We start from the raw sequence: 144,179 nt of genomic DNA on the forward strand, positions 1-144,179 counted from the left end.
ATAAAGTAGCTGGGTTTTTAATTTTTATTTTATACTATAGAAGAATCATTTCATGGGAATGCTGGGGTATTTATTCCCATTGGCCACTCAGTTCATTTTAAGGAGTCATATGACAATATGGAGCTCCTTCTGGAAGCTGTCAAGTACCAGCAGCACCAGTGGAGCCTCTGTGGGGACCTCAAGGTCATTGGGCTCCTTTTGGGTATGCAGGTGGGCTTCGCGAAGTACTGCTGCTTTCTCTGTCTCTGGGACAGTCGGGCTGTGTCCAAGCACTACACACAGAAGGACTGGGGGTCTAGGAGCACTTTCGTGCCTGGGGAACACAGTGTCCAAGAAAATTCTCTGGTGGACATGAACAAGGTGCTTCTTCCCCCTCTTCATATAAAGCTTGGCCTAATGAAGAATTTCGTGAAGGCCATGGACAAGGATGGTGCTGCCTTCCAACACCTGTGCACTCTGTTCCCAGGTCTCAGTTCTGATAAGCTCAAGGAGGGCATCTTCGTCGGACCTCAGATCAGGAAGGTGCTGAAGGATGAGGTATTCGAGGAGAAGCTCACCTTGAAGGAACCGAGAGCATGGGAAGCATTTAAGTCAGTCTGCCATGGCTTCCTTGGTAACACACAGGCACTAGATTACCAAATGCGTGTCGAGAAGTTGTTGCAGGCTCATCAGGATATGGGGTGCCGAATGTCTCTCAAGATTCACTTTCTCCACTCCCACCTCAACTTCTTCCTCGGACCTCGGAACCTCGGAGCAGTAAGTGATGAACATGGGGAAAGGTTCCACCAATATATTACTAAGATGGAGAGCAACTACCAAGGCAAGTGGAACCCCAGCATGATGGGGAACTTCTGATGGATGCTCCTGCGTGACATCCCGAAGGCAAAGTACACCAGATCCTCCAAAAAAACTCACTTCTGACTGTCTGTAGTACTATGATGTGTATATATGCTTATATCCAAGTAATAGTAATATTTAGCTCTGTCAGTGTTCTGTGTCTATGTTTTGTTTCGTTCTGTAATATGTCATTTGAATATATGAAATAAACACATTATATTATAAATATATGCATTATAATAAAAAAGCGATATGTGAACGCAAAAAAAACTAGAGGTGATAGAGCAAAACTGTTTAAAAATTTGAATTCCGCATATCAAAATTAGTCAGAAACACCTATTCACATGCTTGCCTCAGAAAAATATATTTGTAAACCAGTGTAATTGATTTGAGAGGAGATTGTAAGCAGCCGCTAACAACACCGATGGCCGTCATGAACAGCACAAAGGTAAAACTAACGCGTCTTCTATCTATCTTGGAAGTGTGTTACAATTGCCAACAGTATTCAGTACAGTAACATGCTGTACAGGTTTGTAGCCTAGGAGCAATAGGCTATACCATATAGCCGAGGTGTGTAGTCAGCTATACCATCGAGGTTTGTGTAAGTACACTCCAAGATGGTGGCACAATGATGACATCGCTTAATGATGCATTTCTCAGAACGTATCCGTCGTTAAGTGGCGCATGACTGTATATATATATATATATATATATATATATATATATATATATATATATATATATAAATATAAATATATATATATATAAATATATATATATATATATAAATATATATATATATATATAAATATATATATATATATATATATACACACATATATATATATATATATATATATATATATATATATATATATATATATATATATATATATATATATATATATATATATATATATATACACACACACATATATATATATATATACATAAAGTAAAACTTCCTTGAACGTGGGGGATACGTTCTGGGATAACCTCGTGTTGGAGGAATTATTAAACGTATGGGGTAATTGGGGATATGTTCCAGGCTCCAAAAAAAAGTAACCCTAAAACAGCCTTTCTTGCTTTTTTTTTTTTACGATTCTTTGTATGGAATGGTGCAGCATTATTAAATATACATTAAGCTAAGTGTTAGTATGATAATAGCACTGAATTATTGCAAAAGAACTCACCTTGTTGTGAGATGGTTGTTGAAGATTTGGGTGATTTGCTGGTGGAAGGGGTTAAAGTGCTGCTGGAAGCTGCTGAATTCGGCCAAAAGAATTATTATTGGCACTTGCTTTGCATTCTGTTTTAACTCCCTGTGAAGTTCTGTGTCGGGATTTATCTTCGGCCTTCCGTACCGTCCTTATGGTTGATTCATTCACGCCATTATTGCCTGCCCAAAGATGAAGCAGAAACTGATGATAATTTATTCAGGATATCAAGTTTGACCTCCATGGTCATAGTTTTCCTCCTCTTCTTGTCTGGTTGGTTCAAATTGGTTCTTTTGGAGGCCATAATGATCGACGTAAGTTCACTTGACGGCGGCAGCTTTATTTATTTAAACGCGCATTTATTATTTAATTTAAATCCATGCGCATGGATATAAATTAAACTAATTAAGTAAAGGAATAAGTAAAAAGAATAAAACCTTTGGGAAAACACCAGCCGTTTTTGTCGCAATTAATCCAAAATGTAAATTCGAAATGCGATCATAATGGTGGCAGGTGGTGACTCGCATCATCTTGTGTATAGATGAAATAATAATTAACCCTTCACACAAGTGGGGTCTTTTTAGCTTTGTATTTAGCTGAATAAAACCTTCCTTGTGTGGACAAGGGTTAAAGGTCCCATGACACTCAAACATTTCTGGTTATTTACATATTAACTTGACCTTCCTAGTGAAGAAATCACCCATGTTTATTTTTTTAAATCAACAATGGTATAATTAGACCAATATTTTGAACATTTGTAGCGCTTTTCGCAACTTGCTATGCCCCGCCCCTCAAAAAAGTGGAGTTCAGCGAACCGCAAGGCACGTGACCATTGACGTCATCTCCAGAATGCGACTCGCTCAGAGTCGATTGATTAGACGTCGCGCGCCGTATAAAGGACGTACAAATGCATTGTGCACATTTGTTTGCTATCTGACTGATTGTCTTAATTCCTGTGATTATTTCGTGGAAAAGAAATTCTGCTTCTGAGCCGTGTATGCACAACAATCACGAGGCAATTATTTATCCCTTTACTACCTTGTCGTAGTCGTGTACAAATCCAATACATGTATGCACAATAAAGGGCTATACCATGTCCACAAAATATTAAATATGACTGTTGAACGTTTCCATTAAAAAAGAAACTGACAGGGACATACAAGTAAAATACTAAAGATTAATATTGCATCATTTCAAGGCGCAAGGAGATAATTTTAAAATCAAACAATGTGAAAAACCTGCACCCACATTTTGCAGCTTATTGAATTGTTCGTTGAAACCAGCCTGCTTGGATAGGCACGATTCCACATACATGCAAGCCAGGTATGGCTGCACTCGACATACATGGGTTTATTCTAAAGTGAAGGTACTGCTTCCATTGGCTTGCTATTCATTAACATTTAGCCAAAATGCTGAAATAAATGAACAGGGAAAAATATGTTGGTACAACTATGAAAGACAAATTTATCTGTCCTATTACACGGCCTCATAGCCTCGGGACTCTTACGCATTGACTTATACATTGTGTGCATGCTAATACAAGTTACTTGTCAACTCTAGAATCTAGACTAGTCCGATAAATCTGACGTGCTGTAGCTTTCTTTTATTATTCTCTTTTCTTCATTGTTTTCTACTGGCGCTACATGACGACAGTAGGAATAAAATAAATAAAAATGCAACAGAACGTCAGATTTATCGGACTACTCTAGACAATTGTGTTGCAAGGCGTGTTCTGCACACAAGTTTTCATCGTATCAGGACAGCAAGATTGCTTCGTTTTATGCGCAGCGAGATATGGCCGATGACATGGGCTGGCCTTGCTTGCGATTCATTCGCCGCGGAGCAACATGCCCGCTGCGCTGGTCACGTCACCTCACGAAAATATTTCAGATATCGAGCAGTATGCAAGTAGAATTTACATTATTGAATTACGAAGAGGATTTAGTCTCACCAGTTGTTATTGCCAAGTCTTCTTTCGATGTCCTCCCGATCATCATGAACGCCGGGAATTTCAGCCAGTTTCCTCTGCTTGTCCTGCTTCGGGCTCGAACTGGTAAGGCTGTATTCAATTTCCAGCTGCCTGAACTTCACCTCCCGCGACTACATTATCCGACAATTCTCCATCTGATTCAGACCGAAATCCTTCATTTCTCTCACACTCACTCTCGCTACCAGACAAATCAAAGTCCATGTCATCCATTATTCAAAACCAAATGTTTGATTTTTTAAAAGCAGAAATGAACGAAGCGTTTGAGTCGATCAATCGAAAGTGGAAACACACAGAAAGCCAATACAATCACGTAGACCACCAACCCGAGTAATTTGCATGCAGCCTTTGTTGTTCTGGAGATGACGTCATGTGGGTTACTCGTCGTTCAGTAGATTTCGGCAGAATTTTTAGGGGCGTTCCCTAAGAGGTTTGATTTTTCAATTTTACAGAACGAGAATTGTGAAAAAATTGTCAGATCAGAAATCACGATGAAAAACTCCTATAGGACATATATATATATATATATATATATATATATTATATATATATATATATATATATATATATATATATATATATATATAAATATATATATATATATGTGCAATTTCAGTACTTTTGAGTGTCATGGGACCTTTACAGAATTTATAAAGAATACAACATCAAATTTAGAACTTGTCAAATATTATAAGAAATTAAAAATTCATAATGTGGTTATTTGTATGAGAGATGAATTAACAAACTTGCCTCAACATACAAAGAATATTATTATGAACTTAGAAGATAATAATGGGAACGGTTCTCATTGGGTTTGTATTTTTAATAGTCAAGACAAATATTATTTTGATAACCGGGCGTAGTGGCGTGCGCCTGTAATCCGGCTACTCGGAGGCTTGGGTTGGAGGATCGCTTGAGGACGGGAGCCCTGCACTGGGCCGCGCGATGAGAGGGTGTAGGGCAGCCCAGAATCATGGTGAAACCCAATCCATATCCCTGTGTCGTAAGAGGCGACCAGGGTTGCGTCAGGAAGGGCATCCGGCGTAAAACCTGTGCCAAGTCAGTATGCGGATCATAACGGATGATCCGCTGTGGCGACCCCTTACGGGAGCAGCCGAAAGACGAACAACAACAACAACAAATATTATTTTGATAGTTTTGGTCTTCCACCACCTGTTGAAGTAATAAAATTCTTACAGAATGGTGTTTATCAAACATTTCAAGTCCAATAATTAAATTCCAAGTGTTGTGGTCAATTATGTCTATATGTTTTATTTCAACTCAACAAATATATATATTTTTAATGACTATTTTTTGGGGGTAGTCGATCTAGTCGAAAAAATTATTTTTTGAGATTTTTCGACCTTTATTATCAGTATTTCCATCGATATGTTTGTCTGTCTGTATGTATGTCTGTTCGGTCCAGTGCTCTGTTAATACAATGGCGATTTTGATGAAACTTGGTTGGTAGGTTCATGCCATGACCAAGTTGTGTGCAAATGAAAACCGTTGCTATGGACCCATCCGTTGCCTAGCAACGGACCTTTGAAATTTTCAAAAAAATCTTAAAAAATTAATTTTTTCGAAAAATCAAAAATCGGGCCACGAGCGACTGTGGGCAGTACATTCAGCCATATTGTCAAAAATTTCCAGCTGGATCCTATGAAAACTGTCGGAGATGATAGACTTTGAATGAACCCTGGTCGAAAACAATAAAAAAACGAAGTTCATTATATCTCAGAGACTATGAGTCAGATATACATGAAACTGGTATTGTAGGTTCATGGTATGTCCTAGTTATGTGTGAGAAAAAACCGTTGCTATGGATCCCTCCGTTGCCTAGCAATGGCTGAAAAACCTCTAAATGTAGGGGTATTTTAACGAAAAAACAATCTGCAGCATTAACCCTTGAAGCTAGAATCATGAATTTTCTTGTGCTTAATCCTCAGGTCATTCCCCATCAAACGGGCCCATCGCGTCAGGTTATATTGGGGAGTCGACTACCCATGTCCGCCTACCGGCTTGTTCTAATATAAATGACTTATGTTGGTAAAGATGGCTCTATCTTTGGTGTATCCCAAGAACTGGATATTGATTTATCAAATTATTACACAAAGGCACAGGCTGAACGACAGAAATATAGTATAGCAAAAATATTAACATGAAAAATGCTTATAAATTAATAAATTATCCAAGCCCAACTGACACAAATGACTTAGTGAGATTAAGTGATTTATCACAATATATTGTTGTGGGGCCGGGTCTCGGTGGCGAGCACGACTGTTAGGTGGATCAGTAGAGTCGGCTCCACCGAACACCCGGAATCTCGATCGTGCTTCTCGGAGAACTCCGAATCGCACGAGTCCCTTAGAGGACCGTGAATCGCCAATAATTCGACCGCATGGGATAGGGTTAATTGCCAAACGTCAATATACCTAAAAACCCACGCGGCAAAGCTATCGGGGAATTCACACCCTCGACGGAGCTCGAGCGGGACGAGCCGTCACCGTGCTCTAATCATGCGTAACCCGAGAGGATGGTTACCAAGGACCCGTCGGTCCAAATACACAATTTACCGTTTCCCAATTTCCCAACACGCACCGTGCTAAGCCAATGAAAGAAGCACAGAAACGAGCTCGTGCATTCAACAATATGGATATTTATCTTACAATAATCGGGGGGGGGGGGGAGTTTTGAGCAAAAGAGCCAAAGAGCAGAGTTATCACGACTATAAGAAATGCAATGTACAATGAGCAAAGAACTTACACAGTTGTTACTTAAAGACGGGGCCGAAGGACACACACCCACACACAAATGCCCAGAAAGACACGGACCTGTCCATCTCGTGTGGTTCTCGACGATCTTGGGGCAACGGGACTCGAACCCGCAACAGAGGCCACTCCAAGCTCCAGGTACAGAGGGTAGCATCGGGCATTGGCACGCTCCTCTGGCTCGCAGGCAGGTGACACGAGATGATCTCCTGAGTTGAGATGGTCGACTGCCCGCAGCAATGTGCCGGACGAGACGCCTCGGATCCGCGCGATGCAGTCAGCCGCAGACCCGGACAAAGACGCACATCAATCGCCTTTGTCGCTTTTCTTTTTGGGGCCTGTCCGCTCCCGTGTTCTGCTCCCATTGGGTGGACGGCGTGTCGCGGCTCTGCTTTCTTGCCAAGGACCGCCCCAACTCTGGTCTGCTCATCGCCCATTGGGCGGAAAACGACGCATACCCTTATTTAGTGCGCAGCCAAAGCGAAACGCTTTGTGACCATATACGGTGTGAAATCCACACCGAAGCACACACCGCCTGGGGCATGGAATTCCAGACAAGCCCGCATGCCGGCGAGCGCGCGAAGAGCGCTGACAATGCCGCGAGCAGAGGGTTCTCGTTGTCATTGTTGATGTAAAATGTAAAAAATCCTATCTATAAAATAACCCACAGCACATACAAAATTCCCGTAAGACACAGGGGATGGATTCTAATAGAAACACACACTTAATGATATTATTGAGCAAAAGGACTGGCTGTTGTGTGCAGTAAGCTTCCAAATTCGTAACAATATATCCTTAAATAAAACGGCTGTGTATTCCAAAGATAGAGAAGTGTTGATTTTATCTCCAGGTCATACAGAATTCACAGTTCCAATTAAAATAAAATTTTTAAAAGAAGGGCGTATCGTTTGTATGAGAATAGAACAATGGGGATATGATATGAATGATTTAGGCTATAATTGGTCATTTAAAATTAACCTAGAAGACCTGGAACAATTAAATCAGTCTTGTAAGGAAGAATATTATCCACTTGGTGCCGAGAATGAGTTTTGTGGAAGAACGATTAGCAAACAAATAAAATAATTTAATAAGGGTAAAATCCATAATGGTTTTGCCATTGTTTATATAATGAAAACACAAAGAACAGGATTATATATAATAAGTAAGGAAATACAAAATGATTTAACTATGGGAAGATGGGGAGGTATTTCCCGTCATTATATTAATCTGTCATATATTTCTAATACATAAATGACAGCAAGAAGGCTTCAAGAAAATTATCATTTCTGTGTCGAAGCATACCTTCAAGAAAAGGGTATTCGGTATTTTAATAAATATGTTCTACAACATAAGAATGAGGTATTTTAAATAAAAGATTGGCTTTATACTGATGTTGATAAACCGACAACTTTGGATTTAATTAAAATGTTAAATAATGAAAAAAGTTTTAAGTTAAGAAAATGCAAAGCTCTTTTTGAAATTCAGAAGGAATTTTATTGGTTTCCCGTTGTAAAAAAAAATATTTTGGATACAGGAATAACAAGAAATCCAGATAAATATATGTATGATATTCTATGGGGTGAAAGTGATTCAACGATAGTAAGGGACGAAGAAGGAGTTGAAGAAACTGAGACAAAGGAGGAGAGGAGAAGAGAGAGAAGGAGGAAAAGGAGAAGAGAGAGAAGGAGGAGACGGAGAAGAGAGAGAAGGAGGAGACGGAGAAGAGAGAGAAGGAGGAGGCAAGGTCGAAGAGAAAGAGGGAGGAAAGAGAGAGAATAAATAAATATAAAAATATGGAAACCAGTGAGATTAGAAAAAGATTGGGGGTATTACAGAAAATAAATAAATCTCAACACACCAAGGAGGAAAATAAAGAATTGACAAGTCTATTAGAAATATTTGCGTCAAGACTATTAACATCGGTTTCAGGGAGAAGATGAAGATAAAGAAGGAAAAGATTATATTATTGATGATGTTGGTGTGATTGACTGTTACATTAAGTGTTACATTTTTTTCTTAAATAAATGGAGGAGAGAGTGAAGACATTTCTGAGGATTGTTTATGTTTTAAAAATTAACTTTCAAATGTGCATGTTGGAAACTAAAAAGGTTTTCACACTCTGAAGGAATTTTTCTCATAAATAAATGAGTTATTGTCTCAAATGTAAAAAGAAAACCAACACTAAAAATATCTCATATTTTAAAAGTAAAAATAATAGGGTTATACAAAACGGCATGTGCTTGGTGTGTGGCTCTAAAAAGAGTAAATCTATCTGCAAACACAAACATGGGGGCGATATACAAAAGTTTTTATCAGGAAGTAAATTTACAACTACTGGAATACCAGGGGAATTACATCTACCAGGGTATTCTTTCTGTGGTCCAGGAACAAACTTGAATAAAAGATTATATGAGGCTGACAATCCTAAACCGTGGAGCAAACCCATCAATAGGGTTGATGAAGTGTGCATGAGGCACGATATTGATGATGGAAATACCACAATGTTGGAAGAAAAACATGAAGCCGAGAGAGAAATGTTGTATAATTTGTGTCTGATACAAAATCCAACCTTGAGAGAAAAAGTTGATAGGTTCATCGTGAAGAAGTCGATCAGTGCTAAATTGAAACTTGGGCTTGGAAATTCAAAAAAAACTTATAGGCTTTAAAGATGTCATTAAGATTGAAGAGCAATTAGCTGATGAATTACATAAAACAATCATCACAAAGTTTCATAGAAGGAAGGCTTATTCCAAGGAAGATGATTATATCTGGTTCACTGATTTGATTGATTTGAATAATGATAAGGGGTGCAAGTATGCTTTAACCGTTATTGATTTGAGGAGTCGATATGCGTGGGTTGTCCCTTTAAAAAACAAAACAGGTAATACTCTTATGTTCGCCTTTCAACAGATATTTAATAAAAGCAAGAGAAAACCGAAAAAATTGTGGACTGATGAGGGTACAGGGTTCTACAACAAAACATTTATGAATTTTATTAAAAATAACAACATTATATTATACAGTACCTTTAATGAATGAAAAGCGGTTGTTATTGAGCGATTCAATCGTACTTTCAAAGAGGGACTATATAAAAAATTCACTCAACTCGGTTCTCAACAATGGTCATCTTTATTTCAGCATATTGTAGATAAGTATAATGATATGATTCACAACTCAACGAATACCAAACCATCAGAAACATTTACAAAATTAGATACTCCAAAATTTGGAGTGATATTCCCAGAATGATTTTTTTAAGTACTCAGTAAGGGCTTTCTCTATCATTCATGTTACTCTGACCATCATTGGTACAATTTCAGCTTTCTTCAATTTCCACATCCTCTTGACCTCATTTTTCAGATCTTGGTATTTGATCATTTTGCTGATATCTGTAGATTTAGTCCAATATAATTGGGAAATGAAACCTCGATCAACAATGCTGACTTTTCCTTTTTGTGTTTGAGCACAATGTTCGGACACAATGCTTCGTTGGCAATGTCCACACTTGATGGGATCATCTTGTCATAAATGAACATTACTTGTTCATTTTCGAGGATGGGCTCTGGTTTGTGTTTCCATGATTGTTCTGGGACCAGGATATAGAAATGTTTACAGATGTGGCAGTGGATTAACCTGCAGATGCTGTCATGTCTTTCTGTGTACACCTGTTCCAACATGAGTTTTTTATTTCATTAAAGGAGGTGGCTGGTACTTTCTGTTTCTTCTCCACAAAACCTGCATTTGGCTGATTGGCTCAATCTCAATATTTTCTGAAAGGCATAAGTGTCATGCCCTTGGTCTTGAGCATTGATGACTCATTCTCCATCCCAATTAATTTGACCTCTTCTTAGCAATTCTTATGAGGAATGAGCCATTTTTGTCAATCTCTGTTGTCAAGCTCCCTTTTAAACCTTCCTACTCTTTTGTCAGTCTCCCATTTCTCAGAGTGTATCTGCTGATATTTATTTTTGTTGTTTTCCTTGTTTTTCTTTGCAATCATTGAGGCGGTGTATGTTTCTGTTTCATTTTCCTGGGTGGTATCCATCATTTACACCTGTCTTTGGAAATTTGTTGCTAAATGGATTAAGGATCCCTTTTCTGGTTTTTTTTTATTGGTTGTGTACAAATCTCATCTGATAGTCTGTTGAGCACTTTATATACTCCGCTAATGTTAAGGCCCGGTCACACCTTGACGTTTTAGCCAACGTATGCCGATTTTTGAATTTTTTTTTTTAAAATGCTGGCACACGTTGAATACGTTATGGGTAAGTTTTGATAACATTGAGAGCACACTGAAAAACACTGCCATACGTCGTTGTACGCTGGCTTTAAACGTACTTTTTGGTTGTTCTCAAATTTTTTCATGCTTGAAATTTCACGACGTATGCCGGCGTATGACTCACACGTTCCGCTACGCTGGCCACAAGTTGTATGCACGGTCAGCGATCGTTGACAGACGTCAACACATGCTACTTGTAAGTTAATCATAAGTTGAGACACGCCGAGGTAATGTTTAGCGTACCCGAAACTTATTTCTAATCTATGATTAACGTGTTGTTGGCACATTACGCGATCGTTGCCACACATCGACAGACGTTACTTTTAAGTTACTCATAGGCTGAAAGACGTCGGTATAATGGATCGTCCTTGCGTCAGCGTCCACGGCCACGGCCAGGACACTTATTTGCAGCATTCTTCAAACTTTTCTTCGGCATGACGAGGATGTTCACACTTCGATGTCTAGCTTGGCTATGATTCCAATTGTCCATCGGCAGCGTCTATTTAAAATAGTCGAGTTTGAGCGTTTTAACACGTTCAGAAGAAACGCTTTGTTTTTTGACGCTGGGGTTTTGAAATTTAAAGGCGAGTGACAGCAATTTAAATCGTTCATTGTAAACAATGAAAATAGCTGAGTGGTACCATTTAAAAGTCGTTGAGTGTAAAAAAAAATCGAATTGTTGAGCGCAAGCGTCTACTTTCAATAATGGGGTTTGAGCGATTTAGCACGTTCAATAGAAACGATTAAAATTTCCGAGCGCCAGCGTCAAAAAACAAAGGCGAGTGACAGCAATTTTAATCGTTCATTGTAAACAATGAAAATAGCTGTGTGGTACCGTTTAAAAGTCGTTGAGTGTAAAAAAAATCCATTTGTTGAGCGCAAGCTTCTACTTTCAATAGTGGAGATGCAGCCATTTAAATCGTTGAGTGGCAGCCTATGAATAGCAAACCCTACGTCACTGGCAAAGATAAACTGCCGCACGATATGGATAAGTTAGGCTATCGTTGGGCATAGTTTGTGAACGCCGGCTTCACGATAATTATTCGTTGGTATATCGTATCTATAAGTAATCAAAGCGCTCCATGCACATTATTAGTTCATTGTGTATTTGTCCAACCCGTTATGAATAGACCTGAATCGTAAAAACAAGCTATAGCTCATTGTTGAAAAAGCCCCATAAAAAATTAGCCGCGAAGAACTTCGAACAATGGTGAAAAGATGTCTCCTACCCGTGGACACGCGGACGCAAGGACGATCCATCATAACCCACACCCTCCCCCTCACACTCATTTACTACTGCCAACATGAACAAACTACTACTAATACTAATACTAATACTAATACTGATACTGATACTGTTACTGCTGACATGGACATCGACTCAAAAAGGACTCGAAAACACTGTTGGGTTCCCCTTTTATGAGCAGCATTTTTATATACCAATTCCCAAAACGTGTGTCATGCGCCGAGTATGTCCAAAAATTTTGAACATGTTTAAAATTTCTTGACGTACTCTACTTACTACAACGTATGATAGCGTACTTTAGCGTTCTACTCACGTATACCAAACTTACTCATCCCGTATTTGACGTGCCCCAACGTTTTAGACACATTTTTCTTAGGTCGGCATACGCTGGCAAGATCGCCAAGGTGTGACCGCGATGTTGTCACTTCCATTTCTACGGCAGTTATGATTCAAATCGTTGTGCGTCAGCCTTTTAATAGGCTACGTCACGACATTGTCGGCGATGCGTGCAACGCGCTATGCCTAAGTTAGACTATCGTTGGGCATCGGTTGTGTAGGCCGACAACAGGTTCAGCATTCGTTGGTATAAGTTATCTATAACACAACGAAACGTTCTGTGTCCGTTACCAATGCGTTATACATAAGACCAAGTCGCTATGAATACGTCCGAATCTTTAAAAAAAAAAAACATCAAAAGTTCAACGTAAGCCAGCGATTTACATACATTTTAATACGTTGCCATCGCTGGCTAAAACGTCAAGGTGTGACCGGGCCTTTACACACGATGTTCTGTGCACTTGGTTAACCTCCATCAAACCACCTCCTCCTCCTTGCCTTGGAAAGTACAACCTTGGAACGCATTGGTTTTTGAAGAAAATCTTGTGAATAGTTAGAAGTTTCCTTCTTTTTGTAATTAAATTGTTGATCTCCAATTGTGGCCAGTTTATAATTGCACAGTTATATTGGAACACCTGCACTGCAAGTTGGTTTATAGCTTTGTTGATGTTAATTGCAGAGAGGGATGATTTCAGAATTGGTCTTAGTCTGCGTCGGCACTCTTTGCTGTATATTATAAGCATTTTTTTGTGTTGTACCTGGGGGTCTTCTTCAATTCCGAGGTATTTGGAGGATCTTTTATTTTATCGTTCAGGTATGATTGTGCTTTCATTGATTGAGATGTTGTCTGTTCTTATTGCTTTTCGTTGTATAAATGTGCACTTCCTTGTATAAAGTGTACCTGGCATATTTGTACAAGACCAAACTCCATTTGGATATCCTCCGAGTACTGCTTTACTCATTTCAGTTGATCTGCAAATTTCTTATCAATCGGTGCGATGAGTTTTAGATCATCTATGTACAGGAAGTGTATTACCTTTCTTGTTTCTTTAGTCGTATTTCTGTATGTGACCTCATCTGCTTTTTAAAATGGTAATTTTGAGAAACCTTTATCACATATGGACCATCCATGAGGACATTCCTGTATGGATCCTCACATGCCCTTTCAAACTGACTTTATGAGAGAAACCTTTATCACAAATGGAGCATTTATAAGGACGCTCTCCTGTGTGGACCCTCATATGACGATTCAAGCTGCCTTTTTGAGAAAAACCTTTATCACATTTGGAGCATTTGTAAGGACACTCTCCTGTATGGATCCTCATGTGCCCTTTCAAGCTGCTTTGTTGAGAGAAACCTTTATCACATATGGAGCATTTGTAAGGACGCTCTCCTGTATGGATCCTCATGTGCCCTTTCAAACTGACATTATGAGAGAAAACATTATCACATATGGAGCATTTGTAAGGACGCTCTCCTGTATGGATCATCACATGCCCTTTCAAAGTAACTTTATGAGAGAAACTTTTATCACATATGGAGCATTTGTAAGGACGCTCTCCTGTATGGATCCTCATATGGCTATTCAAACTAACTTTTTGAGAGAAACTTTTATCACATATGGAGCATTTGAAAGGACGCTCTCCTGTATGGATCCTCATATGGCTATCCAAGCCACCTTTTTGAGAGAGACGTTTATCACATATGGAGCATTTGTAAGGACGCTCTCTGGTATGGACCCTCTTATGGCTATTCAAGCAACCTTTTTGAGAAAAACCTTTATCACATATGGAGCATTTGTAAGGACGCTCTCCTGTATGGATCATCACATGCCCTTTCAAACTAACTTTATGAGAGAAACTTTTATCACATATGGAACATTTATAAGGACGCTCTCCTGTGTGGATCCTCATATGGCTATCCAAGCTGCCTTTTTGAGAGAAACCTTTATCACATGTGGAGCATTTGTAAGGATGCTCTCCTGTATGGATCCTCATATGGCTAATCAAGCCACCTTTTTTGGAGAAACCTTTATCACATGTAGAGCAATTGTGAGGATGCTCTCCTGTATGGGTCATTATATGGCTATTCAAGCCACCTTTTTCAGAGAAACCTTTATCACATGTAGAGCATTTGTAAGGACGCTCTCCTGTATGGATCATCACATGTCCTTTCAAACTGACTTTATGAGAGAAACCTTTCTCACATATGGAGCATTTGAAAGGACGCTCTCCTGTATGGATCCTCATATGGCTATCCAAGCTGCCTTTTTGAGAGAAACCTTTTTCACATATGGAACATTTGAAAGGACGCTCTCCTGTATGGATCCTCATATGGCTATCCAAGCCGTATTTTTGAGAGAAACCTTTTTCACATATGGAACATTTGAAAGGACGCTCTATTGTATGGATCCTCATATGGCTATCCAAGCCACCTTTTTTAAAGAAACCTTTCTCACATGTAGTGCATTTGAAAGGACGCTCTTCTGTATGGATCATCACCTGTGTTTTTGAATCGTTTTTATGAAGAAAACCTTCATTACAGACAGAACATTTGTGTGGATGTTTTCCTGTATGGGTTGTCCTTTGGCCATTCAAGTTCTCTTGAGAAATGAAATCCTTATCACAAATGTAGCATTTGTAAGGATGCTCTCGTCGGTTGTCGTCTCCATTTGCAGGTTTTTGGAGGTTACCTGGTGAACAAAATCCATCATGCACACATTATACTTATAACGTATTCTCATTTCGAGAACATGTTTGGGTTTGTTTCATTTCATATAAAAGCTTTGTGTTGTGAGGACCAGACATACACTTGGATTTTAAGGGTGGTGAGTCGTGACCTCGCAATTGTTTCTTCAAAAAAGACTTCTTCACTACCAATCTGAACCTGGATGTAATTTGTCCAATTCGACCTCTCGATTGTTCTACAAAAAAACAACAAAGAACAAGTCATTGTGCAGTTTTTTTTGTCAAAATATTACACACCGTTTGTAAAATTTTATAAACTACAGACTCCCACTCTCCATGTAATGAGGGTCCAAGTCTTACAGGCTAAAACCAAATTATTTCTGTTTGGATCATTATAGTTCTTCCCCCCTCACTAAAAAAAATTTGAATCTTTTTTGCCAACCAAAGTGTCAAAAGCCCTTGTGTCGATTTTCAATTTTGACAGTGACGTCACATCTGTACGCCACCTTCATCCAAATGGCAGTTTCACAAAGAGAAATGATGCATGGTGAGCTCGGGTTCTGATACCGATTCCATCATTATGAGTAAATCTGAAGCTTCTCAGAATGTTGAAAATGATCTGTGGGATTGTGAATAAATTATTGGAGACAAAATTCGTGAGGGAAACTCTTTCAGGGGAATTATGGAGCCAAATCGTCTCAAGCCTTGAGCCAATGAGGAAGTGAAGATGGAGGTGTTAAAAAAATTAAAATGCCAGTCACATGTTAACTTCAGCTTGGTTGGTTTTGCTTTATGTTCAATTGATGGTTGATAAGGGAAAATAGGGAGGAGGTTTGAGGGAATGGGGAAGGGAGGAAAGAGAATTTGGGGTATTGAAGACAAACAAGGAAGAAGAGAATGTATGAGGAATCTGTTCTGTAATGCAAACAAAACATTATAACATCGAGGAGCAAATGTTCCAGCTGGATTTAAAATGGAATGATTTTCCCCACAAACTGTGAACAACTTTCCTATCATTATAAAAGATGTGCCTGAGACAAAGCATGAAACAAGACATTTCTCAACATCAAACAGCACTTTCTGTTAAGTTAGACAAACCTGGATCAACAAGAGAAGCACTGCTGGATTCTTGCGTTGATGCATTGTTTGACTCTTTAATCGGAACAGATGACTTCAAAAGGTTTTCAGGAATATCCATTTGGAAATTACTTCCCTCTTCCAGATCACTTTCACCTGCAAACAAGTGGACAATTAGCCCAATACTGCACTAAAATGGTAATGTTCAAACTGCAGTTACTGAAGTTTAGTTTACAACTCCACAGGGCGCTCAAGGTCCACCAGCAACCCTTTTCTGGTAAAACTACCAAAATCACGAATCACTGCTCACCTTCATTCTTTCATTCCTCTTTTTCCCCACCTTTGGAACAAACTCCCACACACTTTTCACTCCCACTCTCCCCTCCAGGTCTTCAAAACGCCTGTTCACCACCATCTCATATCTTCCACCATCCATAACCATGATGTTTTCTACCCCTGTTACTCCACATCCTTTATATAGTCCCTGTAGTGTCCATCTTGTTTCGGTCCATGTACCCCATCCCATCCCTCTTCCTTCCATAGTTCTCCTCATGTGTCTGTTCCCCACTGTTTTCTGCTTCCCTTTCCCATCCCTCCTGTCTCCTACTTCCCTTGTGAGACATGCTGTGTGTTAACTCTTACACGAGCCTTGAAATTGCACATATTTAAATTAAAAAAAAAACATTCAGACCTTGATTTAGATTTAAATAAAAATTTCAGATTTAAATGGATTCTTCTTTTTGGAACAAAGACTGAGTTGTTAAAAACCTTGTGATGTCTTGTCAACCTTGTTACGACTTTTACTTCCTCTAGACAGTTAAGTTTGCTATCTTTTTGGTGCACCAGCATGAGCCGAAATGACAACGTGTAACGTGTATCGCAGTCAGCCCATGCAGGGAATGATCCGAGGATCTCATCAAACTGTCTGATCAGTCGCAGTGACGGGTGGTGTGTACAAAAGGCAGAGACTTAATCAACGTGAGCTGATAACTCGGGCTTACTGGGAATTCCTCATTCGTGGGACCATGTCTCAACCTCCTGTCCCCATCGCGGACGAAGCTCAGAGGTTTACAAGAACAAGGACAATCAGAGATTGCAAACCCTTGCCAGGACTTGTTTTGTGTTGTGTTCATGTACTGGTGTGTTACATCATTAATAACAGACATAACTAGAACTACCACTTTATAACTGCAGGCAATGGTGATCAAGTATCAAGATGTCCCGCTTTGATGCAACATTTGACAATGACCCATGATGTATATTTTTATTCAATTCAATTCAGAATGGGAATAAAATAAATTCAAATCAAATGGAAGACCAAATACTGCAGGGACAGCACTGCATTGGAGTCATCAATGCAAAAGCAAAACAAGCAAAAAGCAAGGATGAAGTCATCAGGAGGAATCTGGATAGGATTCCAGTTTCAGCTGCTACTTCTCTACCTCTCTACCTCTACCCTCTACTTCTCTATCTTCAGCATCGGAAAGTGAGCCAGAGAGAGAGAAAAAAAAAAAAGAACCAAGATTAAAATAAATAAATAATTCTGGCAGCCAGACCATGCGTCCCATCAGGTTGAAAATTAAAAAGCATATTAGTAGTATCAAAAGGGAGGCTTTGCCGCAGTAATCTCTACCATTTCCCAATCGCAATATTCGCTCGCTTGCGCTCACTCATATTTCTCCTTTTCATACTGGTACACATTATTTCGTCATACCACTCCCTTGTGATACTATTGCCCCTGCCGGGGGCTGGGCTTCGCCACCTTTCATATGATCATTTCTTTAATCAAATTGAGTAGTCATAGTGAGAGTATGTTTTATTTTCAGAAATAACGATTTATTCATCAATTAAAAATAATGCAGCGGTAGCCCGTTAACACCCCCCCCTCCCCATTGCTTTGTTATTTACCCCCTTCAGTTTATAAATATGTAACCTCCATCCATCCACTGGGACCATACTCTGTGCCGAGCATTGGTGCTGCCCAAGCAGTCTCCTGGGCTATTTGACACAATCCTGGATGGGTCAGCACTCTGACTGACGCAGGATACCAGCAAGCTTGCACTCATTTTGTCGATCTCAGAAGGATGACAGGCAGAGCTATCCCCACCTGGGATTAATTCAACAGCCGAGTGGGATTTGAACTCAGGATTCTAGGATCTCAAGCCCACCACCTTAACCATTAAGCCAACACCAGGCATATATAATCTCCTTGGTTTATTAATTAATTTGGATGCTTGTTTCCAAGATGTAACAAGTCATTTGTTTTGTTTACTCCCAACAATTTCCATAGTCTTTCACATGATCATTTCTTTAATAAAATTAAGTTGTCATAATAAGAGTACATTTTATTTTCAGGAATAACTTAATTTATTCATCAATTAAAAATAATGCAGTGGTAGCCCGTTAAAACCCCCCAACCACATTTTTTATTAATACTTATACTTTAAACCCAAAAGGCAATGTATTTATTCCATCACTCATGATATATCTTTTATCATCAAATGCTGTTGGAGCTTTCTTACCAACAGTCTCTGAGAATATTTCATGTTTATAATTTCGAATAAGATTAATCTCTCGAAACATCCTTTCTCTTCCATATACATTCAAGGTAATGTTGAAAGTTCATGGTCTCTTTTAATACACTCTTTTTTAGTATTTATAAACATATGCCTTTGATCCAACACCTACAAATTCACTTAGTATCTTTTCACCTAATTCATCTTTAAATTTACCAACCTTTCCATTCTTATTCGAAAAGAGTGGATTATTAGGATCATAATTACTTGTGTCAGAAATACCGTCATCTTCTTTCATATCCTTATGAACATCATCTGTACTTATCTCTCGTATGAAGCTATCCGTATCCATATCTCGCAATACAATATTCTCACCATATCTTTTTTTCAGATTATTATAAAAGCAATTATACATTAAATACTTTGAAAGATCTAAAATAGATGTTCCCATATAAATAGGTTTACCCATCTTTATACTCTATTCAAATGAACAGCACAAAATTATCTGTAAATATTTCTACTCTTTTAAAGCTTGGTTTATTTATCAACTTCTCCGCCTGCTCCCAAGTTGTAGCAAGTCTTACATTTTGTCTATTCCATAATATTTTCCATTGTTTTACCAAATACAGAATTATTCCTCAAAATCATTATTAGCCTTTGTTTTCATCCTCATATTATCATCAATATATTGACCTAACCAATGACTTTGACTAAACTTTAGTGCACTATGTACCTTTTTAAGTTGTAGTCTTGCTTCTATAAATTGATTTAGATTACTTTGATGTAAAACATACTTCTCTTTATCAACCAATGTTGTTAGTAATTTAGCTGTCGGAATCTATTTAAACTCATTTGAAGAACTAAAGAAATGTTGTTGATAACCACTGAATAGCTCTTGATTGGGGATCTCTTTTTCAGCTCTAAAAGGAAGGTCTTTATGTTTCTTATGAAGTTTTCCAGGATAGTTTAAATCTACTTCAAAATAATACCCATAATCCTGTTTATCTAAATCTTTCTGACTTGTGGAGATTATATCATCTAAGATAGATTTGAACTTGTATTCTTTCACCCATTTAAAATTGCCATAGGGTTGACATTCAGACATTGCCCAGCTATACAAGTTATTAGCATCAAAGTACATTAAATAAGATGTGGGCTTATCAGGTAAGAAGTCTGGAAGATATTTATTATTTGCCTGAGCACATCTCTTTGAACAAACTTGTGATATTCCTCCTCTTTTAGCCTTCTCAATCAAGAGCATATCTACATCACTTAGAAAATCAAGGGGTTGTTTAGTCATTTTTAACATAGCGCTCTGGGCTAGTCCAGGAGATGTATAATAATGGACAGAATCAAGTCTATAGGAATCTTTATGATAACAAAATTCTCGAAATTTCTCACACATCAGCGAGTAATAAAACATCAGTTATTAAATAAAGGTCATGATATTCACCCATATTCTTCATCTCAAACTCTTTCCAAACTTGTTTTGCCCTTTCATATTCTTCACCCATAATATGACATCTTCCGAACTTGTTATAAAAACGCTTTTGAGGAAGATGTCTTGTTTCTTTAAATCGTTCAAAGGAATCCATACAATCATATGGGTAAATGCCCTTTTTAGTAAGAGAAATGTCTTTACCCAAGTCAGCTTCAGTCCTAAATTGACTAGAAAGTATAGGAAAAGAGATGTTTGAAACCAAAGAACATAGAGGGCTTGTCATAACTTTATCAGAGTCAAGAAATCAAATATTTGTATTTACACCCATTCCACGAGTATAAATCTGTTTGGTAAATCAGATGTAATTTTGATCTGTATTAGGATTTGCTATTATCTTTCCAGGAGTCTTCCATAGTTATTTTATAAAGACATGCATATCATAATGACAATTATTATGAAGAAATACAGGTATGAATGTAGGGACTCCATAATTAAGATTACAATTATTATGAGCTGCTCCTCTATATTGTTGTGCGCCAGGTATCGGCTGCGAGCACGACCGCTAGGTGGAGCAGTAGGGTCGACTCTTCCGAACACCCGGAATTTAGATCGTACCATTCGGAAAACTCCGGAGGTACAGGTCCCTTACAGGACCGTGAATCGTAAATAATAAAGCCACGTGGTGCAGCATTATTTGCCAATCTTCAAAATACCTAGAGGAGCACGTGGCGATCTACCGAGGATTCACACCCTCGACGGCACTCGTACGAGTTGAGCCGTTAGTGTGCCTGACCCGTGCACAACCCGAGCGGATGGTTGCCGAAGTCCCGTCGGTCCGAATGTACATCTATAGCGGCAACAGCCTTTGTAATTCACCAACACGCGCCATGCTAAGACAATGGAAGAAACACAGAAACGAACTGATACATTTAACAAATGGGGTATTTATTACAGTAGGTGGGGAAAGTGGGAAGCACGTAAGGGCAGAGTTATCGCGACTAATGAAGAATGCAAATTTACACACAAGCACTTAAACAATTCCTACTTAAAGACGGGGCCCACTGACAGACACACACACACAGATACCAGAAGGACATGGACCTTTCCACCTCGTGTGGTCTTCGACAAGATAAGTGAACCAGGGTGAGCTCAGCCGCGTCGAGAGGCGACCAAGCCAGCGCCAGCGACTACACGAGACCAAAAGTGTCGAGCCAAAGATACGAGACCAAAAGCGTCCAGCAAAAGACATGAGACCAGGCGACCAGGAGACGACAACTTCGACGGGATCAGCCGGGAACCAGAACAAGCGGCTGGTGAAGACGGGGCGCAGATTCGTTTCTACCCGCTCGAGCAGATTCTTCGGTGTATTTTCTCTCCGTTCCTTTTATCGCTCTCGGGTGCGGTCCGCTCAGGCGTGGCCCGCTCTCGGGTGCGGTCCCAAGGGAACCGGTTCATGACCATATTTGGGAATGGAATTCCATACACACCCGCATACCAGCGAGCGCGCGGAGAATGCCGGGAGCAGAGGATTGTCGCTGTGAGAACGAAGATGGTGTTGTGGTTGTAGTTGTTATAAAAATAAAAGAAAACCCTGACTATCAAAATAACTCACAGCGCATGTACATTTATTCACCCATTAAACAAGGGACGGGGACCCGAACTAAAAACACCTACTTACCGATAACTGTTCTTTAGGACCTGTATGTTGAGTGCTCATGACTTCCAGATTCGCAACAATATTTCCCCATGACATGGCAATGATCTCTAACCCTTTTATCAGTTTTTACCAAAGCCTCTGAGCATATATGACAAATCCTTGTTTCTTCAAATTCTTTCTCTTCATTTGGAGATAAGTAAAGGGGTTTATTTGTTCTTGACATAATTTTAGTTAGCTTAATACAATCATCCTCAATCCTTTTAACAAATTCATCAGCAGCATCAGGTCCTCGATACAACTCCAACTTATCATCTTTACTTCCTACAGATGATTTAATGTAATAACAAAACCCGATTATCTTGAAATTAAACTTGAACTCAGGATAAAACATAGAGTTTCTAAAAAAGCAAATAAAAATTAAATAATTTATTGGTAAATCTGTGCTTAAAACCATTTTATCCACCATCTTTTTTCACTTCATAAAAACAATGTATCAAGACACAAAAGACAAGTTTCACTCAATCTCTACATTTGTAAAAGATAGAGAAATATGTCGAGGATGTAAAATTGAATAAAGATAAATATCACAACTATTGGATAAAAACAATTATGATGAAAACGAGTTCTTCATTTTCCTTCAGTGCAAGGGCTTTTAATATATCTGAAAGAACATCAATTAAAGTAGCTCTAACAAAAGTTTCTCCTCCTTCTGGCAATATATTAAATATACCATCAGAGATGGGGAATCCCCCACCATTGAATGAAAAAGGTCATACATATTCCAGATAATGTGGGAGGTGAATTGGAAACAAGACACCATTTGGTCATCATCTCAAAAAAGTTCCCCAGGGGTGAGGAACGTAGAAACCAAAAATAATTGAAATGAGATAAGCGGTTTTCCATTTATTACAAAAAACATTTTTTTCAAGATGGCTACCCCAGTCGGCCATCTTGGATCCGGCCACACCCAAAATCAATAGTGCTCTTCCTTTTCAGGTGGTACATGTGTGACCAAAATTTCAAATCGATATGGCGAACAGTTTAAGTTATCGCACTCACAGCTATAAATGTTGATGCCCAGCCAGCCAGCCGGACGGACGACCCAGGTGACAACAATATCCCCCTTCCGCCACACGGCGGGGGATAAAAACTAGAAAAAAGGAATGAAACAAGAAAACATATCAAAAAAGATAAACCTTATGGATGAAGCTTTCGAAAGAAAAGATAAGACCATCACAAATATGCAAGAAGAAATTTGTATTTTTTTTTCAACAACCCAAAAGATGTAAATCTTGATGAAATAAAGGATGTTAATATATCAGGTGAAATGACATTTCGTTCAGTCATAGTTAAGGACCATTTTAAAATTACCTTTAATGTAACAAAAACTGTTGTAATTGAATCTGTGAATGAAAAAAAGTATATAGATATAGATGGTAATGTTTTTTTCTACCAATTTAATACGAGTCATTATTCAAGTGAAGATTTTGAAGATTATGAGAGTGATGATAGTATCGCTGTTGGAACAGAAGACAGTTATGATACCGAGAGTTTGTGTTCATACGATAGTTATGAAAGTAGTTAATATAGATGATTGTGAAAGTACCAATGAAAGTATCGAAGATGATACCGAAGATGAATTTTGCTTGAAGTAACGTTTTACTTTATAAATATGAATAGTATACTAGATCTTGAGCCTCTTGAATTTCCTGATTCTCCATATGACAAATTTGAGAATTGTCCTGCATGTGATAGAGTGGGATTAAACACAGTCAGAAGCCCATAAACAATGTATACTTGCCGAAACGCCGTCACAGACGGATTCCATTCCATGAACGAAAAGTGTTTATTCTGCTTCAGAGTTGAAGGTTCACTATTGCCACTATGTGCTATACATTCTTACAGGTATGAAGTTTCTTTCAGTCCAGGTCACAGCACCGAGAAAAACGTGATGCAACCGCTAGGAGGAGCACAAAATTGGTCCTTCAGTATTAATATATAGATTCTGTGATCATCTTCTAATTAATAAAAATAAAAAATATAAAAAAAGAACATGACTTTTAAAATTACATCAAAAATGAATTACTTTACAAGATTAACAAGAGAAATGAAGCCTGGTGTTGGCTTAGTGGTTAGGGTGGCGGCTTGGGATCCCAGTGTCCTGAGTTCAAGCCCCGTTGGCTGCTGAATTAACACCAGGGGGTTGACTCAGCCTGTCATCCTTCCGAGGTCGGCGAAATGAGTGCCAGTGTACTGGTCCCGGTGTATGCCCTGGTTAGAATAGGTGTACTATATCCCTGTGTGTCGTAAGAGGCGACCAGGGTTGGCGTCAGGAAGGGCATCTGGCCATAAAACATTGCCTCAAGAAAAAGCCAAAAACCCCTGCACAGCAGGGAAAAATGGCTGTAAAAACGGTCATATTAACAAGAGAAATGAATGCCAAGTGCGAGGGTGATAATACACATTTTCTTACAAGAGAAGACACCAAACAAATGACGGTAATGTTTCATGGATTGATGATTTATATTATTAATGATTGTCATTTTCAGGGAAATATCAACACAAGATATTGTATAAATAAAATAATGGATTATCTCGAAATTAAAGCCGAACTTAGGATAAAATATATTTTCTAAAAAAGCCAATAAAAAAATTAAATAATTTATCTTTTAAATATATAAAATGAATGATTTTTTACCCATTTGGGAAAATAAAATTTAACAACCATAAAAATCTTCCAAATTCATTAAGATGTCTCATAGTTGGTTCAAGCAGATGTGGAAAAACCTGACACCTTTTGAAGATGCTCTTTACTCCCAACTTTTTAGATTTTGATAATTTAATAATATCCATCATCAAGTTTTCAACGGGAGTATAAACTACTCTCACAAAGTTTTAATGCTAGTCTTCAAAAAGAACACATAATTGGTTTATTTAAACTTCAAAACAAACTAAATTATTATAACATTGAAGATATAATTCAACTATTTTGTAATCCACAGAAATATAAAAAGAAATCAAAACCTATAACTTGTATTCTTCGTGATAATACGGATGATATACCTTAACCCCAATATTTGATAAATCAAAAAAGAAACTCATTATCTTTGATGATTGTGTTAATGAAAGAAACCAAACAGTTATGGATAGTTATTACACAAGAGGGAGGCATTGTTCTTGTAATTGTATTTATCTTAGTCAATCATACTTTCATCTCCCACGCTGCTCGATAAGAAATCATGCTCATACTTTTATTTTATTCAAGTTAAATTCAATAGATATAAACAATTTTTGGAGAGACAATTGTTCGACGTTGTGTAGTAAAAAAGAATTTGTGGAATATATGAAACACATGGCTGGAAAATATAAATACATTGTTGTGAAACAAGATGAGATACTGAGGGATATAATTTTTATTTTATAAACAATCACATACATAAATGATAGTTGCTATTATCAATCTTGTGGGTAAATCTGCTTCTGGAAAAAAAAAAAAAACTTTCATAAATCGAGGTTCTTGAATAGTGAAAATGACAAGATTACATGTTTTTTTTTTTAAAACCCTATTGTATCTACAACCACAACAGTATTGTGACCAGGAGAAGTGGAAGGTGAAGATTAGTACTACATTTCAAAAGAGGAACATATGCGATTGAGGAACGAAGGAAAAATATTTGAGGAGGTCTCTCTTGGTGCAACAAAATATTCACATTGTAAGAGTGATTTAAATTTACTAAAATCTGGTGGTCTTGGGTTATTAGAAACTAATCTAGACGGAATGAGACAAATGGTTAAACATCTGAGTGGTAATGGAGTTCATATTTTATCATTCGGTTTTGATGTCGATGAAAAGCTCAATGCAAACATATGAAAAGCAGAGATACAAGTATTAGTGAAGAAGAAATTACAACTCGTATTAATTCTCATAAATAATTTGATGAAATATTTAAAGAAAAGATTTTATTTGAATACGTCTACTCTTATGATGAAGAAAAGGAAAGTTTCCCTATTGACCTTTACAATTCATTAAATGATATTTTCCAATAAATAAATGAATGCAAAAGAACGAGCAAGAAGATTTAAGGAACATCAAGAGTTGGTTTCAAAAGTTGTAAAGCAACAGGAAGACATAAAGAAGAAACAAAGACAGAAACTAATGGGTGAAGAAGCGTTTGAAAGAAAACAAGAGAAATTTTTATAAACCACTTTTAAGAAAAACTCCAACACATGTCTACAGTTCCTGTGATGGAATACACCCCTAAAAAACTTCAAATGATAAAAATATTTTCGTCAAATGACGGATGAAGAACTAGAAGAATGAGAATAGGATGATGAAGGATTATTTCAACAACTGGAAGAGATAAATCATCCCCCTGATTATGTTGTGAATGCTCTCCTAAACAATAAATATTCAACAGATTAAAAAACCATAGCAGGTCTCATTCCAATGGAACAACTAGCAATATTCCATCTTGTTCAAGAAAAGGGGTTGATATTTAATCATCACACCATTTGAAAGCCTTTATCCCAGCCTAACTCCACCCCCGCTTACTCAGCAGCCAGCGGGGCTCAAACTCAGGACCCCAAGGATCCCAAGCCACCGCTTTAACCACTAAGCCACACCAGGCTCATGGGGTTGATATTTAATGATGAATTCAGGTTCTTGAGTTCTGTTCAACCACATGTTAAATTAACTCTGAGATTCATGTTTCTTCTCACAAAATATGGATGACAAGGTTCAACTGTGAGGGGTGAATGAAGTTATTCCAATAAGCCATTGAATATTTTAAAAATGAGGATGATAGAGCATATATTGATTTATTAAACTCACTTGCTGATGGAGTTTCTGTTGCCAGTAAAAGAAGGAAGAATGAAAAGGAGAAACACATTATTGAGGCTTTAAGTAGGTTTAGTTCAGGTGTTAGTTTTCTTCCAAATGACCCATCACAATTACTTAATATACTGTTATTGTTGTTGAGTAGTAAGAAGGCTGGAAATAACAATTGTTTTAATGAAGCATCAGCCATTTTAGACCAGTTAATGAACATGAAAATAGTTAATAAATGTCAATACAAAGATATTTTATCCCATGTTAAATGAGTTTAATTCCCTCTCTCATGATGAAAATGAAAAAAATATCAATTGTAGATGCTAATGAGAATTAATTTTTTATTGTTGAAAGATGACAAACAAGTACATATATTTATAGACAAGATAATGGTGGAATTACTGCCACTGAATGTTGGAAGACTATTTAACAAGTATGGAGTTTCAGAAAATAAAGAGATTTATAATAATTATATGCAAACTTTGAAAAACTTATAAATGAGAAGCACAATCCTTAGTTTTAATTTCACGAGTGATCACACATCTTCGTTCTCACACCCAGAAATAAAGGAGATGGGATAATGATAATTGATACTCTAATGGGTATAGGTTCAACTATTCTTAAACATAAAGACCTAATTGGTTCAACTGCTTCTGCTGTGGGAAATGTAGCGGGTGCTATAAAAAAAAAAAAGAGTATAAAAGATGCCCAAAAGGAATCCCATAAATTTCAAGCAATAAAAGAAATTAAGAAAGGCAAAACTCAGTTGTCTCCCAAAGAATGACAGAAAATAATTCAAATACTTGGGTCAGGGTTTCAAAAGTTTGAACATCTTTTTTTTAAAAGTATGGAAGCAATTGATAGTATCTTTGATGTGGATGATACCATTGTCATCTCAAACTCTACTGAAAAAAGAAGACTACTTCAAGGAAAATGTGATAACAGGAACAGACTATAATGCAAATGGAACAAAAAAATTTGAAATGAATAATCAACAAACTGATTTGAATCTGGCCGAAAGTTTCTTGTTATGTAAATTTACATTCAGTAAGGCTGCGAATAACACAGACGCTACACTCATAAATTATTTCTTCTGGAAAATGTTTGATAGTGTTCGTTTGTATTGTTACGGCTGTGAAAATTTGCAGAGCACCATATAAGTCCTTAGATCAGTTATGCCGATAAGTCCGTGTTCAGTTAGATTGCCCCACTGTTGTTTAATGGAAATTATCCGTGTGGACAGGGCTGTGATCTTTGAGTTAGCCGTTTTTCTTTACCATCGTTATTTTGGACCAACCACAACGCCAACCACCAACCACCTTCTCCACCACACCACCCACCAACCACCTTCTCCACCATGCCAACCACCTTCTCCACACCACCCACCAACCACCACGCCAACCACCAACCACCTCTCCCCAACGCCAACCACCAACCACCCAATCCACACCGCCTTCACAACACCGACATCTCCTCACCATCTCCTAAACCGCATCTCCCCCAATAGACCAACCTGAATAACATTGCCTCACTTTCATCCCCGAAGCGACGCCATCTTTGCACCAGCCACGGCGAGTCCGCATCGAACGGCATCGCTGCAGGCACACGCGGGGGTCCGCTCACCGAGCAAGTTTGGTGATCTCGCGCACGTCCGCTCTGTGTAAGCTTCGACCGAGATTCGGATCAAAAGAGAGAAAGGGGCGGGGCCTGTGGGGGTCGAAGGTCGGAGAGCGGAGGTCAGATCTCGTCTCTCGAGCCCTATAAAAGGCCGAGCGGAGCGCCAGTTCGCAGTCTGGAGTCGGTGGAGAGTCAGTCTGGAGTGGTCGGGGAGCCGAGTGGAAGCCTGAAGCCTGGAGAAAAGAGTCAGGGGAGAAGTCCAGGAGAGCAGAGGACACGCGAGCTGGGAGCGTGGCCAAACCTGCTGTGCCGCGCAGACCTGCGCGTTCGTGTGGAGAGAGCCGGAGAGAGCTCGCCAGCCAGCGCCAAATGGTCTGAGGTGATCGGGCTTCAGCACAGTTCAAGCATCGCTGAGGGTTCTTACAAAGAGCATCAACTATGGAAGAGCATCAAGACCCGTTCGTTCCTCTCAACGCGTCGCCGGCTGAAGCCCAAATCACCCAGCCGCTTGGCAAGGCCTGGGCTCAACCGCGGCTACCTTAGCTGCCGTGGGGACGGGACGTCGCGGGTCGCTCCATTGAGGCACCACGAGGGTGGAGGTAACCTGCAACGGTCTCGTGCAACTCCTTCGGTCCGCCAAGCTCCACGTTATAAAGGCCTACAGGTCCAGTCTGACCCCCTTGTCTTTGAGGGGGTCTTTCCTTGTTTATTTGTATGAAAGTTGTGGCGCCGTGTCCCGTTAAGTAGAACTGTTGTTAAGTGCTTGAGAATAATAAATAATAGACTGTTGTAGTGCTTTGTCTTGCTCGCGTCTTGTCCTGTCCCGCATTCATCACACCAACTGCATGCATGTTTCACCCATTGATTCCATACCTGCATGACTGCATTACTGTGTACGTGTGCAAATAATAAATTTGCTTATTTGAATGTGAACCTGTTCGTCATGTCATTTTCCCCATTGAAATGCCGTATTGTATTTCGGAATAATAGCGAGCTTTTTAATAGCCGATAATAGAATCTTGTCCAACGAGGCCTGGCGATAATACACCGCTCGGTTATCCCAGAACGGAACGAACCGCTTAAGCGGTCCGTGTCCAAGCAGGCCTTCATTGAGGTACGGTTTCTCGGTCGTCTGCCCGCACGAATAATTAGGTATATTGACAATTCCGTGATTGACCCTGTCGCGTGCGGGTGGAATATTGACTAGGCCGTGGTGTGCGCTTGGAGCACACCCGTGACTGGTTTTCGGCGTTGTTCCGGAAAGTCACGACTGAATTGTTCGTCCGGTGGGCGTGCGGCCGCGATTCGGCTAAAAGCGGCTGTCCGCACACCAGCGGGCACAGATTCGTAACAGTATATTGGAACACAAGAAGTTGCAGCAGTTGATTATGTCTCTGTTACATCTGAAATGATAAAATTTAACGATATTTATTTAATGATAGAATGGGTAAGAGCACTGTCGAAGGATGTATTCTTGATATGACAACGGGAACAAACACTGACCCCAGTTATAGTCACAGAAAAGGAATGTATATTGATGATACAAAATCAGGTAATAGTTTTACCGTGGCAGTTCCTCTTAAAGGTATATTTGGATTTTGTGATTATGATAAAGTTCTATATGGACTTAAAATTAGATTTCAACTGCAAAGGAATGATAATGAAAATAGATTGCTTTTTGGCATTGCTAATGCTTTTGGTGCTCAGAATAAATTGGTTATTGATGAAATGAGTTGGTATATGAGTGAATATACTCCTAATCCTAAAACAGAGACGACGTTGAAAAGAAGACTAAACTCAAAGAAACCACTCAATGTATCATACCATAAAATAAGATGGCAACACGTTAAACTGAACCAAACCACTTACATGTGGAATTTGGGTGTTCTGGAAAGAAAGCCACGATACCTATGACTTATTTTTAAGAAACAGATGGAGATACTGCTACTGATAAGAATAATGCGTTTAGTGATAATGCTCAGGTGAAACAACTTCACGTTTCTCTGGATGGAACGTTTTATCCACGAGAATTATAAATTGATTGGGAAAAACATGATTATGCTAAAGTATACAAGCCTTACCAAAAGGTGCGTGAAAGCAGTGGTAATAAATAACCCATTTTTGGATATGGTTGCATTTAAAAGCCTATATACAATCTATGCATTTGATCTGAGTGCTCAAAAGGAAACTATAAAGTGAAATAGAGTGGATACTTCCCTATACATTGAAAGAGGAGAGAGTGACGAAATTGATACATATTGTTTGCTTTTGGAAGAAACAGAATTACAGATTAATACAGATAATGGTGTTATGATTAGTCTCATCCGGCACTACGTGTTAAGGCCAACAATCTAAAGCGACCGTCTCAAATGCTACCATGGGCACCCAGACATGCCACCAATATGAACTGAGCAGTTGAATGTGGTGCAAAACATCCAAAGAAACTACCGTAACCGAGTATTATCATCCGTCCTGTCCCCCATACCAGTCGTAGACGGGTATCTGCTCGTACAGATAATGGTGTTATGATAAGTCTTACATAATTTTTTGATAAATAAATGAGTAGTAAAGTGCAAACTGGGGTATATGTTAATCAAATGATTCTTGATAAACTATTATCTTGTATTTAAAATCAAAAGCCTTGTATGATTAACGTTAATACAATTCAGAGAAAAGGAGCAGTAAGAATTGAAGTTTTGCTCACAAGAGAACAGGTGAAAATCTTGAACGATACTGGCTCACTTAAAATTCAAATGTCAAAACCAATGTTGAAGAAATATTCAATAAGAGAGACGATTGGAGGATTTCTCACATTTCTAATTCCTTTGCTGGTTTAAGTGCGGCTGGAGGATTGATGGGTGGCATTTCATCAGCGGTGAAAACTGCCAACGAAAGGAAGGCTCAACTCCAGGCTCAAAAAGAGTTGGAAAGACATAACAAAGTGTTGGAGAAACAAATTAGTGGAAGTGGTGTAATTGTAGATTTTGCTGAAAAACTTGAAAGCCTACCTGATAAAGCGAGATTGTTAGTTGGAGATATGCTTTCTTCTATCGCACAAGCAGGTGTAAAATTAACTTAAAGGGGTAATGAATTATATCTTTCTCATAAATAAATGAGCATTGATGAGTGGTTTAAAGAATTTAGAAAGAATAAAACATCAAATTTAGAGCTTGTCAAATATTGTAAGAAATTGAAAATTGATCATGCGGTTATTTGTATGAGAGATGAATTTACAAACTTGTCTAAACATACAAAGAATATTATTATGAACTTAGATCATAATGGAAACAGTTCTCATTGGGTTTGCATTTATAAAAATCAGGTAAAATATTATTTTGATAGTTATGGTATTCCACCACCTGTTGAAGTCATGAAATTCTTACAGAATGGTGTTTATCAAACATTTCAAGTCCAAGGATTAAATTCCAAGTGTTGTGATCAATTATCTGTGTGTGTGTTATTTCAAGTCAACAAAATATTTTTTTTATGATGTTATTATTAATCTAATAAAAATGACTTATTTTGGAAAAGATGGTTCTACCTTTGGTGTATCCCAAGAACTTGATATTGATTTATCAAATTATTACACAAAGGCACAGGCTGAACGACAGAACTGTGGTCTGGCAAAAATATTAATATGAAAAATGCATATAAATTAATAAATTATCCAAGCCCGACTGACACGAATGACTTGATGAGATCAAGTGATTTATCACAATATATATTCTTAAATAAAACGGCTGTGTATTCCAAAGATACAGAAGTGTTGATTTTATCTCCGGGTCATTCAGAATTCACACTTCCAATTAAAATCAAATTTTATTAAGAAGGGTGTATCGTTTGTATGAGAATAGAACATTGGAGATATGATATGAATGATTTATGGTATAATTGGTCATTTAAAATTAACCTAGAAGACCTGGAAGAATTAAATCAGTCTCGTAAGGAAGAATAGTATCCACTTGGTGCCAAGAATGACTTTTGTGGAGGAACGATTCGCAAACAACAAATAAACAAATTTAATAAGGCTAAAATCAATAATGGTTTTGCCAAAGTTTATATCATGAAAACACAAAGAACAGGATTATATATTGAAAGTAAGGGAATACAAACCAATTTAATTATGGGAAGATGGGGAGATATTAACAGTCATCATATTAATCTGTCATTTATTTCTGATGCATAAATGACAGCAAGAAAGCTTCAAGAAAGTGATCAATTCGGTGTCTAAGCATACCTACAAGAAAAGGGTATTCCGTATTTTAATAAACTAGTGCGGGCCTGTAGGTGCGTGCCCGTATGTGCAGCTTCGTTCCTTCGCTCTCGTAAACGACGACTGGATTGGGGCATTTTTTCAATTAGATCGGACCAACCGTATCATAAATGGCCATAACTTGGGAAACTCAGGTCCCCAGCGTCAATTGTGACGTCATATCAAACGAAGAAGAAGAAGAATTGTGATGCCCCCTCTCTCTCGCCCCCCCCTCTCGCCCCTCTCTCTGTAAATGTATTCACAAATGTCTACCAAGCACAACAATTAATTCAAACCTTGGGAAAAAAAAACAGCTTTCAAACCCTTGGGAAACAGCTGTTTCCCTTGGGAAAATTCAAACCTTGGGATTAATTAATAATTTGAACAATTAATTTAAACCTTGGGAAAAAACAGCTTTCAAACCTTTGCAAACACTTGGGAAATAGCTGAAACGGATGAAGAACGATATCAAACCTTGAAAAGGCACATACTCAGGTCCCCAGCGTCGATTGTGACGTCATACCAAACAAAGAAGAAGAATTGTGACGTCAATCGTGCAAAAAAAAATAATAATAATAAATAAACAATTGTGACGTAATCGCACCGTGTATTGTCATTGTTTGACAGATAAATGGCTGTAACTTGGGAACCGCTTATCCGATTAATATCAAACCTTGAAAAGGCACATCCGCGGGTCCCCAGCAATATTTCTGGCAAGTTTCAATCAGATCGGACCGGCGGTTGTCGAGAAACGGCGGTCACAGACAGACAGACAGACACACAGAGATTGCTGGAATTATAGATAGATATGTTCTACAACATAAGAATGGGGTATTTTCAACACATGATTGGCTTTATACTGATGTTACTAAACCAACAACTTTGGATTTAACTAAAATGTTAAATAATGAAAATACTTTAAAGTTGAGAAAAAAACAAGGCTCTTTTAGAAATTCAGAAGAAATTTTATTGCTTTCCTGTTGTAAAAAAAAATATATATATATTTTGGATGCAGGAATATCAAGAAATGCAGATTAATATATGTATGATATTACAGTATATGGGATGAAAGTGGTACAAGGGGAGTAAGGGATGAAGGAGTTGAAGAAACTGAGGCAAGAGAGGAGAGGGAGAAGAGAGAGGAGGAGAGGGGGGGGAGAGAGAGGAGGAGAGGGAGAAGAGAGAGAAGGTGAGAGGGAGAAGAGAGAGAAAGAGGAGAGGGAGAAGAGAGAGGAGGAGGAGGAGAGGGAGAAGAGAGAGAGAGAGAGAGAGAGAGAGAGAGAGAGAGAGAGAGAGAGAGAGAGAGAGAGAGAGAGAGAGAGAGAGAGGCAGAGAGGCAGAGAGAGAAAAGAGAGAAGGAGGAAAGAAAGAAGAGAGAGAATGAATAAATATAAAAATATGGAAACCAGTGAGATTTTTTAAAAGATTGGGGATATTACTGAAAATAAATCGATCTCAATGCACAAACGAGGAAAACAAAGAATTGACAAGTCCAGGAAAAATATATGCGTCGAGTATTAACATCAATTTCAGGGAGAATATTTTAACGAGAAAGTGGAGATAAAGAAGAGAAAGAAGGAAAATATTATATTATTGATGATGTTGGTATGCTAGTTAAAGTTTTACATTTTTTTTCTTCATAAATGAAGGAGAAAGTGAAGACATTTCTAAGGATTCTACATATTATAAAAATTAGGATTTAAATGTGCATGTTGGAAACTAAAAAGGTTTTCTCACTCTGTAGGAATTTTTCTCATAAATAAATTCATTATTGTCTCAAATGTAAAAACAAAACTCAGAGTAAAAATAATAGGTTGTACAAAAAATAATAGGGTTGTACAAAAAGGGATATGTTCGGTGTGTGGCTCAAAAAAAAAAAAGAGTAAATTCATCTCCAAACAAAAACGTGGGGGTTTTTCAAATATCAAAGATATCCAAAAGTTTTTATCAGGAAATAAATTTACAACTGGAATACCAGGGGAATTACATTTGCCAGGGTATTCTTTCTGTGGTCCAAGAACAAACGTAAATAAAAGATTAGATGAGGCTGACAATCCTAAACCTTGGTCTAAACCTAAAAACAGTTGATGAAGTGTGTATGAAGCACAATATTGATTATGGAAATAGCACGACATTGGAAGAAAAACACGAAGCAGATCGAAAAATTTGTCTGATACAAAATCCAACCTTGAGAAAAAGAGTTGATAGGTTCATCGTGAAGATGATCAATGCTAAATTGAAACTTGGGCTTGGAAATTCAAAAAAAATAAAAAAAATAAAATAAAATAAAAAAATAAAAAAAACTTATCGGCTCCAATGATGTCATTAAGATTGATAAATTACATAAACCAACTAGAACGGGCACTCAGTAGAGCGCATACCTTCGCCAACACTACATTTTGCCCCCCCCCCCAGAAACCGTTGATTGTGAGGGTATTTAATCCCATACCACATCTGCCATCTCAGATGTGTTATGATGGCTTAAAAACATTAAATTTCCTGTGTCATATCGTATATCACAAGATTGGGAATTGAATTCACAACATTTTGGCATTGGTTGCATGCAAATTGGATAAAAATCGACCGCACAATGGCAAAATGACGATTTTGACCTTTTCATGACCTCGACCTTGACCTTTGTACTCTTAATTTTGTAATTGGTATTAGAGTGTGGGGAACAGAACAGTCAACATTTTGGTGTTGGTTTCATGCAAATCGGATAAGAATTGACCGTGTTATGACTAAAACCGCACATTTTGCAATGTCGTGACCCCCCCCTGACCTTTGACTCCCAAACGCTAATAATGGTTATTACGTCATTGTGTCATGTTACATATCACAAGATGGGGCATTGAATTCTGAACATTTTGGCATTAGTTGCATGTAAATTCGATACAAATTGACCACGCTATGGTAAAAAGACGATTTTGACCTTTTCATGACCTTGACCTTGACCTTTGACCCGATCGCTCCCAAAATCTAATCAAATGGTCCTCGGATAATAACCAATCATCCCACCAAATTTGCTGCGATTCAGTTCAATACTTTTGGAGTTATGCGAATAACAAACAAACAAACAAACACACAAACAAATAAATAAATAAATACACAGCAATCAAAACATAACCTTCGCAACAAAGTTTGTGAAGGTAATTATCACAAAGTTTAATATAAGGAAGATTTGTTCCAAAGAAGTTGCTTATATCTGGTCTGCTGACTTGATTGAACTCAATAATGATAGGGGGTACAAGTATGCTTTAATCATTATTGATTTGAGGAGTAGATATGCGTGGGTTGTCCCTTTGAAAAACAAAACAGCTCTTATGTTGGCCTTCCAACATTTATTAAATAAAAGCAAGAGAAAACCTAAAAAATTGTGGACTGATGAGGGTACAGGGTTCTACAACAAAACATTTATGAATTTTCTTTAAAATAACAACATTATATTATACAGCACCTTTAATCAGGTGATTATCAGGTCAGGTCAGGTTCGATCTGTGACCTGCTACAGGTACCATGTAAACCTGTACTAACCTGTTCCATGGTCGGGTTGTCGGCGACTAAACCGTCTCCCCCACCAGGTTTTCTGGTGAGGAGGGTGTTTGGATATGGACACCCAGCAGGATTAAAAACAAAACCTGTCAAAGGGCGGAGGAGCTCATTGTGAGCCAACGGCCATCCATATCTAGCGCCCAACTGTGTCTGCGGACGTCCTCTTGCAGTTGAGCTACTTCTTATTAGGAGGTTGGTGGCAGGATTTGCACTCCGGCCACCGTAAAACGCTTCATTCCGCAAAACGCAAAAACGCAAAAAAAATCTGAAAACCCACTCCGTGGGAGTACCTCCTGTGCAGCTTCCCTTCGCAGGGCAGCTCACCGGATGACAGGATTGGGGCAAAGCCTTCGGGACCCCCAATCTTTGATAGGAGGGAAACTACGGGGTAACATCCCTGCGTCAGATTGCGGGAGTGTGTGTCGGAGTGGTGCTGAGGTGTCGTCCACCAGACGGCGGTCTCCTTGGGTTAACCTGAGGCGGTCCCTTCGGGTGGGTGCCTGGAATGTCCTATCCCTAAGAGAGGATGATCACCTGTCTCTGTTATCATCTGAGCTCAAGCGTTTGGACATCGGGATTGCAGCTCTCTCTGAGGTTCGGAGACCGGATTGCGGCGAGATAATGGTGGGTGGTTACACCTACTATTGGTCTGGTCACTCTGATGGTTACCATACCCAAGGAGTTGCTGTAGCTGTGTCCAATAAGCTCACCCCAATGATAATTGAGGTAACACCGGTCAACGAGCGTATTATGAGATTAAGGATTCGCCACTCCTTAGGTGTCATTTCCCTGGTCTCTATTTATGCTCCGACTGAGGCGAGTGATCTCACCGTGAAGGACACATTCTACGCCACACCTCGAGTCTGTGGTTGATCAATGCCCCAGACGAGATACACTTCTAGTCTTGGGGGATTTCAATGCATCGACTGGAACTGATAGGGATGGTTATGAGGTGTGTGTTGGTCCCCATGGGTCAGGAACTATGAACCAGAATAGCACTAAGTTCCTTGACTTTGCAAGAAGTCATGGACAGGGTGGCTGGTTCATGGTTTCAGCACCCACAAGCTCATCGCTGGACTTGGTATTCCAACGCTGGCGGTGTGGCAAAGGAGATTGACCATGTCCTCATTGACGGTCGTTGGAGGATGATCCAGAACTGCAGGGTCTACCGGAGTGCTCAGTTCCTCAATACTGACCACAGGCTTGTTGTAGCAACTCTAAAGCTGCACCTTAAATCCTGGAGAATGGTACCATCCCAGCCTAGGCTGGATGTTGCCAAGCTCAGGGATGAGAGAGTAGCTGAGGAGTTTGCGAACAGGCTGAGTGGACACTTGGGGGGTCTGGGTGCTTTGGGGGGTCCTGAAGAGTTGTGGAGCACCTTCAAAACCACCGTCCTTGATGTTGCCGGTGGATGCCTTGGAGTTCACCGCAGGACAAAGAAGAATTTTGTCTCTCAAGGGACACTGGATACCATTGACCAGAGTCGCAGGGCCAGGCTGAATGGCAGAGCTGAGCTGTTCAGGGAGCTGAGGCGTAAAACTGTACGTGCACTGAGGGTGGACAAGGAGGCCTATGTGCGAGGAATCTGTGAGGGGGTAGAGCATCACCTGTGGACAGGTGATTCTCGTCCCGCTTACAGGGGAATTCGCGCATTACGTTCATCCAAGCCCATCCCTCGGAGCACTGCAGTTCGAGCAGAGAGTGGTAGGCTCTTGACAGAGGAGTCTGAAGTGAAGGCCCGCTGGGCCGGTTACTTTGAGCAGTTGTACCAGGCTGATCCCCCAGCTGTCGAGTTGGACGTCAAGGGTGTTGCAATCCCTGTTGCTGACCCTCGAATCAACTGTGGTCCACCATCGCTTGTGGAAACACGGGCTGCGGTGAACCAGTTGAAACGGGGCAAAGCTCCAGGGATCTGTGGCATCCATGCTGAACTTCTCAAGGTTGGTGGAAATGCTGCACTCGTGTCGTTGCATGCAGTTTTGTGCTCTGCCTGGAACACAGGCATCATCCCAACTGACTGGAAGAGGGGCCTTGTTGTCCCTCTCTGGAAAGGGAAGGGTGATCGCCAAGACTGCAACAACTACCGAGGGGTGACGCTGCTCTCAGTGCCGGGCAAGGTCTTTGCTCGGATAATTCTTGATAGGGTTCGCCACCATCTGCTTGAGCACCAGCGTCCAGAGCAGTCAGGCTTTACACCAAAGAGGTCAACGATTGACCGTATCCTTGCACTTCGTGTCCTCACTGAACGCAGACGAGAGTTTCGGCAGGGGCTGCTTGCAGCCTATGTTGATCACTGTAAAGCGTTCGATTCAGTGAATCGGGATGTCCTCTGGAGGATTCTTGGTCTTCGTGGGGTGCCACCGAAACTGATCGATCTGATGTCTGAACTCTACTCTGGTACTGAGAGAGCTGTGAAGTGTGGTGGTACCATCTCTGACTTATTTCCAGTTGTTACTGGAGTTCGTCAGGGATGTGTACTTGCCCCCACACTTTTCAGCACTTGTATGGACTGGATTTTTGGGAGGATGTTGGAGAGATCAAGTTACGGTGCATCGTTTGGCAATGTCAAGATCTCGGACCTTGATTTTGCAGATGATGCAGTCATCTTTGCGGAGAATTTAGACATCCTCTTGGGGGCCCTCGAGGTGCTGAATGAGGAGTCGGAGCCATTGGGATTACGGATTTCTTGGGTCAAAACTAAGATCCAGGCTTTCAGTGACATCTTGGATGCTGCTGTCCTGTCTGTGTCTGTTTGTGGTGAGGATGTTGAGGTCGTGGATAGATTCACTTACCTTGGCAGTGATATTCATGTCTCCGCAGGTTGTGAGCCGGAGGTCAATAGACGTCTGGGTCGGGCCTGGGGAGTCATGGATTCACTGGATCATGGGGTGTGGCGCTGCCGGTACCTGTGCGGGAGGACGAAAGTCCGAGTCTTCAGGTCCTTGGTACTTCCAGTCTTGCTCTATGGATGCGAGACTTGTACTCTGACCAAGGATCTGAGACGGAGACTTAATTCCTTTGGTACCAGGTCTCTTCGGAGAATCCTTGGCTATCGCTGGTCGGATTTTGTGTCCAACGAGCGGTTGCTGAGAGAGACTCGGATGAGATTTGTTACCTGCATAGTCCGTGAGCATCAGCTGCGGCTGTATGGACATGTGGCTCGTTTTCCTGACGCTGATCCTGCTCACCAGATTCTCTCAGCGAGGGAGTCTCATGAGTGGAGGAGGCCAGTGGGCCGACCACGTGCCTCATGGTTGCAGCAGGTTGACCATCATCTCAAGGAGATGGGGATGGGCCTGGCATCTGCCTGGGGGATGGCCAGACGGAGGCCCCTGGAGTACCGGCCGAAAGTGGACGCAGCGACGCGCTGTTCTGGCACATGCTCCCATACCTGACCTGACCTTTAATGAAGGTAAAGCGGTTGTTATTGAGCGATTCAATCACACTTACAAAGAAAGACTATATAAAAAAATTCACTCAACTCGGTTCTAAACAATGGTTATCGTTAATTCTGATGGACAAAGGGACATGCTGTTTTATTCTGTGGTACATGAAAAAAACACAATTGGTACACGAATACAGCCGGTACGTGCTTGTCGGAAGGTCCCAGCATCAATCCCAACATCGTGTGCATCTGCTATTGGACAGCATTTGATTGAGAATGCAAACTGTGCTGAATATTATAATGTGGATGCATTCAAGATATTGAGTAGAGGACGAAGTATAACACATCGCCGAATACAAGAAGCGACATTTATCTATTCCATGGACCCTATGTTATATCGGCAAAAAGAGTTTGTCCACTCGCTTTGCTTATTTGTGCAAAGAAGAAGAGGAATACAAACTCGTCTCATGATCACGGATGGTTATGAAGAAGATTCTACAACAGCCATTGCGGCTCCGCCTCAGACTCTGCAACCTCCAATTGGAGAGCTGAACACTGAACAGGCTCCTCCCACCTTGACCATTGGGAGGTGATGACGCATCAGTGGAGAACGTCCAAACAGAATTGACTGTTGATAGGCGTCTATTAGACTGTTCTTCACCATTACTCATTCACTTTGTGCGAATTTCACCTGAAGAGAGCACAATGAAAAGCTGTGGTTTTCTTTTTATGATAATGTCCTTCAAAATGTCTGTTTATGTCTATATTAAAATTTTGTAGTACCAAGCATCTTTTTAGTTGTGAAATTCATTAGTTGCATAACCAATCATGTTGTTTGGTTCATTTTTAATGCTGGAAATAAAAAAAACTAGCAGGGAAAAATTAACACCAAGTTGTCTCTCATGCTTATAAAAAGGTTGTGTATAGGGGGGAGAGAGACCGAGACAGAGAGACACACAGACAGAGAGAGACAGAGAGACCAAGACAGAGACAGACAGAGAGAGACACAGACAGGGGTATAATTTATCTCACCTTTCTTTTGACTTATACAACGTCAAGGTGTTTGAAAAGTCTTTCAACCACATAGCCATGACGTCATTTAATTCCATTCGAACTGAAGTTCTGTAAGGATTTCATTCATATTCTGCCATTCTCCATGGTATTCATTGGCTTCATTATCAACATCAGTTATCAACTTTGTTATTGGGGACAGCCTGTAAGAAAAAAAAATACAATAAACTAGCATCCATCGAAGACAAAGTCTTCGATATCCCCCGCCATAGTAAATGAGGACAAGGTTTTCACTCTGCTTACAAGTCATTTAAGATACTGGATTATCAGGGAAATTCGTCCCAATCCAGTTTGTTTGCATGGAAACGGAATTTTTTTTAATCTGTAAGCATCAAAAGGCACGAGTTCACCACTTGCTTGATATGTGTAACAAATTTCGTAAACATATCTTGAGGGGATTTGTTGTTAAGCTCCGGAAACGAAATGTGACAGACGGACAGATGGAACCCATTTCTATATCCCCTGCCAACTTTGTTGGGGCGGGGGATAATAATTATACGCCCGATATAGATATATATACATACATATATATATATATATATATATATATATATATATATATATATATATATATATATATATATATATATATCGGTGCATATTATGCGATACCGGTCGTCCATCCGTCCATCCGTTCCTATCCGCACTCTAACTCCCAAAGTTTTCAAGTTTCACATTTCATATTTGGTACATAGGTACAAACTGTGGAGACGGTGTGTCGCGACATACGTTCGTCATCTAAAGTGGTTGCCATGGCAACCAGGATGCTGTTTTCTATGTAGTAACACAATTCTGTATATACCTTGTTGTTCGGGCGTATATTATTCTCACTTGAGCTCTTGCTGCCTTTGTAATACAACTTCTATGTATACTTTGCAGTAACTTTGAATGATTACATAACACTGTAGTTTCCGTGCTTTGCAAGATTTCTTTTTAGCTTCTTTCAGCCATCTAATATGAGCTTTTTAATTTCTATAAAACCATATATACAGGGTGTCCCAAAAAAATGTACTCACTCTTTAAATTATAATAAATGCGTTGTTTATTGACTTAGAAACAAGATGAATTGTTAAATGTATAAACAGATAAATGCATGTTTACAAATGTTCAAACTGATGACCATCACGTTCCAAACACAGCCGATAACGCGGACCAATGGATTCAACAGCGTTACGAATCATTTCATTTGGAACTGCAAGACATTGTCTTTCAATTTCCTCTTTCAGCTCATCGACTGTTGCTAGTTTTGATCCGTAAACCTTATCTTTGAAATATTCCCATAAAAAAGTCCATTGGAGTGAGGTCTGGGGAACGCGCAGGGAATTCAACACTACCTCTTCGCCCAATCCATCTGTTCGGAAAAGTTGCTTCGAGATAGGCCCTTACATCACGGTGGTCGTGGGGAGGTGCTCCATCTTGCTGAAAGTAAATCTCTTTGTCACCAAATATCTCTTTACTTCGACACGTGGACCGACAGATTCCTGCAGCAAGTTTAAGTAAACATCCCCAGTGACAGTTTGGTCAAAAAGAATGGCCCAAGGATGCCCAATGCTGATATCCCACACCACACGGTAACCCCTGGTAAGTTTAAATGGTGTTCCATAGTAACATGCGGATTTTCGGAGCCCAGTAGGTGCAATTGTGTCGGTTAATTGAGCCATTTAACTTGAAGCTGGCCTCATCGCTCCAAACAATTTTGGATTGAAATGCTGCATCTTCTTCGCATTTGCCCAGATACCACTCACAAAATTCAGCTCTCCGGTCAGGATCGTCTTCATTTAGACCGTGGATTAATTTTGGAATGCAACTTTTCCAATCAATTCGCTTCAAAATGCGATGGGGGCTTGATTTTGGGATTCCTGTCTCATGAGCCATTTGTCGTACAGATTTCCGTGGGTATCGGTGGAGGGTTTCCAGCAATTGATTTTCCTTTGTGGGGGTGGTTGATGACCGTGGTCTTCCTGAACGCTCCTTATGGACGTCATGCACAGTTCCATCTGTTTCAAACTTATCTCGGATGCGAGCAATGGTGCGTCGCGTTGGTGGATCTTTGTGAAAATGTCTTCTAAATTGTCTTTGCACTTCCATGATGTTTTCGTGCTTCCAGTAGCACTTTATGATAAATTTTCTTCTTCAAAACCTAGTCATACTTCTGCCATTATTATGGTCAATTTGATCTGAAATTAAATGAAAAATTCAATGAGTTATGAGGAGCCAAAATGTGAGTACATTTTTTTTGGACACCCTGTATATTAATGTGTTTGTAGTTATACAATACAATAGTGCAATAAGCCAATTTGGCTCTGCAAATCTGTATCATTACTAACGGAAATAAATTTGTTTCAGGTCAAGCACAGTGGTGAAGTCCGTCATCAACCCGCAGACAGAAAAGCTGTAGATACCAAGGTAACAGATAAGATAGTTTTATTAAATGTTTTTGTGCCATAAATCCAGGTGCTTGAAATAAAATGTATTCTTCATGAGGAATTATTGTTGATTCGTATTTTTTTAGGAAAGTTATATACCGTATGTATTGATATTAATGTCTACAATCTATTTGAAGGCAATAATTAATCAGATGTTTATTCTTTGACAGAATGCCTATTTGAGACAGAAGACAGAAGAGAAGAGACAGGGAAAGGAAGTCTGTGCCCAAATCACTTCAACATTCACAGGTTCAACCTGATGTGTCAGCACAGCAGTCTCACTATAATGTGTCAGCACAGGAATCACACCAAGATATGGTATCACAGCAGGCTAATACTAATGTGCCAACTCGACAATGCTACCACCATGTGTCCACCATCTACTAACCCTCAGCTTACATAGTAAGCAAGCTCAACATAATGTGTCAACACATCAGCATCAGGTAGTTGATGTGTAAAATAATTTTGAAGATGAGCAGCTTGTGACATTCAACCCTACAGTAATATTAGGGAACCAAGAACTGCCAGTTAGTGTGTTGGATAGATGGAGTTCTTTGCTTGGTATTTTACCACCAACTCATATACCAAGCAGCCCGTCACATGATAACTTTCAAATTCCCTCTGATACAACTTGTACTCAGATACACTATATTGATCGTCATTATGTGGTTTCACATCAGCAGACCAATACAGTAACTGTTTATGATACAGTTTACTCACCCACAAGATTACAAAGGTTACTTCCACAATTGCGATTGCTATACATTGGAGTGAGACATCAAACTATTACTCTAGCCTACAAGAACCCCCAGAATCAAGGCTCAACCAATGACTGTGGTGCATTTGCTGCTGCTTATGCTAACCATCTAATTATTGGACAAAATCCAACCACCATTAGACTTCAGCAGACAGGATTGAGGCCTCATTTATACAATTGCAATGTCAACAGGTTCATAACAGCTTTCCACTAGAATGGGACAGAATTCAATTAGAAAGAATATTTCCCTCAGATAAAACTCTACATTATCAGTTCTACACAAAGTTTCAACAACCATCCTTACATCAAAAGATTCTTCAGTTAGGGTTAGTTGAGAGTTAGGTTAGACCTTCAGTTATAGCCTGGTGTTGGCGCAGTGGTTAGGGCAGCGGCTTGGGATCCAAAAGGTCCTGAGTTCAAACCCCGTTGGGCCACTGAATTAATACACCAGGGGGTTGACTCAGCCTGTCATCCTTCCGAGGTCGGCGAAATGAGTACCAGTATACTGGGCCGGTATATACCCCGGTTAAAATAGGTGTACCATATCCCTGTGTCGTAAGAGGCGACCATGGTTGCGTCAGGAAGGGCATCCGGCGTAAAACATGTGCCAAATCACTATGCGGATCATACGGATGATCCGCTGTGGCGACCCCGAACGGGAGCAGCCGAAAGAAGAAGAAGAAGGTTAGACCTTCAGTTAGGTTCTTAGAGTTAGACCATCAGTTAGGTTTTACTCAACTTGAGATCTCTACTGGAACAGCTGCCACTTAGTCACTACACTATTGTTATCACAGGGGACTTTAATATGGACCAATCTGTACATGACAACAATGTACTACCCAGTCTCATGAATAAATTTGGACTTGCACAGTATATCAGAGAACCAACTCATGTCCTTGGCAGCACGTTAGACCTGCTGTTTTGCAACCAGCCTATTACCTCCTCTGATGTCTTCCCAGTTCCATACTCGGATCACCATCATATATATATATATATATATATATATATATATATATATATATATATATATATATATATATATACACATATATACCATCTTTGCCATACAGAAAAGGGGAATATTTATTCCCGCACTTTCGAAGAAAAGCGGGATTATTGTGATTGTCTCCGCCGTCCGTCTGTCTGTCTTACCCTGTAACTCCTCCTACACCGTTTGAAATAGGAACTTGAAACTTTGGGACATAGTAGATATATGTATGGGGAAGTGCACAACACTTTTGGATTTTTGATATGACCCCTAGGAGCTGGGCCAGAGGGGTTGGGGTCATGGGGGTCGATTAAAAAAAAATTGTGTTGTAGCTTTTTAAACCAAGCATATTCATGAGATACATTTAACAACATATTTTTTTAAACACATGATGATCAGAGGGTGCTTGGGGGGTAGGGGGTGCTTAGCGGATAGGGGGTCAAAATAGCTCCTCCTACACCGTTTGAGATAGGAACTTGAAACTTTGGGACATAGTAGATATATGTATGGGGAAGTGCACAACAATGTCGGATTTTTTTAAAGTTTATTTACCATTATACATGGTAAATTCTTTTATAAAGAACTTACTTATGTGGCCCCCATGAGTGACAAACAGTCACAGCTTTTACTGTATTTATCTCATTGATTATGAATAATTATTATAGTAATTAATATTATACAAAGTTCATTCCTATGATTAAATTGATGCACAGTTCTATATTGCTGGACAGTGTTAAATTAATGTTTCATGAAATGTTGACATGCTTGCAATGACTTCTGATTTAGTAAACATAGTAAGTCTTTGGTCATAAAGCACATCAAATAGAAAAGAATAGTCAATCCATTTTGCAAGATAAAATTTCACCTTAATGGGACAAAGCAGTGCGCGCGGGAATATGCGATGGTGGGCCATCGACCAGGTAGTTCCAGTGAATATTAGTTTGACTACTGGTGTATATTTGTTAAGGATTAACAAGAGCTCAAGTGAGCACAATATACGCCTGAACAAGAAGGTATACACAGAATTGTGCTGCGACATGGAAAACAGTAAAGTGGTTGCCATGGCAACCACTTTAGTTAATGAACGTATGTCGCGACACACCATCTCCATAGTCTGTACCTATGTACCAAATATGAAATGTGAAAGTTGAAAACTTTGGAAGTTAGAGCGTGGACAGGAACGGATGTGTTACTACATGGGAAACAACATCCTGGTTGTCATGGCAACCACTTTAGTTGACAAACGCATGTCGCGACACTGTCTACACAGTCTGTACCTATGTAGCAAATATGAAATCTTAAAGTTGAAAACTTTGGGAGTTATAGCCTGGACAGGAAGGTATATATACAATTGTGCTATTACATGGAAAACAGCATCTTGGTTGTCATGGCAACCACTTTAGTTGACGAATGTATATCACGACACACCGTCTCCACAGTGTGTACCAAATATCAGATCAATTTGCCGACCTATTTACCAAATATCAGATCTCAAAGTTGAAAACTTTTGGAGTTATAGCCCAGACAAGAAGGTATATACACAATTGTGCTATTACATGGAAAACAGCATCTTGGTTGTCATGGCAACTACTTTAGTTGACAAACTATGTCGCGACACACCGTCTCCACAGTTTGTACCTATGTACCAAATATGAAACGTGAAAGTTCAAAAACTTTGGGAGTTATAGCCCGGACAAGAAGGTATATACAGAATTGTGCTACTGCATGGAAAACAGCATCCTGGTTGCCATGGCAACCACTTTAGATGATGAACGTATGTCGCGACACACCGTCTCCACAGACTGTACCTATGTACCAAACATGAAATGTGAAAGTTGAAAACTTTGGGAGTTAGAGTGCAGACAGGAAATGACGGACGGATGGACGGATGACCGGTATCACATAATACGCCCCGATATATATATATATATATATATATATATATATATATATATATATATATATATATATATATATATATATATATATATATAAATATAAATATATCAGGCGTATAACAAAGGTTAACGTCAACTTTGTGTCAATCCAACTTGCTTCCATGCAAATGGATGTTTTTGTTTTTTTATAATCTGTAAATATCAAAAGGCACCAGTTCACCACTTGCTTGATATGGATACCAAATTTCATAAAGCTACCTCAAGTGGTTTTGCAGTTATGCTCCGCAAACGAGACGTTACGGGTTTCCATGGAAACGGACTTTTTTTTTTTAATCTGTAAATATCAAAAGGCACCAGTTCACCACTTGCTTGATATGTGTACCAAATTTCGTAAAGATATCTTGAGGGGATTTGTAGTTAAGCTCCGGAAACGAAATGTGATGGACGGTCGGACGAATGGACGGACGCAACTTATGTCTATATCAATTCACAAGTAGCAAAAGGCACCAGTTCAATTTATTCTTGATGTGTGTACCAAATTTCATAAAGAAATTGTTAATAGTTTTGCAACTATGCTCTGGAAACAAAGGTTAACCTCAATCAATTATTTATTAATACCCAACTTGTTTCCATGGAAAGTGACAGAAATTTTTTTGGGGGAAATCTCTAAATATCAAAAGGCACCAGTGCACCACTTGCTTAATATGTGTACCAAATTTCATAAAGATATCTTGAGGGGATTTGTAGTTCAGCACCGGAAACGAAATGTGACTGACGGACGGAACACATTTCTATATCCCCCGCCAACCAACGAAGTTGGCGGGGGATAATAATTATTAATCGTACAGTGATTTGGTTCTGTATAAAACAACAAATAATGAATCGGTTTATGGATCTCACCTTTCCTCTTGTGAAAAAGATTGTTCTGCAAGGTCGGAGTACTCCTCAACCTCTAAATACTCCATTCTCTGAATGAAACAAGCCGAAGTTCGCGTTTGACAATAAATAAGATAAGTTGATGACATCACACAAATGAGGAAACAATGGGGTTTTCAGGTGTGTCTCTCAAAGGAAGGGAATAACATTTTCCATCTCCCGAGTAGAATTTTTGCTTCGGGTGAGGGAACTTGGTTTTCAAGACAGGCTGGCTCATTTTGACACAAAAAGATAACAGCTTGCTTCAAATGATTTGAAGAACTTTTATAAAATCACAAATAATGTTGTATTTGGAAGACTATGGAAAAATGTTAGGAGTAAACAAAACACAAGACTTGCTTCATCTTGGAAACAAGCATCCAAATTAATTAATAAACCAAGTTTTCAATGGGTTTCGAAAAATGAATACAATAAAAAGTTATAAACATCATTTATTTACAGAGGAGGGAAATACGAACGCAATGGGGGCTCTTATATACCTGGTGATGGATTAAATGGATAGGGTGGTGGGCTTGGGATCCTAGGATCCTGAGTTCAAATACCCCTTGGCTGTTGAATGAATATCAGGTGGGGACAGCTCTGCCTGTCATCCTTCTGAGGTCAACAAAATGAGTGCCAGCTTGCTGGTATAGTGTGTTGGAGTGGTGACCTGTCCAGGATTGTGCCCAATAGCCAAGGGTATGGTCCCAATGGATGGATGAAGGTTATATATTTATATGCAGAGGGTGGTAAATAAGAAAGTAATTGGGGGGGGGGGGTAACAGTCCACCGCTGAATTATTTTGAATTGTGAATAAGTTAAGTTATTCCTCAAAATAAAACACTTATTATGATGACTCAATTTGATTAAGGAAATGATCATATGAAAGGGGCCGAAGCCCAGCCCCTGACAGAGGGAGTAGTATCAAAAAGGAGCGCTATGAGGAAGTAATGTGTACCAGTTTGAAAAGGAGAAATATGAGTGAGCGTAAGCGAGTGAATATTGCGACTTTGAGAAATGGTAGACATTACTGCGGCAAAGTCTCCCTTTTGATACTACTTATATTCCCATAACCACAAGATGATAATTGTGAATCTTCATGTCGATCAATATGCCTGGTGTTGGTTTAATGGTTAGGGTGGTGGGCTTGGGATCCTAGGATCCTGAGTTCAAATCCCACTCAGCTGTTGAAATAATACCAGGTGGGGTTAACTCTGCCTGTCATCCTTCCGAGGTCGGCAAAATGAGTGCCGGCTGGCTGTTATCCTGTGTCGGAGTGGCGACCCCTCCAGAATTGTGTCCAATAGCCCAAGAGACTGCTTAGGCATCACCAACACTCTGCAGGGAGTATGGTCCCAATGGATGGATGGATGTCGATTGATGAAACAGTTCAAGAGAAATAATTTTTTTAAGATTTTCATATTCAATCCAATATGGCTGCCAGACCATGTGGCCTATCAATTATTCATGAACACCCTGATATCCCTAAAGCTGGGGAACATGTGTATGAAGTCTCCCTCTGGCCAGCCATTCCAGAGAAGAAGATTTTTGGGGGGGTTTTAGGGTTAACCCAATATGGCTGCCAAAACATGTGACCGATGACATCATTGGTGTGGAACATTTTCTTACTCATAGATACAGTAGGTGGTCATAGCTGTAAAGTTTCCTCATGATCTATTCAACTGTTTCAGAGGATTTTTGAAGGTTTTTTTACTTTTTTATTTGAAAAAAAAGAATGTGGCTGCCAACAATTTTTTGTTTGTTTTTGCAGATCAGATGTAGCATTATACGTATACAATGACATCATAAAGGCAGAACATATGACATCACACAAAAAAAACTCTTCTTCTCCATGAGGAGTGCTTGCCATGAGCCAAGTTTCAATTTTTTCGATGGAGCTGTTTTGGAGATACAGAGGTCCAAATTTTTTCCTTTTTCCAACTCGACTGCCACACCACGTGAGTTGCGGTCATAATCATCATTAAAACATTCTACACGAGTCGTCGCTCCGATGGTGAAAATTGTGTGTCAATCTGACAAGCAGTTGCAGAGAAAAACCATACTCAAGTTCTGTACAGACAAACAAATAAAATAGAAGGGCATTCGGTCGAGTGCATACCTCCACCAAGCTGATTAGTTTATGTTTTGTATCCCAGTGATAGGCCGGATATGGATTCGGACCTGAACAAAAATGTAATTGGCTTGTTCTAGTCACGAAACCAACTGATAGACCAAGTTTCATCCGAATCCGTCCACAACTTCGAGATATCATGTTGTATATCATTTTGTTTTTGCCCGACCACTCAATAGTGAAGAATCACTTACAGACAGACAGTAGTGAAAACATAACCTCCATCCACCTTCCGTGGGCGGAGGTAACAAATGTACAGATGAAAAATCACTCACAGAGCGATACAAGAACAGAGTATAACGGCACTCGGGAGAGCGCATACCTTTGCCAGGTTAAACAGTTTACATTTTGTATCCCACTGATCAGCTGGATCTGAACCAAATTCTAATCCACTTGTTCTTGTCACCTAACCAACTCATCCACCTAGTTTTGTCATAACTCGTCCACAAATTTTTGAGATATGATGATACATATGTTTGTATAGATTTTGGCCCTATCTCTAAATTTCAGAAATTAGGCCTACATTGACCTTATGACCTTAATAATAATCTGATTGAATTCACTGAACTGACATGCAAATCCTCTTCAAATTTCAAGTCAATCGCATGGAAATTGAGAATTTTAGAAATTCGGACCATGTTGACCTTTTGGCCGATGTTGACCTTTTTGGCTAAAGTTGACCTCAAAAATAATAAGTGGTTGAATTCAGTGACCTGATATTTAAATGCTCTTCAAATTTCAAGTCAATCAGATAAACATTGAGGATTTTAGAAACTTCAAAAAGTTGACATTTGGTGGATGATGACCTTAACAATGAATAGGATTCTGTCGGACCACCAACTGCACCATTTGGTGAAGTTTTGTGAAGATCGGTTTAAAATTGCGACCTGTAGGCAATTAAAGTGAGCGGACAAACAAATGGAAGCGATCAACGTACTTATCAAAAAAAAAAAATTCCGAGTGACAAACGGACCCAAATGCAATCACCACTCCTCTGGCGAGCGTAATTATGGAATTAATTTTGCTGTTTAAATAAGGATAAGCATGTCCATGCCTCCATGAGAGGTAAACAAATGACCTGCTGAATGGGGATAACTTAAAAGTGCTGTTCAACACAGAACACTTTGGAATTTAACGTAATTTAGAAAAAAAAACTAGAAAGGCACTCCTCGACGTAGCGACGTCGCCAGATATGCCTCTGCCCACATTATTACATCATTATACAAACTTGTGCCAAGTTTGATTGAAATCGCTGAATGCACATTCAAAATATTAAATGATTCTGGCTGCCAGACCATGCGTCCGATAAGGTTGAAATTTAAAACATATATTCCCATGACCAAGAGATCACAATTGTAAAATTTCACGTCGATTGATTAAGTGGTTCAAGAGTTAGTTTTTTTTTTTTTTTTTTTTTTTTTTAAAGATTTTCGTTCAAACTAATATTGCTGCCAAACTATGTGACCTAATTATTCCTGAACACCCTGGTATCCCCAAGACTTGTGGACCATGTGAATGAAGTTCGTGTATGTAGTTTTAGCGAAGAAAGCAAATACCTCTTTTGGGGTGCAACCCTCCATTAGACCCCAATTTATTTTTAATGTTGTGAACAAACATTGGTACATCAGGGGCGATGAAGGTTGTCGTAAAGTTTTATCAGAATTGCATGTGTAGTTTCGGAGAAGAAAGCAAATACATATTTTGTGGGGTAACCCCCGTAGACAGGCGACTTCATCAGTGGAGGTCAAAATATGTTTTGACCTTTTATATAAAAAGTCCACATTCATGTTAGACAACAACAAATTGTTCCAAAGGAGATTGTACAAGTTCCAAAAACTAAAAACGTTGATGGAAGATCAAGGTATTTTTTGACATGCAGGGAGTATAAAATAGTGACATACCAGACTTGGGTGTTAATCCATCATCCTGGTGGTCGAGGTTGCAGACATCACTAAAACCAATTCCAAAGAAACCAGGAACGTTTTCCAGCTGCACATTTTGGAATCCAGTAAAGTTTTGACAGAAACTGGAAAGTTCTCGAACAACATTCTCCAAGTTAACGAACAGAGTTCCCAACAGAGAAGAGCCCGCGAGCTGTACAACCTGCGGCTTCAAAAAAGATTTCACAAATTTACAAAAGTCAGCATACATTGCAAATTTAAATTTCTCTTTGGAGAGAGAGAGGAGCTCTGTTCGCAATGTATCGGACTCTCTACAAGCTCGAAGAACCTTCTGGTTATCAATTCCAAGTACATTGATCACTGCTTGGGCTGTTTCTTCTCTCAGGCCTTGTGTTTGGAGCCATTCCATGAAGCTGTCCATTCCACCGATGACCTGCCAGGGACACAAGGCTTATGTTATATAAAAATGAAGGGTTCCTATCGTTGTGGTCATGTCCTCGCCCCCGTTGGAATCTGGTGAGCCGTCTCAAGATGACGGTAATGGTGGAGGTTTTGGGATCTCCCCGCCAAATTGTGCATCTTTGATGAGATAGTGTTTGGATTGCTCACCGATACGGAGCACCACGTGTTGCTCACCGATACGGAGCACCACGTGTTGCTCACCGATACGGAGCACCACGTGTTGCTCACCGATACGGAGCACCACGTGTTGCTCACCGATACGGAGCACCACGTGTTGCTCACCGATACGGAGCACCACGTGTTGCTCACCGATACGGAGCACCACGTGTTGCTCACCGATACGGAGCACCACGTGTTGCTCACCGATACGGAGCACCACGTGTTGCTCACCGATACGGAGCACCACGCGTTGCTCACCGATACGGAGCACCACGCGTTGCTCACCGATACGGAGCACCACGCGTTGCTCACCGATACGGAGCACCACGCGTTGCTCACCGATACGGAGCACCACGCGTTGCTCACCGATACGGAGCACCACGCGTTGCTCACCGATACGGAGCACCACGCGTTGCTCACCGATACGGAGCACCACGCGTTGCTCACCGATACGGAGCACCACGCGTTGCTCACCGATACGGAGCACCACGCGTTGCTCACCGATACGGAGCACCACGCGTTGCTCACCGATACGGAGCACCACGCGTTGCTCACCGATACGGAGCACCACGCGTTGCTCACCGATTCGGAGCACCACGCGTTGCTCACCGATTCGGAGCACCACGTGTTGCTCACCGATACGGAGCACCACGTGTTGCTCACCGACACGGAGCACCACGTGTTTTAAACGCCGCGGAGCGACATCACGTACCGGAGGCGGATCGAGGAGAGAACTCCCGCCCGTGACCGCTAGTTTAACGAAAGATGGAATGTTGGTGGAATGTTAACCAGGATGTGACATTTTAGACCCACACGATCATTTTGTTTTAATTTTTGGGGATTAGGAAGGTTTCCATCAAGCACCTCAATAAATCAACAAACACCTCAACATGCATTTAATAAAAACTATTTTAACTTATCTTAATTCCCGATCATCATCGAAAATATATTATTTTATGTTTAAATGAACGTTTTACAGATCTTCCTCAGGCTTAAATTAAAAAAAATTCCAAACATACCTCTTCCATTCGGGTTTGACCGGACCACCACCACGACCACGACCACGACGACGACGAGCTGCGTTGCAGAAAGTGCACGAGGTGAAGAAGATCACCCGGAAGTTTTTCCTCGTTATTCTGCTTCCGCACATTCTTTTCGTTCATGATCATCTTCCTCTTATTGTTGTTCGTCCTTCTCTTACTCTTCTTCCTCTTGTCCAGCCTTTTCGTATTCTCTTTCATTGTCCTTTAAATCGTTGGTCTCCACGATCGTCATGGAGGGCTCATTGGCCAAAAGACGTCACATGACCAACTGAAGCCACAGATCGGCCATTTTACCACTCCCATTCACGGTCTGTGAGTGAAACACTTTCACAAATACCTTTCGTTCGGGTGTTGTTCAATCATCGACTTTTCATTGAATTGCATGGATTATTTCACAAGTAGTTGATGAAAACATACAAATATATAAATTATGAAACGTAAACCCTGCAGGATTTCTAAAAAGTGAACGAAATCACGATCGATAGCTCTCGTGGCGCTGAAAACAACAAAAGAAACGAGAACAGCACTCGGTGGAGAAGGACCTCCGCCAAGCTGAACACCACGTTTTGTATCGTCCTGAGAGGGTGGATCTGGATCCGCACCTCAAACAACATCGAATCAGCTTGTTCTGCTCACCTCGGCTCAGGGAGCGATTTGTAAAATATCCAGTCAGCGGATAAAATTGACAAACCACATCATGGGGGGGTTCTTTGTTGTTTTTAACCTTTACACTTACAAAATGAACATAACAAGAAAACGACATAAAGCTGAAATGTCAAATTACAATGAGAAAATCTCCACGTGGGGGAATGATGGTAATTTCCCCAACAGGAGGGGTGAAAATGGGGGATTAGGGGGAAGGGGTCATGCCCCTTCACCACGTGGTCCTTATGTTTCATGAAGATTTGATATTCATCTGGCCATCGGTTTCTGAAATTTTAACATAAATTTCCTGGATCTGAGGCAAAACCCCCCTTTGCAACTTCTTATCGGGGGAGGATCCCTATAGGGAGCACAATCCCATGAGACCTTCCCGTTCTGATGTATCATTCCAAATGTGTTCCATATCAGTCAAGTAGTTTGTGAGGATAAACGGTTTTAGTGAATACGAGCGAATATTGTTGCGGGGCTGGGTATCGGTGGTGAGCACTACCGCTGGAGGGAGCAGTAGAGTCGGCTCCACCGAACACACCGGAATTGAGGTCGTGCCTTTTGGTTAAGTCCGAAAGGCACGGGTCCTTTACTGGACCATTAATCTCCAATAATTCCACCACGTGGGGTAGGGTCAATTGCCAAACTTCAATATACCTAATTACCCACGCGGACAAAGCTTCCGGGGAATTCACACTCTCGACGGACCTCAATGGAACGAGCCAGTACCAAGCCCGAACCGTGTGTAACCTGAGCGGAGATTACCAAGGCCCGTCAGACCAAATGAACAATTTAGAGCCTCGCTGTTTCTCAATACACACCGTGCCAAGCCAATGAAAGAACACAGAAACGAGCAGGAACATTTAACAAAATGATTATTTATTTATAACGGGGCAGGGGAGCATGCAAGAAGGCAGAGTTAATCGAATAAGAAAATGTAATTTACAAGGCAAGGAAAACACTTATACAATTCTACTTACAGACAGGGCCCACGGACACACACACACACACACACACACACACACACACACACACACACACACACACACACACACACAAACACACACAAAAAAAAGAAAATGGACCTCAATGGGTCTTCAGTCAGTAGAGCCAGGCCGGGGTACCTGTCCCGCCTCGTGTGGTCACACCAACCCGTACCACAATGGTGGGACTCGAACCCACGACCTTTGGCATTGCCAGCACCAAGACTGCAGACCGCTCGACAACGACCACAGACCGCGCCGCAATCGTCACCAGGACTGCAGACCACTATCGCCACGATCCACGATCTTCCAGAACGCACTCTTGTCTCTCCAACACTCGTCCAGACAAAAACTCTCCTCCTCTTGAGGAGGGAGGGGCTTCTTCTCCCCGCTACTCGCCTCCTGATTGGATGGTGGGTTGTCAGGCGACTTGTGGCAGCCTCCCAATTGGCCGGGCCGAACACTCCATCTGGCTAAAGCGAAGCCAGCCTGAGGTGATAGCTTCCCTGATTGGGCAAGGGGTGGTCTGGTGGGAGGGGCAACGACCACCCTCCCACCGTGCATGTCTGAGAACCCAAACGGAACAGCCAGGGGAGCATCCTATTCTCCATCCACCCTCGTAGTGGGGAGGGGCGATCTCGGGTCAGCTGTCGGGCCGGCCACCATTGATTGGACGTGCTCACGGTGGACGGAGGGAATCTCACCCCTGTACGTGACACGATACACGTGGGCGATGGTGTTGTTATTGTTGTAGTTGTTGATGTAGCGGATGTAGTTGTTGAAGATGTAAAAATCGAGCTAAAAAAAATAACTGGTAGCGCACACACAAAATTCCCATGAGACAGAAGGAGGAATTCTAACCATAAACACATACTTATCGAAATAACTAAGCTTAGGGACTGCTGTCTGTCTGTGTGCAATGGCTTCCAGATTCGTAACACCACCCCCTCCCCTTTTTACAGACTCGTCCCGAGTCGTCAAATTTTCGTGTGGCATGCATGTGTAAGTTTTTCCCCAAGTACGTTTTACCTACGGATCCCCGAGTGTGATATTTGTATACATGTCCCGAAAATAAACAACCTAGTGTGCTACGTAACTAAACTAACAGACTCACTCGGACAACTTAACTAAATTGCCGGTGCAAAGACAGACACACAGTTGGGTTGCAAAATGTATTTACAATTTCTAATACCTGTATTTACACTAACCATGGCCCAGGACCATTTGTTATCTGTGGAACAAATGTGGAACATTTGTTATCTGTGGAAGGAAGAAAAAGTCATTGGTGCAGGAATGAACACAAAAAGTCCCTGTGGTGTGCATGGCAGGTTCTACTACCTGCAGGGCAGTCCTTGCAAAACACTGGAGATGGTCCTGGCACACATGGTGAGTTGGTGACATAGGGGCAAATGCAACCATGGGCAAGCAGGTATGGGGTCAAGACAAAGGCAGGCAACAAAGGCATGGCGAGGCAGATGCAGACCAAAAGATACAGCACAACAGGCCGGCATACGAAGCTGGCTGGCCTCTGGTCTGGTCCGTGAGGTTCTGCAGGGAGTGAGGTGGTGCCGGCCGCTCCAAAAATGGGCTCGGACCTACCCTACTGTCTCCCTCCAACCTTTCGCCTTTGCCTGTCTTTGTCCATACCCGCTCCCTTAGTTTGCAACAACGAAACAAATTTAGACCCGTTTTTTTTTCCTCTCTATAATTTCGTCTCCCTAACCTACTTTATCGTCTTTGTCCGGCTAACCTATCATGTCCATCTACTCCCAACCCCTAAGTTCCTTTTTTGGAGGGGACAAAGGGAGAGACTAACGTCCTGTCTCAAGGCCCAATGAAGCCCCAGAATAGCCTCCTGCATTATTCAACCATCTTACCAAGGTGGGTCCAGCGGCCTTCGGAGAGCGAAGGGATAGATGGTGCGAAGGGGTACATTTCCTCTCTATCCTAGCATTTATTAACTTCAAACTACCCTGGGGCTTTTCCATACATCTGGCTGTTTAAACTATAGGTTCAAACAACCATGATTCCCATTGCCTGTGTTGGTGTCCCTTATTAATTTGGGCCCTGCCCACAAATTTTCACTCGTGCCCTTGCAAAATTTCATGGCTGGGCAGCGTGCCTCGCTTGGCAGGGATTTCCCTCCTGCCGGACTCTAACTATGACACCTCTGGGCCCTGGGGCTGTTTCTAAGCCTACCTGCTCCAAATAGGTGTTTGTGTCCATTATTAATTGGGGTCCTGCCCATAAATTTTCTCTCGTGCCCTTGCATAATTTCGTGGCTGGGCAGCGTGGTTCACTTGGCAGGGATTCCCATCTGCCGAAGTCAAACTACGGCACCCACGGGCCCTGAGGCTGCCTCCGAGCCTTCCTGCTCCCTATGAATGTGGGGGTTGGGGGGTACCCTTCCTGGCAATTCCCCCCTTCCATGCCCACGTCGCATCTTTGGTGCTCCGGGTCCCATTTCCGATGGGCCACCAGTGCCCAGTACACTATCCTGGTCCCTTGGACCCATGGCCTACTCTGGCCGACTGTCCGGTGCCCAGGGTGTCCAGTACTCGATACTCACCTTTTAACAGCCAGGCTCACAGCCGGTCAATGGACTCCTGCACCCTTCAAAAAGGTTACGTGCCTTCTCTCAACACCAACAACAGAACGACCTCCTTTTGCTAAATTTAACTAATCCACTAACAAACATTACACTGACCACGGGTCCCTTGGGTGGGATTCACTCCTCCCCCCAATCATTCATTCACACCATGCATTTCCCATTCACTCCACTCACGCACTCGGGCCCGCTGACCCACTTTCCCTCATTGTACACATTTCTTTGTTTTTTTTAATTCACACCAATCACTCAACACTGCCATTCTGCTAACTAAATTCCCCTAACTAACTCAGGCTCCCCGTCATCCCTTACACTAATGCACGTTCCATTTAACTCTCCTGCTAAGCTACGTCCTAACTACACACTCATGTCTGTCTATGTCTCCAATTCATTGCTAATTCTAACCTAACATTCCCTCTAACTTGTTCCACGGGCCCCATGGAAGACGGCTCATGCCCCCATGAGACCGGTCTATCTACGCTAAACCCTTCCCACTAACTAGTGCTCCTTTGCCCAATCACCGGGATGCTCACTACATCCGTGGGGCCTTGTGTACTCGGAGCGCATCTCCAGGACGGCGGTCTGCAGTTCGCACGTCTCTTCCTTTCAGGTGATAAATGCAGCCTTAACGTCGACCTGCACATCGCAATCAGCGCTCGCTTCAAGGGATTCCCCACGCGGGATAACGTGGCTGTTTACCCGGCCTTCGTGCTGCGAGATCCCCGGTGAAGTCACTCGCACACCGAACCTACACGGCAAGCCGTGCAGGCCAGCCCGAGTGTATCGTCCCATGGACCCGTTCCGCGAACAGAACGCGCGGCATGCAGCACGTGAGGCCCCGCACACGCGCTCGCATGGGGACCCGTGCGTTCCAAATTCGTACAACACTCGCCTACATTTTAACCGGCCGCACGGTCTTCTTGTCCCAAACGCGGAGCGTTTCCGCACCGGATTCCCTCCAGGTAGACGCACGCGCGAGGGCCGTTCGCAAAATGCCGAACGGGCCTCGTACACGGCGCCTCGTGGGACCGGCGCGGTTGCCAAAATAACTTTATACGGCGCAGAAGGCTCACCACGCCCGTCTGGGTCGGTCCATGTACCATTTTCATGCACGCACTTACGCATACCATATTACTTACACCACTCGCACGTTTCAACGCACCCACACCACTCACACACTCTGGGACATTTGCATCGGGGATTCGTGTTAACTCATGGGGTCCCGGGATCTAACCCCCTCCCCCCACCACACTTTGCATGGACCCTCGCATCATGCACCCGCTCGACCTCGCACGGCCCGACCGGACTCACCTGGTCACAGTCTACTTCGAGGGAGCTTACCATCTCCCTCTGTTCCTGAGGGAGACTATCCTGATGCTCGCACCAGGTCACGAAACATTCCTCATGCTCAACCCCATTGTCCCCTATTATCTCCACTTGTGTGTGCTCGTCTTTTACTCAAATTCGTTCCCCTCTTTCGATTTCTCCGTCACCTGACCTATCTCCCGTGTCTCTGTTTTCATTTCCGTTGTCTCTTTTATTTCTGCGTCTTCCCCTCGTGTTTATTAGTTTCAGTGTCCCCATCAATTGTGGTGGCGTCGCTCGTCGTCCCGACCTCACCCGTCTCCATTGTGGGCCGGACGCATTTTGCACTCCCTCTCGGTTCGGTCGTTCCGCCACTTGGTGTACTGGTCCCATTTGCAAAATCCTGGAGCACGTTTTACACTTCGCCCTTTAGTGTCTGCGTATTCGCATCCATGCAGTTTTGGACGTTTTGCATACTCTCATCCATTCTGTTTTCCATTCTTTGCATGCCCACATTCCATCTTTGCATCATTCCTTGCATGAATTCCATAAACTGCTGCGCTGTCACCTGCCCTGGTCGCTCCCACTGACTACATTTAGTGGTACGGTTGTAATAATAAAAAGCTCCAGATAAAAGGCTTTGCCGCTTTTCCAAACCCTGGGGTAAGGGTTTTTCTTCCTCACAGGTGTTTTCCTGAGCCACGGATTCCTTTGCTCCAGCTCATCATGGCTTGCCATGTTGTGTATGAGAATAAATTTCACTCGCTCTCAATTTGGAGGGAACGGGGGGGGGGGGGGGTCCGTACATGCCAAATCCGAATCCCGTGAATTTCTCTACGGAGGTGGAGGGACCGAATCCCTCTCCTGACACCAATTTGTTGTGGGCTGGGGGTCAGTGGCGATAAACGACCACTAGGTGGAGCAGTAGAGTCGTCTCCCACCGAACACCCGGAATTTAGGTCGTGACTCTCGGATAAGTGCGAAGGTCACGGGTCCCTTAGCGGACCGTGGTCGCCAATACTTTGACGGCGTGGGGTAGGGTTAATTGCCTAATTTCAATATACCGAAGTACCCACGTCGTCCAACTACCGGGGAAAACCACACCCTCAACGGGCTGTCGAACCGGGTCGCACTAACGACCTCGGTCCAGTATAACCGAGCGGAGTTACCAGAGCCGCGCCGGTCCAAATGAACAATTTACGGCACGACCGGCCTTACTATTTCTCAAGTCCGCACTGTGGTGAGTCAATCAAAGAAAGGACAGAAACGAACTGGAACATTTAACAGGGGATTTATTTTACAATAATAACCGGGGAGGGAAGCACAAAAAGAGCAGAGTTATCCAAATAAAGAAATGTAATTTACAAGCAAAGTAAAGCACTTACACAATTCTACTTAACAGACTGGGCCCACAGACACACACCCAAAATAACCTGGACCCCATGGGTCTATCTCGGTCAAGCCGGGCCGGGATAACTGTCCGCTTCGTGTGGCCACACCGACTCCGAACCACTGGTGGGACTCGAACCCACAAGCCAAAGTCCACGGCCCACGACTGCAGACCAAGCCAATCGCCACGATCCTGCAGAACGCTCCGCCACGACCACAACCGTCTGCCAGAAACCTCCTCACTACCACCCTTTAGGTCAGAGTGATCTCTCTTCTTGAGGTGGGAGGGGTTTCTTCTCCTCGCCACTCGCCTCCTGAGTGGATGGTACCATTGCACGATTCACTGGCCGGCCCTCATTGGACATATCCAGGTGTGGCAACTCCCACCTTTCTGGGGTAGAGTCGGAGCTGAGGCGATTGTAGCTCTGCCTACCTCTTCACCTCAGGCCACGTGCGTAATGGCGACAGTCCGCTGTTGTTGATGTAATGGTTGTTGTTGTAATTGAGGATGTATAAAAAACCTAACTAAAAAAAGTAACTCGTAGCGCACACACGAAATTCCCATTAGACAGAGGGGATGGATTCTAACTATAAACACATACTTATTGAAATAACTAAGCTTAGGGATTATTGTCTGTTTGTGTGCACAAGGTTTCCAAATCCGCAACAATATGACCATGGGCAGATGTTATCCCTGAGGCAATCATCACTCTTGCTATCCTTTATCAGTGGTTTGCCATTTGAATCTTTAAAATAATAATAATAGTAATAAAAAAAAATCTTTCTGGCCTTTCATGCTGTACCCACTTCGCTGGAATTACTAAATGGAATTTCTTGTGATTATGACATTGGAGTATGTGGAGCGGACAATGCTGTTGAGGTGCACCAAAGAAGCTTGTGTTGTAGAATTCCCACTCGCTACACTTTTCTCCACCCTGACCACTCCACGCCAATATGCCTCCAGCTATACCACACGTGGTGTGAGGGACTTTTACAACAGTGCTCTGCACAAGATGCTACTCTTCTTCACATATTCTCCGACCTACTCTCATCCACCGATGTTGTGTCCTACACCAAGTTTAACGAAATATGGTTACCCATTCACCATGACGGAGCGTGACATTGTGCTGGAAGAAAGGAGACACAGGAGAGATTCTACTCTGCAAGGTGGCGTTGGACTTCTGAAGGAAACTGCTTGTGGCCGCTGCTTCGTCTTCTTTGTTGGAGAAATACAATGAGTTTCCTAAATGGCCAAATTATTGTTATATATATATATATATATATATATATATATATATATATATATATATATATATATATATATATATATAAACAAAAACTGATCCTGATCAAGAAATGTAACATTGCGGTGAGATAACACCGCCCTTTTTGGAGGTACTGCATGCACCGAGGTATCAAAGCAATATGCAGCAGAAGATCAAGACTAATACCCAGGACAACTTGAGTGCGCAACATCTGTCTGGACCAGTGCCTCTGTCCTTGCATGGCCATTCACCGACAAGGAAAATGGATGAAGAAGCAATTAAAACTTTATTGGTAGATATTGGCTGGGAGAGTTGAGAAAGATGATTTGCACACAGATTGCTGATGTTTCTGGAATGTGAGATGTTCATTCGAGAATTGCCGATGTAGTCTGTTAAAAAAATTCATGAATGATTGTCTGAATGACTAAAAGGGAGGCTTTGGCGATGCAATTTCTCCGAAATTAGCATAATGGGTTTGAGGGTAATAAAAACAATAATAAAATGTTTATAATTAAAACTTGATATTAAAATTAATGTATTAAATCTGAAATAGAAAATGTACTCAAATATGATATGATATGATTCGATGTGCTTGAACATGTATCTATTTTAATTAACATAATCATATCTTTCCTTTAGCCTGGTGTTGGCACAGTGGTTAGGGCAGTGGCTTGGGATCCAAAAGGTCCTGAGTTCAAGTCCCGTTGGGCCACTGAATTAATACACCAGGGGGTCGACTCAGCCTGTCATCCTTCCGAGGTCGGCGAAATGAGTACCAGTGTACTGGGCTGGTGTATATCCCGGTTAAAATAGGTGTACCATATCCCTGTGTCGTAAGAGGCGACAAGGGTTGCATCAGGAAGGGCATCCGGCGTAAAACATGTGCCAAATCACTATGCGGATCATCCGCTGTGACGACCCCTAAAGGGAGCAGCCAAAAGAAGAAGAAGAATCATATCTTTCCTTTGTATGGAAAGATCAACCTATTAAAATTGTGATAAGCAGGCCGACTTTTCCAGTAAGCTGAATTCAGTGAAAAGATTGCCTATCATTTAAAAACTAGCTTAGGGATGTTTTTTTTAAATAAAAGGCACCAACAAGTTGGAATGTGGGTCTAACAAAATGTCCAGATGTATTCACGAAGATCTAATCGCTTCAAGATAATATATTTTTCCAGTCTTAGAGAAGCAGACTGACTTTTAACCGAAATACTATAGAAATTAATCAAAATGCCCAAAAGAGTTGAATGTGACGTCATTCCAGCATTCTGTGCGTTTTTCTGTGCCGGGAGAGGATCAAAACGTCTGGATTTGAAATATATGTTACAACCATTCCACCAGGTCAAGCCGGGGCTGCAGATAAGCTCCAACTCGGGAATTTCAAGACCTGAAAAACTGTGGCACCAGCGTTTTGACTATGTCTAACAACGTTGAAAAAATACTATGTCTCACTGAACACTCTATAAGGAACTAAAATTCTCCATGTATTTCAGAGATCTGGAGTAAGTCTGTTCAGTCTCTCCATATGCGCATATGTATGTGTTTGTTTGTATTTGCTTATGTTGATTGTTTAATAAATGTTCAAATGTACAGGATGACTTAGAAATTTCTTGGACAGTACGCATTGGTTTTTGAAGAACATCTTGTGAATACAGTAGTTAGAAGTTTCCTTCTTTTTGTGTCTCACTTGTTGATCTCCAATTATGGCCAGTTTATAATTGCACAGTTATATTGGAACAACTGGAATGCAAGTTGGTTTATAGCTTTGGTTATGTTAGTTGTAGAGAGGGATGATTTCAGAATTAGTCTTATTCTGCGTCGGTACTCTTTGCTGTTTATTTTAAGCATTTTTTGGGTTGTGCCTGGGGGCCTTCTTCTATTCCGAGGTATTTGGAGGATGTTTCATTTTCTCGTTCCAGTATGAGTGTGCTTTCATTGATTGAGATGTTGTCTGTTCTTATTGTTTTTCTGTGAAAAAATGTGCATTTGGCATATTTGTACAAGACCAAACTCAATTCGGATATCCTCCAAGTACTGCTTTACGAGTTTCAGTTGATCTGCAAATTTTTTATCATCCGGTGCGAAGAGTTTTAGATCATCCATGTACAGTAGGTGTGTTACCTTTTTGGTTTCTTTAGTCATATTTCCATATGTAACCTCATCTGCTTTTTAAAATGGTAATTTTGAGAGAAACTTTATCACATATGGACCATCCATGAGGAAGTTCATGTATGGATCCTCATATGCTTATTTAAACTGACTTTATGAGAGAAAGCTTTATCACATATGGAGCATTTGTAAGGACACTCTCTAGTATGGACCCTCATATGGCTCTTCAAGCCGCCTTTTTGAGAGAAACCTTTATCACATATGAAGCATTTGTAAAGACACTCTCCTGTATGGATCCTCATATGGCTATTCAAGCTGCTTTTTTGAGAGAAACCTTTATAACATGTGGAGCATTTGTAAGGACGCTCTACTGAATGAATCCTCATATGGCTATTCAAGCTGCTTTGTTGAGAGAAACCTTTATCACATGTGGAGCATTTGTAAGGACGCTCTCCTGTGTGGATCCTCATATGGCTATCCAAGGTGCCTTTTTGAGAGAAACCTTTATCACATATGGAGCATTTGTAAGGACGTTCTCCTGTATGGATCCTCACATGCCCTTTCAAATGGACTTTTTGAGAGAAACCTTTATCACATGTAGAGCATTTGTAAGGACGTTCTCCTGTATGGATCCTCACATGCCCTTTCAAATGGACTTTTTTAGAGAAACCTTTATCACATATGGAGCATTTGTAAGGACGCTCTCCTGTATGGATTCTCACATGGTCTTTCAAACTGACTTTTAGAGAGAAACCTTTATCACATATGGAGCATTTGTAAGGACGCTCTCCTGTATGGATCCTCATATGGCAGTCCAAACCATATTTTTTAGAGAAACCTTTATTACATGCAGAGCATTTGAAAGGACGCTCTCCTGTGTGGATCCTCATATGACGATTCAAGCTGCCTTTTTGAGAGAAACCTTTATCACATGTGGAGCATTTGTAAGGATGCTCTCCTGTATGGATCCTCATATGGCTATCCAAGCCGTGTTTTTGAGAGAAACCTTTATCACATGCAGAGCATTTATGTGGATGTTTTCCTGTATGGGTGGTCCGATGGCCATTCAATTTCTCTTGAGAAATGAAATCCTTATCACAAATGCAGCATTTGTAAGGACGCTCTCCTGCATGGATCCTTATATGCCTATCCAAGCCGTATTTTTGAGAGAAACCTTTATCACATATGGAGCATTTGTGAGGACGCTCTCCTGTATGGATCCTCATATGCCTATCCAAGCCGTGTTTTTGAGAGAAACCTTTATCACATGTAGAGCATTTGAAAGGACGCTTTCCTGCATGGATCCTCATATGTGTTTTTAAATAGTATTTATGACGAAAACCTTTACGACAGACAGAACATTTGTGTGGATGTTTTCCTGTATGGGTGGTCCGATGGCCATTCAATTTCTCTTGAGAAATGAAATCCTTATCACAAATGCAGCATTTGTAAGGACGCTCTCCTGCATGGATCCTTATATGCCTATCCAAGCCGTATTTTTGAGAGAAACCTTTATCACATATGGAGCATTTGTGAGGACGCTCTCCTGTATGGATCCTCATATGCCTATCCAAGCCGTGTTTTTGAGAGAAACCTTTATCACATGTAGAGCATTTGAAAGGACGCTTTCCTGCATGGATCCTCATATGTGTTTTTAAATAGTATTTATGACGAAAACCTTTACGACAGACAGAACATTTGTGTGGATGTTTTCCTGTATGGGTGGTCCGATGGCCATTCAATTTCTCTTGAGAAATGAAATCCTTATCACAAATGCAGCATTTGTAAGGATGCTCTCGTTGGTTGTTGTCTCCATTTGCAGTTTTTTTGAGGTTACCTGTTGAACAAAATCCATCATGTACACATTATACTTATAACGTATTCTCCTTTCAAGAACATGTTTGGGTTTGTTTCATTTCATATAAAAGCTTTGTGTTATGAGGACGAGACATACACTTGGATTTTAAGGGTGGTGAGTCGTGACCTCGCAATTGTTTCTTCAAAAAAGACTTCTTCACTGCCAATCTGCACCTGGAGGTAATTTGTCCAATTTTACCTCGTGATTGTTCTACAAAAAAAAAAACAACACAAAGAACAAGTCATTGTGCAGTTTTTTGGTCAAAATATTGCACACCATTTGTAAAAGTTTATAAACTACAGACACCCACTCCCCATGTAATGAGGGTCCAAGTCTTCCAAGCTGGAACCATATTATTCCTGTTTGGATCATCATTATAGTTCTTCCCCCCTCACTGTATGCCACCTTCAGTGATGTCACATCTGTATGCCACCTTCATCCAAATGACAGTTTCACAAAGAGAAACAATGCATGGCGAGCTTGGATTTTGATACTAATTCCACCATTATCAGCAAAACTGAAGGTTCTCAGAATGTTGAAAATGATCTGTGGGATTGTGAAGAAATTATTGGAGACAAAATTCGTGATGGAACCTCTTTCAGGGGAATTATGGAGCTGAATCGTTTCAAGCCTTGTGCAACAGTTTCAGAGCAATAATGTGGAAGTGAAGATGGAGGTGTTAAAAAGATCAAAACGCCAGTCACATGTCAACTCCAGTTTGGTTGATTTTGCTTTTCGTTTCATTGGTGGTTGATCAGGGAGGGATTTTGTGCTAAGAGATAAATCAGTTTATATATGAAATTGAGCTGAAATACCCCTTATCGCTCGACAGGACAGATAAAATGGATGACGAAGACTTTGTTTAACAGTCGCCGGATCACAAGTTGTCTTTGTATGTTCTGGGATTGTCCTGTTTAATACTGTTGCGGTTCTTGGAACCGCAAGCATACAACAGATAGGTGTCCCAAGACAGTAATTCCATTATTATACGTGTAGATAGTCCCCTTCGTTTTGTATTGCGGGACAACAAGGGAGTGCGTTGCGATGATCTAATAGCGAGGGTTGCTTCAATAATTTTTTTCTTTCATTTCATCCCCACTCTTCTTCTTTGTTGATTATTCTTGAGGTAAATCAGCCACGTGCGCCTTTGCTGTGTGGTGGGGCCTCGTGGAGGCCAGCGCGTGCAGCACCATGGTGGGGAAACTGCAGCGCCGAGTCATGTAGTGTGCTCGTTGGTGCTAGACTATTGACTCGAGCTTCCTATGGTTTGGGGAGAATTGCCGATTGCATTAGAAAGGCATGCAAGTAAATACCTCTGAAGAGGCTGCACGAATGGTGTTTTTCACGGCACGGGAAACACTGCCAGCACGATGCCCACGCTGCACGAAACACATACAGAGGCCGATAAAGCCGACTCTACGCCATGTTGGGCAGGATACGAGTGTGCGGATAGAAGCGGCTTGATCTTTTTTAACATCAATATCCGACGCATATTGGTGTTTGCCCCGCACACGCGCTAGCGGAGTCGTGTGAACGCGAGCGCTGGCCACGTGCGTAATGGCAGAACCGCACGCACTGTATGGAATGTGCTCGAAAGCAGACACGTACGCCGCTCGTGAAACGTGCATGGATTTATTCATGGCAATGTAACTTTGGTCCTCGCTGGCAGTGGTGCGCGGAACGAGCACGTTGATCGACGCTGGTCGAACGCCCGAGCGGGCATGCGGGACCCTCGACCGGTCGCACGGGGATTTTTGCAGGATGGTTCGCATGCCAATTTCGGTACGAGCGATTCATGTCATCTCGTGGCTTTGGAGCACAATATTGCCGCCGTTTGAGATGGCCTTGCCTGAAACGAAGTGAGGCGGTTTCCGGCCCAAGCTGGCAGGCTACGTGAGGGGTCGGGGCCAATCGGAGCGCCCGATTCGGGTGATGACGTTTGGATTTGGCATTGCCCTTCCCCCCCCCCCCCCCCCGAGCTGCGGGCCCTATAAAGTTCGGGGCAGTCCCTCTTGCCCGGTCGGTCTGTTTCCTGCTCCTCGTCTCCGCCTCCGCCCACGCCTCGCTTCCTTGACACCGCCACGACCCGCCTCCTGCTCCTCAACTCCGCCTACTACTCCTCCCTCGCCATCTGGACTCCGCCCCTTCTCCACTGAAGCTCCTCCTTCACGAACACAGTCTCCACACATGTGGCTTGGGCCAGAGACAACGCGCCCACTGTCGGGTACTACACCACGGAGCATCCCCCCCCCCCCCCCGCTGAAACATATTGGTGGCACATCGTGCTATCGGGTGCACAGGTACCGAGATCATAGCCTCAACTCGCCCCCCCCCTTCCTGGTTGCAAAACTCCCCCTTCATCGGGGTTTCTGTGTCTGTATGTGTGTCCTGGAGCCTGTCTACCGAAGTAAGACCGCAGAAGATCGTTATTGTTATTATAGTTATTTCACAATAAGTCTGCTCTGTGTCCCCTTTTGTAAGTTGCCTGTTTGTCGCACCATGCTTCTTTCTATCCCTGCATTACACACAACACTAAATCTTCACTGTTCCACACATCTTTCCTCGCCTGCTTGTAAGTAAATTATTATTATTTGGAATGTTCCCTGCTCGTTTTTGCCTTTTCTTCCATTGATCCAGCATGGTCCGAATCCAAGGGACTTTATTCCCAATGTTCTGTTCCTTTTAGCGAGTACGTCCTTGGGAGTGTCGCTCAGTTGCATCCGATCCGATAGATTGATCCGGTTCGGACAAGGCGTACCGAGGGCATGTTCCCTGGTAATTACATCACGTGATTAATTAGGTAACCTGATTAACCCATAGACGGGAGGACCCGAGGTCACGCGGTTGAGTTTTTGGCGTCCACAGTCGGTTAAGCGACCCGCCGCATCACGGAATTATCAGTGTGCGACGGCCTACAATTCCAGGGAGCCTGGTGGGAACAGAGATAGCTTCCCCCACAGAGATAGTCTTCTCACCCGGCCCGCAACAATTCCATGTCAGGAGTGGGATCGACCCAAAAAAATTTGCGGCATCCGAACCCGCAACAATTTGGTATCTTGAACGGGATTCGAGCCAAGTGCAACCCCCTCCCCACCGAAATTAAGAGCAGGATTCAATTTTATTTAATTAGCGGTAAGGACCATGGCGGACCAAGACGAGCTGGTTCAGGTGGGTTTTGAGAGTACAATATTGGAGGACTCCGTGGCTCAGGACAACAGTTTTGAGGGAGATCATTCCCTGCAGCCATACCCAGAGGTAATGGGGGCAACCACATCTATAACAATGCTTGAGGACCCCCTGCATCAAATTTCCCTCACGGAGGACCGAGCGATCCCTATCGGATCCACACCCGATCATAGCAGATCGGCTCCGCCAAAGCCATTGGACACGGACCAGTTGATGGAGATGATGAAACAAATGATGGAGCGCATGGAACTGGGGCGAAACCAACAGAGGAGTGATGTGGAAAAAATGGATTGGAATATGCAAACACTGAAAGGTGATCGGGTCAGGAGGAAATAAAGGCGGGGCTGCGAAGTTTGAACGTAGGGCTGGCAGAGGTGAAGGGCAAAATGAAAAAATGGACCGGAAATTTACAAATGGGATCAGGACTGTACGTGGGGAAATAACCGAGTTGAGGGGGAGTGTGGAAGGTGTTCGGACCGCGATAACGACGGGCAAGGTCGAGGTAATGATTGAAACCACGATAGTCAAGAGAGAAACCTGTGAACTCAGACAGGTAGAGACAAAGAACCAGGAATTGGGCATCACAAAGGAGGAATTAAAAGAGGTGAAAGACGCAGGAATTAAAGGAGGTGACAGACGCAGGGAGAAATACAACGGGTAAGGGACGAATTGTACCAAATAAAAGAGGAGCAGACACAAATAGAAATGGTAAGGGACATTGAGGTTGAGCTTGTGAAATGTTTTGAGACCCAATGCGAGGGTCGGATTAACCTCCCACAAAAACAAGGGGAGACAATATTCCCCCTCGAGGCAGACCGTGACGAAGTGAGTCCGGTAAGGCTGTGCGAGGTGGAGCGGTTGCATGGTGCGAAAGAGCACATGCCTAGCATTGGGGGATAGAAGCCCCGGGATCTCTTGGGCTAACACAAGCACCCAGTTTGATTGTGCCGGAGCATGTGTCAGAACGTGAGTGGAGTGCAAATGACATAGCGTGGATGAGTGCACGTGAGAAAATGTGACACGGACTGACCCAGACAGGAGTCATGGGTCATGTAACGGACGAGAGTGGCGAGCCTACTGAGCGGGATAAAGTTATTTCAGAAACCGCGCCGGCTCCGCGGGACTCTGCGTGCGAGATCCGATCCATGTTTTGCAAACCGCCGAAGTGCGGAGCTTAAGTGCGGAGCTAACAAATCTGCGTGCTCGGTAAGTTAATGGTTCCAGGGGAGCCGGCGCTGAAACGATACGCGCCTGGTACAATACCAGAGCCCAGATGGCTAAAATGGAAGCGAACTGAGGGATTGATTGAATTTGGAAAGAGCATATCCCTGTGTGAGCACGTGTACGGGGTCCAACGTGCTGCGCACCGTGAGTGGTGTTCGCGGGACGCATGGAACGAGTCCCCATGGCGACACCGCCGGGCCCGTGTGTGTGGTAAACCTCGCGGAGCGGGCCGTGTGCGAGTGACGTCAACGGGATCTCGCAGCACGAAGGCCAAGTGTGTAACGCACGGTGGTTCACATGGGTGATAGCCCGAAAGTGATCATTTAATGTGATTAATGGGACGACGTTACGCCCTAATATATCGGCCAAACCGAGGGGATGAGCGTGCTGCAGACTGCCGCCCTGGAGGCGTAACGCTCGCTGAGCCTTGCCACGAGTAGACGATGCCCGGCCAGGATGTAGCGAACATCCTCGCCGGGGCAAAGGAGCATTATTTAGGGAAGGGTTTAGCGTTAGATAGACTGGCCTCATGGGGGCATGAGCCGTCCTTCATGGGACCCGGTAACACGAGTTAGGGTGAATTTAGGTTAGAATTTAGAAATGGATTGAGAACAAGGACAGACATGGAGCGTTTAGTGGGGACGTAGATTAGCTACGTGGAGTTAAATGGAACGTGCATTTGAATAAGGGATGACGGGGAACACGAGTTAGTTAGGGGACATAGTTAGTCGAGTGTCAGTGTTAGAGTGAATTGAAAAAAATGATGAGTGAATGTGGGTCAACAGGCCCAAGTGTGAATGGAGTGAATGTGGAATGCTTGGTGCGAACGAATGATTGGGTGGGAGGAGTGAATCCCACCCAAGGGAACCCAGGGTTAGTGTAATAAAAGTTAGTGGGTTAGTTAAATTAACCAAAAGGATGTCGTTTTGTTGTTGGTGTTGAATGAAGGCACGAAACCTTTTGGAGGGTGCAGGAGATTATTGACAGGCTGAGAGCATGGTTGGTGAAATGTCCACCGCAATCAACTCCGTTCCTCCAGCCTCAGGGTAAGTTGCCACTTCTCGAGGAGTGTGTTTTGTTGATGTCCAAAAAATTCCGAGCCAAAAACGCATCCCCCCTTTAACACATTGGTTTCTATGGGAAAATATGTTTTGTTTAATACAGTTTCGCTTATCATAAGGTTTTCCAGTAACGCAACCCTTGCGAAAAGCGAGGACTTACTGTGTTGAAGTTTGGCAATTGACCTGACACCACGCGGTCTAATTATTGGCGATTCATGATCCAGTAAGGAACCCGTGCCTTTCGGACTTATCCGAGAGTCACGCCCTAAATTCTGGTGTGTTCGGTGGAGCAGACTCCACTACTCCCTCTAGCGGTCGTGCTCGCCACCGATACCCGGTCCCACAACAATATTGCCGCTGTTTGAGATGGCCTTGCCGGAAAAGAAGTGAGACAGTTTCCGGCCCAAGCTGGCTGGCCACATGAGCAGTCGGGGCCAATCAGAGCGCCCAATTCGGGTGATGACGTTTGGATTCGGCATGGCCCCTCCCCCCCGAGCTGCGGGTCCTATAAAAGTCGGGGCAGTCCCTTTTGCCCGATCGGTCTGTTTCCTGCTCCTTGTCTCCGCCTCCGCCCACACCACGTCGACCCCACCGGCTTATCTGATCCCGCCTTCTACTCCACCCTCGCCCTCTGGACTACGCCCCTTCTCCACTCAAGCCCCTCCTTCACGAACACAGTCTTCACACGTGTGGCTTGGGCCAGAGACAACGCACCCGCTGTCGGGTACCGCACCCCGGAGCATTCCCCCCCCCCCCCCGGAAACGTATTGGCGGCATGTCGTGCGCACAGGTCCCGAGGTCATAGCCTCAACTCCCCCCCCCTCCCTGGTTGTAAAACTCCCTCTTCATCGGGGTTTCTCTGTCTGTGTGTGTGCGTATGTGTGTGTCCTGGCACCTGTCTCCCTAAGCAAGACCGCAGAAGATGGTTATTGTTATTATTTTCATGTTAATTCTGCTCTGTGTTGCCTTTTGTAAGTTGCCTGTTTATTGTCGCACCACGCTTCTTTCTATCCCTGCATCACACAACAATAAATCTTCACTGTGCCACATATCTTTCCTCACCTGCTTGTAAATAAATTATTATTATTAGGAATGTTCCCTGCTCGTTTTTGTCTTTTCTTCCATTGATCCAGCATGGTCCGAATCCTAGCTTAGCCGGGACTTTATTCCCAACGATCCGTTCCTTTTAGCCGGTACGTCCTTGGCAGTGTCGCTCGGCTGCATCCGATCCGGAAAAGTGATTAGATCTGATGGAGTGATCCGGTTCGGACAAGGCGTACCGAGGGCGTGTTCCCCAGTAAATAAATCACGTGATTAATTCGGTAACCCGATTAACCCATAGACAGGAGGACCCTAGGTCACGCGGTTGAGTTATTGGCGTCCACGGTTTTGTTAAGCGACCCGCCGCGTCACGGAATTATCCGTGTGTGATGGCCCACAATGCCAGGGAGCCTGGTGGGAATGGAGATAGCTTCCCCCACCTAGTGGTCTTCTCACCCGACCCCCCAGCCCGCAACAATACTTTCCCCGACACCATTTGTGTCCGTGCCGCACCATCATGTCCATGAGATGTCGACGTTATTGTCCGGCCCTTGTGGAGGCGTCGTGGTGCTATGGTGGAGATGTGGTGGTGGGTATTTGGTGGGGAATGGTGAAGGGGTGGGGGTACCATGAAAGTTTTAGCATCCTCTGTCAAATCCTCTTGGAGGAGTAGATGGTACATATATACTTTCTCTCCACCACAAATAGATGGTGGTTCCTCTGATTTGTGGAAATGTGAAAATTATTTCAGGTGTTCTTGCATAACTGCCAAGAAGTAGCAACAGATGTTTCATTCACTGCTCAAAGTGTCTGTTTGCATGCGCCGCTCGCTGAGTAGAGACAGTAGTTTTGAGTGACGGCTGTTTCTTCCATGTCATCGTGGGGATGGCATCCTCTCTCAATTGTGGCAGATAACCACAAGATCTTAGCAATCACTGTTGTTTCACAACAGTGCTCTGCAACACGTTCTGAACACAAAAGCGAACATTTTGTTGGTCCAATCCACACTCAGGTATTTCAGGCATTGATATGGCATGAAACCTTAGAATATATTGCCATAGGCATCAAGGACACATCGACCCAGCATACTTGCATTTTTTTGTGTGCAATGTCGAGGCTCGTTTGAGAGCTAACACACAGAATGTACAAAAGGGAGCAGGAGACAAGAGGAGTGGGAGAGGGAAGGACAAAACAATGGGGAACAGAGACATGTGATCTGTGGAAGGGAGAGGGATGGGAAGGGGTACACAGTGTAAACAAGATGGATAGGACAGGGACTTTCAGGTCCTTAAACAACACTGACTTTCAGGAAGGAAAACAAGGAATTTGAAGTGGAGACAGTGAGAGACCCAAAGGCTCAGCCTCATCACAGGAGATGCCAATGATCCTAAGTGCCTTGGTTTCTACAGCGGGAAGCCGAGAAAGGTGAGAAACAGGAGCATCAACCCAGAGGGGAGAGCAGTACTCCATCAGGCTGCAGACGAAAGCTTTGTACATGGTCAGAAGCTCAGGTGTGCCAAGGAAGGATTTTGCACGATTGAGTATGCCCGGTCGGCAACTGGCTTTGGAGGCCAGCTTGGAAATGCGGCTTTCCCAGGAAAGATCATGGCAGATAATGAGACCCAGAAGCTTGAATGAAAGGAGTTCTTCAAGAGAATTGTTGAGAAAGTTTATGGGGGGAGGGGGGGTGGGATTCCAGACGTTCCTTTCAGAGAGACATAGTGAGAGTGTGAGATTTGTCAGGATTAAAGGACATGTTTCACATGTTGGACCAGCTTGTGTTTTTATCCAGATCTGCAGAGTGTGAAGAGGCTGCTGCTTGCCGATTTAAGGGTTGACAGGTAGTACCGCAAAGGGTGCAATCATCACTCACCAGCAAAGAGATAAAGAGGATTTTCCAGAGAGTGGGAGAGATCATTGATGAAAATCAGAAAAAGAACAGGGCCCAGAACACTGCCTTGAGGAACTCCAGACTGGACAGAAAGAGGGGATGAGAGAGAGAACTCCATTTAGGGCCACACATTGGTTGTGACAGGAGAGGAAGTCTTGTGAGCCATGAGTGGAGATGGCCGTGCATACCATAGGAAGAGATTTTGGTGAGCAGAGCAGGGTGCCAGACCGTATCGAAAGCACGTGATATTGTTCCGAATCTGGAAACCATGCGCACTCAACATTCAGCTCCCAAGGTTAGTTGTCGATAACTATGTGTTTCTAGTTAGAATCCATCCCCTAGTCTAATGGGAATTAAATGTTTATGCGCTGTGGAGTTATTTTGATAGTCAGGGTCTTCTTTTATTTTTACATCAACGATAACGACAACAACACACCTTCACCTCGCTTCCTCAACCCGGCACCATTGCACATGTGCGTGTCGGCACGTACATGGGCGGAGTTCACGAGGACCTGACGTCTCTCTCGCCCAATCCGGGGGGGGGGGGTGCGAGCAAGGGTGCTGACAGTCGGCCAATAAGCGTAGCCCATGCAGGACCATATTACTCTTCTTGCTTGAGGGGCGGTCCGCAGCGACGGCCATCACGCATCCCACCCCTCCCCCGGTCCAATCAGCGGCCTTGGCACCCCTTTCGGCCATTCACGGAGGGGGGGGCAACGAGCGAATCGCGCGGCAGAACTGTCTAATGAGGAGGCGAGTGGCCAGAGAGAAGAAGCCCTCCCTCCTGAGAAGAGATAGACGGGACGGCACGGTTAGCTGGCTTCTTCTGGTCTCGTCCTGTTGCTGGTTTTTCTGGTCTCGTGTCAGTTGGCGCTGGTCTCGTCTCATCGCTGGCTATGGGCTCGTCGCAGCGATCTCTCACCTCGTCTCACCGCCTCTGGATTTGACTGCCCTGGCCCATCCTTTGGCGACCAGAGCTCCGGGAAGGGGGTGAACGACCAGCCACGTGCTCGCGGCCAGGTAGCCAGCCACGTTCTCGTCCCTCAGCTCGACTTCCCTCCGAGCTGAAGGAATAATAAAGACCATCGAGGTCCTTCTTCTTTTGGGTGTTTGTGTGTGCGTCTGTGTGTCCTGTGGGCCCGTCTATAAGTAGGAATTGTTAAGTGCTTTTGCTGTACATTATTTGCATTGCTTTGTCAGTTTAACTCTGCCCTTTATGTGTCCCCTTCCCCCTATTGTAAAATAAATCCCCTCTTGTTGAATGTTTCAGCTTGTCCTTGTCCTTTCCTTCATTGGTTTCGCACGGTGCGTGTTGGGGAATTAAAAAGGCCGTTGCTGCCGTAGTTGTACATTTGGTCCAGCACGGCTCTGGTAACTTCCGCTCGGTTACGCCGGATCCGAGCCGTCCCCGCGACTCAGATCGGACATAGACGGCCGAAGGTGTGGTTTCCCCGGTAGTTGGACGGCGTGAGTACTTAGGTAAATTGGAGTTAGACAAGTGGACCCTACCTCACGCCACCAAAATATTGGCGACCACGGTCCTGTAAGGAACACGTGCTCTTCGGAGTTCTCCGAGGAGCACGATCTAAATTCCGGGTGTTCGGTGGAGCCGACTCGACTGCTCCATCTCACGGTCGGGCTCACCACCAATACCCGGCCCACAACAATATGTCTTGGGAGATGGCCATGATTTCATATCTGGCATTGAGGATCTCCATCCATTGTTAGGAGAGCAGAAACAGCATATCCAGGAGAGAGTGACGTGGACTGAATCCAAATTGATGATCAGAAATCAAGCAATTGGAGAAGAGGAAGGATTTAATGTCTGACACGATGATGGATTTCATAACCTTGCTGATGATTGGGAGAAGGCTGATTGGTCTGTAGTTGCAGGAATCTGTTTTTGCACCTTTTTATGCAGAGCGGTCATGTTTGCCGATTTCCAAGCAGATGGCAGATGACCACAAACAAATGATAGGTTGAACAGAACAGAGAGGGTGAGCAAGAGCCTAGGGGCAGGTTTTTAGGACACGTGGGCTTATGCCGTCTAGACCGGTTGCAGAATCTGAGTCGAGGTTTGACAGCAAGCTCTCCACCTTGTCATGAGAAAAGGACACAGAATCCAGGAATAGCTGGGTGCGACTGGGTAAGGTGGGTAAAGAAAGCGATGGATTTGAGACAACATTTAGAAGCAAACACGGAGTTCAGGCATTCATCTTTTTCACGTGAAGTGTGACACTGAAAATAATTCTTCAATTTCACACTGCACGGGAAAAGGCTGAATGTATAAAACTGAAAATTATTCTCCATTTGAGTTAAATCGTACCATGATATAACCTGGTGACAGTACGGACATGGGAAATCTGTTTAAGAAGAAGACTTTGACTGATATTTGTAAATTTACCCACAATATAATTCGGAAATCAGAAAAGGACATCTATTTTGTGCAGTATCAAGGGATAGATTAGCATCGAGGTGGTCTGAGCATTTGGGTTCCACTTTAAGAGAACATGCAGTTGTCCATCTGGCTTTTCTGATCACCATACAGTATATATGATTGCAACTGTTTGAATGTTGCCCTTTCACATCTGTAAAAGTGCATATTGGGCTTTCAATGTGAAACTTTTACAACATGTCCATTTTAAAAATGCATTCAGACTGTTTTGGAAAAAATGATACAAACAAGTTTTCTCTTTAAATATTTGACAGTCGTGGGTCTCCACAAAATACCAAATTCAGACTTTCTGCCAACAATATTGTTTCTATTCAATAATGAACATTACATCTGCTTTGATGTTCTTTTCAAGCAGATAAACTTAACTGTCAACAAGAATCTGGAAATTCTAATGGATTACGATAAGGATTCTGGGATATTATAGGACCTGCAATGATTGAGTTTGAGGATTGTTGTGTTGTGTCTATTCCCAAATGAAGGGGATTTGCAGCAGATACAAATTTACACCGCGTCATTGCTTAACACCGACAATAAAAATCATGTTAAAAGTCCTTATAATGCATCGTTTTTTTTTTTCATAAAATATTTAAAAAAAAGGCATCTCTCCATGAAATAGAGATGCCCTAACGTATCACAGACGTGAGAGATCCATTTATGATCGTATATTTTTGGTGAGAGACGAAATTACCATTGGTAAACCAGCATCTCATGGTTTTGGGTTGCTATTCCTGAATCAGGAAAAATGCATTTCACAGTATGCATCATTTCTTCTTGTTCGGAGCTCATACCAAATCAGGATTTGGGGAAAATTGAATTTTTCTTCCATAAAATTCTAACAAAAAAATTACCCCCGTGTGGGGGTGACTGTCATCTCTATAATATTTTTTACTATCATAATCGATGAACCGTTGCCAGATATCCCCTAAAATGACAGACTAGATAGGTTTTGAAAATGGCGACTTTCACAACTTTCGTGACCTCGTGACCCTGACCTCGAATCCGGGGAAAAATATGTCGTTGGGTATCACTCATGGACCTCTACCCACATACCAAATTTCATCAAGATCGGAAGTAAAAAGTTTTCTTTGTACCGGGAGGTGTTTTTGACCATCTTCCAGGTTATGTGGCGGTCAAACGGGACGGAAATTCAAAAATCTGTCCGGTTAGATACAAGATAATATTTTTTACTATCATAATCAATAAACAGTTGCCGAATATCTTGTAGAATGGCAGACTTGATAGGTTTTGAAAATGGCGATTTTTATAACTTACGTGACCTCGTGACCTTGACCCCGGCCAAAAGTTATATCGTTGTGCAACACTCATAGACCTCTACCCACATACGTAGTTTCATCAAGATCGGAAAGAAAAATTGTTGACAGACGGATGTACGGAAGGACGCACGGACGTACGGACATTTGGTCCGGCTTTATTAGGTCATCTCGGTAGAGATGACCTAAAAACCAGAGAGTTGGTGTCAAAGCCACCCAATGCTCACCTGTTTATACATTTATCGTTTTTAAAAGACTAGTCTAATAATATTTACCTTCTATTCGCAAACTTTGTTGCGAAGGTTATGTTTTGATCGCCGTGTATTTATTTATTTATTTGTGAATATGTGTGTTTGTTTGTTTGTTTGTTATTCACATAACTCCAAAAGTATTGAACTGAATCGCAGCAAATTTGGTGGGATGATTGGTTATTATCCGAGGACCATTTGATTAGATTTTGGGAGCGATCGGGTCAAAGGTCAAGGTCAAGGTCATGAAAAGGTCAAAATAGTCTTTTTACCATAGTGTGGTCAATTTGTATCCAATTTGCATGCAACTAATGCCAAAATGTTCAGAATTCAATGCCCCATCTTGTGATATGTGACATGACACAATGACGTAATAACTCTTATTAGCGGTTGGGAGTCAAAGGTCAGGGGGGGTCACGACATTGCAAAAGGTGCGGTTTTAGTCATAACATGGTCAATTCTTATCCGATTTGCATGAAACCAACACCAAAATGTTGACTGTTCTGTTCCCCACACTCTAATACCAATTACAAAATTAAGAGTACAAAGGTCAAGGTCATGAAAAGGTCAAAATCGTCATTTTTCCATAGTGCGGTCGATTTTTATCCAATTTGCATGCAACCAATGCCAAAATGTTGCGAATTCAATGCCCAATCTTGTGATATACGATATGACACAGGAAATTTAATGTTTTTAAGCCATCATAACACATCTGAGATGGCAGATGTGGTATGGGATTAAATACCCTCACAATCAACGGTTTCTGGGGGGTGGGGGCAAAATGTAGCGTTGTCGAAGGTATGCGCTCTACTGAGTGCCCATTCTAGTTTTTATATAGCATTGCAGTGAAGTCAGATCCAAATAATTTTAAAGCAATATATGTATTTGTATATTGTAATCAGTAAACGAGTACACATATTAAATGAATGGCAAGCGTCTAGTATAAACAGGCGAGCATTGGGTGGCTTTGACACCATCTTAGGTTGAAATAAAAAAAAAAATTAAAATCATTTGTAAATTTCAACTTCACTACACCAATAGTATACCCCCAAAGGAACCTCCATACCAAATATCAGCATCCTAGTACACATATTAAATGAATGGCAAGCTTATAAATAACTTGCACCAAAAACTTTAACGTTGATGTGCTACAAAAGAGTTAAGTTCAAAACAGGTTAAAAAATTGAAAACATTCGAAATTATTTTTTCATTTCAACTTCACTACATCAATAATATACCCCAAAGGAACCTCCATGCCAAATATCAGCATCCGAGTACACATATTAAATGAATGACAAGCTTCTAAATAACTTGCACCAAAAACTTCAACATTTTCACGCTCACGCTGACACTGACGCTCACCCCGGGGGTATCGCTATAGCTCTCTGTTCTTCGAACAGGTGAGCTAATAAAAAACATCGTGCCTGCCAAAGGTAATTAATAGCCTGTGTCATCCCTTCCCCTTTCAGCAATGCATCCGTTGGGGCTGTCCACTGTCAGGCATCTTGTGCACACTTTTTCAGTGAACCCTTATTGGCTCTTCTCCATCTCTCCTAATCTGCGTTGTCTTTGTCAAACAATTCTAAAATTGTAACTTCAGCTTTTGCCAACAACCGGTGTGTTGAGAAAGACGTTTTTAGCTCACCTGTTCGAAGAACAGAGAGCTAGAGCGATACCCCCGGCGTGAGCGTCAGCGTGAAAATGTTAGTTTTTGGTGCAGGTTATTTAGAAGCTTGCCATTCATTTAATATGTGTACTAGGATGCTGATATTTGGCATGGAGGTTCCTTTGGGGTATATTATTGATGTAGTGAAGTTGAAATGAAAAATATTTTTTTAATGTTTTGAACTTAACTTTTTTGTAGCACATCAACGTTAAGTTTTTGGTGCAAGTTATTTTTATAAGCTTGCCATTCATTTAATATGTGTACTAGGATGCTGATATTTGGCATGGAGGTTCCTTTGGGGTATACTATTGGTGTAGTGAAGTGGAAATTAACAAATGATTTTAATTTTTTTTAATTTCAACCTAAGATGGTGTCAAAGCCATCCAATGCTCGCCTGTTTATACTAGACGCTTGCCATTCATTTAATATGTGTACTCGTTTACTGATTACAATATACAAATACATATATTGCTTTAAAATTATTTGGATCAGAATTCACTGCAATGCTTTAGAAAAAATATTAGACTTGTCTTTTTAAAACGATAAATGTATAAACAGGCGAGCATTGGGTGGCTTTGACATCAACTCTGTCAGTCTCTGATTCGTTAAGTATGTCAGTCTCTGATTATTATCCATATTATAAAGCTGCAGTATCTGTCTGTCTGTCTCTCTGTGCCTGAACTGCTCCCTCAGTTTTGGGGATAGCCCCACCAAACCTTCTGTGGAATGTTTTGGGGTCCCAGTCGGTGTCCCAACGTGGGTGGGAGTTTTCATAAATACCTCAATACAATGATGACTGAGTTTCGATCTGTACGAAGCTTCTCTCAATCCAGATATCACGTCAGAATGGCATTCGTCTCCGTAAGAGTATTTTGTTAAATTAATGGCATCGTATTATGTTGCTGTTTGAATGACAAAAGAGAGAGCATAATTCTGAAACTTCACGTTGATTGATTAAGTGGTTCAAGAGATAGTTGTATTTTTTTAAGATTTACGTTCAAACTAATATTGCTGCCAGACTATGTGACCTACTAATTATTCCTGAACACCCTGGTATCCCCAAGGCTTGTGGACCATGTGAATGAAGTTTGTGTGTGTTGTTTCAGAGAAGAAAGCAAATACCTTTTTTGGGGGGTCACCCCCGTAGACAGGCGACTTCATCAGTGGAGGTATCAAAATATGTTTTGACCTTTTATATAAAAAGTCCACATTCGTGTTAGACAACACCATATTGTTCCAAAGGAGATTGCACAAGTTCCAAAAATAAAAAAAACGTTGATGGAAGATCAAGGTATTTATAACATGCAGGGAGTATAAAATAGTGACATACCAGACTTGGGTGTTAATCCATCATCCTGATGGTCGAGGTTGCAGATATCACTGAAACCAATTCCAAAGAAACCAGGAACGTTTTCCAGCTGCACATTTTGGAATCCAGTAAAGTTTTGACAGAAACTGGAAAGTTCTCGAACAACATTCTCCAAGTTAATGAACAGAGTTCCCAACAGAGAAGAGCCCGCGAGCTGCACAACCTGCGGCTTCAAAAAAGATTTCACAAATTTCCAAAAGTCAGCATACATTGCAAATTTAAATTTCTCTTTGGAGAGAGAGAGGAGCTCTGTTTGCAATGTAGCGGACTCTCTACAAGCTCGAAGAACCTTCTGATTATCAATTCCAAGTACATTGATCACTGCTTGGGCTGTTTCTTCTCTCAGGCCTTGTGTTTGAAGCCATTCAAAGAAGCTGTCCATTCCACTGATAACCTGCCAGGGACACAAGGCTTATCTATCTATATGTTACGAAAATTCTCATCTTGTATACATGTATGGATGTATGTTCCAGAAATACAGCCAAAACGGTACACGATAGCGCAAACATTTTCGGCCTCACATTACTCACCATTCACCTGCGGTGTGCAGTATCAAGTTTCGTTCAAATCGGGCAACGAAAAAAATTATTTAAAAAATCAATTCCCGATTCAGTGAAGTACTCTTCAGGAGTATTTGATCAATGCAAACAACCTCAGTGGTGTCGTTCGCCAGAGCTACCTTTTTGGGGTTTTTTTTTCTTGAAATTATTTATTTTAAAATCTCAAACATTTAGTCAAGACAAAGAACGATTTATTTTTAAGCATAAAATAATCATCGCCATTTTGATCCAATACTTCAGTGTTCATTAATAAATAAAATTGTGTTTAGAAGATTACGCACAATAATTCCTTTGACTGTCTTATCTCAGTTTTTTTTTTTTTCACATTGACGCGCAATATCAAGATTCGTTCAAATCGGGCAACAAAAAAAAATATTTAAAAATCAATTCCTGATTCAGTCAAGTACTCTTCGGGATTATTTGATCAATGCAAACAACCTCAGCGGTATAGTTCGCTGGAGCTATCTTTTTTTTATATCCTCGTGGAGGATCTCTAAGTCTTACTCACGTTGTTGTTCTTCTGCTTCTTCTTGTGGCCTTTTTAGATCCTCGTGGAGGATCTCCAAGTCTTACTCACATTGTTGTTCTTCATCTTCTTGTGGACTTTTTTTGTTTCACAGCCTACAGTTTTCATCGAAACTTCCTGAAACATGGCGTATATATGTAAAAATACCCTGCGCAGAGAGTAACCATCTCCGATTTTGAAATTAATTGACAAATCAATTGATCATCTAACAAATTGATCCTAGAAAAAAAAAGTTACGATGTCAAAATATCTCCGCTAATGGAAATCGCCTAAAAAATTATCTCTAAAACTAGGTAAGCTTTTAAAATTACGTTTGCGGGAATTGAACAGGGCATTAGCAGAGATGAATTACCGCACATATGATGCATCACTATGACGTCATATCAATTTTTATGACGTCATTCCTATTTTTTGACATTTTTTGTTTCACAACCCAGAGTTTTCATCATATCTTCATGAAACTTGCCATGTATATGCAGAAAGCCCACGCGCAGGCAGTAACCATCTCCGATTTTGGAAATTATTTCTAGAAAAAAAGTTGACGTCATAATATCGCCGCTAATGGAAATCGCCGAAACCATTATCTCCGAAACTAGGCAAGCTGTTTGAATTTTGTTTGCGGGAATCAAGCCGGGCATTAGCACAGATAATTTATCGCAAACCTGATACATCACAATGACGTCATATTCGTTTTTATAACGTCATCATTAAGAGGACAAGGATCTCAGCTCATTTGAGCTAGGTTTTTTTTCTTGAAATGTTTTTTTTTTCATGAACCGCAATCACAACGGGAACCCAATAGGTTCACGAGTCGTCTAGTGTTATATAAAAGGAAGGGTTCCTATCGTTGTGGTCATGTGCTCTTCCCCGTTAGAATCTGGTGAGCCGTCTCAAGATGATGGTAATGGTGGAGGTTTTGGTATCTCCCCGCCAAATTGTGCATCTCTGATGAGATACAGTTTGGATTGCTCACCGACACGGAGCACCACGTGTTTCTCACCGACACGGAGCACCACGTGTTTCTCACCGACACGGAGCACCACGTGTTGCTCACCGACACGGAGCACCACGTGTTGCTCACCGACACGGAGCACCACGTGTTGCGAACGCCGCGGAGCGACATCACGTACTGGAGGTGGGTCGAGGAGAGAACTCCTGCCCGTGGTCGCGAGTTTAACTAAGGATGGTATGTTGGTGGAATGTTAACCAGGATGTGACATTTCAGACCCACACGATCATTTTGTTTTAATTTTGGGGATTAGGAAAGTTTCCATCAAGCACCTCAATAAATCAAACACCTCAATATGCATTTAATAAATATACCATCAGAGATGGGGAATCCCCCACCATTGAATGAAAAAGGTCATACATATTCCAGATAATGAGGGAGGTGAATTGGAAACAAGACACCATTTGGTCATCATCTCGAAAAAGTTCCCCAGGGGTGAGGAACGTAGTAACCAAAAATAATTGAAATGAGATAAGCGGTTTTCCATTTATTACAAAAAACATTTTTTTCAAGATGGCCGCCCCAGTCGGCCATCTCGGATCCGACCACGCCCAAAATCAATAGGGTTCTTCCTTTTCAGGTGGTACATGTGATGAATTGAAGGATGTGACGCGTGATCACGTGTCGCGCGGCTCGCACACGGGACACATAAAACCGAGATTCCGCGCGGTCGGTGGGATTGTCCCCGGGGCATTGTCATCTCCGGCGGTGGTTCACTTGGTGCTCGTTGAATGGTAGGAATTGGGAGTATACCGGACTCCGTGCGAATTGCTGATTTATTTTGCGGTGATCGACTGCACGTGTATACATTGCTACACACGTACTCCTTGCTGCACATGTATTCCCTGATGTGTCTGTGGAAGCGGCTTCAATCAAGTGAAATAAAGCCTCCACTCCGAAGGTTTTTCCCTCGCATTCTTTTCAGTACATGTGTGACTCAAATTTCAAATCGATATGGCGAACAGTTTCTGAGTTATCGCACTCACAGCTATAAATGTTGACGCCAGGACGGACGGACGACTTGGGTGACAACAATATCCCCCTTCCCCACGCGGCGGGGGATAAAAACTACTTCAACTTATCTTAATTCCCGATCATCATCATCGAAAATATATTATTTTATCTTTAAATGAACGTTTTACAGATCTTCCTCCGTATTAAATAAAAACAAATTCCGAACATACCTCTTCCATTCGGGTTTGACCGGATGAGGACCACCACCACCACCACCACCACGACGACGACGAGGTGAGGAAGATCACCCGGAAGTTTTTCCTCGTTCTCCTGCTTCCGCACATTCTTTTTCTTCATGATCATCTTCCTCTTCGTGTTGTTCCTCCTCCTCTTACCCTTCTTTTCGTAATCTCTTTCATTGTCCTTTAAATCCTTGGTCTCCACATCGTCATGGAGGGCTCATTGGTCCAATGGCGTCACATGACCAACGGAAGCCACAGATCGGCCATTTTACCACTCCCATTCGCGGTCCGTGAGTGAAACGCTGAACAACTTTTTTTGTGAATTTGTATTTTGAATCTTTTTTTCATTTAATTGCATGGATTATTTCACGAGTACTTGATGAAAACATACAAATATCCGGATCTAGACGCGAGAATTATATAATTTTCAACTTGATTCTTCACCAATGAGAGGTTGGGGCAAAAACCATACATGGCATGATATTTCAAAAATGTCTTCATTGGGCCCGATATATTCTCCTGGATGAGGAATGGCGTGGTGGAGGTTTGCGCTCGACCGAGTGCCGTTCTCGTTTCGAATGTTTTCACTCTTTTCCCAGTAGCAGAAAGCAGTTACAGCATTTTGATTTCGAACTATGGGGAATAGTTACTCTTTCGCAGATGAAAAGCTATTTCTCTTTTATCCCACTCGTCCCTGTTTCATATATCGGACTTGCATTGGTACGTTTTTTTTTTGAGAATTTCATTGTCACATTGTCTCCCGTATGTAGTTATTAAAGATTCTGTTTTGTATGCTGAACGTTCCTGGAAATTGAGTTCTTTTCCACCACAATAACCCGAAACACCCATTGGGCCCATTTAGACTTCTTTGGTTATGTCAGAAGCTTTAGACCCCTGAAGACCTTTCAACTTTAGACCATGTAGAAACCTTTAAACTCCTTATGCCCTTTAGATCTTGTCCCCCTTCAATCCCATCAGAACATTTTGAACCCTTCAACCTCTTCAGAACCCCCATGTATGATTGGAACTTACCCTTTATACCTTTTAAGACCCTTGACCCTTTGGACTTTTTACACCCCTTATACTGTTGAAAGCCTTTTGACCCCTGAATAGTCCTTGGACCTTTTAGACTGTAGACCCCATTTGACCCTTTAGAACCCTCAGACCTGCATCAACAGTAGCCATTTTTGGACTGTGATTGACATGCTGCACCTATGAAGAGAGTGATGCCATTAACATGAGATGACTCGAGTCCAAGACAGTGTTTGCATCATATCTCTTTGACTTTGGTGATGACGAGTTATAGAAGTTTCCCACTATCTCTGGGACTGCTACAAGGCGACATAACATGTGTTGTCTCTGACATTGTTGAGGAAGTACCGTATTTGGAAATTACTTTTCATCGATGCCATCGCAACATGCTCAGGTTGCGCCGTTCCGAAATGAAAGAAAAAACACCGTGATATCATCAATAACCAGATAGTTGACAATGTGGGGGGGGGGGGAGATTATACATCAGTGTTCATCGAGTTGGATCCGATGACACTGAAGAGCAGCTTCACTTCCCGACTGAGTCCCTAGATTTCCGAGGAAATGGTATCCAGCCCCATATCTTCATGCTGAAAATTGGAGTCATTGTGATGCTTCGACTTAATCTCAACACAAAATTTGGATGACTGAATGTAACTTGACTACGTGTTTGTAATGTGTATTACACCTTTCTTGACGTACAAGGTATTGCAGGACCATTTGCTTAAAAGATAATTTTATTGCTGAAGTTTGATCCCCAACCATCTTCAGTTCTTTTTCCATGTTAAATTTGCCGACATCAATTTCCATTTCGATCCCCATTCACAATCACCATAAACAAAAGCCAAGGTTAAACCCAAGACGGTCTGTATTTTACCTTCCCAAACGATCTTTACACATGGTGAGTTTCACATGGCAATATCAAGAGTGCGGTCAGTCGACATTCTCAAAATACAAGTGAAGACAGACAAACAGGGAATTTTTCGAAGACTAGATAGCACATACATCAGCAATGTTGTCAACAGGGAGATTCTGTAAAATATTGTGGTATTCTGAATCCAGTTATTTGTAGAAACAGCAATGAAAAAGGAAAGCCACAATTATTTTGAGGACAATGAGGTGAAACAAGGATTCACACACACACCTTAACCAATGAGGTAAGATTCTCTTTATTGATTAACGAGATATAGATTATTTTCGTGGAATTTCTGTGGGTTCAAGCTAGAATTCCTTTCATATGGAGATATGTCACTGATGACGGAGAAAGCTAAAAGTGATGGGATATGCCAAATGTGTTCAAAGAGATATGCTAAGGAAAATTTCTGTCAATGAAAAATCCTCCCTTTTGGATTTCGTTATAAGCAACTTCCCCACCAATGTCTCATGCTATTCCTCTGCTCCGATTTGGATATCTGGTAAGGTGCTTGTAAAGGTCAACATTTCTCGAGCCATTCTTAGAGAACACCCTCAGTGCCGGTGATTCTGGCAGTCCATCAGGCAAATTGGCTGGGAATGTAAGCAGCCATTTCACTTCAGGACTGGTCTCCAATATCTACCACCCTTGTTATCAACACAGCTTGGGAAATATTCCACAGAAACCTGCTCTCCTTTATGCACATCCAGTGGGCTGCAAAACTATTCACCCCCTCCAAATTTTTTCACATTTTGATGCCACCTGAGCATATTTATGCCTGGTGTTGGCTTAATGGCGAGGGTGGTGGGCTTGGGATCCAAGGGTCCTGAGTTCAAATCCTGCATGGCTGTTGAATTAATACTAGGTGGGGTTGACTCAGCCTGTCATCCTGAGGTCAGCAAAATGAGTGCCAGCATTCTGGTATCCTGTGTCGGAATGGCAACCCGTCCAGGATTGTGCCCAATAGCCCAGGAGACTGCTTTGGCAGCACCAACACTCTGCAGAGAGTATGGTCCTAATGGATGGATGGATGAGCATATTTCATGATGCTTTCAAATAAAACATAATACATAGTCTTCACAAACAACTCCAAAATGATAAAGCTAAAAAAATGAGGATAAAATGTGAACAAATTGGATCAACAGACGATTCTCAGTTGCATAATATTCAAACCGTTTGCCAAAATTAACCCGAAATCACTTCTGGAGCAAATTAATTGTTTGAAAAGTTACAAAATAAATGTAGTAGGTTTCACCTGTATGTAATAACTGTTTAAAAATGAAGCTCCCCCACATATTTAATTGCAGTGCAACTCATTAATCCACACTTAAGAAGTGGAAGATGTATCATACCGCAAGGACTCTTCCCAGATCACATCACCCATCCAAACTCAACAGCCAGGCAAGCAGGAAACTGTTCCGGGATGTCACTGTAAATCCAACAATGACTTTGAAAGACGTGCAAGGCTCCATGTGTGAGATGGGAGTCAGTGTTTATCAATCAACAATATCCTATTCCCTTCACAAACCTGTCATCTTTGGACAAGTGGCAAAAAAAAGCCATCACTGAAAAAGACGCATCTAAAAGCTCATCTGGTGTTTGCGAACAACCATCTTAATGATACTGCAAGCATGTGGAGAAAGGTTTTGTCGTCAGAGGAGACAAAAATTGAAACTTTTTGGTCTCAATTAAAAGCGTTACGTTGGGCCTAAGCTGAACACTACACATCTCCCAGTCAATACCATCCTGACTGTCAGTGATGGTGGAGGCAGCATCATGTTAAAATAATAATAAACCAATGTCACCCACAGGGTGACCCGTATCTTGCCAAAAGGTGACCACGTGTGACTTCTTTAAGGTCACACTGAGGTGAACAGAGCTGCAATCCACCAGGAGCGACTCCTTGAGGAATATCAGCCTACGAGAGATTCCGATGAGAATCGTTCTACAGAGTAACCATGAAAAATATGCTTTTGCCTCATAACGTCACCAAATGACGTCATAATGTCTCAAGCTTGACATATCAAGAAAGCATTCATCGAGGTGTTCAATTTGAGGTACTACACGATATGGTTCCTAAAACTTGAAAATTTGACCTTGGGGTCAAATATGTTTGACCTTAGGTGCTAACCATGAAGGTCAAGGCGACAAAGTGACCTTGACCTTTGACCTTGACCTTCAAAATTTTATGCGCTGAAAGGGACCTCTATAGGCCTCTGATATGCGAAGTTACAAAAAATTTCAATGATAACTGTGCTCTGCAGAGTGATTTATACGTGATTACAGACCAAAAATAAAAATAAAATAAAATAAAAAAACATATGAAGGTCAAGGACAATCGCCACCAAAAATTAATCAGCTGAGCGCCAGACCATGAACTATATTCCCATGAAGTTTGAAGACGATCCGATCAAAATTACTCAAAAAATAAGGGTTTCGTCGACTCCCCTGATTTGCCATCCCAGCCTAGGCTGGATGTTGCCAAGCTCAGGGATGAGAGAGTAGCTGAGGAGTTTGCGAACAGGCTGAGTGGACACGTGGGGGGTCTGGGTGCTTTGGGGGGTCCTGAAGAGTTGTGGAACACCTTCAAGACCACCGTCCTTGATGTTGCCGGTGGATGCCTTGAAGTTCACCGCAGGGCAAAGAAGAATTTTGTCTCTCAAGGGACACTGGATACCATTGACCAGAGTCGCAGGGCCAGGCTGAATGGCAGAGCCGAGCTGTTCAGGGAGCTGAGGCGTAAAACTGTACGTGCACTGAGGGTGGACAAGGAGGCCTATGTGCGAGGAATCTGTGAGGGGGTAGAGCATCACCTGTGGACAGGTGATTCTCGTCCCGCTTACAGGGGAATTCGCGCATTACGTTCATCCAAGCCCATCCCTCGGAGCACTGCAGTTCGAGCAGAGAGTGGTAGGCTCTTGACAGAGGAGTCTGAAGTGAAGGCCCGCTGGGCCGGTTACTTCGAGCGGTTGTACCAGGCTGATCCCCCAGCTGTCGAGTTGGACGTCAAGGGTGTTACAATCCCTGTTGCTGACCCTCGAATCAACTGTGGTCCACCATCGCTTGTGGAAACACGGGCTGCGGTGAACCAGTTGAAACGGGGCAAAGCTCCAGGGATCTGTGGCATCCATGCTGAACTTCTCAAGGCTGGTGGAAATGCTGCACTCGCGTCGTTGCATGCAGTTTTGTGCTCTGCCTGGAACACAGGCATCATCCCAACTGACTGGAAGAGGGGCCTTGTTGTCCCTCTCTGGAAAGGGAAGGGTGATCGCCAAGACTGCAACAACTACCGAGGGGTGACGCTGCTCTCAGTGCCGGGCAAGGTCTTTGCTCGGATAATTCTTGATAGGGTTCGCCACCATCTGCTTGAGCACCAGCGTCCAGAGCAGTCAGGCTTTACACCAAAGAGGTCAACGATTGACCGTATCCTTGCACTTCGTGTACTCACCGAACGCAGACGAGAGTTTCGGCAGGGGCTGCTTGCAGCCTATGTTGATCTCTGTAAAGCGTTCGATTCAGTGAATCGGGATGTCCTCTGGAGGATTCTTGGTCTTCGTGGGGTGCCACCGAAACTGATCGATCTGATGTCTGAACTCTACTCTGGTACTGAGAGTGCTGTGAAGTGTGGTGGTACCGCCTCTGACTTATTTCCAGTTGTTACTGGAGTTCGTCAGGGATGTGTACTTGCCCCCACACTTTTCAGCACTTGTATGGACTGGATTTTTGGGAGGATGTCGGAGAGATCAAGTTGCGGTGCATCGTTTGGCAATGTCAAGATCTCGGACCTTGATTTTGCAGATGATGCAGTCATCTTTGCGGAGACTTTAGACATCCTCTTGGGGGCCCTCGAGGTACTGAATGAGGAGTCGGAGCCGTTGGGATTACGGATTTCTTGGGTCAAAACAAAGATCCAGGCTTTCGGTGACATCTTGGATGCTGCTGTCCTGTCTGTATCTGTTTGTGGTGAGGATGTTGAGGTCGTGGATAGATTCACTTACCTTGGCAGTGATATTCATGTCTCCGCAGGTTGTGAGCCGGAGGTCAATTGACGTCTGGGTCGGGCCTGGGGAGTCATGGATTCACTGGATCATGGGGTGTGGCGCTGCCGGTACCTGTGCGGGAGGACGAAAGTCCGAGTCTTCATGTCCTTGGTACTTCCAGTCTTGCTCTATGGGTGCGAGACTTGGACTTTGACCAAGGATCTGAGACGGAGACTTAATTCCTTTGGTACCAGGTCTCTTCGGAGAATCCTTGGCTATCGCTGGTCGGATTTTGTGTCCAACGAGCGGTTGCTGAGAGAGACTCGGATGAGATTTGTTACCTGCATAGTCCGTGAGCGTCAGCTGCGGCTGTATGGACATGTGGCTCGTTTTCCTGACGCTGATCCTGCTCACCAGATTCTCTCAGCGAGGGAGTCTCATGAGTGGAGGAGGCCAGTGGGCCGACCACGTGCCTCATGGTTACAGCAGGTTGACCATCATCTCAAGGAGATGGGGATGGGCCTGGCATCTGCCTGGGGGATGGCCAGACGGAGGCCCCTGGAGTACCGGCGGAAAGTGGACGCAGCGACGCGCTGTTCTGGCACATGCTCCCATACCTGACCTGACCTGATTTGCGACAAAGTGACCTTGACCTTTGACCTTGACCTTCAAAATTTTGTGCACTGAAAGGGACCTCTATAGGCCTCTGATATTCGAAGTTACAAAAATTTCCGATGATAACTGTGCTCTGCAGAATTCTTTATACGTGATTACAAACAATATTTAAAAAAAAAATAAAAAAAAACCATACAAGCTGACTAACTTATCTTGCAAAACCTCGTTTTGGCAAGGTAATAAAATTCCTTTTGTGCCATAAAGGCAAATAAGGCTGCCAAGGCAATTTAATTGGCAAGGAGTACAGTCATGGACAGGTCACCACTCTGACACAGGTTACCCCGAATAGTTATTCCCTAAGTAGGCGACTACTCATTTTGCCAACCTTGGAACGATGACAGGCTGAGTCAACCCTACCTTGTGCTAATTCAACGGTAAAAACAGGGGCTCAAACTCAGGACCCTGAGGTCCTAAGCCAGCCACCTTAACCGCGAAGCCAACAACAGGCTAGAGCATCATGTTACGGGGCTGATTTTCATCAACAGAGATTGCCAAGCTCGTCGGGATTGAAGTTATATTGTTATCTCCATTTGGGTTTCAGAAGGTGGGAGGAGGTTTTCCAGAATTAAAATCTCCACTTCCTTTTTCGTGGTGGTGGTCGTATGGCAGCTTAGCTGCCGGGGTAGCTATCATTTCTTGAAGCGCGACTGTGTCGCTAATGCAGTACCCCTCTACCAGTACACACACTGGAAGTGGTACTCATTTCGCCAACCTTGGAAGGATGACAGGCTGAGTCAACCCCCTGGTGTATTAATTCAGCAGCCAACGGGGCTTGAACTCAGGACCCTAGGATCCCAAGCTGCCATCCTAACCACTGAGCCAACACCAGGCTCTCCTTTTTGGTAAAGGATCATGATTCATGAACCAAACTGTGAAACTTCATTCTCATAGCCTTGTTCCAAGTACTCTTCTCAAAATATTCAGTGAACCTCCGACAGTCGCCACTTGTAGCTCATTTGGAGTGATATTCCCAGAATGATTTTTAAGTACCCAGTAAGAGTTTTATCCATCATTCATGTAGCTCTGACCATCACTGGTACAATTTCAGCTTTCTTCAATTTCCACATCCTCTTGACCTCATTTTTCAGATCCTGGTATTTGGTCATTTTGCTGATATCTGTAGATTTAGTCCAACGTCATTGGTTAATGAAACCTCGATCAACAATGACAACTTTTCCTTGTTGTGTTTGAGCACAATGTCCGGATACAATGCTTCGTTTGCAATGTCCACACTTGATGGGATCATCTTGTCATAAATGAGCATTACTTGTTCATTTTCAAGGATCTGCTCTGGTTTGTGTTTCCATGATTGTTTTGGGATCAGGATATTTAAATGTTTACAGATGTTGCAGTGGATTACTCTGCAGATGCTGTCATGTCTTTCTGTGTGCACCTGTTCCAACATAAGATTTTTTATTTCATTAAGGAAGGTGACTGGTACTTTCTATTTCTTCCCCACAAAACCTGCATTTGTCTGATTGGCTCAATCTCACCATTTTCTTAAAGGCATGTGTCGTGCCCTTGGTCTTGAGCAGTGATGATGACTCATTCTCCATCCCAATTAATTTGACCTCTTCTTAGCAATTCTTATGAGTAATGAGCCATCTTTGTCAATCCCTGTTGTCAAGCTCCCTTTTAAAACTTCCTGCTCTTTTGTCATTCTCCCATTTATCAGAGTATATCTGCTGATATTTATTTTTGTTGTTTTCTTTGCAATCATTGGGGCTGTGTTTGTTTCTGTTTCATTTTCCTGTGTAGTATCCATCATTTGCACCTGTCTTTGGAAATTTATTGCTAAATGGATTCAAGATCCCTTTTCTGTTTTTTTTCTTGCTTGTGTACAAATCTCATCTGATAGTCTGTTGAGCTCTTTACATACTCCGCTAGTCTTACACACGATGTTCTGTGCACTTGGTCAACCTCCATCAAACCACCTCCTCCTCCTTGCCTTGGAACGCATTGGTTTTTGAAGAACATCTTGTGAGTAGGGGTTATATGGGGTTTCTGAGGCAACCATGCAAATGAATGGGGAAACTCTATGAATTGAACCCCGAAAACCCCTAAACTGGAGTCTAATTCCTCCGCCTCCCATACAAATGTAAAAGCTAACCTTTCTGAAAACCCCTTTATAAACCTTAAACAGGAGAATGATTTTCTCCCATACAAGCTCATGTTAATTTGAGACTGTCTCAGGGCCCAAAAAACCCCATACAAATTAATAGGGGAAGCTCTCTGGCTCAAGGCTTATTTGCTCAAAAGAGGAGAATGATTTTCTCTCCCCCCCCCCCTCTGACTCTCTGACTCTCAGTCCATGGCAGTGGTATGCAGAGGGGGGGGGCGACGGTGCGTTGGCCCCGGGCATCCATTAGATGGGGGCATTCAATCAGAGAAGGAAATAAGATAGTAATTTTAAAATTCCAGCGGTGATAAATCAATTTTTGGAGGCTCACCGCACTGCAGAGGCAGTTGTTAGCCCTTTATTCCTTTAACATGGTGTACCCTTTCTGTCTAGAGAAAATGGTGCTTCTCCCCATCCCCCCACACACATGCGCATGATGTACGTGGTGCAACCATCAAAAGCAACAAGCAGACGTGGCTGTTCGTTGCTGCGTTTCCTCGAGTCATAACTCGTCTTTTCTTCAGCTTTTTGTGCATCTAGATTAGTTCTTTTACCTACGCAGGTCAGTGAATAGCTCGAGAACGGGTTCAACTACGTTTTTTATAGGTTTTTTGGTGATATTTAATGAAATATTTACGTGGGATGTAGTAAGAGTGAAGCCTGGATGATCAGAGGACTGCTATGGCATTTAATCTTGGAATAAGAGACATTTATTCCTTAACATGTTAATATTCGAATACAGACACCACTAATTTGCAAGTCTATGATATAAATTGCACTAAATTATCAGTGGAGAATCAATGTGAAATAATTTGATACGAAGGAACAAAGAAATGAAATATGGTTTATCCGTCTGAAACTGACCGATTGTTTACCATTTTCTTCCCATTTTCTCATGCGTCTTACGGTTTTTGAGATAGAAAATGAAATGTTATGAGTATTTCGTGTGCTTATTATTATCGAGTTTCAGAATGATTGCAGTATAGTTTATTCTCCACAACACAGCGCCCTCCTCAGCAAACAGCGGCAAAATGCCGTTGTTACGAACTCGCGGCGCAATAGGAGGAGTCACATTCCAGCGTCCGTGTGCGATCAGCCGTCCAAACGGCTGATTTGCATAAACGGATAAAGACGGGCTTTGCCTGGAAAAGGCCAGCCAATCAGAGGTGAAAGGGGCGGAGCCAGCCTGGGGTGAAGGTTCAGAGGTGAAAGGGGCGGAGCGCCAATTTTGGGTGGCGAAACCTCCAACGGCTTCTCCCCTCGGGCTATAAAAAGCCGCGTTGGCAACGCGCAGGGAGTTGGTGGTGGAGCTGTTATCTATAACAATATTATTGTTTTAATTTTAATGGTTTAATGGTTTTATCTCCAATTAAGATTTTTTGTTCTCTTATTATCTACAAATACAAGAATGAATATTTGTTCAAGAGAAAATAAGCTTGTCTCAGAAGTGTGTAAGTTAGTAATCACTTTGTACATATTTTTTTTCTTTTCTTTTTTTCAGATGTCTCAGATGAAGAAAGTACAACCGAGTGGAGCACAGAACAGGAAAAAAAAGAGGGGCAGAGTCGAAGATGAGTTCCATCAAAGAGGGGCATTAGATGCATGGATAAAAAGAAGTAAAGAAGAAGTAGGAGAACCTGGAGAAGTAAAAGATGATGTGGGTGCAGAGAAGGATTTTTCTGATACGGATTCAGCTCCGTCAGAACATAATACTCTCTCTCCTCAGTCTCGTTGTCAGGATGATGATCCATGTGAATTAAATAAAGAAGATTTTAGCATATTTTTTCAAAGAAGCGATTTTGGCTGTTTGAAGAAACCGATTCCAGATCATTTGAAGATGACAATATTACAACATGGCCCTGAAAGATATCAGAATAAAAGTGGTCCATTTGCTGAGAAGGATGGGAGATCATTTTCCAAACAGTGGTTTGATAAAGTTTCCACAAACGGAGAAATTGTGGAGAGAAAATGGTTGTTATACTCTCCATATCGGAAAGCATGCTCCTGTTTTGTTTGCTTTTTGTTTTCAAAGGAGCATTTTTCATCTGTGTCAAACTTTGGAAAGGAAGATAGTTTCTCGACTTGGAGAAAATGAAATCCAAGAATACCTGACCATGAGAAAAGCCCTTCTCATAGAGCTCACATGAGGGAATACCTGAACCTCGTAGTTTGACTCCATCATTCAATGACGATAGATGCTGCACTTCAACAGCAAATGTCTGCTGAAAAGAAAATATGGAAAGCTATTACTGAATGGATTGTCGAGGTTATATCCTTTCTGGCAAAACAGAATCTGGCCTATGAGTGGAGCAGCAGGGGCCAGAAAAGAGGCTTATTTAGTGAGATACCCACACCAGCAGTACCACATTTTCTAATGTGGTTATTATTGACCACCTACTATCCCTGTACATGAAAACCAATGATGCCAGTCTGGGAAATGGTGGCATTCTGAGAAATAGGTCAATTAAGGTCGTTGACCCCTGAATTTGGCAATATTTTCTAAAACGGCTATAGTTTATATAATTTTCATGTTACAATACCTTGATATACATCAAACTGATCCTAAGACAATAGGCTATAACATAAAATACCAAAAAAAAACATGTGGCTGACAATTGTAAGTGCAGAACGAATTTTATTACAAATTTTGCACCCAAAATCCAAATTTTCGCATTTTTCAAATACTTTTAGTATCACTCAGCACATGCATAATATAAAAGTATCAAATATTAAGCATTAAAAAGTTTCTCTTGGGTCTGCTGCAATTATTCATATATAATATATTCTATTATCTTAAAGGTAAATCATATTTTCATCACATTTTGTCCAAGATGTCTGAAAATACCTGAAAATGGTATTATTCAATACTCATGGCAAATGACCATTGATTTAATATGAAATGTCTTTGAAATAATATATTGTTGTAAGGAATTATAATTGTTGATGAGTATATCAATAACACACAGGGATAGATCCAGAATTTTTGTAAGGGGTGGGGGAGGGGGTTACAAATACCTATGTACTAACACCCCCTCTGCCTTCCTCAATATCACTAAATACATATGCACTAAAAAAGTGTCACCCCTAAACCCTGAACCAACCCTAAAATAATGCCCCTGACAAAGAATATTGGATTATATAAGATGATCCCATATGCCACAATAATCCTGAGATGACCCCCACATTCCTGAGATGGTCCCCACATGTGGCACTGCTATAAATAGCATTCTCATCAGCCATGAGTTTACAATGTGTATGAAATTACGTCAGTCACACTTGAACAGATGCGATAGACTACACATACTGCAGCATGCTTTATGTGACACCCTCTTCTCTGTTAAAATGTAAGTATGAAAATATTTGTTTCTATTTTTTTTTAATTATGAATAGTCTTGTGATGAAGATATATTACCATGTAGCAAATTTTCTGATGGAAAAACATGTGGTATACTGAATGTTTTGCCTACAGGCTGTTGAGCTGGGGTTAAATAGTATTGTCATGAGAATGTGTCTAAAATGGAAGTCATTACTGCATACATTTTATGTAAGGTACATGGTGTTGTGAAAAATAACCCCCCTAAAAGAATAAAGTCCTACGAATAGGGTTTATCCCTAGGTCTAAAATACTAATGAATTTACATTGAATTATTTTCAATTTAGTTGATTAAATCGACTTATTCTGCCAAACTATTGGTGACCAATATTTTTTACGCTTGCAGGCAGATCCACATTTTGTCTTAGTGTACTCAAGATTACTTCAACAGCACTGAACAGCCTATTATTACAATATGGATGCAGAATTTGACACTGCTCCCATTGCCAAGAAAGCTAAGGGAGAAGATACCATTGACATTGATAAGTGTCTTTTCTGCACAAAATCCTTTTCATCAAAGGAACAGCCAGTCACTGCAGTTCTTAACAAACTACGGTCCTTATTCTCAGCATGCAGACAACGGAATGACTCAGTTAGTGAGAAACTTTTGGCCCATGAATCTGATATAATATCTGGAACAGTGGTGTTCAGGTATCACAGATAATGCAGATCAACATATGTAAGCCAACATCACATCAGAAGAGCTATTAAAACAGTTGATAACTCTGATGTAGTTTTGGATGATGGTGGTAATTCTAGTAGTGGTAATGGTGATGGGGCAAGTGGTGGGTGTGCCAACCGCTTTACAAGATCCAAGGCATCAGTTGTGAAGTATGACTGGAAATCTCACTGTTTCATCTGTAGTGATCCTTGCAGCTCAAAGCACCGATTGGTCCATGGTAGCGTCATCTGTGAAAGATGACCCTGAGCATCCCAACATGTACACCCGAGTTCTTCAAGCTGCAAAGGCTAAGCAAGATGATGACATGATAACCAGACTTCAGGGTGTACCCAATGGTGATCTGGTTGTCATTGAGGCTCGTTACCACAGACAAAAGTCATGCTACATCAACTCTGTCAGTGGTCGCTCTATCACTGCAAGTCAGAACAGAAAGCAACAATTTGCTACACACAGTACATAAGTGAGGAGACTGATCAGTGAATTTACATCACCCATCATTGAACACAGACAAATATTCTTCCTGAGCACCTTGAGAAGGCGGTTCTTGGAGATTCTTGCTGAAGAGGGAGTGGACCATCCAGGTTCATACACATCCTATCATCTCAAAAGACAACTTATAAAAGAGTGGCCAGATGTTGCATTCATGCCACAACCAGGCAAGTCAGATCTTGTTTGTTCTTCAAAGACAACAGTCGGAGATGCTTTGCAAAAGGCATATGAGATGTCAAAAGTTTTGAGGGAAGTAGCTGAGGATGAAGAGACAAGTTTGAAGACAGATTTGACATCATCAATGGTCGATGAAAGCATTGTTCCAGCCTCTTGGTCTGCTAGGATCTGATGAGCAAAACATTTCAAAGGAGATAGAAATGGCAGCCATAAAGTTTGTTGGCTACATGTATGGCAAGACAAACTGCATGTCATCGAATGCCTTGAGGTGTCAGAAGACTGGACAGAGGAACATCCAAGGAAAGAAACTACCACCAACAGAAGACGCTTTCAGTCTGCATCTACTTCGCTCTGCTTATCAGCTGTTAATATGGAGACAAGCTGCTTACCCTTCTCCAACCTTACCTGATGCAACAGCATATGGCTTCGAACACAGCCCAGGTGGCAGTGGTCTTCAGCCTCAAATTATAAGTCAATCGCCAGCTGCTCCAGAGTTGATAAATGACCTTGTGTGTGACTGTCAACCCAATACCTGTGCAGTGGAGTGTTCTTGCTTGGAGAGTGGCCAACCATGCAAAGCAGCATGCACCTGTGAAGCCTTGGTGGAAGGAGGGGACAAATCATGTTCAAATCCCTTTACTCTCTTTGTATTTTACAGTGATAATTCAGACTCAGATGCAGACTATATATCAACATAATATGTAACAATAATGTTGACAGTTTCCTGGCATTTATCTTAGTAACTGATAATTTTGTTAGAAAGATTGCATTTGATGCCAAAAGTGGAGAGTTTGTACAAACAGCCATTATAGTCCTCAATATTTCCTCAACAAAGTACATTGAAAAAATTACCATTTAAAAAATATTTATAGTATATCAGAATTTGTACCACCCCCCCCCCCACCCCCACATTTACACAAATTCTGGATCCATCCTTGTGTGTTGTTGATATACTCATCAACAAATATAATTCCTTATGACAATATAATATTTGAAACAAATTTTTCTCTTAATAAATATGAAATTAATCAAGTTAATGGTCATATGCCATGAGTACTGAATAATACCATTTTCAGGTATTTTCAGGCATCTTGGACAAAATGTGATGAAAATATGATTTACACTGAAGATAATACAATGTATTATTTATATATATATATAATTAGAGCAGACTCTAGAGAAACTTTTTAATACTTAATATTTGATACTTTTATATTATGCATGTGATGAGTGATGCTAAAAGTATATGAAAAATATGAAAATTTGGATTTTTGGGGCAAAATTTGTAATAAAATTGGTTCTGTACTTACTATTTTCAGCCACATGTTCTTTTTTGTTATTGCATGTTATAGCCGATTGTCTTAAGATCAGTTTGATGTATATCAAGGTATTGTAACATGAAAATTATAAAAACTATTGCCATTTTAGTAAATATTGCCAAATTCAGGGGTCAACGACCTGAATTGACCTATTTCTCAGAATGCCACCATTTCCCAGACTGGCATCATTGGTTTTCATGTACAGGGATAGTAGGTGGTAAATAATAACCACATTAGAAAATGTGGTACTACTGGTGTGGGTATCTCCCTCTTTTGGTGGCCCCTGCTGCTCCACTATATCATGGACATCGAGGAGAAGGAATATTTGGGTTATCAGAGCCAGGGGAGACAGTCAGTGAAAATACAGGAAACTTTCTAGCAACAATCAGACTTTTGGCCAAATATGATGACATCTTAGCAAAACACTTGCAGAGAGGGAAAGAGAAACCAAAAAGTGTCACCTACTTGTCCAACAGAATTCAAAACTAAATAATCAATCTTCTTGGTGAAACTGTCAAGAAAAATATAATTTCCGAAATTAAGGACGCAAAATATTTTAGCATAATGCTGGATTCAACTCCAGATATTGCCCATGAAGATCAGGTTTCTGAAATTCTGCGTTACGTTCATATTGATGAAAACAGAAAAGTAGAAATAAAGGAGACATTTCTGGGATTTTTTCAAGTCAACAAGAAAGATGCTGTCAGCCTGGTAAATAAAATTCAGGAAAAATTGGAAGAAGACAAAACTTCCATGAATGACTATCGTGGTCAAGCATATGATAACGCAGCAGTTATGGCTGGAGTGAGAGGAGGTGTTCAACAAAAAATTATTGAAGTTGACCCAAAAGCTGTGTTTGTGAACTGCGAGAACCACAGCCTCAATTTGGCCTGTGTCCATGCAAGTGAGGTGCAACCTGTTGTTGTTACATTTTTTGGCATTCTGGAAAAACTCTTTACTTTTTATTCTTCATCTACTTCTCGTTGGGAAGTGTTAAAATCTTTTGTCACTCAGACTGTGAAAAGACAGTGTGACACAAGATGGAGTTCCAGCCATGATGCTGTGCAAGTAATCCACGAAGAGTGTGATAACGTTATTGCAAGCCTTCAACACCTGCTGGAAGGAGAATTGTCAAGGGAAACTAAATATGATGCAGGATCGCTACTAGGTGTCCCGCATGCATACAGCAGATAGGTGTTCCACGACAGTCATACCATTAATATTGTTACGAATTTGGAAGCCTTGTGCACATAGACAGACAGCCATCCCCGATAGCTCAGTTATATCGGTAAGTGTGTGTGTTTCTAGTTAGGGTCCCATCCCTAGTCGAGTGGGAATTGGATGTTCATTGTTCATGTGCTGCGAAGTAATTTTGATAGTTAGGATTTTTATAACAACAACAACACCGACGACATCTGCCTTCGCTTCCTTCCACCATCCTCCACCGGCACCATTGCACGCGTGCGTGTCAGCACGTACGTGGGCGGAATTCACGAGGACCTGACGTCGCTCTCGCCCAATCAGGGAGATGTGAGCGTGTTCCCCGATGGTCGACCAATAGGTGCAGGCCACGCACGAGGAACGGCATCCGGGAAGACGACGAAGGAACAGAGAACAAACAATCTGCGCCCCGTCTTCTCGAGCACGTGTTCTGGTTCTCTTGACATCTCGTCGCTGGCGCTGGTCTGAGCACATCTCGTCGCTGGCCCTGGACTGAGGACATCTCGTCGCTGGCCCTGGTCTGAGGACATCTCGTCTCTGGCGCTGGTCTGAGGACATCTCGTCGTTGGCGCTGGTCTGAGCACATCTCGTTGCTGCGCTGGTCTGCGTCTGGTGGCCCTGGTCCGTCTTTTGGCGACCGGAGCTCCGGGAGAGGGGTGGACGCCCAGCCGCGCACTCGCGGCCAAGTAGCCTGCCACGTTCTCATCCCTCAGCTCGACTTCCCTCCGAGCCGAAGGGATAATAAAGACCATTTTGGGTCCGTTTCTTTTAGGTGTTTCTGTCTGTGGGCCCGTCTTTAAGTAGGAACGGATAAGTGCTTGTGCTGTACATGATTTCATTTATTTATAGTCGGTTTAACTCTGCACTTGTGTGTTTCCTTCCCCACCTATTGTAAATAAATATCCATTTGTTGAATGTATCAGCTCGTTTCTATGTTTTCTTCATTGGTTTTACACGGTGCGTTTTGGGGAATTAAAAAGGCCATTGTTGCCGTAGTTTTGTGCATTTGGACCGATGGGACCTCGGTAACCATCCACTCGACTCGTCCCGTTCGAGCTCCGTCGAGGGTGTGAATACTCGGTTGTTCGCCACGTGGGCCTATAGGTATTTTGAAGTTTGGCAATTAACCCTGTACCACGTGGTTGATTTATTGACGATTCACGGTCCTGTTAGGGACCCGTACCCTCGGAGTTATCCGAGGGTGACGATCTAGATTCCGGGTGTTCGGTGGAGCCGACCCTACTGCTCCACTTAGCGGTCATGCTCGCAGCCGATACCCGGCCTGCAACAATATACGTGCAGATGGACCCCTTCCTTTTGTGTAGTGGGAGGACAAGGGAGTGCATTGCGATGGGCTATTAGTTAGGTTATTAAATCATTTTCCCCTTTCTATTTCATTCCCACCTTTTCATTTCTGGGGCAAAATCCATGACAACCCACGGTACCTTCTGCCTCGCTTGCCCCTCGTCTCGCTTACCACAGCATGGCAACCCACGGTACCCTCCCCAACCATAATTTCTGAGGCAAAATTCATCACGTGCGCTTGAAAGGAGGGTTTTTCTTTTCATTTCGTGTCACCCTTTGTCTGTATTTGATTCTGTGTGTGAGGCCTCAACTGTAGTATTTATTTATTTCATGTCATTATCATTTCCTTTTGAATTCACATCCTTTGTGAATGTTTGTTTTATTTTTCATTAAACATATTCCCTTTAAGACACTGTAGCATTGTGCTGTGCTGTGCTCTTCCCCCATGCTCCTCGCCTCTCCGCCATTACGCCCGTAAACGCGTGCGTATTAATCTCCGAGTCTCGGTTGTAGCCTTCAAGGGAGAAGCTTTGCCATCTGTCCAGGTAGGGTTTTAACCCCTTGGACATGACATCTGGTCATCAGCTCATGGAATTCGGACCCTGATGAACAGAAAAAAATATCCATCCCCCCCATTGGGACCATACTCTGAGCAGAGCATTGGTGCTGCCTAAGCAGTCTCCTTGGCTATTGAACACAATCCTGGATGGGTCACCACTCCAACGCAGGATACCAGCAAGCTGGCACTCATTTTGCCAACCTCAGAAAGATGACAAGCAGAGTCAACCCCACCTGGTATTAATTTAACAGTTGAGTGGGATTTGAACTCAGGATTCTAGGATCCAAAGCCCACCACCCTAACCATTAAGCAAACACCAGGCATGTTCCTTATGGTGTTCCTTATGGTGTTCCTTATGGTGTAGGCAGAATGTATTGTTGCGGTTCTCAGAACCGCATGCATCCAACATATAGCGGTCCCAAGACAGTTATTCCATTAATATACGTGTAGATAGTTCCTTCCCTTTTGTCTAGCGGGACAACAGGGCCGTGCATTGCGAGGAACTCATAGCTATGTTTGCTTACAACATTTCTTCTTCATTTCATGTCTAACTTCATTCCTACTCTGCTTTTCTGATTATTCTTGAGGTAAATCTGAGCCACGTGCACCCTTCGCTGTGAGATGGGTCCTCAGCAAAGGCCAAGCAGGCATTATGCTGCACACCTCTCCGTAGGAAACACACCCAGCACGACACCCACGCTGCACGGAACATCGAGGCCGAAAATAGAATGGCAACACCACGCCAAGTTGTGCATGATACAGGCGGCATGTACTTTTCAACCCATTTCTGGACTAATTATATTGATTGGGTTTCGCCCCGCGCACACGATAGCAGAATCGGGCGAACGCGAGTGCTGGCCACGTGCGTAATGGTGGATCCACGCGCACTGTACGGAATGTGCTCGAATGCAGACCTGTGTGCCGCTCGCAACACTTTGTTATCGTACAGAGCAGGGCACGAATGGACACATCTTACTGTCTGTCAGTATGCATGGGTTTGCCATAACATCTTATCTTCTCGCCTCTATGGCCAGCGAAACTGCGATCGGGCGGAGGCATGTTGTACAGCTCGGGCCACGTTGGAGCACATGGAGCAGGCATATTGACCAACGCTGGTCGGGGCACACGAGCAGGTGTGTGGGACCGACGCCCCCCTCGGCCGGTCGTCAGGGCATGGCCTGGGTGGTTTTGCAAGGTAATTCATGACGCGGAGTTTGGTGTGGGAGATTCATGTCATGTTGTGGGGTCGGAGCAAGACAGATCCGTGGCGTGGGGTCATCCTGCCGGAAAAGGAATGTTGCGGTTCCGGTCATCGCGGCCGGGCCGCGCAGGAGGTCGGGCCCAATCAGAGCGCCCGATTCGGGTGACGACACAGCGCTTCGGGGTGGCCCCCCGCCCCGCGCGCGGGGCCTATGAAGGTCCGAGCGGAGCCTGCGATTTCTCTCTACCCTGCCTCGCCTCCCGCTCAAGCTGGACTTCGATATCGCCTCGGCTCTGCCCTCCTTCGTCTTCCACGCACACTGGACCGCTTCTTGCTCTCATTGCCTTGACTCTGCCTCCTCTTCTCCGCCCACATGACGCTGACTCCACCCTCCCAACTCAAGCCCCTCCTTCACCCCGACGGTCGCGTCGCATTCTCTGGACGACTCTTTGCACGAGTTGCCACGAAGCAAGAGACGACGCGCCGGCTGTCAGGGGTACCGCACCACGGAGCATCCCCCCAAACGTATTGGTGGCACATTCAGGCAAGCATGCAAAGGTACCGAGAGACCGCAGCCTCAACTCTTCTCCTTTCTCACTTCAATTCCTCTTCATCGGGTTTTCTGTGTCTGTGTCTGTGTGTGTGCGTGTCTGTGTCTGTGTGTGTGCGTGTGTGTGTCCTGGCACCTGTCCACATAAGTAAGACTGCAGAAGATTATTATTATTATCAATATTATTGTTATTATTATTTTTTGGGTTAAGTCTGCTCTGTCTGCTTTCATAAGTTGCTTGTACATTTCCGCACCTCTCACATTTCTTTCTTTCCCTGCACAACACACCCCATTAAACTATTCCCTGTGCCACATACCTTTCCTCACCTGCTTGTAAATAAATCATTATTAGAAATGTTCCCTGCTCATCCCTGTCTTTTCTTGCATTGATCCAGTATGGTCCGAATCCTAGCTAAGCCGGGACTTTATTCCCAACAATCCGTTCCTTTTAGCCAGTACGTCCTTGGCAGTGTCGCTCGGCTGCATCCGATCCGGTCAAGTGATCCGGTTCGGTAAAGTGATCCAGTTCGGACAAGGCATACCGAGGGCATGTTTCCCGGTAATTAAATCACGTGATTAATTAGGTAACCCGGTTAACCCATAGACAGGAGGACCTGAGGTCACGCGGTTGAGTTATTGGCGTTCACGGTCAGTTAGCGACCCGCCGCGTCACGGAATTATCCATGCGCGACGGCTTACAATTCCGGGGAGTCTGTTGGGAGCCGAGATACCTTTCCCCCCTTAGTGGTCTTCTCACCCGACCCCTGGCCCGCAACAGTATATAGTGTTCCTTATGTGGATCAATAATTGAAGCGTCACTTCCACTTGAGCCAGAGAAGTGGGCACGGTCGATGCTGTTACATGGTGTCAGAAGAGCAAACCAAACGCCGCTATGGAAGTCCTAAAGCCTCCCAAACCAATTAATTTTAAGGCATCAAATGCTGCTGATGCATGGGACAAGTGGGCTGCACGATTTTCAAACTACTTCAAGGCCACTGAATTCAAGAAAAAAAGACTACTGGCCTGTCAAAGACTACTGGCCTGTCAAAGATGAGGTACACATAGCTGATGGACTGCTGTGTGTTAGTGACCGCATTGTGATCCTGAGCTCACTGAAGAGTGAGATCCTGCTCTGCTACATGAGAGTCACATGGGAGCTGAGAAAATGAAAGCCAGGGCCGCTTGTGCTCTGTTCTGACCCAACACGGCTGCAGACATTGAACAGACAGTAGTCAACTGTGCAGTTTACCTCAGCCATAGGAATGCACAGCCCAAGAAACCACTGAGACCACACCCCATACCTGAGCTTGCATGGCAGAAGGTGGGAGTCGATGTCTTCACATATCAAAGCAAAGACTATCTCCTGGTGGTTGATTGCTATAGCAAGTATCTGGAGGTGGTGGAGATTGAGGACAAGACTCCCATCATGATCGTCACGAAGATGAAAGAGGTCTTCGCACGACATGTCATTCCAGAAGAGCTCATGAGTGAAAATATGCCATTTGACAGCCAAGAGTTCAGGCGGTTCACGTGAAACTGGGGAATCAAACAGTCGACATCCAGTCCTGGATTTGCCCATTCCAATGACCAAAGTGAACGTCTTATCCAAACCATTAAGAGGATGATGAAGAAAGCTGATGACATTTACCTGGCACTTCTGGAGTCGCGAAACACCCCTGTCACGGATACATCATTCTCGCCGGCACGGATATTAATGAGCAGGACTCTGAGATCCAAGATAGCAGTCACCAAGCAGCTGCTCAAACCAGCAACAGTAGATCCCAGAGCACAGTTGATGCAACAGAAGCCGATACAGAGAGTCTATCATGACAGATCAGCAAGATCGCTGTCTCACCTGCAGCCGGGTGACACTGTTCACATCAGGAGGAACACCTGGCAGCCAGCCATCGTTACCGAAGTGGATTCGCACCCGAGATCATACTGGGTTGACAACGGTATTGGGAGTGGTTTACGCAGGAACAGACGTCATCTGTTGAGAACGAATGAGCCACCACCAGCTCTCATGACCCCCAAAGATGATGTCGTGACCCCTCGTGAGCAAGAGCCTGCTGCGACGAGCAATATGAGCAATACCACTCGTGTAGACATGAACGGTGGAGCGGGTATGCCACAACCAGGTCCACCTGTTAGAGAACAATACACACCCGCATGCACGCATACTGCAACACATATGCGTCAAACCGTGCAGAGTACTAGACGAGGGCGTATGATTCTTAAGCCTCAGAAGTATAAAGATTTTGTTTGTTAAATCCATAAACTTCTTGTAAACTGGTGTTGGTGACCATTGCAGACTTGTACTGATATACCTGACATACGAAGTTGGTTAAACTTTCACTCAAACTTGCTTCCTGGTGGCACTGCAAGCCAATAAGTCGTTTAACATGCTGCTAAAGCTTTGTGGACGCTGATTGTTCGGTTGACAACACTTTGACAATGTATGATCTTACTCTTCATTAAGAAGGGAGATGGAACAGAATATATCGTTGCGGTTCTGGAAACTGCATCCCTCCAAGGCAATGGCATCCATCATACAGTGGTCCCCACTCAGTTATTTTATTAACATACGTACAGTTAGACCCTTACCGGGTGTAGTGGCGTGCGCCTGTAATCCGGCTACTCGGAGGCTTGGGTTGGAGGATCGCTTGAGGACGGGAGCTCTGCACTGGGCCACGCTATGAGAGGATGTAGGGCAGCCCGGAATCATGGCGAAACCCAATCCATATCCCTGTGTTGTAAGAGGCGACCAGGGTTGCGTCAGGAAAGGCATCCGGCGTAAAACCTGTGCCAAGTCAGTATGCGGATCAGAACGGATGATCCGCTGTGGCGACCCCTAACGGGAGCAGCCGAAAGACGAACAACAAGACGTACTGTTAGACCCTTCCTTCATGTCTAATGGGACAAATGGGACAAGTGCGTTGTGTGAATCTCATAGTTATGTCTGATTATATCTCTGACTTTATTGGCTGCTCTTAGAGCCCCCCTTATTCTGGACATTTCCATCTGTCTGTCTGTCCGCAAAACTTTGGTCAAGCCTCGGGGCTAAACCACTCAACCGATTCCAATGAAATTTGGTAGGTAGGACCAATATTTCTGGGAATCGTGTGCTTTCGAATATGGGACCCCGGGCCCGAGCAACGGCCCTTTAAGGTGGTCAAAAAATCGAAAAAAAAAATCGAAAAATCGAAGCTCAGAGTTCTGTGCACAATCTATCTCGCTCCCTTCATGCCAATTTGCAGCCCTAACAAAAAATATTTGTAGGAGGAGATAGGTTTTTGGCGAGTACCTGTCGAACATTTCAGAAACGGTTAATTGCGAATATCTCTAAGAGAAAGAGTCTGATTTTGTTGAAACTTGGGTGAAATGTGTACAATGTGGCTAGCATGTACACAAAAATGAATGGTTGCTATGCACACCTCCGTTGCTTAGCAACAGATAAAATACTTTATCGTACATCGTACACTTCTTGTGGACTGTACAAAAAAATCAATACCTCCGAAACTGGACCTCCGAGGGACCTGTTTTTTTTTGTGCCCAAGGAGAATGTCTTACAGCATCATATAAAAAAATAAAATCTTTAGCGAATAGATAAATGGAATTACCAGGGCTGCCATTTGTTAGAGTCTCTTTGGAAACATGCCTGAAATTTCACAAGGCGGGTTTCTGGGCACAAACTAAGAGGGCTGTGTTAATCATATTTATTGTGCTAAATTGATTGATAGCATGTACATGAATATCGGCTAGTCGCGTCGGCCAGCTTTCCATCTAGAGCGAGCAGCCATGTCGCCTACCGGCTTGTTCCTACTCTTTTCCTCTTATTCCTGAGATAAATTCAGCAGGCACTGCACTCGCCGTGCCCTTTACTGCAAAAACTGCGGCTGCGCCCTTCACTGTAAGAATGGGTCCTCGCAAAGGCCAGCAGGCACTGCACTCGGACAGCCACCTGTAAAAACTGCGGCCGCTCCCCTTCACTGTAAGAATGAGTCATCGCCCCTGCCCCGCACCACAGGGTCTATAAAAGGACAGGTCGCGGGGCCGTTCGTTCGTTCCCCATCTGCTGGTGGTTTTCCGTTCCTGCTCAACGCTCCTGGTTCCTGTCTGCTGGTTCTGCTCTGTCTGGCCTGAGATTCGTCTTTGAGTTAGTCTGCTGGCCCCACCCTTCTTCACTGACTCTCCGCTGACTCCACCCATCCATCCACCTCCCTGCTGCAGCCAATCCGTCCACTTGCTTCGGACTCCGCCTTTCTCCACCCACTGGCTTCTGACTCCGCCCAAAGTCCCTCCTTCACACCTGACAGCCACACCCCATTCTCTGGATCAACGCTTGGCTGCACGAAGTGCCACGAAGCAAGAGATGACACGCTAGCTGTCAGGGAGGTATCGCCCAGCAGAGTACCCCCCCCCCCAAAAAAAACGGACTGGGTGGTGCGGTCGGTCAATCATGCAAGGTATTGAGAGACCGTTAGCCTCATCTCCTCTCCTTTTTCTCTTCATTAACTCCTCTTCATTGGTGTGGGTGTGTGATGGCGCTTGTCCTTGCTTAAGTTAAGATTGCAGAAGAATTATATCGGAATAACTCTGCTCTGTCTGCTTTTGTAAGTTGCTTGTATTATTGTTGAACCACACTTTTCTTCCTATCTCTGCTTACACACAACAATAAACTACATTCACTGTGCCACATATTTTTCCTCGCCTGCCTGCTAGTAAATTATTAGTAGAAATGTTCCCAGGTCGTTTTTGTCTGTTCTTTCATTGATCCAGCATGGTCCGTATCCTCACCAAGCCGGGACTTTATTCCCAACGATCCGTTCCTTTTAGCCGGTACATCTTTGGCAGTGTTGCTCGGCTGCATCTGATCCGGTAAGGTAATCCGTTTCGGACAAGGGGTACCGAGGGCGTGTCCCCTGGTAATTAGGTCACATTCATTAGGTAACCCGGTTAACCCATAGACGGAGGACCCGAGGTCACGTGGTTGAGTTATTGGCATTCACGGTCGGTTAGCGACTCGCCGATGACACGGAGTTATCCCTGTGCGACGGCCTGCGATTCCGAGGAGTCCGGTGGAATTCTGAGAAAACTCCCCCCCCCCCTTCCCCCTGTGGTCTTCTCACCCGACCACCGGCCTGCAACAATATATAGTGTTCCTTAGGTGGACCAATAAATGAAGCGTCACTTCCACTTGAGCCAGACGTGTGTGTAGGTCGATGCTGTTATAATGAACAAATGGTCTCAGGTCGTGGGATTTGAACCCTGGCTCCGACAAACTGGGTCGGAACGGGATTTTTTTGAGCCCCTCACGCACCACGCCATTTGGTATTGGGGTGGGATTGTAGAATCATCAAACTGATCGACATCTGGTGTCAGGGGTGTGGGATTTGAACCCTGATGGACAATAATTGTTGATCAGGACGTGGGATATGAACCTATCCTGACTACTTCGAGAGTGCAGGATTCGAACTACGATTATTGGTGTTGGGAGAAAAGAACGCTTGGAAAGTTAAATAAATAATTTTCTTCTGAGGTGATAAAACGCGCACGCGAAATGGCGGCCGAGCATGAAGTGTCGATGATTATTGGTTCGCGGGCGCCAGCAGTGACCACTATTTTTGTTGTGACTGTGTCTGTCTGTCTGTTTGTGACTCTCTCCAGAGCATAGCTCTGTGACGTTTGATGCGGTCTTGATGAAACTTGGACACAAGCTAGATATCATGGTCTAGTTGTGTCTTTTTGTATGAGGGGCGTCCCACGCCCCTTGTGGGCGGAGTCACGCCCACTTGAACTTTTTATTTATTTTATTTTTTCTCGATTTTTTTTTCTCGCAATTTCATTTCTTAGAAGCTGTGCGTAATGTCCATAAGTACAACATATAAAAAAATCCGATTTAATTTGGTCAATTTTAACGGAAGAGCCACGAGGATCTAGATATGCCACGTCCCGATGTTTGAGTCTTAACCTGTAAAGAATTACCTGGTCTATTCGGGAATACCGAGGAAGCGCGACACCTCTCGGGCTTCGACGATCCTGCAAAGTGCCAACTCAAATTTGAAGATAGTACTCCGCAGCACACCGGCATCAAATCTGAACAACGTGTGACATCACGTATCCACGACATACAGTTCGCAGATTCGCTAATTTCAAGCACACCAGATTATGCCATTGTGTGTGTACCTCGACGTTTAAATGGGAATTTAGGCAATCAAGTGATAAATATGTACTACATCAAAGTCTACGTACAACATAACTAAGCCGACATTCCTTCCATCACTCACTGAGAACGTCAGGCGAAGATCGCCGGAAGAAGGAATCGTAGTTGCGGAAGTCGCGGATACACGCCATGTTCTCCATGGGTTTGTGGAGGTGCTGGTTATGGTGTTCCGGTTCACTGTCGTGTTGTTAATCACTCTGTGGTGTTATGAGCTATTAGCACCTTCCCCTGATGTATCTTCCTGGTAAATCAAACGTGATCGATGACGTTGAACGTGTGTGTGGCTAAGCTGGGAAGCAGAATCCACTGTGATAAGGTGAGCTCGCTCTTCGGTGTACGGTGTGAACGATTGGGTATCTCTGGTAAATACCGCGTTTACTTCCTTCGGTATCGGTTAAGGTTTGGTGAATTTTTGTTTAAAAACCGCTTCATATTCCTTTAATACCTGCAATGCCGCGGGTGGACGGGGGTTATGTCTTCACCCCTGTGTCTGTCTGAGCAGGATATGTCGAAAAGGTTATGGACGGATTCGGACGAAACTTGGTGGACAGTTTGTGTGTGTGATGCGGACGAATCGATTCGATTCTGGTGAAGATCCGGATCCAAAAAAAGGATGCTAGAATTATTTAATTTAAAAAAACTGATTCTTCACCTTTTATGGATCGGGTCAAAAAAAAAAACGATCTAAAGCATGAAAGTTCAAAACTTTGTGGATGAGTTGAGTCGGTGACAATAATGAGCCGATTAGATTTTGGTTCAGGTCCGAATCCAGATCCGGCCTATCCACCCATCCATCCATTGGAACCATACTCTGTGTAGAACGTTGGTGCTGCCAAAGCGGTCTCCTTGGCTATTGGGCACAATTCTGGACGGGTCGCCACTCCGACACAGGATACCAGCAAGCTGGCACTCATTTTGACGACCTCGGAAGGATGACAGGCAGAGTCAACCCCACCTGGTATTAATTCAACGGTACTACGGCCGAAGCAGTCTCCTTGGCTTTTGGGCACAATCCTGGATGGGTCGCCACTCCGACACAGTATACCAGCAAGCTGGCACTCATTTTGACGACCTCGGAAGGATGACAGGCAGAGTCAACCCCACCTGGTATTAATTCAACGGGAACTACGGCCGAAGCAGTCTCCTTGGCTATTGGACACAATCTTGGATGGGTCGCCACTCCGACACAGTATACCAGCAAGCTGGCACTCATTTTGCCGACCTCGGAAGGATGACAGGCAGAGTCAACCCCACCTGGTATTAATTCAACGGATGAGTAGGATCTCAAGCCCACCACCCTAACCATTAAACCAACACCAGGCATATCCGGCCTATCGGTGGGATATAAAATGTGGAGGGATGTTCTCGACCGAGTGTCGTTCTTGCATTTGTCATTTGATACCAGATTGTTTCTGTTGGTATGAAGCTTCGTCCGGTGTTTATTTGAATAAATGATTTTGAAGCTCATTGATATTATTGTGCCTCCTTGTTGTTGGGGGAACTCCCCTTTAAGGATTGTTTGTGGACGAAACATGTCATCACTGCTGATGAACCGCAACCTTCATCGGGTGTTGAAGGATGTGGTGAAGTTTCATTGGAATTGTGTGTGTAGTTTTCAAAGAAGAAAGCAAATACATATTTTCGGGGGCAATCCCCCCCCCTAGACCCTTTCAAACACTAATTTTTTTATTGCCATGAACAATCTTTGGTGCATCCCCCCCCCCCCCGGTCCACCCTTGGGTACCTCAGGAATCAGTACCTGGACAAGCCTGGTGTTGGCTAAACAGTTAAATGGTTGGTTGGCTTAAGATCTTAGGGTCTTGAGTTTGAGTCCCTGTCGGGCATTGAAATAACACCAGCCGGGGTTGACTCGGACCATCATCCTTCCAAGGTTGGTGAAATGAGTACCGGTGCACTGGTAACAGAGGGCACTGCAGCAGCAGCACAGCTGCACCCCCAGAAAATGATATAGCCAAGCAGCCACAGTCTGCACACGATAGCTACTGTAGCTCGTACCCAGACCATTATTAGTCCCCAACCAGTTTCACTGGAGGGGGACTATTGGTTTGCTCTCCATCTGTCCGTCCGTCCAACCTGTTGTTTTTCAGACTTTTCCCCATACCCTTTAACATATTCAACTGAAACCTGGTACTTGGCTTTATTCTGATAAGTTGCAGAACAAGTTCGAGATTCAGGACGTTTCATCAAATTTTCAGAGTTATGGCCCTTTTGGACAAAGAAAATATCACCTCGGTCGGGGAACATGTATTGCAAATCAATTCTCGTTATTCATAATTTCCATCAACGATTTGGATTGTGGGGTTGAGAATCGGCTTTCTAAATTTGCAGATGATGCAAAGCCTGGAGGTAAGGTAGATAGCGAGGGGTGGGAGGGATTCGATTCAGGAAAGTCTAGATAGTTTAATAGATTGGTAGATGCAGTTTAACATAATGAAATGCTAGGTGATGGTGGTGGGTAAGAATAATGACAATAAAGATCGCATGATGGAAGAGGAAATGTTGGAGCGTGTCACACAGGAGAGGGATTTAGGGTTGGAAAGTGGGGGTGGGTGGGTAAGCAGACAGCACAGTACCAGGTAGTTATTGGTAAAGCTAACAGGTGCTTCATTAAATACAAATTATAAATCAAAAGAGGTAGATGTGAACACTTTCGGAATTTAGCAAGGTCTCATCGAGCCTATTGTATTGTTTAGAGCACCAATCTACAGAAAGATATATCATAGCTGACATAGACAGGGTACAGCGTAGACTGGAGACGTGTAGAGGAACTCGATTGATTCCAGGGCTTGATAGATCAAGCTGTGAGGAACATTTGAAGGAGACAGGACTTTATACATTGGAAAGGAGGTGACTATGAGGGGATCTGATTGAGATGGTTAAAACCATGAAGGGTGTGGACAACATGGGTGCAGTGGAGCTTCTCAGCAGAATAGAGTGTGATAGAACCAGGGGTCACCCTGAGTAACTTTGAGGAGAGTTGGGAAAGTAATAAGCTCAGGGTCTTTCACTCAAAGAGTAGTTACCACGTGAAGCGAAAAGCAGGGTTAAGCAATTGGTTCATGTCCGTACGTCTGTCTGTTCAATTAAAATGATCGTCAGTTTATGATTGAGGAACAGCTTATTACCACGCGTGCGCTGTATACAATTGCACCGAGTTTGAAATGTCCCCCCCCCCCCCCCACGTGCCTCAAGTGAGCCAATGACGGCCGTTCGGTAGATGGCAGTGCGTAACCTAGTTTAAATTGAATGTAATATTTTGAACACGAATAGGAAGACAAGTTTGCCGCTTTACCGTCCCTTAGCTCTGAATTTGTCCCGATCACACATGTGCAGAGGGGAGTGTGATAATATTTTACTCAATCTGCCTGTCTGGCAGTCAAACAAAATTGAACATCATTCCAAACATGAAACTTGCTGTTTTTAAGGACGTTATAAAGGACACAAACAACAGGCACGAATAATTAATGCAACGTGTTTGACAGGGTGATGTAATAGCCACTTGAGAAAATGTTGGTAAATTCCAGAATTAATTTATTTATCTGACTTTTGCAATCTATTTTTTTTTAATTTAATTAAATACTATAATCCACAAATCGTCTGTCATAATACCTCCAAGAACCTCCAGTTTTGCAGTACTGTCAGACCCCATGTATTCATGGTTTATATAATTGACCTGCTTCGACATTTGTGGCCCTGTGCTTTGTGTATTCATGGTTTGTTTCTTTTCACATTTTTGCAGGTGTTTGCACGGTCTTTTATTTTTTTTTGAATGCTTTTTTAAACGTTTTTGTGGGTGTATTCACTTTTTTTTTCACGTTTTTGCTTGTGTATTGCAGGGTTTTGTGTTTTTTTCACATTTTTGGGGTTTTATTCACGTTTTTTTTCACATTTTTGTGTGTATTCATGGTTTATTTTTGTGGATCTTTTCACATTTTTGGGATTTATTCACGTTTTTTTTCACATTTTTGTGTATTCACATTTTTTGTGGGTTTTTTTCACATTTTTGCAGGTGTGTTCACGTTTTTTTTCACATTTTCATGTGTGTATTCATGGTTTATTTTTGTGGGTTTTTCACATTTTTGTGGGTGTATTCACGTTTTTTTTGTGGGGTTTTTCACATTTTTGCAGGTGTATTCACGGTGGTTTATTTTTGTGGGTGTATTGACGGTTTTTTTCATATTTTTGTGGGTGTATTCACGGGTATTTTTTTTCACATTTTTGTGGGCGTATTCACAGTTTAATTTCTTTTATTTTTTTTTTTCATCGTTTTTGTGGCGTTTTTCATCAGCATTTGTAATGTATTATACAATCATTCTAACCTAGCCATGACAGGGAACACAGGGAACGACCATCAATTGCTTTGAAGTATCATATACTTTCATTTTCAACTGGGCCTGAGGGGAAGAAACAAGTGCTGCTGTTGCTGCATTGAAGAGGAAATTGAAAGACTAAGTCAGGTTAGTGAACACTGTGTACTTCAACTCACTTATTGATTGTATAATACATTACAAATGCTGATTTTCGAACCGATATGCCATACGTACATGTACATTATTGCTCATATCTCAGAAACTATTGGAGTGCCCGTCACAAAATTTATGTGGAAGCTTCTTGACATCATAAGGTACCTCTGGGATGAATTTGAGGAAATTTGAAGGATACATTTTTTGGGGATTCACGATTGAAGTTTATATTTTGTGATAACTTTTTTGTGGTTGGAGGTCGGAAAATGTTGCCCAGACAAATTCATAGGGCATGAAAATACCTTTAAAATGACACCAAAACCAGCTCTCTAGGTGTTATACTTTTAGAGATATGGCCATTTGAATTCGCGACGTCGTGCTAATTAGTCCAAAGTTCGTTAGACTGTATCTCACTAATTAAGAGGCTGTTAACAAAAATATTTGAGTTCTTGCCGTTTTTCATGGGTCCCAATTGGTTCCCAAAGTTTTACAAAAATCTGAGAGATGACGGCAGATTCTTTGATGATTTGACATGGAATGACCCTTGGGCAGGAATTTTGAATTTGATGTCCCGGCAATAAAAACTCACTTACTCTGTGCAAAATATACCATTGGATCATTGTTAATAATCGCCACATCGCTGTCGGGTCCCCACATTGGCTCTGCTTCATCCTGTTCAACCTGACACTATTATTTGAGTCGATATAAAATGTGATACACATGCATGCCAATACCGTCGGACCCCGACATTCACGGTTCTGCGATTTGCGGTTCATAAAATGTGACCTGCTTCTACATTCGTGGCCCTGTGCTTCGCGTATTCATGGGTTTTTTTCTTCTTCACATATTTGCCTGTTTTCGTGGGCGTATTCACGGTTTTCCTGACCTGCTTCTACATTCGCGGCCCTGTTCTTTGTGTATTCACGGGTTTTCGTGGGTTTTTTTAGTTTTTTTCCTGATGAATCACGAACCGACGGGAACTTATCCCCCTTTTTCCAATTGAAACAATGCCCCAACATTCATGGATTCGACATCTGCAGCATTTTTCAGGAACATATCCCCCATGAATATCGGTGTCCAACAGTATATTATCTTTACTAATAAATGTCAGTGTGTGTGTCTCCTCCAGAGCTCCAAAACCATGGAACCGAGCAGCCTGAAACTGTGCATGCATACTAAGGGAACTCTAAAGGAGTGCATGACTGAAAATTTGGTGTTTGGATTAATTAAAACGGCCCTTTTGAAGATAATTGGCAGCCTCATTTAATTATATCCTTTATCAGGCATATCCTCGGCCATCTCGCTCTCGATGGAGTCTTAAGGTGCATCCTGGGGTCTGAAGCCGCCATGTTTTTTTGGCCTGCTCAACTATGCCCTGATTTGGAACAGGCTGCAATGATTTCTTAACGGGTTTTTTTCGTTTTTTTTTCATTTTCTTCAACCGTATCAAATGCCTGATCAACACACCTATGAATCGCTGGATACATTTCATTGCTTCTAAATGCCCAGAGACACCAGTGTTCGTGGCTTTTTTTCATTTCTGCACATGCCATAACCTCGAGAATCTTTAAAACTAAGCCAAATTACAAAATTTAAGCTCCAGAATTGAACTTACAAGCAGTTCTGACTCCTAGAAAAGTGTTCATTTATCCAATTTGGGCATACTTGACATTTTGGGTGTCTCTGGGAGGTGTGTGTTTAATACGACAGTTCGGTGATTGCTTATTGCGTGCCAGGCGAGCCGTTCATTATCAAACATTTTGTTGGAGTGCTTAAACCACTTGGCGAGCGCTCCACAATATTTTCATTGTCACTGAATACTGCATATCGATTGACGTGAACAATTCAGGGATCACTCGCATACAATGGCCCCACATTGTTTGCGGTCACTTTGGCATAAATAAACATAAATAATAACTAGAAGGGCACTCGGTAGAGCGGATACCTCCACCACGCAATGCCTGATCTACGAGAACATATCGGGCCCAATACATTTTTGAAATATCATGCTATACAGGACAATATCGTTTTTGGTCGTATCTCCCAATGGTGAAGAATCACTTTAAAAATTAAATAATTGTCGTATCCAGATCCAGATCCGGATCTTCAATAAAATCGAATAAATTTGTCCTTGCCACACACCAAACTTGTCTACCAAGTTTTGTCCGAATCCAGACACAACTTTTTGAGATATCATGCCACATATTAGTATTGTGGAGGGCCAGGTATCGGCTGCGAGCACGACCGCTAGGTGGATCAGTAGGGTCGACTTTGCCAAACACCCGGAATTTTGATCGTACCTTTCGGAAAACTCCGAGGGTACAGGTTCCTTACCAGACCGTGAATCGTCAATAATTCCACTACGTGGTACAGGGTTATTTGCCAAACTTCAAAATACCTAGAGACCACTTGGCGAGCTACCGAGTATTCACACCCTCGACGGCACTCGTACGGGACGAGCCGTATGCGCGCTCGACCCGTGCGTGACCCGAGCGGATGGTCACCGAGCTTCCGTCGGTCCCAAATGCACACCACTACGGCAACAACGGCCTTTCTAATTCCCCAACACGCACCGTGTTAAACCAATAAAAGAAACACAAAAACGAGCCGATACATTTAACGAATAGGGTATTTATTAACAGTAGGTGGGGAAGGAGGAAAGCATGTAAGGGCAGAGTTATCACGACTAATAAGAGATGCAAGGCAAATAATGTACAGCGAAGGCACTTAACAATTTACTACTTAAAGACAGGCACACACACACACACACACACACACACACACACACACACACACACACCCATAAGGACATGGACCTGTCCACCTCGTGTGGTTTGGCTGACACGAGCGACCCACGCCAGCGTCGAGATGGGGTCCGAAGAACCAGGTGCCAGCAACGGGACGATGATAGAACCAGGCACCAGCGACGGGACGATGATAGAACCAGGCACCAGCGAGCCGCGATCAGGCTCCTGAGCTCCATTCAGCGCTCGTCCCGACAACCAAAAGTCTATTCTAGGTCTGATCACGCCACAACCTTATTCACCCTTGTCCGGGGGGGGGGGGTGATTCCTCCTCCCTCCCCGCTTTCCCTCACTGGACGGTTTTGGCACGCAAAGTGCGCTCGTCGCCCTGTCATTGGCCAAAACGGGCGCTAAGGCCGTTGATTGGACCGGTGGGGGGGGGGGGGCGTGACGGCCGTCGCTGCAGACCGCCCTCCAAACAGGCAAAGGAACATTATCCTGCGTGGGCTCCGCCCACATACGTGCTAAAAAGCACGTAGGCAATGGTGTCGGTCAGAGCGAGGTGAAGGTGAGGGTGATGCTGTTGTTGTTCTAGTTGATGTTGGTGGTGTAAAAATAGAAGAAAACCCTGACTATCAAAATAACTCCACAGCGCATGAACATTTAATTACCCATTAAACAAGAGAAAGGGAGCTATCTATCCAGCGTCGAGATGGGGTCCGAAGAACCAGGCGCCAGCAACGGGACGATGATAGAACCAGGCACCAGCGACGGGACGATGATAGAACCAGGCACCAGCGAGCCGCGATCGAAATAACTGTAACGAAACACTTATCGAAATAACTGAGCTGTAGGACCTGTATGTTGAGTGCTCATAGCTTCCAGATTCGTAACAGTTTTGCCCAATCTCTCAATGGTGAAGAATCACTTTAAAAATTCTAGTTGTCAGATCCGGATCCAAATCTTCACCAAAATCTAATCAGTTCGTCCTTGTCACACACTGAACCTGTCCACAAAATTTCATCCAGATGCGTCCACAACTTTTTGAGATATCCTGTACACAAACAAACAGAGAGAAAGGGGTGAAAACATAACGTCCTTCACCTTCGGTGGTGGAGGTAAAAATGAAACATTTCGTTAATATCACGGCAGGATAGCTGACAGGTACACACACTCGCTCTAAGCTGTCTCGCCTGGGTTTGAATCCCGACCCAGGTAAAAACTGTCATCCCGTGTTTCACAGGCAGGGTGATTCATAAATGTATGTGCTGTTAAACTGGACATCACATCTGCTGGAATCCCCCCCTTACCCTCCTCATTCTCCCACCTCTCTCCTTCCCACTCTTATCCCTTTCTCTCTCCTCTCTCCTCTCTCCTCTCTCCTCTCTCCTCTCTCCTCTCTCCTCTCTCCTCTCTCCTCTCTCCTCTCTCCTCTCTTCTCTTTCTCCCCCCAAATTCAAAACTAAACTGTCAGTCCTTAACAGTCCCTTTAACAGAGGTAGAGGGGTGAAGGACCAGAGGGAGGGATGAGAGAGGGATGACGCAGCGAGATAAACTGTCATCCCGGTGGTGTTTCACAGGCAGGGTGATTCATCAATGTGTGTGTCATCTCTTGGATTGATGTTGAACTGGGCATCACATCTGCCGGAATACCCCCCTCTCCTCTCCACTCCCATCCCCCTCTCCCTCTTTCACCCCTCTCCCTCCCACTACTATCTTTCCCTCTCTCCGACCCCTTTGCCTCTCTCTGACCTCTCTCCCTCCCTTCCATCCGTCCTACTTCCCTCCTCTATCCTTTCCCTCCCTCTTTCTCTTGCCCCCCCTCCCCCAATATTCCCTTCAGCGAAGTGATGGGTTGTATTTGCTTGCATCTTCTTCCAGTGTGTGTGTGTGTGTGTGTGTGTGTGTGTGTGTGTGTGTGTGTGTGTGTGTGTGTGTGTGTGTGTGTGTGTGTGTGTGTGTGTTTGTGTCTGTGTGTGTACAAATGTATACTGTCTGCCTCTCTGTGTCTCCGTCTCTCTCTCTCACACACACACACACACACACACACACACACACACACACACACACACACACACACACACACACACACACACACACACACACACACACACACACACACACACACACACACACACACACACACACACACACACACACACACACACACACACACTGTCTTTGTCTATGTCTATCTTTAGGCCCGGTCACACCTTGACGTTTTAGCCAACGTATGCCGATTTTTGAATTTTTTTTCTAAAACGCTGGCACACGTTGAATACGTTATGGGTAAGTTTTGATAACATTGAGAGCACGCTGAAAAACACTGCCATACGTCGTTGTACATTGGCTTTAAACGTTGTACTTTTTGGTTGTCCTCAAATTTTTTCATGCTTGAAATTTCACGACATATGCCGGCGTATGACTCGCACGTTCCGCTACGCTGGCCACAAGTTGTATGCACGGTCTGCGATCGTTGACAGACGTCAACACATGCTACTTGTAAGTTAATCATAAGTTGAGACACGCCGAGGTAATGTTTAGCGTACCCGAAACTTATTTCTAACCTATGATTAACGTGTTGTTGGCACGTTACGCGATCGTTGCCACACATCGACAGACGTTACTTTTAAGTTACTCATAGGCTGAAAGACGTCGGTATAATGGATCGTCCTTGCGTCAGCGTCCACGGCCACGGCCATGACACTTATTTGCAGCATTCTTCAAACTTTTCTTCGGCATGACGAGGATGTTCACACTTCGATGTCTAGCTTGGCTATGATTCAAATTGTCCATTGGCAGCGTCTATTTAAAATAGTCGAGTTTGAGCGATTTAACACGTTCAGAAGAAACGCTTCAAATTTCCAAACCCCAGCGTCAAAAAACAAAGGCGAGTGACAGCAATTTAAATCGTTCATTGTAAACAATGAAAATAGCTGAGTGGTACCGTTTAAAAGTCGTTGAGTGTAAAAAAAAATCCAATTGTTGAGCGCAAGCGTCTACTTTCAATAGTGGAGATGCAGCCATTTAAATCGTTGAGTGGCAGCCTATGAATAGCAAACCCTACGTCACCGGCAAAGATAAACTGCCGCACGATATGGATAAGTTAGGCTATCGTTGGGCATAGTTTGTGAACGCCGGCTTCATGATAATTATTCGTTGGTATATCGTATCTATAAGTAATCAAAGCGCTCTATGCACATTATTAGTTCGTTGTGCATTTGTCCAACCCGTTATGAATAGACCTAAATCGTAAAAACAAGCAATAGCTCATTGTTGAAAAAGCCCCATAAAAAATTAGCCGCGAAGAACTTAGAACAATGGTGAAAAGATGTCTCCTACCCGTGGACACGCGGACGCAAGGAGGATCCATCATAACCCACACCCTCCCCCTCACACTCACCTACTACTGCCAACATGAACAAACTACTACTAATACTAATACTAATACTGATACCGATACTGTTACTGCTGACATGGACATCGACTCAAAAAGGACTCGAAAACACTGTTGGGTTCCCCTTTTATGAGCAGCATTTTTATATACCAATTCCCAAAACCGCTGGGAACACGTCTTTATATGGCAGTTGTAAGCTAGAAACACGTTCATTTATTTTTTTTGTCGACCGGAAGACGTCATTGGAATACGTCTACATACGTCGATGTGTGTTGGGACTACGTAAAGAATTGGTTCAAAGCACGTCAAACATAAGTTAGAAATAAGTTTCGCGGAAAAAAGACATTACCGCGACGTGTTTCGACTTATGAGTAGCTTATAAGTAGCCTTTGTGGACGTGTGTAAGCGTCCACATATCGTGTGTAAAACTTATCCCCATCACATGCGGAACGTGTGTCATACGCCGAGTACGTCGTAAAATTTTGAACATGTTTAAAATTTCTTGACGTACTCTACTTACTACGACGTATGATAGCGTACTTTAGCGTTCTACTCACGTATACCAAACTTACTCATACCGTATTTGACGTGCCCCAACGTTTTAGACACATTTTTCTTAGGTCGGCATACGCTGGCAAGATCGCCAAGGTGTGACCGCAATGTTGTCACTTCCATTTCTACGGCAGTTATGATTCGAATCGTTGTGCGTCAGCCTTTTAATAGGCTACGTCACGACATCGTCGGCGATGCGTGCAACGCGCTATGCCTAAGTTAGACTATCGTTGGGCATCGGTTGTGTAGGCCGACAACAGGTTCAGCATTCGTTGGTATAAGTTATCTATAACACAACGAAACGTTCTGTGTCCGTTACCAATGCGTTATACATAAGACCAAGTCGCTATGAATACGTCCGAATCTTTAAAAAAAAACATCAAAAGTTCAACGTCAGCCAGCGTTTTACATACATTTTAATACGTTGCCATCGCTGGCTAAAACGTCAAGGTGTGACCGGGCCTTTAGTTCCTTATGCACAGCCACATCTTTTAAGTTACAAACTCGGGTACAAATATAACTTTGTGTGTGTGTGTGGTGGGGGTAACATAGGCTATGCGGCCACGGTCTCACACGGGGGTGTGGGAGGCAGGGGTGGGGCATAAATTCTCGATGTAAATGAGTACCGTGTAGTGCCATCTCGTGGTGTTGGCATGGCAGACGGTATAAAGATGTTACCTATTCACATTTCTCTTTCCGTGCAATTACAAATAAATATAAATGAATGTTTTGAAATTGAAACGAAAAAGTCAGTTTGTGCATGAAGCCGTGTGACTACATGTCTATTAATTAAGTCCTGTTCGAACGTCAATTTCACCCTGACTTCACACACCTATGTCTATTCATTACACACCATTCGAATGTACTTTTCGACCCTTTAAACTGCTGAGACCCCTTCGACCATTGAATACCCTTTAAGACCCCATAAGACCCTGAGGATCCAGATGACCCAAAAGTCCTCAAGATCCCAAAGACCCAAAAGGCCCATAATACCCAAAGAACCCTGAGGATGCAAAAGGCCCATTGGACCCTTTAAGACATATTTTACCTTTAAGATCATTTTAACACTTTAGATACCTTTTTGATCCCTTCACCCTTTAGACCTTTTATACTTTTTTGGCCCCTAGAACCTTTTGACTTTTACACTGCTTGCATCCCTTTAGACCCCTCATACTTCTACACCATACAGACACCTTACACCCTTCCGACAGATTAGACCTTGATCGTTTGGAGCTTTAGACCACTTGGACATATATATACACACACATATATATATATATATATATATATATATATATATATATATATATATATATATATATATATATATATTTCTTCTTCTTACGGCTGCTCCCGTTAGGGGTCACCACAGCGGATCATCCGTATGATCCGCATAGTGATTTGGCACATGTTTTATGCCGGATGCCCTTCCTGACGCAACCCTGGTCGCCTCTTACGACACAGGGGTATGGTACACCTATTTTAACCGGGGTATACACCGACCCAGTACACTGGTACTCATTTCGCCGACCTCGGAAGGATGACAGGCTGAGTCAACCCCCTGGTGTATTAATTCAGTGGCCCAACGGGGCTTGAACTCAGGACCTTTTGGATCCCAAGCCGCTGCCCTAACCACTGCGCCAACACCAGGGTATATATATATATATATATATATATATATATATATATATATATATATATATATATATATATATATATATATATATATATATATATATATATATATATATATATATATATATATATATATATATATATATATATATATATATATATGTATATGTGTGTCTCTGTCTCTCTCTGTGTGGCTTTGTTCCTTATGCTCGGCCACATCTTTAAAGTTACATACTCCATACTCGTGGTGCAAATACAACTTTGTGTGGGGGATTAACATAGGCTTTGTGGCCGCGGCCTCATGCGGGGGTGTGCGGGGACGAGGGGGAAGGCTGTAAATTATGAATGTAAATATGTACCGTGTATCGCTACCTGGTGGTGGTGGTGGTGGTGGTGGTGGTGGTGGCGATAGTGGTGGCAGAGGGTATTACAATTTTCTTTTTTACTTGGGCAACGCTGAGATTAAAGCACTCTTCGCACGGGTAAATTTGTCTTCCTTCTCCTTCTCATCCAAATTTTTTGGCAAACGGGACGACTAATTGGTTCGTCAGTGAAGTGACGGGTGAGCTCTGATAGTATACAGTATGAGAGGTGTTTGTGTGTGTTGCCATTGTTCTGAGATGGCCAAACTTTCAGAGGTTCATCAGTGAGTGCCGGGGAGTGTTTTCGGCAAAACGAAAACTTTTTGAAAAAAAAAAAAGTTGGATTTTTATTGTTAGATTTTATTTTTAATTGCTCTATTTTGCCCCAAGCCTTCATTACTTTCTGAAAGATAAGATTAAATTATCCCAAACCCCATTTATTGGTGTGTTTAGGGAAGCGGCCCCTACAAAAGATTTTTTTTTTTTTAGAATTCTTGTTTTTATTTATTTATTTTAATGCCAACATGATTAGAACAGCACCGGGCAATGCGCATACCCCTGTGGGTTTTTAATAAATGAACAAACATCACTCAAGATATTCAGATTGTATGGACAGTGTGATGATTACACATTTATAATGCCTGGCAAGATGGCCTAAAGGTACACACACTCGCCTCTGAACTGTCGAGCTTGGGTTTGAATCTCAGCCCAGCTATAAACCGTCACAGGCAGAGCGATTCATCAATGCTTGTACCATCCCTCGGATAGACATTAAACTGGGTGTCTCACCTGCCGGCACTAGTTGGTGGACATTAACAACCCAACAGTGTCCTTTGTGAGGACTAGAAGAGCCATTGCCAGCACCATGAACAAATTACAAATTCCTGCCCTGACTTCCTGAGTCAGTGGTGACCCGACTAGGATTGCAGCCTAGTAACTGCTTCAGCAGCACCAATCTTCGCATATAGTATGGTACATGACGACGATGATGATTTTATAACAACTGTGCCATATTCCATAGATATCTGCTGATGGGTATGAGGCCGATAACCTTGTCTCCGCTGATGCTACGGCGAGGAGCCGTGGATTTCGTCCTGAATACTTCATTAAACCTCCACTTGAGCTGACACTTTCATTGGCCTTCCCAGTCGAGTTGACCACAGTTGATGTCCGTGTTGTTTTGGGCCAGCATGGCTCTGCTGGTATACAAGTCCTGACGAGCAAAGGACAGGATAAAGAGGATGCCAATTCAGTGAGTTATCTTCTCATATGTCAGAGGATTCTTGCTTTGAATACTGATGAAACGCGTGTGGTCCGGCATTGTATCGGATGTACGGATCGGATATTCAATTTTAAATATTGTGAAGTTCCCTTGATGCCTGCTGGATTACGTGACTCGCTTCAGGTCAAGTTTTCTCATTTGCTCTTCTGCGTAGAAAATCGAACCACTTCAAGTGACACCACAGGACGTGTTCATACCGGTGGGTCGTGCCACGCTCTCCGCATCTGAAAGTGTTTCGTTCCGTCGTCATGTTTGCCTCCCCTCGCTTCCAGTGATGGGGAGACCTGAACCGGTCAATGGGCAGGGGAAAGGCAGGACTCTGGAACTTTGCTCCAAGGGTGCAGCACTACTGGCAGTGCGGTTTGTGCGGGTGCGCATGCAGTACGTCAGTGGAGGTGGTGTACCCTGTATCAAGGATATGGCGGTATGGGGACAACCATCCAAGATATGTTCAAGGTGAGTTTTTGAAATTTATTAATTTCCCCAAATACGGTACCAATATGGCTTCTGAAAGTCCGGATGTCTAATTTTAATAGTTTTGAGGCAAAAGTTAATTTACCTTGCATTACATGAAGGACAAGGATATTAAGACATCTCTGATGAATTGATGCAAGACTTTAATCTGTGGTCTCTTCTTCATGAGGCAACCACCCACAAAAACATACGTACAATATTACATCTCTTCTAGTAACGTCCAATGTGTTTTTTTTTTGTATGTGCAGCCAAGCTTGTGGAAGAGCAAGCACACATAACGGATGAGGATACAACAGAACAAAAGGAACAGCAGAAAAATAAGGGGGGAAATACCAACAGCATGGCCGAGGGACAAAATATATGAATGCACAAGTAAGGGATGTGGGCAAGGATGATGGCTTTAGGGAAGATACAGGAGCAAACTCTCAGGAAGGGAAAACTGGAATAAAAATTTTTGAGGGGGGAGGGCGGGAATGGGTTAATTGGGGTAGAAAAGATCATAGTTTTGGATGGGGACATCGGGCTTGCAGATGCCCCCTCTTCCCACAGGCATGGCAAGTAAATTGTTTGTAACGACATTGGAATGCACCATGTTCACCACCGTAACGCCAGCGGCCATGCCGACATCCTTCTTCGGACGGTATGTCTCGCGAGCGGATGGAGGTGGAGAAATACGACACTCCTCTTTGTATATTCCAACACTGTGAACATCTGGCGTTCACCTTGTGATGACACGTCGACTCTCATCAGCTTGCATACACGCAGTGGCAATGGCGGTAACCTTCTTGAGGTCTGGATCCGTTTCTGTGAGCAGTTTACGCAAGATTGAATCGCTGTTAATTCCAATCACAAAAATGTCTCTCAGCATCTCGTCCAGACTTGCGCCAAACTCAGTGTTCGGCCAGACGTCTGAGATCAGCTACAAACTCACTCGCCGATTGACCCTCACTTCTTTGGTGTGTATAAAACCTGTACCTCGACATTATTTTACCCCGGCTTGGGTTTGGAGTGCCTCCTCTGTACCAACTCAACCAGTGCAGCGTATGACTATTCACGGGGTTTTGTGGGTGATGGGAGATTTCATCAAACTGTAGGTCTGAGACCCGCACACAGTCAGCAGAATAGTGCGCCTTTGATGTGCGTCATCAATGCCATCTATTCCGGTGGTGACAAAATATTTGTCCAGTCTCTCACAAAAGTCAACCCAGGTATCTGAATCAGATTGAAGTCACTCAAAATCCCGATGCCGGTAAATGACGTCGGGAAAATGAAACACAATAAGTGAGCTCAAACACACAATCCCATCCTCGTCACCACTGTAAGATCTTTACGAGACCAATGGCATCGCAAATTGAGAGATTGAGACACAAGTCGAGCGTCCAAACAACAGTTGATTAACCAGAAATCGTGGCACAGCAAAAAGCACTCGGAACGCCCACCAGGTAGAAAGGGACATGACATCACAGTATGGTGCAGTGAATAATCTGAGATGGTGATGAATAGCTGTCTTGAAGACAGACCTGAAGGGAAGAATGAGATTGAAGAGTATGTGGAAGTTGGTTCCCGAGGTGGGAAAAAACAGGAACAAATGAATGGAGGCAAGCAGTGGTTCTGGGTTTGGGAGTTTTATCAGAAGGGGGTTGATGGTGGACTATGTGTCACGCAGGTACCTGGAGGAATGGGGGCGTGGGGGGCTAAGCATGGAAAGGGCAGAGGGTGCAAGACCAGAAAGGATGCGGTGCAAGACAGAGAGACCACCAACCTTTCTGCAATGGGAAAGTGATAGGACCATAGACTCGGCTTCATCGCGGGATATTGCAATGATCTCGAAGCCTTTGGTTTCCACGGCATCATGTTGAGCAAGGTGTGAGGCAAGGGTGTTAGTCCAGAGGGAAAAGCAGAATTCCAACAAGCTGCAGATGAAGACTGAAGGTGGATAAGAGTTCAGCTGTGACAAGGAAGGACTTTGCACAGCGGAGGATGCCTCGTCGTGGGCTGGCTTTGGAGGTCAACTTTGAAACGTGGTTTGCCCAAGAAGGAAGAAGCCGTCCTGTGAGCTCTCAAAATCAATTGGTGTAGTGCTGCCGTTTGCTTTGTGAGACGTGGCCTCAAGAGCTGCAGAATATGCTGAAACCGTTCTTGCCATTAGTCTTCGTATTAATTTAACCTTCGTACTCTTACTTTCTCGTAAAACTTCGGTATTCCCCATGCTGCTGGTTTCTTCTGCACTTTGCCATTTAATCGCAATATCGTATTTCCTGTTTTTGACTGACAGCCATCAGAAGTTTTTTTTTCTTCTTTTTTTCAGGGACTTGTTGAAGCAAGTGTATGAAAAAGCAAGTGAGGAACGTTTAAGTAAAGCGGTGTTGCTTTCTACGCCAGTGCCTGCCACCGCAGCGGAATCCAATACTTGCGAGGCTCATGAAAGGACACCTCTGCAAAATGTGATATCTGGTAGGCATCAATGATTTTGAAATAACTTTCGTTTAAAATTTGCAGGTGGAAAGAACCGTAACGTTTTGTTGCAAAGAGCGTTTGTCAAATCCCAAAATATCTTCTTCTTTTGTATGCAGAAAATGGTTGTGGGGAACATAATAATGATGCGCTGGAAGCAGTTCAGGGTTGGGGATGGGTGAGGAGGGCAAAATGCATGAAAGGGTGTTTTGATGGATTAACTCCCATTTGGAGAATACTTGGGAGTGTGGTAGACTGCAGTCCAAAAGAATAGTAGGCCTCATATTTAATATTCAGCATTATAACATCGTCGTCGGCTGTGCTGCTGGTGCATTGACCCCTGTCGGTTAAAGTGGGAAGTTGGAATTTGCGCATGGTGCCAGCGATTGCTGGGCTGCTCCATGTGAAGGACACCGTGAGATCTTCAACATCCACCAACTCATGCCGGCAGTTTGACGTCCATCCGAGGGACGGCACACACACCCTGGTTAAACACCAGGATGACATTTTATAGCAGGGTCAAGCGTCAAACACAGGCCAGACAGCTCAGGCTAGTGTGGACACCTCTAGGCTATTGGGCCATCCCACAAAAATCTCCAAAAGGTCTTCTGGTCTGAATAAGGCCATACAAATAAATTATTTGATTCTCTTCATCAAACGGTGCAAACTATGAATGTGTGTCTTTCTTTTGTTTGGCACAAGGGGCTAAATAGCAGAATTTTTGACCCACAACTCCCTTCAATCTGCCCCCTTTCCCTCATGCTAATCCATGCGCCTTCCTTTTCCTCTCATCTCTAACCATTCTCCTTTCCCTTTTCTCCTGACTGATCAAGCTCCCTACCCTCCATTGTCATTCCACTCCCCTCTTGTCTTGCCTTTCTCAATTTGTCCCATTGTTTAGTCTTCTATTCCTGTCAAATGCCTCTTCCAACACATTCATGCCAGCAGTGTGTGTGTGTGTGTGTGTGTGTGTGTGTGTGTGTGTGTGTGTGTGTGTGTGTGTGTGTGTGTGTGTGTGTGTGTGTGTGTGTGTGTGTGTGTGTGTGTGTGTGTGTGTGTGTGAAATGTATGCATACACAAATTCCTGAACCCACCAAAGAATCCTCTAAATCGGACCTGGTAAATGTTTTGTATACCTACGTCTACCTTGGAAAGGCAAAGTGTCTCAATGGTGTGAAAACCAAATCAAGCAGACAGTGTCCCATTCTTACTATGCTGTTCAACCACGAGTGATTTTCACCACCCGCCGGTTGCTTCCATCAGTCCAAAACATGTTCTATCCGCCTCTCATACAAGTAAGATTATTTACGAATACCAGTGCCCGTATGATGCTCGGAATGTCGGCTGCACACCTTTGAGATTAAAGGATTGGATTGAACAACATGTCCCTTTGGGGATCAGAAGGGGTCAGTCAACCAAATAGAGACAACCACCTTGGGCTTGTAAGAATGTACACAGCACCACAACTATTCCCTGTGTCTCTGCAATTGGTTACCAGTGACTGAATAATCCTCATTGTGCAGAGCAATACCGTATTCCATCCATATATTGGGACCACACTCTATGCAGAGCGTTGGTGCTGCCCAAGCAGTCTCCTTGGCTATTGCGCACAATCATGGACGGGTCGCCACTCCGACACAGTATATACCAGCATGCTGGCGCTCATTTTGCCGACCTCGGAAGGATGACAGGCAGAGTCAACCCCACGTGGTGTCAATTCAACAGCCCAGGAGGATTTGAACTCAGGATCCTCAGATCCCAAGCCAGTCACCCTAACCATAATGCCAACACCAGGCATACTTGTACCAAGTTTGATTTAAATCTCTTCAGCTGTTCTCAAATGTCTCATTTTTTACCTGACATAACCTTTGAACTCTTGATTACTTAATCTAATCAATTTATATATGCGTCATGATACATACTTGTACCAAGTTTGACGAGGAACCCTTCAGCCATTCTTAAGTTATCACGGGCTCTGACCTTTGATGCATATATGTAATCCTGAGTAGAGGACACAGTTTAGCTCACCTTCCTGCAATGGAACCCACATTCATCAGGCCAACCAATCCCATTCTTTGTAGACAGAAGGAATGTGTCCAAACTTTATATCTATTTTGACTATGGTGGCTTGACTGTGTGACAACTGTACCACAGTCATCGTTGAGTCATCATGAAACCACCCCACCCCCCACTAGCTCTCAGCTAATTAGCATAATGTTTCCACCAGTATTTTGGTTATTCATCTCCACCCAATCATTATTCATGATGCTTGATGGTTCCACCAATCAGGTAATGCCATCCTTTTTCTCTCAACCAATCAACGTTGAGGACATTATAGCGAACGTAGTGAGTTTCATACTTAACGCGTGCACATGAGAGAATAGGAAACAACAACAACACAATACCCTGGCAATTTGGAATCCGTGTCGTTGGCTATGACCCTTTTGCTTCCGGTTTTTGTCATGGCGAATGATGCATGCCGGGAGATAAAGGCATCGTCGGAGACATGAAAGACCCAAATATCAGACATGGTGTACATTTCCTCCACTGATTTTTAATAAAGATATCTCCCGCATCATCAAAAAATAATTTTTAATCGTGATTTACATTATTTGATCGCTGATCCCGAATCCAGGCCGAAGTAACCGGAAATTGCAGCATCATCTGCTATGCACCTGACTGACCTCAGATCTGTCAAAATCATCAGCTGTGCGGCGTTTACATGTACCACGGTATAGTTGGCAAGTATACAGTTGTGAACAAGTTGTATGCACAAATGTCCGAAAAATCATAGCAAAAAGACTGTTTCATTTGATATATTTAAGAATCGAATGTAAGAAGAATTCTACGTTCGCTTCTAGGCTTTGCCTATTCCATATTATTGTATCTTTATAAACGAGAGTTTGATGCTTCTTCTTCATCTGCTTGTGGTTTTATCCTGAGGAGTGCAAGTCGGAAAGCTTTGATAATGTCCATTTTATTGAGATGCATATTTACATTTTGTTGTTCTAATCAAATGCAGGTGAATTTGTTACGCCCTGTTAGCAGTTATCAGAAATAGTTTTTGAAACGATGCACCTTTTCTCATTGAATCATGAATAATACACAGCTTTAACACTGAAAAAACATTTTTCCTTTCTTCAAAACGTCCCTTTATTTCATGATGGCAAATGTAGCCGTACCCAGTGACGGGAAAAGGAAACGATAAAAAAATTTTTTTAGATTTTTTTTAGATTGATTGTAATTTTAAAATTTTTTTAAATTTTTTAGATTTTTAGATTAAAAATAGATTAAAAAATTAAATTTTAGATTTTTTAGATCGATTTAAAAATAAAAATAAAAAAATACCCAGGTGTTCCTCATTGGGTTCCCCTTCACATGCATGCAAAGTTTAAAGCTGTCATTGTTATGAAGCTCAGGCACTGACACACACACACACACACACACACACACACACACACACACACACACACACACACACACACACACACACACACACACACACACACACACACACACACACACACACACACACACACACACAGTGTTCTCAAATCGCCATTACACGTCCTTGACGTGTGGATCCACTACTAATCTTCTTACTATAATTCACCGTCTGTCTGTTCCCAGGTACCGCAAAAACGGCTGAACCAATCACAACCATTTTTTGGGTGTGTAATCCTGGGACCCCTTGGAGTAAAATAGGCATAATATAATAAGATGACCCCCTTGACAGCTCCCATAGGGAGCGGATGCTTCTAGTTGATAAAATGCCAACTTGCAATGCATCGACTGTGTACATTTGAATCTCAATATAATACTTAACATAACAAATGAAAGTAGGTGGCGATGAAAATCAAGGAATTTCTATCTTGTGGCCAGATCAGAATATTTTGTATTCTAGCTCTGACGTGCAAGAGGACGACGACGTCCTCTTACAACAGCAGATTATGCTGCCTGTCGAGGGGAAGCAAAGCAACACGTTTTCTCAATAAGTTTATCAAAACATGTGGCAAACTTATTACAACTACCTTGAAATAATGCTGTAATAATATTAGGTTGAGATGAGGGATTTAAACATTCGTTTTGTTTTCACAAGCACTTTTCTCCGTTCAACAGAGGATTGTCCTGAAGAATTTATAGACTCGATCACCCGAGAGCTGATGATGACACCTGTGCTCCTTCCATCGGGGCAAACTGTGGATCAGACAACGCTGGACAGGTACAGCTCATTGGGATTTTCATACGAGGATCATGAAAATGTTACGTGGGTCGTTCTGTTGAAAGTTTCACACAACTAAAGAGACAGGTATGGGAGGAATTCCACTCGGCCTATCGGGCATTTGCCACGTACACGTCCCTGAAAATCGATCTGAGAAGTGGTGGTCAGGGTGTAAATAAGTAGGAGAGTGGTGGTCCAGTGGGGAGAAGGAATAATGCAACAAACTAGGGAGTTCATTGAACACCTTACCTCGATGCACAGGGTAAAAGACACCACCCTTCACAACACTACTTATAAAAAAAATTATTTAAACATATCCAGACAGCACAAGTACACAACACTCGTGAGTCTCACAAAGCAGTCCTAAGCTACTACCTACCTTTCTAACTGGTGCACCTGTATCCCTCTGTTTCTATCTATCTATCTATCCAATGCTATTTTAAGCCTTCCTACGGTGTCCCTGCTGCTGCCACTTTCCCTGGAGTACTTTTGCAATGTTAAGATGGCAACTGTGTGTGATAATGTTGGTGAAACCTCATTAAATTCCTTTAGTGTTACCATTCAATTTTAGTCTGTGAACTATCCCCCTGCAAATACAACGTAAAATCGTATTGGTTTTTCCTCAAGTTGCTTGGCATGGTGGTCTGCTTAAACCCCCTGTATGTATCACGAGTGGAGGGTGACGATCACCCTTGTGTGACACCGTTGCAGAGTCGCACCCATAAACACAAATCATGCAGGCCAAGACCATGGTAAACAATTGGTAGATCTTGCTGTAGAACTGTATATTAGTATTGCACACAGTGACACTGTTGCCTTAATCACTATGTTGTGTTGCGATAATAAACGTAATGCATCTCTGTCTCTCTCTGTCTCTCTCTGTCTCTGTCTCTGTCTCTGTCTCTGTCTCTGTCTCTGTCTCTGTCTCTCTGTCTCTCTGTCTCTCTCTGTCTCTCTGTCTCTCTCTGTCTCTGTCTCTCTCTGTCTCTCTCTGTCTCTGTCTCTCTGTCTCTGTCTCTCTGTCTCTGTCTCTCTGTCTCTGTCTCTGTCTCTGTCTCTCTCTCTCTCTCTCCCTGCAGGTTTTTTAAAAGTGAGGAGCAGTGGGGTCGTAAGCCTAGCAACCCTTTCACTGGACGCCATTTTGTTGATGGCCACAGGCCCTTACCCAATGTCCTGCTCAAGTCTCGCATTGACCATTTCCTGTTACAGAGTGGTGCCTCGCAGTTCAATGTGCTGGGAAGGCGGGCACAGGTTGTTGCACACGCTGTTGCACTCCATCCAGACCATTTTATTTTCTTCCTGTCGTTGTGAAAATTTATCGTTTGAGCCAGCTGTTAGAAAAGTATCAACGTACCGTACAATTGTTTTCAGATGTCCTTGGAAGTTCTATTATAAATCCGTATTTCACTAGTTCCACTTCTGAAACTTGAATTTTAAAACATTACCGTTCATTTTTATGTTTCAGTTGAAATTTTCAGCTGGTGTTTAGTTTGTTTGTTTAAAATGGCATCACTTCCAATTTTCACTAAATAATGATGGAGGGAACTTTGAGATGAGTGTTGCAATTTACGGCATGATCGTCATTATGTTGATATTACTATATTGGAGCTTCACCTCTGTATTGCAATCAGTGGTTGTTCTTGCTTTCAGAGCGAAACCTCTATGCGGTTGGACATCCAAACCCACCAGCAGAAAAGAAAGAGGTTTGCTGATGGTAAGAAACCCAAGGTTTTTGCTGCCAAATCATCATTTATGTTAATTTGGAAATAATGGTAAATGGCTGTGACAAATGAACGAAGTTTTTACAAATGTAAATGGAACTAGAGCGAAGTCGATGGCGTGCCATCGCAAACCCCCCATGCTTTACATCTCAAGCAAAGTTGAAAGCTGGAAAAAAGTTTCACCAGGAATGACTCAAGGCCAAATTCTGAGTTAAAAAAAAATCTTCTGTTTTCATCCCTGTGACCCTAAGTTTCCACCCTTTTGGAGCATGAACTGGGCAGGGGTCAAATCCAAAAAAATCGTTACATATTTCATGCATTCCCCAATGTTGATTGCAGATGCAAAGTTTTATTTAAAATGTGCCCATAATTGCATTTTTCGGTTTTTAACCAAGCCCCAGGGTGTGAGGCCAAATATGGTACTGCTCTCGCACCTTCTTGCCATGTCATGATCGTAATAGTGGGGCAGATAACAGCAATTTTTGAGAGGAATCGTGCAAATGATATACAAGCATCAAATTTGGCACATTTGTTCTCCAGGGGATTCTAATCAAATCTGCCTGATTGGCCATTTGAAAATCCAAATTTTGAAAAAAAATAAATAAATAAAAAAAAACTTCAAAAAAGTCAAGATCACGAATCAATGTTAGATGCTGGCTGAGATTGGTGAATGTTTCAGAAACATCATCAAAGACGTTCCAAGTCTGCCATGCAGTTTTCTTCCCTTTACCGCGGAAGGCAGACACGACGTCACATCCAGTGAACGCATGGAAGTATGGGATCCCTCGAGCTTTCTCAGGCCCTATTGCAGAAACTACCTCATGGACTGGAATCCATCGTGCCTTGGCTCCTTGGCCAAAGGCAATCCACATGTTCTCAAGACCTAGTTCCTGTAAGGATGGCAGTACAGATATTGCTATGACTAGTACGTCCGTGTCATTAGCCTTAATGATAATGGACTTGCTACCATCCGTCGTTGCATCCCTGGCGTGTACAAATAGGCGAGTGTCAGCTTCTTCATGACAACATGGAGACACAGCATCCAGTGACTTCCTTGTGTTGCTAATGGCATCTTCTCCTTTTGTGACAATGACTGTGCTTATCGTCTGTGCTTCACACATCTTTTCCGCAAGGAAGTGAAACAGCTCAGTCTTGTTGCTGTCATCTCGAAGAAAGCTTCTCCAGTTACTTGGGGTCGTACTGGTTCCTGTCACTCTTCTTCTGATTCCTTGCCCCCTTTTCGACCTTGCCTCGGACTTCAGACCTGACTTCTTGTACACATCAAACACGACGTCCACCCTCTCGTACCTGGCACCATAGGATTCCACCTTTGGGATGATGTCTTCTTTAGCATAGTCATCAAATATCTTTGAAGTGCGTGGAGGTAGGGCATTGATAAGTGCTGAGCCATCAATGATGACTACATCTCCCCTTGGTTCTCTGTCTGGGATGTTCACTTGCGCTTCAAGAATTTCAGCCAGCTGTGACTTCAAATTTTTTTGAAAAAATTTTTTTGAAAAGATTTTTCAAAATTTGGATTTTCAAATGGCCAATCGGGCAGATTTGATCAGAAAGCCCTGCAGAACAGAAATGCCAAATCTGATGCTTGTATCATAATTTGCACGATTTTTCTATGATCTACTACACTATAACTACCAAGTTTGAAGTTTTTTTCCTGATGAGGAAATTTCTTGTGGTAGAGAAAAGATCACAGTTGGTCAGGTATCTTGGAGGTTTACACAATCTCCTTTGAACTGTCAAACCTGGGTTTGAATCTCAACCCAGTTATAAATCGTCACTCTGGTGTTCCACAGGTAAGGTGCCGTCCATCGGCACTCTGCCTGTGAAATCGATGTGCGCTGTCCATGAAAAGTACATTAAGCCGGAGGACCAGTCTGCCAGCATTAGTTGGTGGATGTTAAAGAACCCACGGTGTCCCTGGTGGAGTAGTGTTGTTATGACCAGCACCCTTACTGAAGTCCTGCCCTGCATGACTACTGCGAAGATGATGGAAAACCACCCAATATTACGGTTGCACGGAAACTGCTTTGGGTACACTGACACTCTGGAAAGAGGATGTATGGTACAATGAAGAGAAAAGACCCGATGAAATTCCCTGCATTGATTAAGGATATGATTGACGTCACCTTTCACATGTATGGTATTTGTCCTCAAACATGGTACATTCCAGTCACCACCTGGGAACATTAGGCCATAAACAGGACAGCTTGGCACAACATTTGCCACAAAGGCCTGGACCACTTTGAATGTGTGAGACTTGCTATCAAGAGGCAGCGGAGGTAAGAAAGGAAATCCTGCCAACACCCACCTCCGCGAGTAACAACCTATAAGCCTATACATGCGATGTTTGCAGTGGACGCTGTGGGTCCCGCATTAGACTACACAGCCATCGCACAACACACACTACTTAGTGAGCACAGAGAGAGAGAGAAAGAGAAAGAGAAAGAGAAAGAGAAAGAGAAAGAGAAAGAGAAATAGAGAGAGAGAGAGAGATTGAAAGTGATGACTCACACCCATCAATGCTCCTCATGTACAACTGTTTTTAACCAGATGGTGAAATAAGTCCTTTGTACTGCAAGATTTTTAAATAACGTGAAAAAAGTATACTTTTTGTCTTTTATAAACACAGACTCACCCAATCAGCATTCGAATCCTCCCAGCTCCTGTGGTGAAACTTTGGAAAGGAAACCCGTTGAAGCATGTTTGGATCGCAGAAAAGGTGACGGGGCAAACATAAATGGACGACACGGTGATCTGAGCGATGCTCTGGATGCAGCACTGCGATCATTGCCCAAATTCACATCTCTGAGTTCACGGCACTTGACACGCCTCTCCCAAGCAGTTCCAAAAGCTTCCTCGCTGCTCAGTGAAGGTAAAAAGTTTATTCGAGCTCGCCAATTGCTTTAAAGAGCAATCTCTCCAGTTTTATTAATCTTTTTATTCAAATGTAGATAGATGGTTTTAACAAACACGAGAAGAGTACCCACCGTTTGGGTGGGTCGAGTTTGCACATTATTTGCTGAAAAAAAGTATAATCCGTGTTTTGCAAGAAGACTATAGTGGTTTGCGTGGTGTGTGCTAAAAAGGTTCTCTATGGTCTAAAGGGTACATTGCAATTGGAGTTAGGGTCTAAGTGGTTGAAAGGGTCTCATCTCTCAAACGCGTAAAAAGGGTCGAAGGGGTCTAAAGGTTGAAATGGTCAAGGGTCCAAGCTGTCTCACATGACTGAAAGGTGTAAGGAGTCTAAATGGTGTTAAGATTTTAGGGGTCTAAAGCATTGAAAAGGTTTTAAGGATCTTGGGGTTCTTCATGGTCTTATGTCTTGGGGGGGGGGTGTCAAGGTGTCTAAAGGTATAGAAGGCTCTGGAACTTGCACGCACGGCTCCGAGATATAGAATCAATTGATAACAGTAAGATAGTACTAACTGCTTGTACCAAAAAATAATTTAAAGGAGGGTAAGGTAAAGTGAATGAGAAGGCAGAGAGAAAAAAGGAAAAGGGGTTAGACATTTGAGATGGATCGTTCAGATTCTGCCTGAGTGGTATGCTGACTCCAATAAGAAAGTGTATAGAGGAGGAAGGGAGAAGCACTTATTGGTAAAGCGTACTAAAAATGCATGCTCGATGAAGGCAAGAGTGAGCCAAGTGCCACCAGGTCTTGGTGGAGGTAGCGAGCGTTGGAAAGTTCAGCTTTGTTGACCGTTGGATGTTGTGCAGTAACCTGTGGCTTTCCTTTAACCCTTTGAACCTTCGCAGTCATTTTACCAAACGCTATTCAAACCTCCATATTCCTGAGCAGCCAGATTTTTCTCCAGGGAGGGGGGAGCCGAAAGTCCAAGTAGCTCGGGGTTCAAAGGGTTAGAAATATGGTGTGGATAGTAACTAGCTTTAAGTCTTTAGAATATGGGCAACATAGCTGCAAGTAAGGTGAAATGAACCATTGCATCAGGAAGAGGCGCTGTGTGTGAAACAATCTAAGGAAGTATATTTGTTTAACGAGTCATGGCCTAGGACCCCAGGTGAAGTCAAAATCTGTGGTGCTTTAAAAGCTCTCTGAAGCGGTCAGCACGGGACTCATGAGGACGTGATCAAAGGAGCTGGAGGAGGTGTTAGCAAGAAAGTTGTACATTCCGAGCTATTCAGTTGTGAAAGCGAGAATTTGAAGGGACAGGAAGACACGCAGGAAGGTGTGGCTCTCAGACATTTTGAGGGCCAGATGAAGGAAGTAAAAGCATTTTTGAAGCAAATAATGTCTGTTATATCAGGAACAGATTGGTATTGTATCATGCAGGTACAATTGAAGGGATCTTCACAGGACAGAACCACAGACCACCCAAAATAGGATGCAATGGTCAAATGTATTGATAAAAGATCGTACTAGCCATTTACAAATCCCACAGGTGGGTATACGAAGTTAAACTCCAAATTAAGAATTACCTGGTTAATTTAAAATAACGAAGTAGAAAGCACAACCATGACACAGGCAATAACCACATACGTAGCAGACAAATAATGAGTTCCCTTGCAGGAAACTTCAATGCAGGAGGCCACTCACCCCATCAAAGCCTACAGTATTAACACCAACCTATGGTTTTGTCCATGCTCTATCCTTTCTAAATGCTGAGTGAAGCATTTTTATCTTGCCAAAACGAAGTTTTTGCAAGATATGTTAGTCAGCTTGTATGTTTTTTTTTGTTTGTTTGTTTGTCTGTAATCACATATAAAAAATTCTGCAGAGCACAGTTATCATTGGAAATTTTTGTAACTTCGCATATCACAGGCCTATAGAGGTCCCTTTCAGTGCACAAAATTTTGAAGGTCAAAGGTCAAGGTCACTTTGTCACAAATCAGGGAGTCGACGAAACCCTTATTTTTTGAGTAATTTTGATCAGATCGTCTTCAAACTTCATGGGAATATAGTTCATGGTCTGGCGCTCAGCTGATTAATTTTTGGTGGCGATTGGCCTTGACCTTCATGGTTAGCGCCTAAGGTCAAACATATTTGACCCCAAGGTCAAATTTTCAAGTTTTAGGAACCATATCGTGTAGTACCTCAAATTGAACACCTCGATGAGTGCTTTCTAGATATGTCAAGCTTGAGACATTATGATGCAAACGCATATTTTTCATGGTTACTCTGCAGAACGATTCTCATCGGAATCTCTCGTAGGCAGATATTCCTCAAGGAGTCGCTCCTGGTGGATACCAGCTCTGTTCACCTCAGTGTGACCTTAAAGAAGTCACATGTGGTCACCTTTTGGCAAGATACGGGTCACCCTGCGGGTGACATTGGTTTATTTTATTTAGTCTTTGGTATGACTCAGCTGGGTTTCGAGCCACCAAACTCCCAGACTTCCAGCGGACTCTGAGTTGCCATTTCCAGCCAATAAATTTGGTTATTAAAAATAATATAATTAAAGTGATTCTCCACACCATCGTGCTGAGAGGGGGTGGGGAAAGGGTGTTGCTTTAACTGTGCACGTGTATTTGCTCCTGCTCTACCTCTCCTTGGTGAGGAGGGGCAGGGCTTATATCATGCAAGCAAACTTTTATCCACAAGAGGTGCTAAATGAAACCAACAAGTTGGATGAGATACAACATTACTGCTTGTTCACCTTGCAGCAAAGATACATGACCAGACGCAAAGAAAACCAGAAGCAGCACTGAAAAATACTTTTCTTAGTAAAAAATATTTTCTTAACAGAAGAAAAGTTCTTGAAACAAACCCGTGAGAATATTTCCAGCCACAAGAAAAATTGTTTTTCGTGTTTGAAGAAAATTCCCCTTCCTTAAAGTTTTTGGCATTGAGGTCACACTGCCCTTCCACTACCTTTGAGTTTTGACTGGAAGCTCAAGTGAAGATTTAAACGTAGTTGGCAGACAGGCGTCGTCATTAAAACATCATACAGAAAGCAATGTAATTCAATCTACCTTTTACGCTTCATGTTCTTTCACCATCGTGAATAAATGTGCATCCAACGCAAGGTTTGCGTACGTAAATGTCCTTTGCTGCGAGCCATCTTTGTAGAACGGCTAGATGGTTAACAAATTACAGTGAGACTAATGGATGTTGTTTGCGCTTTCAGGATCGGAACATCTTCATGAAGTGCCTCAGCAATGCGTTTGCTCCTCGTGTCGGCAAACGCTGACCCGATGGCGGTGCTCAGACCCTGTTTTCCGTCTGTCGTGTGATCATCTGCTGTGTCGGCCATGCGTCGTGCAGGCACAGAGGGGAAGCGGTGTGTGCCCCCTCTGCCTCACCGCCTTTAAATCTCAGGACCTGCTCCGTGTGCATATCGAATAAACAGAGCACCGCTCTTCAGAAAGTTTGGGGTGAGAAGGGGGCAGCAGGAAGAGGTAGAATAAGGGGATCAAAATTGTGAAGTTGTACATTCCAATTCTGTCAGGTGTGCTTAGCGTTTGTGAAGACTTGGCCAAACTTACCCTTCAGCCGATCCCACAAGGGGATGGAATGATTTGGGACCATAGTAGTAGATGTAGATCAAAATTGTAGTTTTGGAGATATCTACACGGCTGCTTATCCTGAAATTATGGATCATCCTCCCTCATCTGTACACTTGCAAAATGTTTACTTCAAATAAAATTGTGCTATTGTCCTCTTGAAGTGAACTTTCCCATAATGTTGGCAAACATGTGCAGGGGGAAGGGTTGGAGGTGTAAAAGGACGCCAATAACTCGTCCATAGCCTCCCACTCATAAGAACTGGAGGCAAGTGGTAGAAGTACAATACAAAAAGCATGGAAGACACAAGCATAAGCATTCAGAAGTTTCCTTTTCTTTTTATTGCTTTCATACGTAGCTTATTGTCATGCAATTACTTTGCAATTTTGCTGTATATACCTGTATGTTCAAGCTTTGCAAAATGTAGCTTATAGAAAAACCTTTCACAAGGAAGGGCCCAAATTGTGAAAAGTCTACACCACGTCGTGTCAGCTTTGTTTTACCTCTTCTCCACATCCACTCCTACCTTCCCCACCCTTTACCTCAGCTCATACCCCTCTCCCCCTCCCCACCCCTCACCCATGATCTTGTATCCTTGAATCAAATCACTGGTACCACGGTGTTTTGCGCACCCAGCGGAGAGCCAGGCCAGCATCTGTCCGGATCTTGATGGATGCTGCCTCTGCCTCACGGACAGTCTCCTTCACAGACAGCATAAGGTTCTGCGCGTTGTGTACCAGCATCTCTGTTGCCTTTGGACATAAAGGTAAAGGAAAATAATTAAAGTGGGATATATATATATATATATTTGTCTAAGCATCACTTTGAAGGCTGAACATAATGATTACATGGAATTGAGCATAAAGGTTCTTGCATTGGGTATGCAAAACATTTTTTTTTGTGTTTTGGAAAATCATCAAACAGCAACAGGTGAACACTTAAATAAATTGCAATTAACTGGAGCTAGTGAAAGTTGAAGATAAAAATAGAATGTGGATGGAAGTATACACAAACAGCACAAAGCTTGGAGAAGGTCCTGTCGTGACCATGACCTTTAAAACCCAAACTATCAAACGGGACATCCCACCTTGGCTGACGAGATAAGTACGCAGCCTGAAATCATATGCTCGAGAATGGGAATCCCATCCAAATCGATTTCCTGCTCACCTGCTCAGACTCCTCACTGCTGATGTTTCTGCCCAACATGGTTGCTTTCACAGTCGAGAGGATCTTCAGTTGTGTACTGATGGTTGGAATACGCTCACAGACCTGTCCACAGACCACCAAGTTGGATCATTCATCAAAAAAAAAAATGACCGTTTTTACAGCCATTTTTCCCTGCTGTGCAGGGGTTTGGCTTTTCATTGAGGCAATGTTTTATGGCCGGATGCCCTTCCTGACGCCAACCCCGGTCGCCTCTTACGACACACAGGGATATGGTACACCTATTGTAACCGGGGCATACACCGGGACCAGTACACTGGCACTCATTTCGCCGACCTCGGAAGGATGACAGGCTGAGTCAACCCCCTGGTGTTAATTCAGCAGCCAACAGGGCTTGAACTCAGGACCCTGGGATCCCAAGCCACCATCCTAACCACTAAGCCAACACCAGGCTTCGGATCATTCATCCTTGGTTAAAATAAAAAAATTGACAAATACGGTACATTTAAAGAGCCACTTGCTACCATGAGCTCGATTATTCATCCCATCAATGGTGAATGCAGACCTGAAGATGTCCTCTCCCTCAAGCTGTTGGAGGTGGTTGCCCAACTACTTAAACTCTGCTGTGCTCTTTCTCATGGGATTTCACTCCTTGTGTTTCATGCCCCATACGCGAATCCACTTTCCTTCAAATCTGACATCATCGTTACCGTGCTAACGTCAGGACATCGGTCTTTGCCTGAGAAACCGACCATCGAAACTAGTGGGACAAGCTTGCGTATCACATCATCTAATGCAATGTAGAAGGCCATCAGGTACAATATCCCAGCCACCTTTCGGCCTTGGCTGGACCGTGCGTGTACGTGTGGCCACAGAGATCAAAGCATCTCGTCCCTTTTATTTTGAATGACAGTTGCAACAGGGATAATTTGTGTCGAACACTTCAGCTGCTATGCTGGGTGTAGTGGTGTGCGCCTGCAATCCGGCGACTCGCAGACTGGGGTTGGGGGATTGCTTGAGGACAGGAGCCCTGTGTTGTGCTGTGCTAATGGACAGTACAAAGCAGCCAGCTGATGTGGCAGCACCCAACCCTGCTTGTCAGATCAGATCAGTGGCTTGCTTTGGGTATTATGTAAAACCTGGACTAACCTGTTCATAGTTGAGTATTGGTGACTAAACTGGCTCCCCCACCAGGTCCCCCTGGTGTGGAGGGTGTATGGACAACCAGCAGGCTTAAATACAAAACCTGCCAAAGGAGGGAGGAGCTCCTTGTGAGGCAACAGTTATCCTATCCGGTGCCAACTGTGTCTGGATGTCCAATGGCAGTTGGTTACCTTCCCTAGGAAGTTGGTGGCAGCGTTTGCACTCTGGCCACTACAAAACGCACTGTAGTGTGTCGGGGTGGTGCTGAAGTGTTGATTACCAGTTGGTGGTTTCCTCAGGTTAACCTGAGGTGATCCGTTTGGGTGGGTGCCTGGAATATCCTATCCCTAAAAGATGTGGATGGGCCAGATCAGCAGAAAGTGGATGCAGTGACACACACACACATGGGAGCATGCACCAGTGTAATTGAGCTGTATGGTTTAGATTTCTCAAAAAGTAATTAAACATCGATCTGAGATGTCGTTCAGTCTTTTAGGCGCTTCCATGTGCAATTCCTGAATGTTTTGTCAAACTGCTTCTTTCTTGCAAAATATTTTTTGGTAATTTAATGGCGATTGTTCTTTCTTTAATCACAGATGCTGTAATTATACCAGTTTTTTGGGGGGGGGGGGGGCACAAGGCCACAACAAAAAAGCCAGAATGAAACTGAAGGAGATACTCACAACCGAGATTGCCTGGAGACTACCATTGTGCCTGTCAGTTATGAATGATAGTCTAGGTAAGTCTAAAATATCAATTTAGTTTACAATAGCAGACCCAACCTAAATTGACATGGAAAACCAAAACATTTGGCTTATCATGACTGATTCTCCTTAATGAGAAATTCCAAATACTGAGCAATCACAAATCCATTTAATTTACCTTTTCCTCGTCCATGCAAAATTCCTCACATTTCCCCTCAAAAAAACAACCCATGATGTGAGGACCCACGTGCATCAAGGAATAACAGGGAATTAGTTTAGTCATAAAAATATTAAAGTGTTAAAAAAAAAGGCCAAAGGTCACAGGTGTACCTGCAGCAGGTTGGTTCTGATTCGTTTGTCCGTGCATTGCTTCGCCACCTCCTTGGCGAGGGAAGTAACCTCGTCAGAGGACCGTGCAATTTGCTTTGCACACTCTATGAGGGCGCGCTTGTTGCCACCAGCATCACCACGCACTAACCGGGACATCTCCGCCATCAGCAACGCCATGCGCTTCGCCGCTGCGATGATATCATTTCCCTGTGGCAGGCAGACGAGAGAAACGATGGTGGAGGTTTGACATGAAGGATGGGAGAAAGAGTGGCCCAGGACATCTCGTAGAGAGGGGCAAGCAACAGAGAAGAGGTCATTCCTAAATTCCGTGCGTGTTCTCTACTTTCTCACGGCACTGCAAACCCAGGACACTCGCTGTTCGCAGTCTTTGTAGAAAGGCCCAACATTCGAACGGGCACTGCTAGCAGATTTCCTTCCAAGAGCAATTTGCAAAACCATTCCACATTCCACATGCCATGCATCCTGCAGTATTGCCATTCCACAGAAGTCCCAGTGACATTTTCCATGCAGTTTGGACAGAACTGGACCAGCATGAAGCAGAAACTGTAGCCAAAAGCCATTAAGTGTAAATGAGAGGAAAGACAGAGGGTAGAGGAATAGTCCATGGGCCCAAACCTAAGATTTGGATTGTTGGTACAATCTGGGGAAACTAAATGTATATAATTTCTGAAAAATTAATCAACTTTCATTTTAGACTTGTTGCCAGATTATTTTCTGCAAAAATGCATATATATATATATATATATATATATATATATATATATATATATATATATATATATATATATATATATATATATCCACAGAACATTGGCAAATTATAACAGCTAAAATGGCAACTTTTATAGTGACAGGATTTCCTGTGCATTAATCCTTGATCTGTCTG

The 144,179-nt window shown here is 42.8% G+C and overlaps 4 protein-coding genes and 1 pseudogene across 12 annotated transcripts in view; 2 read left to right on the forward strand and 3 right to left on the reverse strand.

The window, feature by feature from the left end:
* Nucleotides 1–9,922: 9,922 nt before the first annotated feature.
* Nucleotides 9,923–81,114, reverse strand: LOC147027780 (uncharacterized). Of its 7 annotated transcripts, XM_085877389.1 has the most exons (7): nt 51,773–51,998; nt 47,726–47,793; nt 40,718–40,899; nt 23,111–23,201; nt 16,459–16,593; nt 15,483–15,596; nt 9,923–15,365 (listed from the first exon to the last, which is right to left on the reverse strand). In XM_085877389.1, exons 5-7 carry the CDS (start codon nt 16,556–16,558, stop codon nt 13,786–13,788), a joined length of 1,794 nt encoding a protein of 597 aa, XP_085733515.1. In that variant the 5' UTR covers nt 16,559–16,593; nt 23,111–23,201; nt 40,718–40,899; nt 47,726–47,793; nt 51,773–51,998; the 3' UTR covers nt 9,923–13,785. The 7 variants fall into 7 exon arrangements, with proteins under 7 accessions (XP_085733515.1, XP_085733514.1, XP_085733513.1 ...); XM_085877388.1 differs by lacking the exons at nt 40,718–40,899; nt 47,726–47,793; nt 51,773–51,998 and adding exons at nt 53,413–53,746; nt 80,977–81,114; XM_085877387.1 differs by lacking the exons at nt 23,111–23,201; nt 40,718–40,899; nt 47,726–47,793 and adding exons at nt 53,413–53,746; nt 80,977–81,114 and having other exon boundaries at nt 51,773–52,205.
* On the reverse strand, nt 60,259–84,533 carry LOC147027781 (uncharacterized). 2 transcript variants are annotated; one of them, XM_085877395.1, is made up of 4 exons: nt 84,295–84,533; nt 80,977–81,409; nt 65,700–65,813; nt 60,259–65,582 (listed from the first exon to the last, which is right to left on the reverse strand). In XM_085877395.1, exons 1-4 carry the CDS (start codon nt 84,406–84,408, stop codon nt 63,862–63,864), a joined length of 2,382 nt encoding a protein of 793 aa, XP_085733521.1. In that variant the 5' UTR covers nt 84,409–84,533; the 3' UTR covers nt 60,259–63,861. The 2 variants fall into 2 exon arrangements, with proteins under 2 accessions (XP_085733521.1, XP_085733522.1); XM_085877396.1 differs by lacking the exon at nt 80,977–81,409 and having other exon boundaries at nt 84,295–84,525.
* A 21,967-nt stretch (nt 84,534–106,500) lies between these two features.
* On the forward strand, nt 106,501–106,641 carry LOC147027782 (signal recognition particle RNA; annotated as a pseudogene).
* A 3,595-nt stretch (nt 106,642–110,236) lies between these two features.
* UBOX5 (U-box domain containing 5) lies at nt 110,237–140,094 on the forward strand. The gene is made up of 9 exons (XM_085877368.1): nt 110,237–110,437; nt 124,317–124,547; nt 124,732–125,033; nt 127,360–127,505; nt 131,625–131,727; nt 132,807–132,978; nt 133,378–133,441; nt 136,099–136,341; nt 139,556–140,094. The coding sequence occupies exons 1-9, from the start codon at nt 110,384–110,386 to the stop codon at nt 139,771–139,773; spliced, it is 1,533 nt and encodes a 510-aa protein (XP_085733494.1). The 5' UTR covers nt 110,237–110,383; the 3' UTR covers nt 139,774–140,094.
* A 159-nt stretch (nt 140,095–140,253) lies between these two features.
* Nucleotides 140,254–144,179, reverse strand: part of VCL (vinculin) — a 61,135-nt gene continuing 57,209 nt past the window's right edge. For both annotated transcript variants that reach the window (XM_085877362.1, XM_085877363.1), the window contains 3 exons: nt 143,273–143,479; nt 141,099–141,200; nt 140,254–140,683 (listed from right to left, as the gene is read on the reverse strand). In XM_085877362.1, the coding sequence (XP_085733488.1) occupies nt 140,537–140,683; nt 141,099–141,200; nt 143,273–143,479 (456 nt within the window). In that variant the 3' untranslated portion in view covers nt 140,254–140,536. The remainder of the gene's footprint in view (nt 140,684–141,098; nt 141,201–143,272; nt 143,480–144,179) is intronic.

Source organism: Eptatretus burgeri, chromosome 4, assembly GCF_056783735.1.
Source record: "Eptatretus burgeri isolate ZD-2024b chromosome 4, Ebu_testis_v1, whole genome shotgun sequence".
NCBI lineage: Eukaryota > Metazoa > Chordata > Myxini > Myxiniformes > Myxinidae > Eptatretus > Eptatretus burgeri.

Bases quoted from the DNA above. Each gene is read 5' to 3' on its own strand.
- LOC147027780 (XM_085877387.1), bottom strand. From the start codon at position 53,634: ATGAAAGAGAATACGAAAAGGCTGGACAAGAGGAAGAAGAGTAAGAGA. The intron at 15,597-16,458 runs GTTTGTCTAACT...GTTTTTTTGTAG, and splicing joins TGCTTCTCTTGTTGATCCAG to AACAATCGAGAGGTCGAATT. The intron at 15,366-15,482 runs GTATGTCTGGTC...TTTGTTCACCAG, and splicing joins ACCACCCTTAAAATCCAAGT to GTAACCTCCAAAAACCTGCA.
- LOC147027781 (XM_085877395.1), bottom strand. From the start codon at position 84,408: ATGTGCGGAAGCAGGAGAACGAGGAAAAACTTCCGGGTGATCTTCCTC. The intron at 81,410-84,294 runs GTATGTTCGGAA...TGTCCCTGGCAG, and splicing joins GTCAAACCCGAATGGAAGAG to GTTATCAGTGGAATGGACAG. The intron at 65,814-80,976 runs GTATGTCACTAT...TTTTTTTTGTAG, and splicing joins TGGATTAACACCCAAGTCTG to AACAATCACGAGGTAAAATT.
- UBOX5 (XM_085877368.1), top strand. From the start codon at position 110,384: ATGACGTTGAACGTGTGTGTGGCTAAGCTGGGAAGCAGAATCCACTGT. The intron at 124,548-124,731 runs GTGAGTTATCTT...TCTTCTGCGTAG, and splicing joins ATAAAGAGGATGCCAATTCA to AAAATCGAACCACTTCAAGT. The intron at 136,342-139,555 runs GTAAAAAGTTTA...TTGCGCTTTCAG, and splicing joins TTCCTCGCTGCTCAGTGAAG to GATCGGAACATCTTCATGAA.